General features: G+C 38.4%; 1 protein-coding gene across 4 annotated transcripts; it reads right to left on the minus strand.

The window, feature by feature from the left end:
* Positions 1-31,704: 31,704 nt before the first annotated feature.
* On the minus strand, positions 31,705-96,848 carry HAO1 (hydroxyacid oxidase 1). 4 transcript variants are annotated; one of them, XM_029221802.1, is made up of 9 exons: positions 96,680-96,836; positions 89,636-89,787; positions 70,907-71,162; positions 62,508-62,683; positions 41,215-41,306; positions 34,584-34,742; positions 34,399-34,468; positions 34,157-34,252; positions 31,705-32,483 (listed from the first exon to the last, which is right to left on the minus strand). In XM_029221802.1, exons 1-8 carry the CDS (start codon positions 96,814-96,816, stop codon positions 34,179-34,181), a joined length of 1,116 nt encoding a protein of 371 aa, XP_029077635.1. In that variant the 5' UTR covers positions 96,817-96,836; the 3' UTR covers positions 31,705-32,483; positions 34,157-34,178. The 4 variants fall into 4 exon arrangements, 2 of the variants coding, with proteins under 2 accessions (XP_029077635.1, XP_029077637.1); XM_029221804.1 differs by lacking the exon at positions 34,157-34,252 and having other exon boundaries at positions 31,727-32,483; positions 96,680-96,848; XR_003793309.1 differs by lacking the exon at positions 34,399-34,468 and having other exon boundaries at positions 32,412-32,483; positions 34,157-34,342.
* Positions 96,849-135,575: the final 38,727 nt, after the last annotated feature.

Here is a 135,575-nt window from a genome sequence, read left to right on the forward strand (position 1 = left end):
GAAACAGCTGTCACCACAAAAGTCATAGCTGGGCCAAGGCAGCCAGCTGGCTCTGTGATTCACAAACAAATTAACCTTGGGATTTTATTTTGAGCAAAGGGGCTTCCTATCCTATGTTCTTAGTGGCCATCCATATTTTTGCTCTTGGATAAACAAACACCAACTCAAATGTCACACAAGTCTGAGCCATATTGTGGGTTTTCAGGGCCACTACCCACTACTGCTTTTTAAAAAATATTCTTCTTAATCAAAAGCTTTTATCTCCTGACAACTTTTCCAGTGACCAGTTTAAATGATCTGATCCGTGCCCGGGGTTTCATTTCTCAAAGGCGGAGGAGTGTGAACATCATTGTTCCATTAACAATTTAGCAATCAGTTCTCAAAGTGAAGGAGTAGAATTAACAGATGACGTCATATGATATTTACAAGTTTTAGGAAATCAGCAAATACATGTGTTGCAGCACAGCACCATCTACTGACCAGATAGGGAAAGAACGTAGGAGAGAGAAAAAGAAGACAAGAAGATACGGGCACAGAAAGGGGGTGAGAAAGAATGAGAAGGCTAGAGAGGAAGGGAAAAGGGGAAAGAAGAAGAAAAGAAAGGAGGAAAAGTAAGGGAAGAGAAGGGAAAGAAGAAAAAGGACTTTGGATTTCTGCTAATCCACTAATGCAAATCCTCATTCCATATGTACAGAAACTGACCTCAGAAAGTTTAGCTGAATTCACCAAGGGTGTAAAAGACTCTCAGGTTGTCTGTTTATAAGAAAAATCATTTTCACATCTTCAAGTTTTAAAAAATAATTAGCTTTGTGTGGTATTGGCAAATGAATACATATATAACTCAAAGGAATAGAATAAAGAATCCAGAAGTAAACTCACACATTGAGTCTATTATTTTTCTACAAAGGTACAAAGACAATTCAATGGAGAAATGATAGTCTTTTCAACAAATTGTGCTGAAACAATTATACAAAACATGTGCAACCTCAACCCATACCTATCACCTTATATAAAAGTTAACTGAATATGGATTATAAGTCTGAATAAAACATTTTCAAATGTTAGACTAACTTTCATACCCAGAATTTATCCCAGGTATGAAAGACCAGTTAAACATTTGATAATCAGCTAGTGTAATACATCACATCAACAAACCAAAAAAGAAAAGCTACACCATCATATCAATAGATATAGGAAAAGCATTTACAAAATCCAACACTCTTTTATGATAAAAAAAAAAACCTCTCAGTAAACTAGGAATAGAGGGGAATTTCCTCAACTTGATAAAGAATATCTACAAAAACCTACAGCTAACATCATACTTGATGGTGATAAAGCAGAAAGCTTTTCCACTATGACCAGGAACAAGTTAAGGATGTCCCCTCTCACCACTCATTTTCAACATCATACTGTGAGTTCTAACTAACATAATAATATAAGAAAAGGAAACAAAAAAATATACAGATTGGGAAAAAAGAAATAAAACATTGTAGATGAAATGATCATCTATGTAGAAAATCTTAAAGAATCAATAAAAAACTTCTGGAACTAGTAAGCAAATATGGCAAGACTGAAGGATACAAGGTTAATATACAAAAGTCAACTGCTTTTCTACATACCATCAGAAGTAGAATTTGAAATTAAAAACACAATGCCATTTACATTAGCACCTCAAAAATGAAATACTTAGGTAAAAATATAACAAAATATGTACAAGTCTACATGAAGAAAATTATAAAACTCTGATGAACAAAATCAAAGTAGAACTGAATGAATGGGGAGACATTCCATGTTCATGGGTAGGAAGACTCAGTATTGTCACAATGTCTGTTCTTCCAAACTTGACCTACAGATTTAATTCAACTGAAATCCAAATGCCAACAAGTTGACTTTATAGATATTGACAAACTGATTCTAAAGTCTATATGGAGAGGCAAAAGACTCAGAATAGCCAACACGATATCGAAGGAGAACAAAGTTGGAGGACTGACACTACGAGACTTCAAAATTACTATAAAGTAACAATAATCAAGACAGCATGGTGTTGGTGAAAGAACAGAGAAATAGATCAATGGAACAAAATAGAAAGCCCAAAAATAGACTCACAAATATAGTTGACTGATCTTTGACAAAGGTGCAAAGCAAGACTGAACTTCGCTATTAAAATAAAAAAAAAATCTAGAAACAACTCTTACACCCTTTACAAAAATTAACTCAAAATGAACCACAGACATAAGTATAAAAAGCAGAGCTATGAAATTCTGAAAAAATAATATAGGAGAAAAATCCAAATGACTTTGGGAGTGGTGATGACTTTTTCGGTAAAATATCAAAGGCACAATCCATGGAAGAAGTGATTGCTAAGTTAGGCTTCCTTAAAATTAAAAACATCTGACTTCCAAAAGACAATGTCCAGAAAATGAGAAGACAAGTTATGGATTGGGAAAACATATTTGCAAAAGACACATCTGATAAAGAATTCTTATCCAAAATATACAGAGTCTTCGAATTCAGCTATAAGAAAATTAACAACCAAATAAATAAATAAATAAGAACATGAACAACTATATTAAAAAGTGGGCCAAATACCTTAACAGATGCCTCACCAAAGAAGAATACATATGGCAAAAGGCATACAAAAAGATGGTCCACACCATATGTCACCACAGAAAAGCAAATTAAAACAACAAGGTACCACTACATACCTAATAGAATGCCAAAATCTGAAACCCGGATGACACCATATGCTGGCAAAGATGTGAAGCAACAGGAACTCTCGTTCATTGATGATGGGAAAGAAAAATGGTACAGCCATTTTGGAAGATATCTTAACAGATTTTTACAAAAGAAAATAAACATTCTTACCATATGATACAGCCATCGTGTTCCTCGGTATTAACCCAAAGATGTTGATAAAACTTATGTCCACTCAAAACCTTGTACATGGAAGTTTATAGCAGCTTTATTCTTAATTGTCAAAACTTGAAATCAACCAAAATGTCGTTCAGAAGGTGAATGAATAAATAAACTGTGGTACATCCAGACATTTGGATTTTACTTAGTACTAAAAAGAAATGAGCAAGTAAGTCATCAAAACACATGGAAGAACTTTAATGTACATTACTAGGTGAAAGGAGCCAATCTGAAAAGGCTACATACTGTGTGATTCCAACTATATGGCATTATGGAAAAGGAAAAACTATGTCGACAGTAAAAGATCAGTTGTTGCCAAGGGATTAGGTGGGGAGGATGAATAGGTGAGCAGAAAGGATTTTTAGGGCAGTAAAAATACTCTGTATGGTACCATAGTGATGGATACATGTCATTATACATTTGTCAAAGCCCACAGACTATACAACACCAAGGGTGAACCATAATGTAAACTGTGGACTTTGGATGATTATGATGCGTCAGTGTAGGTTCATCAGTTATAACAAATGAACCACTCTAGTGGGGATGTTGATAGTTGGGGAGGCTATGCATGTGTTGGGCATGGGGTATATGGGATACCTCTGTGCCTTCCTATTAACTCTGGTATGAACCTAAAAGTTCTCTAAAAATTAAGTCTTTTAAAAATACTAGAAGAGGGCTTCCCTGGTGGTGCTGTGGTTGAGAGTCCGCCTGCTGATGCAGGGGACATGGGTTCGTGCCCCGGTCCAGGAAGATCCCACATGCTGCGGAGCGGCTGGGCCCGTGAGCCATGGCCACTGAGCCTGCATCCGGAGCCTGTGCTCCGCAATGGGAGAGGCCACAACAGTGAGAGGCCCGCGTATTGCAAATATATATATATATATACTAGAAGAAAAATCTTACATAATTATTCACAACACGGGATAGCACTGGGGGAGAAAAACAATGAAGGAACTACTGATTTACCTAATAACACGTATGAATCTCAAATGCATTATGTTAAGTGAAATAAGCCAGTCTCAAAGGACTACCTACTGCATTACTTCATTTAGTGGCATTCTGGAATAGTGAAAACTCTATGGCCAGAAAATATATCTGTGGTTGCTGGGGTAGGAAGAGAGAGTGACTATGAAGGGCATAGAGGAATTTGGGGGGTGAAGAAACTATTTTATATCTTAATTGAGCTGGTGATTACATACTTATTTGTCAAAACTCTCAGAACTGTAAAATAGAAAGAGTGGATTTTACTGTATGTAAATGATACCTTAGTAAAAATGTAAAAAGTAATTAACCTTAGTCTAATATGTTACTTATATTGAAAAAAAAAGATGGAATTAAAAGTATTTTCTACTCTCATACACTATTTGTTTAAACTCATTAATTTATTCTTACAAGAAAGCACTTGCTAAACAAAAACTAATCCTGGCTCCTGTCTAAAATATCCTACATTTAAAAATAATAGAATATGAATTAGTAAGTTTTTAGTGTAACATGAACAGTTACATCATCTACTTTTAATGATCTAAATGTATTATAGAGAGTGGATTATACTGGCATTTAATGCAATCTTTGACTGCACTTTTAACCTGAAAGTTTTTCCTTCAGAAATTCTTTCTGGTAGCTTACATTATACAAAGAAATCACTACATAGTTCTGAAAGCTGTCCCTTTCTTTTCAAGCTCCAGATTATATCTTATCAGCCTTCCTGGAGTCGTACTTTTGTTCTTACAACCCAGGTGACTTCTCAGCCCCAAAGAGAAGAGTTCAAAGGTAGCCATCTATAGGCAGAACATTTATTGTGTTAGATTTATGCTGCCAAAAGTAAGGGTTAACCAAAGGAGGAAGGGGAGGAGGGAGAAAAAAACACTAAAACTCTCATAGCATCGAAGGCCATTTTGCCATACTAATATTCACTTCATCAGTGGTTTGATCACTGCTCTTTGGATGTTTCTTCCACTCACATGATTTTGGGGCTATACAAAATTTATTTATTTAACAATTATTTCTCATAGGTCTGATAATTATTTCTCGTAGGTGCCAGAAACAAACTTGAGATATGGTAGCCAACAGAAAGACAAAGGACCTGTCCTAAGACAGGTCACCATCTTTGGGAGAATGTAGATGCATTAAGTCAGAAATGATGGCACAGTAAGATCAGAGTTGTCATGGAATCTGAGGAGTACAGGGGAGGAAGGCAAATGCCTCAAGGCAGGGGTCCAAACCAGGGAGGCGTAGTTAGTAATGAAAAAAATTATGAGGTCAGGAACATTAACCTATTTGATGACTATTAACCAGGTGGATTGGGGAATATAAGCAGTAAGAGGAGACAATCACAGCAAAGCTCTAAAGGCTTACAAGTCTATAACCTTATATAATCATGTAATTAAAGTTTTACCACATGAAAAAATATGCTTAGAAAATATAAAGACTCAATAAAACTGTAAAAAAAACAAACTTCTCCTTAATTGACTTGTAGATATCTAATTGAAGTAACCCAACTGATGCTAAGTGGAAACAGAAGGAGCAAATCTAATCTAGAGAAAATTCCATCCCCAAATAATATCATTAATTTGTCTTTAGTTGGGGAAAACATTTTGGCATTAGGGTGGCTTATGCTAGATGACCAAATTCTCATAGAACATTCTCAGTTGCATAAAAAAGCAAAGTGTATTAGTCAGCCTAACCCTTTCTAGTTCTGAAACTCTGTGCACTTGGAGGTAGACTGTGACCAGACCGATTTCTGATAGATTTCATTTTAGAAATAGGTAGTAATCTCTTAATTTTTATGCATTTCCTGCAACACAAATATCTTGCATATTTAATTTTACTATTTCTTTGTATAGAAGCTTATCATTCATAGAGAAAATGTTCATTCAATCCAACAAATCTTTATCTGGTGCCCACAATATGTCATGACCGAGAATCCTCATTTGTATTATGCACTTGAGTTCACATCGGTCATATATAAGTCTGAAAATGCACATAAAATTACTTAACCAGTAGCTTAAATGCTTAGGTAAGCTTTCCCTCAAACCTCAAAACCAATAGTAAAATGAAGGCTAACATGTCACAAACCTAGCCATATTTTTGATCTGTACCATTTTTTAGTATAGAGTTTCAATAAACATTATTCTTTTAGCATGCCATAAATTCACTTCTCTATAGCTTAAAAAGCTTGTTCATAGTTTTATTGTTCTCAGTTTTAGTGAATTTGTCCATACTCAACCACCAGTCTTTACCCTCCCAAAATATTCATAATAAATAATTCAGAAATAGCACTCCCTTAGTTTCCCTAGATTTTTCCCTCTTCTTTATTTTAGGTCTCATTCTATCCCCATTATCCAAAGAGCATTCTGATGTTTAATTGTGGTGGTAACTTAGCAAAAGGTAATAATTTTGAAGGGGCCCGTGATAGTTGAAACTTAAGACCAAACAGCAACCTGGCTGACTTTATATATATATATATATATATATATATATATATATATATATATATGAGCATAGTTGATTAACAATGTTGTGTTAGTTTCAGGTATACACAAAAGTGATTCAGTTATACATATACATGTATCTATTCTTTTTCAAATTCTTTTCCCATTTAGGTTATTACAGAATATTGAGCAGAGTTCCCTGTGCTACACAGTAGGTCCTTGATGGTTACCTATTTTATACAGTAGTGTTTACATATCAATTTAGAAAGAGTTTAAGAATAACCAAGAAGCCAGCACCTCGATCATTTTCTCAATGAACTGAGCAATGGCGGATAGAAGATTTCTCTTCTTCACATACCCCTATAATAGTCTGCGAGATACTTTTTCAGCTATTTAGCTGGAAAATATTTCTTTGAATCCCCGTTTCTCCTAAGCAGTGATAGAAGGTGGACTGTCTAAGGCATGCTTTCATGTGGATACGGTATTGCTGCAGGCAGAAGGAAGCACTCCTATAATAAATCCTCTGGGTGGGACTGTTTTATAAGGGTCTTGAAAAGCGGAGAAAAGCAAAGAACCAAGTGTGAAATTTGAGGCCATTGTCACCGACAACACACGGAGTTAAAAGCACACACCTGCCCAAGATATGCTTGGTAAATCGACCAACTTCTCACTCACCCTTTTTTATTTTTATAAACCAAGAGAGGAACACAAGAAAAACAATTCTCACTTTTATTTTTTAACCCAAGAGAGGAAAAAAGTGAATTTTGCAGATTATTTACTCTTACTTTTGGGCAGTCATTATTAACTCTTAGAAGTTAAATCAAAAGAAATACAGGATTCCATCAATCTTGGGCAGTGCTGGAGAATATTCAGTCTCTGTCTTCACCTCGTACATGCGATGCACTTTCAGAATTAGATGTCACAGCATCACTGGAAGCAACTGATTGTTGCCAATGTTGAAGGAAACTGACAAAGAGTAGTTGCTTATTGTCATCTACCCACACGGTATCTGCAGATATTTTGTTCAAATTCCCTCTGTTAATGTCTAACACATGATTTGGTGCCTGATTTCATTCAAGTGTTAGTACTCTCTTCATAAAATCCGATTGTAAGTCTTCACTAGTGCTGAACCTACATGCCATAACCCTGAAGTCTCGCTACAACTAAGAGATTTATGTGGAGGATGAAATAAATACCTTAATTGAAATTCCAGTCCTCAATCTCACATCTAAAATAATCTCTACCAACACCTAGTTATTCCTTAGAGAGCTGGTTATAGGAAGTGGCTGCTATAGGGGACACAGCTGAGCTCCATCCAGAGACCCTTGAATTCCCTATGCCCTGTCTATGTGCCCATCCACAAGCTTCGGTGGGCCTTGATTCCTACAGCCTGCACCTGTGACTTCCTTCAGAAGGCTGACCTTGGACTACTGGAGCCACTTTGCTGCCCCGAGAGCCAGAAGTACCTGGGAATTTGCATCTTCCAAGGGTGTCCAACCAGCCCAGTTTGCTGGATATTGAAGTGTTTCCCAAGACGTGGGATTTTCAGTGCTAAAAGCAGGACAGTCCCAGGCAAGCTGAAACGGTTGGTCACCCAAAACACCCCGTCACCACTAGCAGGCAGTCCTTAGTTAATTTTCTGACTAATGCAGGAGTATGAAAGCCCAATTCCCTTGTCTCAAGTTGGGACAAACATTCAGGTACAATTATGTTCCAGAGCTCCTTGCAAGATCCAGCTGAGGCTAAAATTTCCCTTACTTGGCATCTTCCCTTCTGTATCTTGTCTTTCTTCTGTCACTTCCCCATGTCTCCTAGAAGCACTTCCTTCATAAATCATTTGTACCCCATCCTCATCTCAGTGAAGCACTTCTGGATATCCCCACTGAAGTCACCTGCCTTTCTGTGAGTGTGAGAAAATCACAGGATGTATCTGTTGTTGAAATCCACAAGGCGGTCACAAATTTGACTTCAGCCAAATTTTTTAGCTTCTTCTCCTTAATTAAAATTGATTATAGAGGGCTTCCCTGGTGGTGCAGTGGTCGAGAGTCCGCCTACCGATGCAGGGGACACGGGTTCGTGCCCTGGTCCGGGAAGATCCCACATGCCGCGGAGCAGCTGTGCCCGTGAGCCATGGCCGCTGAGCCTGTGCATCCAGAGCCTGTGCTCCGCAACGGGAGAGGCCACAACAGTGAGAGGCCTGCATACCGCAAAAAAAAAAAAAATTGATAATAGAGTTATGAGCAGGTGGAAAGCTTATATCATCTTGGTGAATTTCCTTTTCTTGTTTCCACAACTGTGGTCAACTTGAAAGTGGTAAAGATGGCAGAAATGGCAGCAGAGGATAAAGGTGGCTCTGACGGGCAAAGAAACAGTTAAAAGGAGAGAGACACAATTTAAATAATCAACTCCAAGTGATTAATTTGATTATTTATTATTTAGTGGGGCTCAAGGGGCATTTTTTCTGAAATAAAACTAAAACCTCTAGCACATTGTAAGAAAATAATTTTCTCTACTAGGATATTAGTAGAGTTATGTAATTCTATCATTTATGTATACTTACAGATATTCTTCTGAAACCATAACTCAATAAAATATTAACCTGGCCTGGCACTGTCTTTTTTTGTGTTTAAAAGCTCTTGGTCTCTGACCTGCTCTTTCTTTGAACCGTTGAAGTTACTATATGATGAGGAGCAATTTGCAGTAATTTACCAAAATAAATAAATAAATATAAAGAATAATAAGGTAGCTCTATATCCTGTGTGTTTGATTTAAGGAAAAGCGTTTTCCTTTCAGGAGCCTATGAATGTACAAGGTTCAAACAAAGTGCGGGGTGCTAATGAACAGACTCTTCCTGTGCCGGGCCCCTGAACAGAATGACTTCATTCAGGGCTACTGCTCGTGCATGGAAAGTGCTGGTAAAAAATCCCACAGAGTTCAGACGACCTTTTCCTAACTTTCATTTTTTTTTCCGCTGTTTGTCTTTCGGGTCTAAGCCAGGGATAACATAAATATTCATCAGCTGATATTTGCAGTAGCTGTGAAGTTATGAATGAGGCCATGCGGCTTCCCTCTTGTCCCATCTACAGAATGGCAGCTTCTCCACTCAGCTTCCAGCCAAAGGACACTTTCCGAAATCCTGTACTAGTAGGCTTTTCAAATTCAGTCTTTTTTTTTTTTTCTTTAATGCTCAAAGCATAAATGCTGTCTGCTTAATATTTACCCTGGGATTATAGAAGAAGAAAAAGAAAAACACTACTTTGCCAAGTTTTAAACTTTCAGATGCCTTGACATAACAGGCAAATGTGTTAGTAGCTCAAAATATTGGTGGCATATATCAGTGGTTATGATGGTTGCAAGTTTTCTTTTTATATTAAACGCCAGACAGGTAGCTGAGGCATTTATTGTGTGATGAACAGGGAAAATAATCACAGCTTTGATCTGTTTCTGTTGCTTTGTTAGTCACCTGGGCAGGTGTTGGAGAGAGATGTTGGAAAACACTTTTGAATAAGACAACTTCAAATAGGTGCTTGATGTTGAGACATACAAATATAAAACCTATGCCTGTCATACAGCCCAGAATGGAGCTAATCTTCTTGTAATCCAGATTTCTCACAAACCAGCCCTTTAGAATCTGGACTTTTTTTTTTTTAATTTTCCAGGGCCTCTCACTCAAAAAAAACCTAAGTAGAAAGAGAGTTGTAAATGGGAACAAGAGACTGCAATAGCAAAGAGCCAATTGATGAATCAACCCCCAATGGCTAATAAACATAAGTAAAACATGTTTTTATAGGTACAGGATAAATGATGTTGATGTTCAATATTATTTTTTGATTTTGCTTACCAGAGTGTTTTATTAAAAACCCAACATTTGGTCTGTCTTTGTCTCTGTAGAAATGTTCCCTACATGTATGAGTTAGCTGGGTAATTCTAGGACATGAGGATCATTTTTAAGAAGTATTACTCCAAAAGCCATACTTGGAAGAATCTACTTGGGAATGTACTGTATTTCTGAATGTTAAATAACAATTGCAGATCAAAATCTCCTACCATCACTTTTCTGTAGGTTTCCAGGTTCAGCCATCTAGGATAAGATGACATTCTTGACAGTGGAAATAATTGTCTAAACCACAAAACCATAGAGATGGAAGATAGAAGAGCAGGAACTCAGGTGTTCCAATAAGGACCAGATCCCCACGTGGTGAGAAATCTGACTGGAACAGATATTCATGGCTGGATTCCCATCTCCATCTTCATCCTGGAGTCCAGCCTTGCCAGGACTAGAATGGGAGCCAGAGGCAAGTGCACAACTGTATTCTCCCTGGCTTCAGCCCTCAGCAGAGTAAGACCTGATGAAGAGTTATTGGAGAGAATCAAAGGCAATGACCTTCTGCAGGAAAAACTAGACAGTAGACAGGAACGATGGATTGCCATACATGCGCAGAGACATTTGGGAGGCCAGATGAGTTAGAGCAGGCAAGAAAGCATTTCTTCTCATCCTTTCCCAGTACTGAGCATTCTGATCCGGAAGTAGCAGAAAGGACAATTAGATGTTGATCCCTCTCTATGAAACTCTTTTTCAAAGCACATTGGATTGCAATGTCAGAAAGAATTCCAATTAGAAACTTGTTACTCTTATCTTATCACAGAAGAAAATACCCTATTCAACAATAGCCTGTAAAATCTTGTGTACAAGTGACTCTATATTTTGATCTTGAGCACAAGCAACCAGAGATATTTGCTTGAGTATTGTTCTATGGTTTCAAAGGACTATTTACCTGTTAAAGGCCACTTCCTGAGTTCTAGCTTTCCTTTCTTCCCCCTGGCCTCTCCAGGAACACTGCATTTTTCCCACCAATACCTCATCTGTTTAAGTACATTCTTAGAATTTTCAACAGTACAAGACAACTTCAGGTTAGTCAAGGCACATCAAAGTGCCTTCATCAGTCCATATTTTTCCATCAGAGTGGCCCATGTAATTTATATTCCAAATTGGGAGAATTTGGGAGTAAATGGGGCATTTACACTGGGAGAATGAATATAAAACTGGGACTGCTGTGGGCAAACAGGAGCATATAATCACCCTATACATGGAGACTTCTGGTTGCTTCTCTCTACTTTTAGCTTCAGTTTCCACTTTTGTTCTCTGGATAATGATTTGTTTTCCTATTAGATTTAATGTCACTTTATTTGGCTGCTATTCCAAATTATCATCAGTATACCTTACTCAACCTACATCCTATTGAAGTTGCTTTGGGAGATATCATCTTCCTTCTTTCTTTCCGTTGATGGTTTTAATGATTTCTAAAGCATATCCCTTAAACAACTGTGCACCTGTCTGTATGTAGGACGAGTACTATCCCAAGAAAAACAAGATTAGATTGCTGATTTCTCTTGTTTCTGAGAGATTACTTGGTGGATACTGGATAGCCTACTGTTGGTTCTCTACACTGAAGTACCCTCAGCTCCTAATAGTAGGATACAGATAATTAATATACAAAGGGGCATCAGACTACTTCCATGGGCTCAGTGTCCACGGATGTTAGAGAAGAGCACCTTGGAGGAATAGCAACTCCAACACATTGGTTTTGGCTTAAGGGCTTCGTGATGCCCACTTATTTCCAGCTCCTCTGTGGTGAATTCCTTTTACTCTTGGGTGATCGTGATGAACCACTGTACCTCTTTTGCTTCATAAAGTTCCATCAGTATTGCAATGTGGAAAATAAAATTGCACCACTTCAAAGTTCATAATTTTTTGAAGTAATAATTACCTGAAGTCTACAGATGCTATTTAAATGGATGAGGAGTATTCTGACAAGAATTTGTATTAAACAAGTTTTTTTTTTAATTTCTTACCATTTAATTTTGATTTATTTTGTTATTAAAACTTTATCAATTATCTCCAGTTCTGCCACTATTAGTTGACTGGACTCGGGTAAGTCATAACCTTCTTGGTCTGTTTCTGAAACTAAAGATGAATAAGTTGGATTTTTAGCATTTCTTACATTGCATTCCATAGAACTTTAGTTCCATATTATATTAATTGTAGACATACCCGAAGTATTTATGGAAAATACCTGAATTAATAAAGGTAAGTAGATTTCTTTAATATAAGATTTGAGATACATTAATAAGCAGATGTGTCTTATCAAACCACAGGACAACTTTAAATTACTATGATTAATTTATGCACTTCAATAATAAAGAAATCAAGAAGTTAAATTTGCAAGAATGAACACACTAGCCTTGGAATAACATGTTAAACTTCCATCAAACATTCTGTGGTCTGAAACTGACAGTATGTTTCTGGATCACTGATGTGTGGTCAAGCAAAGAAAGTAAGACACTACGCACAGTGGGATTCAAGGCAATTCCCTGGGCAGTTTCAAATTTCCCAGTTGCCAAGTGATGCTGTACCCTTCAGGTGTTATAAGATTAAGGTCAAAGAACTCATACGTTTCCTAAGTTTCTTTTTTAGTAAAAATATCTCCAGAAAACATTAGTTAATTTGTAAGGAGGCCCACAAAATAGCACACACACATACAAAAAATATATAGAATGCCAAGTTAAATTTGAATATCAGATAAAGAACACATTTTTTTTAGGATAAGTATGTCCCAAATGTACGGGGTATACTTATAGTAACAACAACAACAACAACAAATGCATTTGTTGTTTCTACAAAGAACACCTATTGTTTTGTTAGCCACCAAAATTCCTCAAAATTTCTTACTCTGGAAGCAGAAGCACTCTTTCCCTTCCCTCTTTTCCACACTACCATATTTAGGATTCACAGCAGCCCCATATTCATATTGTACCTTTTCTCCCTGACTGTGTTCAATTGATCAAGGGGTGCACAAGTTAGCATTCTGCTTTCCAATAATCTTGAACTGGAACTAGAACATGAATTCTTGGTGGCAGAGCCAGGGGATGTGAATCCAAGGGGCTGCTGGTAGCCGTGTGACCTACCAAGATGAAGTTGCCCATCTGCAGTGAGAAAGTAGTGAAGCCAACATTCTGGGAGAACCAAAGGGAGAAAAAAGCAAAACAAGTCCTTGGAACTTTTAAATCCCTGGAACCAAGTTTCTTAAGTCCCAACTGCATTCATATTCTTCCTGAGGCTTGGCGGTTCAATGCTTCCTGTGATTTAGTGAGATACTTAAAAACCCTTCCTATTGCTTGACCTAATTCAAATTGTGTTTTTTCTTTCCAGCAAAGCGTCATGAGCTATAAAATCTTAATGGGACATTTTTTAGGATGCTTAAGCAAAAATTAATTTTCTCAGAAGAACTAAAGAAATATTAATTACCCTTTTTAGGGATGGACTATTGTGTAATTGAGATGTGGCATACCCACAACACCAAATTTGTGTGGCCAAGACTGATTATGCAGGGAGTGCATCATAGGGCTTGCCCATAGTACACATGTGAGTAGTATTTGGCCACATGGTCTAACATATTCCAAGAAACTCTAAAATTCTATGACTTGGTGACATTTCAACAATTTCTCTTACTCAACTTGGTAGTTATTTGCTACAGAAACGTAATCAAAGAAACAGTGCTGTTTACAAATAGCAAAGACATGGAAGCAACATAAATGTCCATTGACAGATGAATGGATAAAGAAGATGTGGTACATATATACCATGGAATATTACTCAGCCATTAAAAGGAATGAAATAATGCCATTTGCAGCAACATGGATGGACCTGTAGATTATCAGACTAAGTGAAGTAAGTCAGACAAAGACAAATATCATATGATATCACTTATATGCTGAATCTAAAAAAAAATGATACAAATGAACTTACAAAACAAAAACAGACTCACATTCTTAGAGAACAAACTTATGGTTACAAGGGGAAAGGGTGGGGGGAGGGATAGACTGGGAGTTTGGGATTGACATGTAAACACAGCTATATTTATTTATTTATTTTAGGATCTTTTTATTTATTTAGTTTTTAGAAATTCCATGTAATCTCTGAAACATTTATATTAACATATTTCCATACAAATAACCCAAAGAAAGTTTAGTATTAGCTGTTTTTTTGTTTGTTTGTTTATACTGCAGGTTCTTATTAGTCATCAATTTTATACACATCAGTGTATACGTGTCAATCCCAATCGCCCAGTTCAGCACACCACCATCCCCACCCCACTGCGGTTTTCCCCCCTTGGGGTCCATACGTTTGTTCTCTACATCTGTGTCTCAATTTCTGCCCTGCAAACCATTTCATCTGTACCATTTTTCTAGGTTCCACATACATGTATTAATATACGATATTCATTTTTCTCTTTCTGACTTACTTCACTCTGTATGACAGTCTCTAGATCCATCCACGTCTCAACAAATGACTCAGTTTCGTTCCTTTTTATGGCTGAGTAATATTCCATTGTATATATGTACCACTTCTTCTTTATCCATTTGTCTGTCGATGGGCATTTAGGTTGCTTCCATGACCTGGCTATTATCAATAGTGCTGCAATGAACATTGGGGTGCATGTGTCTTTTTGAATTATGGTTTTCTCTGTGTATATGCCCAATAGTGGGATTGCTGGATCATATGGTAATTCTATTTTTAGTTTTTCAAGGAACCTCCATACTGTTCTCCATAGTAGCTGTATCAATTTACATTCCCACCAACAGTGCAAGAGGGTTCCCTTTTCTCCACACCACCTCCAGCATTTGTTGTTTGTGGATTTTCTGATGATGCCCATTCTAACTGTTGTGAGGTGATACCTCATTGTAGTTTTGATTTGCATTTCTCTAATAATTAGTGATGTTGAGCAGCTTTTCATTGGCTTCTTGGCCATCTGTAGGTCTTCTTTGGAGAAATGTCTATTTAGGTCTTCTGCCCATTTTTGGATTTGGTTGTTTGTTTCTTTAATATTGAGCTGCATGAGCTGTTTATATATTTTGGAGATTAATCCTTTGTCCATTGATTCGTTTGCAAATATTTTCTCCCATTGTGAGGGTTGTCTTTTCGTCTTGTTTATGGTTTCCTGTGCTGTGCAAAAGCTTTTAAGTTTCATTAGGTCCCATTTGTTTATTTTTGGTTTTGTTTCCATTACTCTAGGAGGTGGATCAAAAAATATCTTGCTGTGATTTATGTCAGAGAATGTTCTTGCTATGTTTTCCTCTAAGAGTTTTATAGTGTCCGGTCTTACATTTAGGTCTCTAATCCATTTTGAGTTATTTTTGTGTATAGTGTTAGGGAGTGCTCTAATTTCATTCCTTTACATGTAGCTGTCCAGGTTTCCCAGCACCACTTATGGAAGAGACTGTCTTTTCTCCATTTTATATCCTTGCCTCCTTTGTCATAGATTAGTTGACCATAGGTGCATGGGTTTATCTCTGGGCTTTCTATCTTGTTCCATTGATCTATGTTTCTGTTTTTTGTGCCAGTACCATATTGTCTTGATTACTGTAGCTTTGTAGTATAGTCTGAACTCAGGGAGTCTGATTCCTCCAGCTCCGTTTGTTTTCCTCAAGACTACTTTGGCTATTCGGGGTATTTTGTGTCTCCATACAAGTTTTAAGATGATTTGTTCTAGTTCCGTAGAAATTGCCATTGGTTATTTGATAGGGATTGCATTGAATCTGTAGATTGCTTTTGGTAGTATAGTCATTTTCACAATATTGATTCTTCCACTCCAAGAACATGGTATATCTCTCCATCTGTTGGTATCATCTTTAATTTCTTTCATCAGTGTCTTATAATTTTCTGCATACAGGTCTTTTGTCTCCCTAGGTAAGTTTATTCCTAGGTTTTTTATTCTTTTTGTTGCAATGGTAAATGGGAGTGTTTCCATACTTGCAGATTTTTCATCATTAGTGTATAGGAATGTGAGAGATTTCTGTGCATTAATATTGTATCCTCCAACTTTACCAAATTCATTGATTAGTTCTAGTAGTTTTCAGGTGGCATTTTTAGGATTTTCTATTTATAGCATCATGTCATCAGCAAGCAGTGACAGTTTTACTTCTTCTTTTCCAATTAGTGTTCCTGTTATTTCTTATTTTCTCTGATTGCCATGGCTAGGGCTTCCAAAACGATGTTGAATAATAGTGGTGAGAGTGGACATCCTTGTCTCGTTCCTGATCTTAGAGGAAATGCTTTCAGTTTTTCACCATTGAGAATGAGGTTTGCTGTGGGTTTGTCATATATGGCCTATGTTGAGGTATGTTCCCTCTGTGCCCACTTTCTGGAGAGTTTTTATCATAAATGGGTGTTGAATTTTGTCAAAAGATTTTCTGCATCTATTGAGATGATCATATGCTTTTTATTCTTCACTTTGTTAATATGGTGTATCACGTTGATTGATTTGCATATATTGAAGAATCCTTGCATCCCTGGGATAAATCCCACTTGATTGTGGTGTATGATTCTTTTAATGTGTTGTTGGATTCTACTTGCTAGTATTTTGTTGAGGACTTTTGCATCTATACTCATCAGTGATATCAGTCTGTAATTTTCTTTTTTTTGCAGTATCTTTGTCTGGTTTTGGTATCAGGGTGATGGTAACCTCATAGAATCAGTTTGGGAGTGTTCCTTCCTCCACAATTTTTTGGAAGAGTTTGAAAAGGATGGGTGTTAGCTCTTCTCTAAATGTTTGATAGAATTCACCTGTGAAGCCATCTGTTCCTGGACTTCTGTTTGTTGGAAGAGTTTTAATCACAGTTTCAATTTCATTACTTGTGATTTGTCTGTACATATTTTCTGTTTCTTCCTGGTTCAGTCTTGGAAGGTTATACTTTTCTAAGAATTTGTCCATTTCTTCCAGGTTGTCCATTTTATTTGCATAGAGTTGCTTGTAGTAGTCTCTTAGGATGCTTTGTATTAAAGCATTTCTGCAGCGTCTGTTGTAACTTCTCCTTTTCCATTTCTAATTTTATTGACTTGAGTCCTCTCCCTCTTTTTCTTGAGTCTGGCTAATGGTTTATCAATTTTGTTTATCTTCTCAAAGAACCAGCTTTTAGTTTTATTGATCTTTGCTATTGTTTTCTTTGTTTCTATTTCATTTATTTCTGCTCTGATCTTTATGATTTCTTTCCTTCTGCTAACTTTGGGTTTTGTTTGTTCTTCTTTCTCTAGTTCCTTTAGGTGTAAGGTTAGATTGTTTACTTGAGATTTTTCTTGTTTCTTGAGGTAGGCTTGTAGAGCTATCAACTTCCCTCTTAGAACTGCTTTTGCTGCATCCCATGCGTTTTGGATTGTCGTGTTTTCATTGTCATTTGTCTCTAGGTACTTTTTGATTTACTCTTTGATTTCTTCAGTGATCTCTTGGTTATTTAGTAACGTATTGTTTTGCCTCTATGTGTTTGTGTTTTTTACTTTATTTCCCTGTAATTCATTTCTAATCTCATAGTGTTGTTGTCAGAAAAGATGCTTGATATGATTTCAATTTTCTTACATTTACTGAGGCTAGATCTGTGAACCAAGATGTGATCTATCCTGGAGAATGTTCCATGCGCACTTGAGAAGAAAGTGTAATCTGCTATTTTTGAATGGAATGTCCTGTAAATATCTTAAATCTATCTCATCTATTGCATCATTTAAAGCTTCTGTTTATTAATTTTCATTTTGGATGATATGCCCATTGGTGTAAGTGAGGTGTTAAAGTCCCCCACTATTATTGTGTTACTGTCGATTTCCTTTTTTACAGCTGTTAGCAGTTGCCTTGTGTATTGAGGTGCTCCTATGTTGCATGCATATATATTTATAATTGTTATATCTTCTTATTGGATTGATCCCTTGATCATTATGTAGTGTCCTTCCTTGTCTCTTGTAACATTCTTTATTTTAAAGTCTGTTTTATCTGATATCAGTATTGCTACTCCAGTTTTCTTTTGATTTCCATTTGCATGGAATATCTTTTTCCATCCCCTCACTTTCAGTCTGTATGTGTCCCTAGGTCTGACGTGGGTCTCTTGTAGACAGCATATATATGGGTCTTGCTTTTGTATCCATTCAGCAAGCCTGTGTCTTTTGCTTGGAGCATTTAATCCATTCACGTTTAAGGTAATTATCGATATGTATGTTCCTATGACCATTTTCTTAATTGTTTTGGGTTTGTTTTTGTAGGTCCTTTTCTTCTCTTGTGTTTCCCACTTAGAGAAGTTCCTTTAGCATTTGTTGTAGAACTGGTTTGGTGGTTCTGAATTCTCTTAGGTTTTGCTTGTCTGTAAAGCTTTTGATTTCCCCATCAAATCTGAATGAGATCCTTGCCATGCAGAGTAATCTTGGTTGTAGGTTCTTCCCTATCATAACTTTAAGTATATCATGCCACTCCCTTCTGGTTTGTAGAGTTTATGCTGAGAAATCAGCTCTTAACCTTATGGGAGTTCCCTTGTATGTTATTTGTCATTTTTCCCTTGCTGCTTTCAATAATTTTTCTTTGTCTTTAATTTTTGCCAATTTGATTACTGTGTGTCTCGTTGTGTTTTGGCTTGGGTTTATCCTGTATGGGACTTGCTGAGCTTCCTGGACTTCTGTGGCTATTTCCTTTCCCATGTTAGGGAATTTTTTGACTATAATCTCTTCAAATATTTTCTCAGGTCCTTTCTCTCTCTCTTCTCCTTCTGGGACCCCTATAATGTGAATGTTGTCACGTTTAATATTGTCCCAGAGGTCTCTTAGGCTGTCTTCATTTCTTTTCATTCTTTTTTCTTTATTCTGTTCCACAGCAGTGAATTCCACCCTCGTGTCTTCCAGGTCACTTATCCATTCTTCTGCCTCAGTTATTCTGCTATTGATTCCTTCTAGTGTATTTTACATTTCAGTTATTGTACTGTTCATCTCTGTTTTTTTGTTCTTTAATTCTTCTAGGTCTTTGTTGAACATTTCTTGCATCTTTTCGATCTTTGCCTCCATTCTTTCCGAGGTCCTGAATCATCTTCACTATCATTATTCTGAATTCTTTTCTGGAAGGTTGCCTATCTCCTCTTCATTTAGCTATTTTTCTGGGGTTTTATCTTTTTCCTTCATCTGGTATATAGCCCTCTGTCTTTTCATCTTGTCTATCTTTCTGTGAATGTGGTTTTTGCTCCACAGGCTGCAGGATTGTAGTTCTTCTTTCTTCTGCTGTCTGCCCTCTGGTGGATGAGACTATCTAAGAGGCTTGATGGGAGGGACTGGTGGTGGGTAGAGCTGACTGTTGCTCTGGTGGGCAGAGCTCAGTTAAACTTTATTCCACTTGACTGTTGATGGGTGGGACTGGGTTCCCTCCCTGTTGGTTGTTTAGCCTGAGGCAACCCAACACTGGAGCCTACCTGGGCCCTTTGTTTGGGGTAATGAAGGACTCTGGGAGGGCTCACGCTAAGGAGTACTTCCCAGAACTTCTGCTGCCAGTGTCCTTGTCCCCACAGTGAGCCCATAGGCCCCCAGCCCCGCCTCTGCAGGAGACCCTCCAACACCAGTAGGTAGGTCTGGTTCAGTCTCCCCTGGGGTCAGTGCTCCCTCCCCTGGGTCCCAATGTGCACACTACTTTGTGTGTGCCCTCCAAGATTGGAGTCTCTGTTTCCCCCAGTCCTGTTGAAGTCCTGCAGTCAATTCCCACTAGGTTTCAAAGTCTGATTCTCTAGGAATTCCTCCTCCCATTTCCAGACCCCTAAGTTGGGAAGCCTGACGTTGGGCTCAGAACCTTCACTCCAGTGGGTGGACTTCTGGAGTGGTATAAGTGTTTGCCAGTCTGTGAGTCACACACCCACCAGTTATGGGATTTGATTTTACTGTGATTGCACCCCTCCTACCATCTCATTTTGGCTTCTCCTTTCTCTTTGGATGTGGGGTATCTTATTTGGTGATTTCCAGTGTCTTTCTGTTGATGATTGTCCAGCAGCTAGTTGTGATTCTGGTGTTCTCACAAGAGGGAGTGAGAGCACGTCCTTCTACTCCACCATCGTGGTTCCTCCTCAGCTATATTTAAAATAGACTACCAATAATGACCTACTGTATAGCACAGGGAACTCTGCTCAATATTCTGTAATAATCTAAATAGAAAAAGAATTGAAAAAAGAATAAGTACATGTATATTTATAACCAAATCACTTTGCTGTACACCTGAAATGAACCTAAAATTGTTATGCAACTATACTCCAATATAAAATAAAAATTAAAAAATATTGATAACCAAGGCCTATTTTATAGTTTCTATAATTAATTATATTAAAATGAACTTGTAACTCACAAAAAAGAAATTTTTATATGACAAAATCTATCCGTGAGAAAATTATACTTCTTAATATTTTAATAATTCCCCTTTTCATTTCTGTTTTGAAAATCAAACCATTTCACAATAGCAATTTATGATCATAAAATGCTCATGTATAAAATCAGTGTTCTCAAAAGACCCCAAATTGTCAAAGCAATCTTGAGAAAGAAAAATGGAGCTGGAGGAATCAGGCTCCTGGACTTCAGACTATACTACAAAGCTACAGTAATCAAAACAGTATGGTACTGGCACAAAAACAGAAATATAGATCAATGGAACACAATGGGAAGCCCAGAGATAAACCCACACATATATGGTCACCTTATCTTTGATAAAGGAGGCAAGAATATACAATGGAGAAAAGACAGCCTCTTCAATAAGTGGTGCTGGGAATACTGGACAGCTCCATGTAAAAGAATGAAGTTAGAACACTCCCTAATACCATACACAAAAATAAACTCAAAATGGATTAAAGACCTAAATGTAAGGCCAGACCCTATAAAACTCTTAGAGGAAAACATAGGCAGAACACTCTATGACATACATCACAGCAAAATCCTTTTTGACCCACCTTCAAGAGAAATAGAAATAAAAACAAAAACAAACAAAAGGGAGCTAATGATACTTAAAAGCTCTTGCACAGCAAAGGAAACCATAAACAAGACAACCCTCAGAATGGGAGAAAATATTTGCAAATGAAGCAAATGACAAAGGATTAATCTCCAAAATTTACAAGAAGCTCATGCAGCTCAATATCAAAAAAACAAACAACCCAATCCAAAAATGGGCAGAAGACCTAAATAAACATTTCTCCAAAGAAGATATACAGACTGCCAACAAACACATGAAAGGATGCTCAACGCCACTAACCATTAGAGAAATGCAAGTCAAAACTACAATAAGGTATCACATCACACAAGTCAGAATGGCTATCATCAAAAAATCTACAAACAATAAATTCTGGAGAGGGTGTGGAGAAAAGGAAACCCTCTTGCACTGTTGGTGGGAATGTAAATTGATACAGCCACTATGGAGAACAGTATGGAGGTTCCTTAAAAAACTGCAAATAGAACTACCATATGACCCAGCAATCCCACTACTGGGCATATACCCTGAGAAAACTATAATTCCAAAAGAGTCATGTATCACAATGTTCATTGCAGCTCTATTTACAATAGCCAGGATGTGGACACAACCTAAGTGTCCATCGACAGATGAATGGATAAAGAAGATGTGGCACATATATACAATGGAATATTACTCAGCCATAAAGGGAAATGAAATTGAGTTATTTGTAGTGAGGTGGATGGACCTAGAGACTATCATACAGAGTGAAGTAAGTCAGAAAGAGAAAAAAGAATACCCTATGCTAACACATATATTGGAGTCTAAAAATAATAATAATTCTGGGCAGAACAAGAATAAAGATGCAGACGTAGAGAATGGATTTGAGGACACGGGGAGGGGGAAGAGTAAGCTGGGACAAAGTGAGAGAGTGGAATGGACTTATATATACTACCCAATGAAAAATAGATAGCTAGTGGGAAGCAGCCACATAGCACAGGGAGATCAGCTCAGTGCTTTGTGACCACGAAGAGAGGTGGGATAGGGAGGGTGGGAGGGAAAAGCAAGAGGGAAGAGATATGGGGATATATGTATATGTATAGCTGATTCACTTTGTTATAAAGCAGAAAGTAACACACCATTGTAAAGCAATAATATTCCAATAAAGATGTTAAAAATAAATAAAAATTAAAAAAAAATCATTGTTCTTAGAATATTCCATCAGATATTGTGATTTAATTTTTTTTAATGGAATGCTTTAAGTATTTGCTATATTTTGATGTCAAGCATAGAACGTTAGAGTTCATTCTTAAAATTTTCTATAATATCCATGACAAATTTTCATCAACTAATTTAACAAATATTTATTGAATCACTACAATTTTTCATGTAAGGTGCTGGTAATACAGAAAAATAAACAAGAGAGATTCTTTGCCTTCATGGACATGACAATCCAGCTTCTAGCTTCCTGCTCTCATAATTTGTCCTTAATGGTGTTTGTTTTGTTCTTAGGACAAGATGGCGTAAGTTTACCCATGTGTTTACTTAACAGCTTGTAAGAAAGTAAAAGTCATCACTTGTCAACTTTAAGACTGTGGTACATTCTAGGAGCATAACTGGATTTCCAGATATCTTTACCGTGTTGTGTGCTCTCCCGTGTGTGTACTCAGAATGGCCGTAGCTGGAAGCAATGCTATATGAGTAGATGGAACACAGTTGAGGGAGACTTTCTGTTGTTCTTGACACTACATTTCTCTTACCATACTAAAGGACTGATAAGCATTACAGTTGGTGATAATAGAACTCTGTCCTCTCTGAGATATTCAAAGCACCAAACAGCAGTGCAGGAAGCAGTGTGCCATGACCAAAAGAGGTCTCTGTCCAGAGCCCAAAGATCTGGATGGCATACCTTTCTCCAATATCCATCTTGGCATGACCTCAATGCACAGAGAAATGTCTAAGGGCTTTGAGGCATCCTCTAGGAAATTAGAGGCTATGTCCACAAAAATGCCACTCCCCTATTCCTTTGCACTCTCCACATGAAACTGGTAAAATTTTTAAAGACTAGTGTATTGTTTTAGTAACCGATGTGTTAATATGTGATAGCTGGTGACAAACGTAATTATTCATTACTGAGCTGCTTCAGTAGTGCAGACAAGGGCTGATTATGAGCATTTTCCAACAGGGTCTGATATTTCTCAGTTTCATTCTTAACCCTTTGTTTGGTGGAAGCAAAACTATAAATGAATCTAGACTAGGAAATCACCTTGGCTTTTACACCGGATTGGAATACTTAGAATACCTAATTTATGTTTTGTTTCTGAATGAGTGTCAAAGACTCCAAAAGGTCAGCAGTCCATGAAATAAACTGAAATGGACAGGAAAAGATGGATTCTTGCAAGATGTGAGTCTTATCTATCATCTCTCATTTCCTTCTATTGGGAAAGGTAAAAAATTTGGAGGACCACATGAACCTTCATCATCAGGAAGTTTTGGATAAGCAACAAAAATGGAAAATTTTATAAAAGTTATTACAGATGAAAAATTTTAATTAAGTTATCATACATCTTTTCAAATTAACTTTTTTTTAACTTACCTGAAGCCTTTGAAGAACTTTGGAAGTACAAGTGTTAGCAGAGAGGGTATTTAGTAGAGGGGGAAGAGCTTTTCTTTCTTGAACTCCTGGGAGGAGGCCTCTCAGATGGAGAGGCAATATGGGCATTAACCTCCTGTGCCCTCTTAACCACTCCCTTCCTGAGAAAGATCCAACAACTGTGGGGAGTGTCTTGCTTTCCAAAGACCTTTCTTTCTATGTTTATTTGCTTGCCCTTGCATCATTTTCTCCATCATTTGCCTGCCCAATAAAGGATGAGCAAGAAATGGCAAAAGAGTTGAAAGGCAGTCAAATCATCTGGATAAATTGTTAACAGACCTGGAATAAGATTAGCCAAGAAGCATTTAGCTAAAATAAGGTTTGGGGGGAAATATGTGGATTTCATTTAGATTGTGTTTACATGACAACAAAGCATCTGGTCAAGTTAGTGGAAAGTAGGCAAATTGTTTATGCAGTTGTGTAGACAAAACCACCAGTTGATCCAATAATTGCATTTTCAAATTTATGGATTATGCCTTTCATATACACTGCCATGCCCATAATCATGAATATCTAAGAATTGCATAAATTATTTTTTTTCTTTTTTGGGGTAGATTAACAGTTTACTAAAATCTCAATCTTCAAATATTTTTGTTGGCTTGTTTTATTGTTGCATTTTTTTTCGTAGCTATGTGATTGGGAGTGTTGGAAACAGTGAATTTTAACTTTATTCAGTTAGTTTATTGAAGAATTATTTAACAGAGTTTCCTTCTGACTACTTTTTAGTGGATTCTTTTTTAAAAATCACTACTTAAGACAGAAATGTTCATGTCATAACACATATTATATTAAATTACTGTTATTCATAAATTCTCCAAAAATTTGGAGTTATATTGCTCATTAATATTTCAACTAGGGGCTTCCCTGGTGGCGCAGTGGTTGAGAGTCCGCCTGCCGATGCAGGGGACACGGGGTCATGCCCCGGTCCGGGAAGATCCCACATGCCGCAGAGCGGCTGGGCCCGTGAGCCATGGCCGCTGAGCCTGCGCGTCCGGAGCCTGTGCTCCGCAGCGGGAGAGGCCACAACAGTGAGAGGCCCGCATACTGAGAAAAAAAAAAAAATTCAACTGGATAGCATGGTTATAACAACTAATATTCAAACTAAAAATATATTCTTGACTAGGGCAAAACTATTGTCTACTATTACTCAGAAACTTTTTAAAAATCTGAGAGGTGTGTTCATTAATATTAAAACCAGATAATATGATATCAACAATAAAGGAAAATCTCAACCAAAAGTGTGTTCTTGACTTGGGCAATGCTACATGTTCATTTGGTAAAGAAATCTGTGCTCCTGGATCAAAGAAATGCCAAAGTTCCTTAGAGAAAGGCTCCTTATTGGTGCCAGTTGGCTATTTAGGATACAGGATTTTATCTACTCAAAAGGACATTATTTCACTCTGTCTAACGAACTTTGCTCATTATTTTCAGATTTCCAAGATGTCAGTCATTGCACTACATGCCAAATATTTTTATTACAAGTATTTATATAATAGCTTACGCATACATCATTTCTTAGTTTAAAAGAGCATCACTACTCATTAGTACATACTACTAAATAGTGTTATGACTATTCCACCTAAAGGATGAAAATTTATGTTCAAGATTATTTTCTCACGATGTTGTGTTCAGTCCATGGCTAGTCTGAGCCATGAACTCAAGACTTCAGACAAAATTTCTGGGATCTTCCCAGTAAATCATAAATGAAAAGATTAACAAGAAACACAAACAAAAACCAAAGCTGCTTTAGATCAATATAGTATTTTCTTCCAAATAATTGTAGACATTATTACATTTATTACTGTAATTGAAGTGCCTACAATACAGATAAGAGCTGCGATAACATTTTATTCTTTAAATTGGACTACATTGAAAAGACTTTATGTCACTTGCCCAGGGTAACCATGTAGCAAGGTTGGTCTTGAGTCTATTAAATAAAGTTTCTTCTCGGCCTAAGATTGTTCTGCATGTCTACATCTGGGTTACCCAGGACTATACCAAGTGGCCACATGCAACTACTTAAACTTAGAGTAATTAGAATTAAATGAAGTTAAGCATTCAATACTGGGCACATTTCAATGCCCAATAGCCATATGTAAGTAGTGGCTACTATATCAGATGGCACAGAAATACAATATTTTCATCATCACAAAACATTCATGGGGTAGTGCTGGTCTAGATAATAAGAATCTTTAAATGTTTGTTTTAACAGAACAAATGTACCAAAATTCATAATAACCACTGATGTTACTATCGTTATAACATTGTTAGTAAGGCTAACATAGAAAATAGAGGACAATGTTAATAATATATAATAATTCATATGAGACATATACTAGTTAAGTTGGGACTTTTTTCCTATTTAAATTAAAATTAAAGCAATGTGCTAAGCATAGTCTTGTTTTTAAATTGTGAGTCATGGGGCATGTAGCATTACCTCAGCTGAAGGTGTTGAAATTCAGAGATAAAGAAATCATTTTTCAGGCATCAGGTTTTTGTATTTGTTTTTGTTTTTTTGGTGGGTGGTGTTAGCAAGAGGAGGAAAGCACGCCAGTCTGGATTTTGCCAGATGCCAGATGGCAATGCAAAATGTCTGACAAAGGCAAGTGTGACCCCAAAGTATTATACTCATCTCAGCTACCATTCAAATATAAACACATCAGGCCAATTTTCAAACATGCAGAAACTCAAGGAATACAGTTAATTTTGAAAATATAATTTACCAATGAAATCGAAGTTAAGAACCAAGGAATAGAGAAGCTCTGAAGACTATTGTAAGTACTAAACCTATTTCAATGAAAACTAATAGTAAACAATTTTGGAAATTATTGTTACAGAGGAGGATGCTTTATACTTTGATAGTAGACAAATATTAAGAAAATTGGGAGAGAAAGGGAGAAAAAAGAAAAGAGACTAGGTGTAAGGGCTAATTTCTTCATTTTTTATAGTGATGAGTTAATTGATACTGTCTGAAATTGAAATATGTATATGCCAGAAATAACAAATTACTCCAACCTCTTAAGTTTTAAATAATTTTCAAAATGCAATGAACAAAAACTTATATGCTATATTTCTTTTTGGATGATCATTTACCTTAATTTTAAGAATTCCTTCAATTTCTCTTTCCCTTCTACTAAATTCAAGTAACACTAAATTGAATATTTTACTTAAATGTAACATTTATTGTGTAGTTCTATTTCAGCAAAGCCATTTCTATCTATGTATCCAGCTGCTATTTATTATATATATATATAGCAATGTCTGAAATGGTATTCATCTAATATAAATAATAATTATCTCTATGTGGTAAAATATGTGATTTTTTTTTACTCTGTTGAATTGCTTGAAATACTTAACATTTTCACAAAAAGTCAAAGTTTTGAAATAAGTAATATAAAAACAAAATACGTATTTGAACTTATCTCTCCTGATGATAATTATTATGAATAAGACTTTGAATCTCAACTTATAATTCACGATACATTCTCACATATTTCACCATGCTGTGTTCTCATTTCATGGCTGAGAATCTGAGGGTGCTAAGGTCAAATAATGTTTCACATGGCTAGTTACTCAGATCTTCAGGATCCTAACCCAGTGCTTTGGGGTGGGTTGGCTTTCAACTTCATTTAGTGAAGTTGGTAATAAAACTTTAATATATAATGAAAAGCATATTGCTATAAACTAGTCCATCAATAAGAAGATCCCCATACTGTTAGACTCAGGAGTTTGACTATAATGGAAAACAAATCAGCTTTAAAGATAGATGATCTAACCAGAGGACACAGGTAGGAAACTAAGCCAGAGTCTTTTCCCCAATGAGGCTGAATCAAATGAACAAACAAAATCAAATTTATTGCTCCCTTGTATTGACATTATTCAGGATAACACAATTCTTGGTTTTCAGAAGATCCTGGAAAATTTTCAGTTGAACCTATGCTCATTATCTAAAATGATATTCAGGAAAATATCAGTAGAAAAACAAACAGATAACTGGATAAAAATAAGCTTTCTTATTTCCCCCAAACAACTATTAGTGAGGAAATAAGATACTGATTGCTCAAGTTAGATTTGGATAAGGACAGGAAATTACATCTTTTTAAATAGATAAGATTTCCCATCACACAAACATATAATAATACCCTTCTGTCATTTGTGTTAACATTTATATTACCTAAAATAAACTCTCAACCTGATGTTCTACTATAACTGGCATGTGACAGAGCACACACTGAAGACAATATAAGTTCAGAAAGCATCCTCTATCTTTATGTTATAAGAAAACTTCAGTCTTTCCTAAACAGACAAACTTTATTTTGTTGCTATGCAATGGACATGCAGTACAGTTCATCAGACAATAAATAAATTACGGATTTTACAACGAAAGATCTTTTCTCCTTATTTGAGAACAAGCCACCACTTCCTTTCATGCTATACTAATCCACCACAGCCCTCTAAAGCTGTTTCACAAATGTTAATGTTTTGGCAAGATAAACGAATGAATAACACAGCAATGACATAGATGCAGTTTTCAAACTGCAGGATAAGAAGCATCCATACTACTTGATTTATTCCTACAGGCCTGGGATTCTGGGCTCCCCAAGCCTGGTGGAGACAAGGAAGTTTATTTCACACCCACGTTCTTCCACATAGCAGAATATAAGCAAGCTTAAACAAAAGAGATTCTGATTAATTCTGTTAGCAGGCACCCATTACTGCTACATATCTCAGTCATGATTCTGTGTAGGGGCATAAGAGTGATTTTAGCCATGAGGGAAAGATCTGTGAGGCCAAGATGTTACAAGAGTTGAGAACTCGTGCCTCATGCGCCATGCCCATGTTTAATATGACCCGCTCCATGTTTAGATTGTTAAATATTTGCCAGCCTTAAAATCTTCACATAACAATGTTGATGTCTAGCTTTTCTTGAAAAATCAGAAAATAACACTGAACTTGCATTTTCGCTAAAATCAGTGGGAATCAGCTTCCAGCAGAAAAAACAACCCAAACATGTAACAATAGGAGAATGAATCAATAAATTGTGGCATGTTCATGCATTGAATAAACAGAACTAATTACCGATATACTCAACAACATGAATGGACTTCACATACAAAACAAAAACAGTAGTACATATTGTATGATCCCACATATGAAGTTCAAGAACAGCCAGAACTAACCAATGGGGATGGAAGTTAACATAAGTTTATTTCTGGTAGAGGGGGTCGTTTGGGGATGATGGAGAAGCTCCAAATCTTGATCTGGGTGCTGATGGTCACATGAGTGTATGCATAAAATGTTTACACCTCTGACAAATTTGAACACTTAACACACATCAATGTAAGTACTTTGTGCCTCTATAAGAAATAAATTTCAACAAGAAGAATCAATTGGCTGAAGAAAAGGTGGCCTTTTTAGGTGGGGTGTCATCCATATGCAACAGCTGGCTCATTACATGATCTGCTTGGCAAATAGGAATTGATGCTTCTTGCTCTAGACGAGACCGGTGGTTCTCAAAGTGTGTGTCTACAAGAGTGGTATCAGCCTCACCTGGGAGCATGTTAGAAATGCAGATTCACAGGCCACACCCCAGACCTGCTGAATCAGAATCTATGAGTGTGGCCCCAGCAATCTGTTTTAACAAGCCCTCCAGGTGATTATAATACACTCTCCAGCTTGAGAAGCACTTCTTTAGGGCACCATATACATTAAACACACAAGAAAAGTAGACTTGGCCTATATTAAACTATCTGTTCTCTATTATCCCCTCCCTCAACATATTTTAAGAAACTCAGGAACAGAAAAATCAGTTGTCTTCCTCAAAGAACTTCTCTCAAGTTCAAGTGAGAAAATACCCAGCAAGGGATGTGCAACAAACACACCCCCCTTTTTGTCTCAGACGTCAGACAGATTTGGTTTTAACGTTGTTACAACTGGACTGGAGACACTCTCAAAACAATGTAAAAACAGCTTTATATCTTCCTGATTATGGAAACAACACACATCATGAAGCATTTAGTTGTATTATGACTCTGAAGAAAAAATGGATATCTACGTTCAAGGAGGTAGTGTGGATCTGGGGGTCATAAAAGTGTTTAGAAATTCACAAATTAAGACCATTCAGGGGCTTCCCTGGGGGCACAGTGGTTGAGAATCCGCCTGCCAATGCAGGGGACACGGGTTCGAGCCCTGGTCTGGGAAGATCACACATGCCACGGAGCAGTTGGGCGTGTGAGCCACAATTACTGAGCCTGCGCATCTGGAGCCTGTGCTCCGCAACAAGAGGCCGCGATAGTGAGAGACGCACGCACCGTGATGAAGAGTGGCCCCTGCTTGCCACAACTAGAGAAAGCCTTTGCACAGAAACAAAGACCCAACACAGCCATAAATAAATAAATTTAGAAAAAAAAAAAAAAAGACCATTCATCATCATTCTCATAAGACTCACTTAAAATGCCATTGTGAAGATCTCCATTTGCTGAGAAAGCTATCAAGTTTCTAGCAGCCACAAACTATAATGTAGCCAAAGCGGACATTCTTTGCAAACAGCAAAGGCACTTCTGAATCAGTTGGTGGGATCAAAGAAGTGCTTATTATAGACCTATTAACTGATCAATATTAATTGGAAAAGCACAAAACAATTATGTGATATGACAGTCATATTCTTTCTTAGTATTTGGAGAAAAATTTAATTTCTTTTTATCAGATAAAATGATTCTTTTTTTAACTTTTTTAAAATTTATTTTTAAATTTATTTTTAAATTTTTTATTGTATTTTATTTTTTATATTTTTGACCGTGCCATGCAGCATGTGGAATCTTAGTTCCCCAACCAGGGATCAAACCCATGGCCCCTGCAGTGAAAGCATGGAATCTTAACCACTGGACCACCAGGGAAGTTGCTAAATGATTCTTCTTTATCAGACCTAGATATAAGTTCAAAAAGAAAGATATATGTTTGTGTCCATCATAGTATTTACAAATATCTTAGCATTTAAAGGAAAAGAGAGAAGGAGGGAAGAAAGGAGAAAGAGACAGACACAGAGAGAGAGACAAAGAGAGAGATCTGAGAATGATCAAACAGTATAATAAAACAAGAAGACATAATATCATGGTCATATTTCAAGGTAGTGATTCCCTCAATTGTTTCATTCAGTACTTCACACTAAATGAACAACCAGAGAGATGGTGAAAAGACAATTTCAGACTCACCTTGGTTACCAAGTTTACCTATAATCTGTCAAATACCTGGTTGGGGAATAAATGTAAAAGTCACGTGACAAGGACTTCCTGGACAGTTCGCCAATACAGTCACACAGGACTCCAGGCTCCAAAGGGGGCCTCAAGCATAAGTTTAGTGTTCTGTTGTTGGCTTGAAATTCTTAATAATCTTATCTTTAAGTTTGTGTTTTATAATAAAGGATGATGGGACCATGGAACACGTGCTGGGGCCTGGGAGTCTAGAATCACACATTATCCCCACCCCCCACCCCCTCCACCCTACCACCCTGCCACCACCTCCCCACATTTCCTGAACGAGCCCTTGGCTGCTGGCTGAACCACCGGCCCAGTGGCAGTGCTGCCATCCACCCCCAGCAGGAGTTGGGACAGATCACAGGGTGGTGTTCAGGCACCGGTGAGGATCCCTGTGCCCAAGGAAACATGACATTAAATAGCAAAGAAAAGAGACCTTGACAGGTTAAGAGAAAAACCTTGAAAGAAAGGAAAAGGACTTTTTCCTGCTTTTTTGAACAGGGGGCCCACATCTTCACTTGGCATGGCCCTCACAAAGCATGTAGCTGGCCCGGCATGTGACTGTGAGTGGAAAGAAGCAAATGAGTAAAGAAGAGGAACTAGGAGGTATAAGAGAATGAATGGGTATGCACAGGGAACAGAGAGGTAGTTCGGGCTCAGAGATTAAAATAGTTGAATTCCACAGTTACAAATTGACCCGATATCTTCTTTTCAAAAAATGCTTTATTTCTCTCTGAATAAGAAGCAATCTATATCATAAAATACTCAGATATATTCTGATACTAAAGCTGTGAATGGAAATCTACATTCAAAGAAGTAGAATAGCCCAGGGTGTTAAAAAGTATCTAGAAAAACCACAAATTACCACCAACTTATCCTAATTCTCTCAAGTGCTATCTCCTTAGTGTTGTGAATTCAAATCTCCTGTTTCTCCAGGCACATCCAGCCTTCTGAACCTGCGCTTAGATTTTAAGAACACAGTTTTAGGGATATCCACACACAATGCAGATTAATAAACAGGGAGATCATTATCTTTTTACCTCTGCACTAGCTACGTCCAATTTCACCCAAGGATATCTTTTGTTTTCTAGCAGGTGAGGCTGCCAGGGGATGACGTTGTCTAAATCCATTTTCAATGTTTTCTTTTTAACAGTTAATATATTTCCAGGATGCAAGTCCATTTCTTTCTAAAAGGTTCCTAGGACACTCATTGAAAAGTCAAAAGCAATGAACTTAAAATAGCAAGGGATTGCTATTTTGTTGGAGAAGAACGACACCCTTTGTATCGAAGTGGGGAATTACAGACTGTGGTCACCCTCTGCACAGTGTCTCTTTGTCAAGTAATACACGCCAAAAAAAAAATAATACAGATGGGAAAATATTGTGCACTGTCAGATCTTGGAAACGGCCAAAAGATTTTTCCTCACCAATGTCTTGTCGATGACTTTCACATTCTGGCACCCTGAAAAAATAATGCATACATTTAATATGAAATGAATGCAATAATAATCAGGCAGGTAATCGTTTTCCCAAGGAATGTAAAACTTGACAAATGTAAGGTTTATGATTCAAGGTAAGCTTGCCAAATCTTATGTGGCATGAGACCATTTTTATTACCTAAACAGTCCTTAACACAAAATGACTGGCACATATTTTTATTAACACAAAGAGTATATTCTTTTCTGCCACATTTAATAGAGAGTCAGTGGCTGAAAGCTCTCTTTTAGGATATGTCTGTAGCAAATTAAAATGCAGAGTGAGGATTCAGAGAATGGCATTCTTCTCACTGATGCTGTGTCCACACAGCCTCAGCTCAGGAGTGTGTAGACCACTGATCTCCAGAATTCTATCTGTGGGGACAATCTGAGTGACACGAATCACAGAAAAGGAAGCCCTCATTACTTTCAAAAGTGGAGGAGGTGATAATTGACTCAAGGTGATTCTTTGCATCTAGAGGTCCATTCTGAGTCAAATTCAGTCACTAGGAATAATGGTGATTATTTACTTGTTCGTTCCTTCAGCAAATACTTATATTTACGTGCTATGCACGGCTCTAGACACTGGGGATACTGCAGTAAAGATAACAAAGATCCCTGCCTCAGGGTTCTTACTTCCAGAGAGGAAACAGAAAATACATAATGCATGTAATTAAAAAATTAATTATGTGATAGATTACCTATAGAAGGTGTTAGGTGTTATGGAAAAATAATGAAATAGTAACAGGGAAAAAAACTGGAAGTTGAGTGGGTGGAGGACAAATTGCCATTTTAAATATGGTGGTCTGGATGGGACACTGTGAGAAAGTAGGATGTAAATGAGACTTGAAGGACATGGGAGAGTTAGCCACGTAGATATCTGGGGAAAGAGCATCCAGGTAGGAGGCGCGGCCAAGGCCAAAGCCCTAAGGCTGAAATATGTCTGACATGGTCAAGGATAATCAAGGAGGCAAATGTGGCCTGGGTGGAATAAGCAAGAGTGAGAGTGGGAGGAGCTGAAGTCAGAGAGGTGACAGAGGTCAACCACGTAAGACCTCGTAGACCATCGTAAAGACTTCAGCATTTACTCTGAATAAATTGAGAGCCATTGGAGGGTTCTGATCAGAAGAGTGATATGACCTGAGTTCATGTTTAAAAGAATAGCCCTGATGCTGTGATCAGAATAGACTGGGACAGGGATGGAAGCAACGATAGACAGGCTGACCCGAAATTCCCTAGGAAAGAGAGACAACGATGGGAAGGATACACAGGAAGACCATCACAATATCCAAGATGAAGAAAGATCATGAAGGCTCCAGACAGGCTGGTGGCAGAGGAGGTGGTGAGTAGGTCTCTTTTACAGAAAGCACCTCTGTGGATGTGCGGGTATGAGAGACAAAAGGAGTCAAGAGTGACTTAAGATTTTTGATCTGAGCAACTGAGATAATAGTATTAACATGAACTGAGACTGGAGAGTTGGAAGGTAGAGCAGGTTTAAAGGGGAAAGTTGGCAGTTTAGTTTTGGACAGGTAGACTTTGAGATGCCCCTTAGACATCCAGATGGAGCTGTTGACTAGCCAGTTAGATTTCTCATTCATGTGTTAAGAGAGGAGGAAGGGTTCAATGTAGTGTTCACCCTTAAGGTACTAATAAGACTCACCAAAATATCCCTGAGAAGACTGTCAAAGGCTAAGTGACCACTCCAGACAGCACACACTGTGGAGTTCCTCCGTCCAGAGAGCACTCTGCACTACAGCTGTGAGTATGCAGCCAACGTTAAATTGAATTACACTCCAAATGATTCCATCCTCTTCCCCTTCAAATTCACTTCTCTCCACCAAGGAGCCTGGCCCAAAGACACCCAGAAGAAAAGAAGTTGTAAATGAGAGTACCAAGTCTTACCACTCAGAGCCATGGCCAACCAGAATTCTTCCTTCAGTATCTCAAGGACATCCTGAACGCCTTTCTCTCCCTAAGCAAATAGAAGACACAGATCTTTTGAGTAAGTCAGTCTGAATGGTTTCACAGATTTATTTCACAGTTGAGTCATCCTGTTTTATATATTTATTGCTTTGTCCTCTCATTACCTGCAGAGCCAAGCCCCAAATGATCGGTCTCCCCACAAACACAGCCTTGGCTCCCAGGGCCAGAGCTTTCAGAATATCGGTCCCCTTCCGTACACCCCCATCCAGGAAGACTTCCACCTTCCCTTCCACAGCCTCCACAATTTCTGGCAGGACGTCAATCTGTGGAGACAAGAGGTCAGTAAAGTGATACTATGCATGCTGAATTGTTCTCCAATTCAACTTCCTCAGGCCACCAACCATCTGACAGGGCTTAGAGTGAAAGAGGCTAGGTTTAGAATCAACAGTAAAGCTATTCCCTCCTAAAATAAAAGAGGTGCAAATGCTAGTAACAAAAAACCAACTAAATTTGGAACTGAGTGACTTATTTTTCTATCAAAATCCAAGGGTTTTATTCTATTCCTGATATTCAAATTCAAATATCATGATCCAAAAAATATATAAACACAATTTAAAAGCACGTAATGATCTTAAAAGACACAGAGCTGTTTTTTCGTTAAACACATAAATATAAATGAATTATCTTGCTCATATAAATTATTCTGAACATTATTTACTCATTGAAAAATGAGTTGTTAAAATTCGTACTCAGGTTGTGGTAGAAGAAATGGTATATAAAAATGCAAACACCACCAGTCACAGAAAATCTTAGCCTCTGATTTTCCCATCCAAAATACGGGAATATGTACAATAATGTAGCAAATATATATAATAATATAGCAAACATCCAGCTGTACATTAGAGAATTCTCCCTGATAACATTTTTCTTGCCTTTAAGGAAAATGACCACATGAACCTTGAAGATCCTCATCTTGATTGGCAATTGATGATAGGCTTATATCAGCACTAGAGAATATAAGATCCTCATTGAGGTCGATCTGGTAGATTGCACTATTGTTCTTAATTCTTCACACCACTCTGAACCCACTTTTTCCAAGACCACTTGGCAGTGTTTCGTACTAAAAGAAACAGAGTGCACTTGCCACTACTCGACAGTGGCCTTAGCCTTGCAGCCTACTTTGGCCAATGACACTTGAGCAGAGGTGGCAGAGTGCCGTTTCTGGGCATAGGCCTTAAGAGACCTCATGCATTTCAATTTTCTCCTGCACCTTGCATGGGAGGAGAATCCCCCAGGCAGTGCTTTCCCTTTAGTTAGACCCAGAGAAAATATTCAGCCAGCAGAGCTGCCCCATCCAAGCCCAGCTGGACCTGAAATTTGGAGCACAGCCATCTAACCAGTACCAAATCTAGATCGGCAGATCCCCAGTTGACACAAAGATTCATGGGAATAAAGACTCTGTTGATTTAAATCACTGAGTTTGTAATCTTTTGTTTTCTAGCTCATAAAGTTGGCTAATAGCCAACATTTTTAATAGCTAGTAACTGATACAATTGGCTACTTTGATGTGAATCTTTGCACTTGAGGGTGGAAACAATCCTCAAGGTGACCTGTAGGTCAAAATCTGTAGAAATTATCCACTTTCATCCCCAAGTATTTAAATATAAAATTAAGTCCATACTTTCAAGTGCAGTTTTTCTAGAAATAATTGTGCTGAAATCACTCAAAAGCTTTCCCACTTCTCCCCTAAAATTTTAGAGGCTCAACTTAAAGAGAGTTTTGTGTAAAATGTTGAAGACCAAACCTGACTACAGATTTGGAGGAAGTGAAGGCAACAGTTGGAACAGGGCCCCTAAAACGTTTGGCAGGTAGTGTGATTTTCCCCTTTTCCTTTTGGCTTTTCTGCCTGGCCAAACATGCTTTGGATCCATTTACATATGTCCCTTTACCTATACATAGTCCTCTTTTTACAGTCAGGCAAGTTACATCAACATATAAATGCTACAATTTCCAAGTGATGATGCAAGCTATAATTAAGCATATTTCCCCATTTGAAACCAAAACCAAAGAAAAATATTAGCTAGCTTGGGTTCAATACACATTTTCACAGTCACGCAAATCAAGTCTGTTTAGGATATTTCCAATGCCCAAACTAGTCTAAAAAATAAACTAATAAGGATACTTAAAATGTGAATCCTGGGTTATAAAATGAAGTCCAGATTGGTGTTTCCTGTGTCCTTGGACAAGGATGTTCTATCCATAGCTGAGCATTTCTATCCTCCCTTTCTTCTTTCTGGAGCTGCAGTTTTACTGTGTATATATTATGCAGAATAATTCTGATAGAGCAGATTAAATAAGTAAATGTAGTAGAAAAATCCAGTATTTTATGACTGTTCTGTTTCCCTTTTTTTCAGCTTGCTACACATCTAAGAGACGATTCATTTCAGCTTTTCTTTCCTTAAAGGTTCTTTAGACAACTAATTTCAGGCTTATCTCCAACAGAGTTAATCTAGAGGAAAATACGGTAAGATTCCAATGTACTACTACTCACTCATCCATCCATTCATTGATTTTTTTTAACATCTTTATTGGAGTATAATTGCTTTACAATGGTGTATTATTTTCTGCTTTATAATGAAGTGAATCAGCTATACATATACATATATCTCATTCATTGATTTATCAAACACTTTATTGATTACCTGGCAGATTCCAGGCATTATGCCAGGCAGTTTAAGGAATCCAAAATGAATCCCACAGGGATCTGACTCCCAAAGAGCCCCCCTCTTTCCTGTTCCTGCTCAAGGTACACACTTCCAGGTCCTCCCTGTCCCACAAAACTTCCACTCACAGGGGGCTTCCATCTTTCTACCTTCTTATAGCATCTAGTCCTATACTCTTGATTTCCAAACCAAAGCAGTTGAGCACAAACAAAAGCAGATAAAGCCAGAGGTGCTTTAGTTAACAGTGAAGGAGACAGATTCCAGGCCATTGCCCACAAGTCCTCCTCTGACTCTCTACCCATCATGCTTCACCAGGCAGCCCTGCCTGGGGGTGGGGGGGTGAGTTCTACTAAGCATGTTTAGAAAATCACTGGTCCATATAGGTCTGGCAATTGTTTGCAACTGTAAAAATGACTGCAACTATTTCCTTCCCTATCTCCATTTCCTTGCAACGTGACATTTCCGCTCCTCCCATCATGAGGGAGAAATGGGGCCAGAAGAGTCTATTTCCTCCCCCCTTGACTTGCTTTCACCAATAGAACAAGAGAGAAGTGACAGTGTGCCTGTTCTAAGCCTAGAGCTCAAGAGGCTTTGCATATTTCCACTTGCTCTCTAGGAAACCAGGCCACCTAATGTGCTAGATGTGAGACGATGCAGAGTCATCCCTGCTGATGTCATCCTACACTAGTCTGCCCTAGTAGATCCAGCAATGGACCACATAAGCATATGAGTGAGCCCAGCCAGGACCAGAAAAACCTCCCAGTGGATATCAGCTCAAATTGCCAACACACAAAGTCGTGACATGAATAAATGGCTGTTGGATTTTAGCCAGTAAATTTCAGAGTGGTTTGTTACACAGCAAAAGCTAACTGATATATCAAGTGTCTCTCAAAGGTAGAATTTCATGAATCCCTTTCAGAAGGAAAAATGAAAGATCTCATAGAATATGCCCAAGGACTCAACTTTAGAAACACTGATTTAACAACCCAAAGTTTATTTTCTGAAAAGGTTTTACAGTTGAGAATTTTCACTAGAAAAGAATGTCATATTTTTAAGTTTAAGGTATTTTGGGTCCAGTTAGCATCAAAACAAAAATGAAAAAAGAATTCTCCTAGGGTTCAAAGACTCCAGAGAATCTGTCTTTAAACCCCAGTTTGAGATGTTCCAGTACTGTGGATTTTGGAAATTGATTTGCTTCTGCCATATCATTCTCTAATTACTCCAAGACAAGTCTTGGCCACATTATTACCTTCAGAGTAAGGATCTTAACATGAACTTATTTTTAAACTCTTTGCTGTAGCAGGGGTCTGGCAGTGGTTCTTGGTAGCGTTGCATTAAGATGGACTTAAGTCAAACTCCTGTTCTAGGACTCTTAGTGATAAGTATTTCTCCATACAAAGAAACTCTGTGATTTATAGAAATGTAGAAATCATATAATCCAGATGTTCTATTTTTGCAACCAACACAACGTTATGAAGAGGCTCAGGCTGAAAAGTTTGAGCAACTTGCTCACCCAGCTCTCACCCCTCAGAGGAGGCAAGACAAGGACTTGAACCCAAAACTCTGGGTTCATTTCAATGCTCTGCCAGTGAAATCATGTTGCCTCTTTGGCTCTGAATTATGATGTCACAGAATGTGCAGGAGAGCAAGTCCTTCTGTGTATCTACTGAAAAGTTCTACACCACAGCATCCTCCAAGCCTTTTGCCACACACCTCAAAACCACCACACTGAGAGAAAAACACCTTCACTATAAACTCAATACTGTTTCACATTCTTCTCATTGTCATGCACCTTAAATTTGCTCTAAAGTAGGAGGCAAAACTCAAGCAAGCATCTCCTCTCATGCACACATCATGCAAAGGGGAGGGTAATTGTTTTTCTTAAAATAGTCTCTGAGACCACAACTCAAAAAACTCTTTTAGATAAGTTTCCATATCCCCTCAGCCAGAAGGAAATAAATCACACCATTTAGATATTTTTCCCTTAAAATCTAGTTAGATTTGATTTCAGTAGATTTAAATTTTATTTTTAGAAAACAAACTGAATTTGGCCTGCACACTAAGTCTACATCTTCACACAAAAGAGAGTCATAAATCAGCGGAAAAGCCTTGAACTGTGACCATCTTCTCCCTGCCCAAAGGAGCTCTTCACCCTCCACTGCAGGCAATGTTTAATATCACCTAAAAAGATGGGTCTTTATAAGTAATGCTGAATTGGAAAGAGCTGACAACTTCCAATTTTATGATTTTAATTATTGACTGCGTGCAAAGACTTGATTCATTCCTATCATTAGCCCATTAGTGCTTCACGAAAAAGTCTGAGTGCAAATGCGTATACCCAATAGCCCCCATCATCATTCAATCTGCCCTAACCTACACAGCATCCATGGCTTTAGCTAAATCAGCCTGCTAGTTTAATGCAACAGTAATCCACTACTACTTTACTAAATTATTTGAATAAATTCAAATATTCATCCCAATTAAAGCCATCCCCTATTAACTATGACTAAATTGTTCTGACAAAAGGGGGAAATGCATATGATGATCCAGCTCAGAAATGATGACCTAGGAAGTCCATCCACATTATTTTGTAGATACATATTTATTTAAGTTTTGTTACATGATGCTAGCTTACTTTGCCTATGATAGATAATTGAGATTATAGAACACTAAAGTTTAAAGGCACCAAAGAAGTAATCTAATTGATTTTTAAACTTTAAAAGATGAAAAAGCTGAAATTCGGAGGGGCTATTGAGTCCTTCTGCCCCATAGCAGGTCAGGCCCTTCTCTCTTTCCTTGGCTCTCATAATTATGTGGGTCACCTCATTGATCTTCCTGCCCCCTGTAATGCCACAGTCCAATTTGTGATACTCATTGCTGCTAACTCAGGGCTTTGCTATTGCATATTCAATGACATAATATTAAAGGACCTCCTCCCAGACCTCTCCTAGCAGGTGTATTTCCCAGGACTCCCGACTCCCACCAGGTAGTGCAAACAAAATGGATTCCTTGGTATTCCCCAAACACATCTCACTCTTTCCCATTCCACTTTTAGACTCACACTCGTAAAAACAGGGGTCCACATGAGAACAGAGCAGAGGTGAAAGGCAACTGCAATCCCATTGCCTCATCTAAAAGAATCTTGGTCATGTTCCCACAAGTGGACAGCCTGTAAGGGGACCCCACCCCACTCCACCTACAGCTCCTGGCCTCCATTCTAGATCATGGATCCATGAAATCCACCCCTAGATATGTGTCTGCCTCCATGACTTTTGATCCACTTCTGGGCCCACCAATCCTTGATCTTAAAATCAACCCCTGGTTGGACTCCTTGGCTCTTGGCCTTTTTGGAGCTAATTGCTCTCCTTTACAGTTTTAACTCCAACCCAAATCATTCCAGCCAGTTTAGTTTACTTTTATATCTGGATTCTGGACTCTTATTTGCCTAGCACAGTGTGTACAGTGTATACAAAACATAGATTCACATTGGATCTCCTGGGTAGCTGTCAAAAATACTAGTGCCTCTGCCTCCCCTGGTCCTGCAAGATTCTGATGGATGGATCTAGGGTGCAGCCTGGGAATTAGGATTCTTTACAGTTTCCCAGGTGATTCCAATATGCAGCCAAGGTAGTTCACAGCCCCAACAGAGTAGCTTGTTTGCAGCAGACATCTCACCTGGACCACAGGATTTCTACCTCCTTTCCCCACCTGCCCTCACTCTGTAGTTCTTCAACTCCCACCTCCAGGAAACTCATGGCATAATATTTTCTTTCATACTCCAATTTATAATATACTTATTGGTATATTTATGAAAACAGGAATAATCCCTGCCTACTAATGGCTGGGTATTTAACACAGACTTTTATAAGTTTACAAATAAATAGACTGAATAGTGATCTAATTTAGGTAGTTACTTGCCACTAAACTTAAAATCTGAGCTCTTACCTATATTCATACATATTTTACCTTGAGTGTTCACACAAAAATATATACAGAAGGAAAGGCAGTCATAGAGATAGCCAGAAGTGGGATAGAAATGGGAATACCAGTTGAGGCATTTGCCAAAACTCACAGTGGCTGGCACCCCATCGAGCTGTCGACCCCCATGATTTGACACCAAGATCCCGTCCAAACCATGTTTAACTGCCTCCCTGGCATCATCACCTAGAAAGAGCAAGACAACCATTGTATGGAAAAGGCAACTTAATAAAGCTTGAGTTCTGAGGCCAAAGCATCCCAGTCAAAGGGAGCCTGACCTCATACATACGTATCTTGCTTGGAAATTTGAACACAGAAATACACCCAAGGGTTAAATCTGGAATTATAGTGATGGCTTCTTTGGCCAAAAAAGGTTAACACTTAGAACAATTTAATGATAAAATAGAATTATCAATAGATAGAAAATTGACATGCAGTTAAAAATGTATTTATCCTGAAAAGTAAATATTCTTGCTAAGTAATTTTGTTATTAACAAGATCATATTATTTAGCATTTAATATAAATATTCCTCTACAATTTAATAACATAAAAGAACATACAAGTAGCAAGCACTTTCAGTACAACAGGTGATGAACAAGTCTATTTCCAAAACATTCCTTAATATAAAGATATAACTTTAATAATTATTTTAAGTAATAGTGTTCTATAATTAAATGTATTTTTCCCATTGAAATATACAAAAATGTAATATTAAAATTATATGCTACACCTCTAATCATGCTTCAAAATATATTGGTTTCTGAAAATATAATTTTAAATAATAGATTAACATTTTCTTAAATCAGTTTCCAACTTTTTTTATACTTTATATTTTAACTATTATTTTCAATATTCTCCCAATAAAAACCATTTTCTAACAGAATTACAAAAATAACACTGGTTCTCCAATTTAACACTCAAAGATAGTCCAAGGTTGTAGTGAAATCAGATTTTGGAAACTTAAGCAGATAGATACAGAACATTGTATATATTCATAAATTCAGCAATGGAGATCAAAGGCAAACCTGACAAGAATAATAAAAAAAGATTGACAGGAGAATTTATAATTCTGGTTGTTTGAAAGTTTTATGCTAAATCACCATCTTCCAAACTGTGTTTCATGGCATACTGCTTTTTAAACGTTCCCATTTTTCAAAATAATGCTAGAAACACTTTTCTTCTAAAATTATAGGTACATGGAAATGTTAAACCCATGTGGTATAGACTGAATATTTGTGTCCTTAAAAATTCACATGTTCTAGATTGGTCCAAGATAGCAGAGTAGAAGGATGTGCATTCACTCCCCCTTGCGAGAGGACCAGAATCACAACTAACTGCTGAACAATCATCGACAGGAAGACACTGGAACTCACCAAAAAAATACTCCACATACAAGGACAAAGGAGAAGCCACAACAAGATGGTAGGAAGGGTGCAATCACAATAAAATCAAATCCCATAACTTCTGGGTGGTTGACTCACAAACATAAAAACAATTATACCATAGAAGTCCACCCACAGGAGTGAAGGTTCTGAGCCCCACGTCAGGCTTCCCAACCATGGGAGGAGGAATTCCCAGAGAAACAGGCTTTGAAGTTAACTGGGATTTGATGGTAGGACTTTGACAGGTCTGGGGGAAACAGAGACTCCACTCATGGAGGGCACACACAAAGTAGAGTGCACATCAGGACACAGGGGGAAGGAACATTGATCCCACAGGAGACTGAATCAGACCTACCTGCTTGTGTTGGAGGGTCTTCTGTAGAGGCAGGGGGCAGCTGTGGCTCACCACAGGGACATGGACACTGGCAGCAGAAGTACTGGGAAGCACTCCTTGGTGTGAGCCCTCCCAGAGTCCACCATTAGCCCCACCAAAGGGTCTGTAGGCTCCAGTGCTGGGTCATCTCAGACTGAACAACCAACAGGAGGGAACTCAGCCCCACCCATCAGCAGATTAAAGTTGTATTGAGCTCTGCACACAAGAGCAATGCCCAGCTGAACCCACCACCAGTCCCTTCCATCAGGAAGCTGGCACAAGCCACTTAGATAGCTTCATCCACTAGAGATCAGACAGCAGAAGCAAGAAGAACTACAATCCTGCAGCCTGTGGAACAAAAACCACATTCACAGAAAGATAGACAAAATGAAAAGGCAGAGGACTATGTACCACATGAGAGAACAAGATAAAACTCCAGAAAAACAACTAAATGAAGTGGAGATAGACAACCTTCCAGAAAAGAATTGAGAATAATGATAATGAAGGTGATCCAAAACCTTGGAAAAAGAATGGAGGCAAAGATTCAGAAGATGCCAGAAATGCTTAACAAAGACCTAGAAGAATTAAAGAACAAATAAACAGAGATGAACAATACAATAACTGAAATAAAAAATACACTAGAAGGAATCAATAGCAGAATAACTGAAGTAGAAGAACGGATAAGTGGCCTGGAAGACAGAATGGTGGAATTCACTGCCATAGAACAGAATAAAGAAAAAAGAATGAAAAGAAATGAAGACAGCCTAAGAGACCTCTGGGACAGCATTAAACGAACCAACATTCACGTTATACGGGTCCCAGAAGCAGAAGAGAGAGAGAAAGGACCCAAGAAAATATTTGAAGAGATTATAATTGACAACTTCCATAACATGGGAAAGGAAATAGTCACCCAAGTCCAGGAGGTGTAGAGAGTCCCAGGCAGGGTAAACCCAAGGAGAAACACACCGAGACACAAAGTAATCAAATTGACAAAAATTAAAGACAAAGAAAAATTATTAAAAGCAACAAGTGAAAAATGACAAACAAAATACAAGGGAAGAGGCTGAACAGGATGATGGCGGAAGAGTAAGATGCAGAGATCACCTTCCTCCCCACAGATACACAAGAACTACATCTACTTGTGGAACAACTCCTACAGAACACCTACTGAATGCTGGCAGAAGACCTCAGACCTCCCAAAAGGCAAGAAAGTCCCCACGTACCTGGGTAGGGCAAAAGAAAAAAGAATAAACAGAGACAAAAGGATAGGGATGGGACCTGCACCAGTGGGAGGGAGCCGTAAAGGAGGAGAGGTTTCCACACACTAGGAAGCACTTTCGTGGGCAGAGACTGCAGGTGGTGGAGGGGGAAATCTTCGGAGCTGTGGAGGAGAGCACAGCAACAGGGCTGCAGAGGGAAAAGCGGAGAGATTCCCACACAGAGGATCGGTGCCGACCGGCACTCACCATCCCGAGAGGCTTGTTGTCTCACCCGCTGGGGCGGGCGGGGCTGGGAGCTGAGGTTCTGGCTTCGGTCGGAGCGCAGGGAGAAGACTGGGGTTGGCAGCATGAACACAGCCTGCAGGGGATTAGTGCACCACGGGTAGTGGGGAGGGAGTCCGGGGAAAAGTCCTGACCTGCTGAAGAGGCAAGAGACTTTTTCTTCCCTCTTTGTTTCCTGGTGCGCAAGAAGAGGGGATTAAGAGTGCTGCTTAAAGGAGCTCCAGAGACGGGCGCGAGCCGTGGCTAACAGCACAGACCCCAGAGACGGGCATGAGACGCTAAGGCTGCTGCTGCGGCCACCAAGAAGCCAGTGTGCGAGCACAGGTCAATATCCACACCCCGCTTCCAGGGAGCCTGTGCAGCCCACCACTGCCAGGGTCCTGGGATCCAGGGACAACTTCCACGGGAGAACGCACGGCGCCCCTCAGGCTGGTGCAATGTCCCGCCGGCCTCTGTCACCGCAGGCTCGCCCTGTACTCCGTACCACTAAATCCCCCTGGCATGAGTGAGCCAGAGCTCCCGAAGCAGCTGCTCCTCTAACCCCGTCCTCTCTGAGCAAAGAACAGACACCCTCCAGCGACCTACATGCAGAGGCGGGGCCAAATCCAAAACTGAGCCCTGGGAACTGTGAGAACAAAGAAGAGAAAGGGAAATCTCTCCCAGCAGCCCCAGAAGCAGCGGATTAAAGCTCCACAATCAACTTGATGTACCCTGCATCTGTGGAATACATGAATAGACACTGAATCATCCCAAATTGAAGAGGTGGACTTTGAGAGCAGGATTTATTATTTTTTCCCCTTTTCGTCTTTTTGTGAGTGTGTATGTGTAGGCTTCTGTGTGAGATTTTGTATGTATAGCTTTGCTTCCACCATTTGTCTTAGGGTTCTATCCGTCCGTTTTTTTTTTTGTTTGTTTTGTTTTTTGGGGTTTTTAAAAATTTTTTTCTAAATAATTATTCTTTATTTTAATTATTTTATTTTATTTTATCTCACTTTATTTTATATTATTTTATCTCTTTCTTTCTTTCTTCCTTCCCATCTTCCTTCCTTCCTCCCTCCCTCCTTTCTTTCTTTCTTTCTTTATTTATTTATTTCTGCTTTTTCTTCCTTTTCTTCTGAGCCATGTGGATGAAAGTCTCTTGGTGCTGCAGCCAGGAGTCAGTGCTGTACCTCTGAGGTGGGAGAGCCAACTTCAGGAACTGGTCCACAAGAGACCTCCCAGGTCCACATAATATCAAATGGTGAAAATCTCCCAGAGATCTCCATCTCAACACCAGCTCCCAGCTTCACTCCACGACCAGCAAGCTACAGTGCTGGACACCCTATGGCAAACAACTAGCAAGACAGGAACACAACCCCACCTATTAGCAGAGAGGCTGCCTAAAATCCTAATAAGCCCACAGACACCCCAAAACACACCACTGGACGTGGAACTGCCCACCAGAAAGATAAGATCTAGCCTCATCCACCAGAATACAGGCACTAGTTCTCCCCACCAGGAAGCCTACACAACCCACTGAACCAACTTTAGCCACTGTGGAGAGACACCAAAAGCAACAGGAACTATGGACCTGTAGCCTGCAAAATGGAGACCCAAAACACAGTTAGATAAGCAAAATGAGAAGACAGAAAAACACACAGCAGATGAAGGAGCAAGATAAAAACCTACCAGCCCTAAGAAATGAAGAGGAAATAGGCAGTCTACCTGAAAAAGAATTCAGAATAATGATAGTAAAGATGATCCAAAATCTTGGAAATAGAATAGACAAAATGCAAGAAACATTTAACAAGGAACTAGAAGAACTAAAGATGAAACAAGCAATGATGAACAACACAATAAGTGAAATTAAAAATACTCTAGATGGGATGAATAGCAGAAAAACTGAGGCAGAAGAACAGATAAGAGACCTGGAAGATAAAATAGTGGAAATAACTACTGCAGAGCAGAATAAAGAAAAAAGAATGAAAAGATCACAGGACAGTCTCACAGACCTCTGGGACAACATTAAGTGCACCAACATTCGAATTATAGGGGTTCCAGAAGAAGAAGAGAAAAAGAAAGGGACTGAGAAAATATTTGAAGAGATTATAGTTGAAAACTTCCCTAATATGGGAATGGAAATAGTTAATCAAGTCCAGGAAGCACAGCGAGTCCCATAGAGGACAAATCTAAGGAGAAATACACCAAGACACATATTAATCAAACTGTAAAAAATTAAATACTAAGAAAACATATTGAAAGCAGCAAGGGAAAAACAACAAATAACACACAAGGGAATGCCCATAAGGTTAACAGCTGATCTTTCAGCAGAAACTCTGTAAGCCAGAAGGGACTGGCAGGACATATTTAAACTATGAAGGAGAAAAACCTACAACCAAGATTACTCTACCCAGCATGGATCTCATTCAGATTTGATGGAGAAATTGAAACCTTTACAGACAACAAAAGCTGAGAGAGTTCAGCAGCACCAAACCAGCTTTACAACAAATGATAAAGGAACTTCTCTAGGCAAGAAACACAAGAGAAGGAAAAGACCTAAAATAACAAACCCAATACAATTAGGAAAATGGGACTAGGAACATACATATCGATAATTACCTTAAATGTAAATGGACTAAATGATCCCACCAAAAGACACAGACTGGCTAAATGGAAACAAAAACAAGACCCATATATATGCTGTCTACAAGAGACCCACTTCAGACCCAGAGACAACTACAGACTGAAAGTAAAGGGATGGAGAAAGATATTCCATGCAAATGGAAACCAAAAGAAAGCTGGAGTAGCAATTCTCATATCAGACAAAATATACTTTAAAATAAAGACTATTAGAAGTGACAAAGAAGGACACTACATAATGATCAAGGGATCGATCCCAGAAGAAGATATAACAATTGTAAATGTTTATGCACCCAATATAGGAGCACCTCAATACATAAGGCAAATACTAACAGCCATAAAAGGGGAAATAGACAGTAACACATTCATAGTAGGGGACTTTATCACCTCACTTTCACCATTGGACATATCATCCAAAATGAAAAGAAATAAGGAAACACAAGCTTTAAATGATACATTAAAAAAAGATGGACTTAATTGATATTTATAGGACATTCCATCCAAAAACAACAGAATACACATTTCTCTCAAGGGCTCATGGAACATTCTCCAGGGTAGATCATATCTTGGGTCACAAATCAAGCCTTGGTAAATTTAAGAAAACTGAAATTGTATCAAGTATCTTTTCCGACCACAATGCTTTGAGACTAGATATCAATTACAGGAAGAGATCTGCAAAAAATACAAACACATGGAGGCTAAACAATACACTACTTAATAGCGAAGTGATCACTGAAGAAATCAAAGAGGAAATAAAAAAATACCTAGAAACAAATGACAATGGAGACACAATGACCCAAAATCTATGGGATGCAGCAAAAGCAGTTCTAAGAGGGAAGTTTATAGCAATACAATCCTACCTTAAGAATCAGGAAACATCTTGAATAAACAACCTAACCTTGCACCTAAAGCAATTAGAGAAAGAAGATCAAAAAAAACCCCAAAGTTAGCAGAAGGAAAGAAATCATAAAATTCAGATCAGAAATAAATGAAAAAGAAATGAAGGAAATGATAGCAAAGATCAATAAAACTAAAAGCTGGTTCTTTGAGAAGATAAACAAAATTGATAAACCATTAGCCAGACTCATCAAGAAAAAAAGGGAGAAGACTCAAATCAATAGAATTAGAAACGAAAAAGGGGGAGTAAAAACTGATACTGCAGAAATACAAAGGATCATGAGAGACTACTACAAGCAACTTTATGCCAATAAAATGGACAACCTGGAAGAAATGGACAAATTCTTAGAAATGTACAACTTGCTAAGACTGAATCAGGAAGAAATAGAAAATATGAACAGACCAATCACAAGCACTGAAATTGAAACTGTGATTAACTATCTTCCAACATACAAAAGCCCAGGACCAGATGGCTTCCTCGGCGAATTCTATCAAACATTTAGAGAAGAACTAACACCTATCCTCAAATTCTTCCAAAATATAGCAGAGGCAGGAACACTCCCAAACTCATTCTATGAGGCCACCATCACCTTGATACCCAAACCAGACAAGGATGTCACAAAGAAAGAAAACTACAGGCCAATATCACTCATGAACATAGATGGAAAAATCGTCAACAAAATACTAGCAAAAATAATCCAACAGCACATTAAACGGATCATACAACATGATCAAGTGGAATTTACTCCAGGAATGCAAGGATTCTTCAATATACACAAATCAATCAACGTGACACACAATATTAACAAACTGAAGGAGAAGAACCATATGATCATCTCAATAGATGCAGAGAAAGCTTTCGACAAAATTCAACACCCATTTATGATTAAAACCCTGCAGAAAGTAGGCACATAGGGAACTTTCCTCAGCATAATAAAGGCCATATATGACAAACCGAAAGCCAACATCATCCTCAATGGTGAAAAACTGAAAGCATTTCCACTAAGATCAGGAACAACACAAGGTTGCCCATTGTCACCACTCTTATTCAACATAGTTTTGGAAGTTTTAGCCACATCAATCAGAGAATAAAAGGAAATAACAGGAATCCAAATCGGAAAAGAAGAAGTAAAGCTATCACTGTTTGCAGATGACATGATACTATACAAAGAGAATCCTAAAGATGCTACCAGAAAACTACTAGAGCTAATCAATAAATTAAGTAAAGTAGCAGGATACAAAATTAATGCACAGAAATCTCTGGCATTCCTATGCATTAATGATGCAAAATCTGAAAGTGAAATCAAGAAAACACTCCCATTTACCATTGCAACAAAAAGAATAAAGTATCTAGGAATAAACCTACCTAAGGAGACAAAAGACCTGTATGCAGAAAATTATAAGCCACTGATGAAAAAATTAAAGATGATACGAATAGATGGAGATATATAACATGTTCTTGGATAGGAAGAAACAACACTGTGAAAATGACTCTACTAACCAAAGCAATCTACAGATTCAATGAAATCCCTATCAAACTACCACTGGCATTTTTCACAGAACTAGAACAAAAATTTCACAGTTTGTAGGGAAACACAAAAGACCCTGAATAGCCAAAGCAACCTTGGGAACGAAAAACAGAGCTGGAAGAATCAGGCTTCCTGACTTCAGATTATACTACAAAGCTACAATAATCAAGACAGTATGGTACTGGCACAAAAACAGAAAGATAGATCAATGGAACAGGATAGAAAGCCCAGAGATAAACCCACGCACATATGGTCACCTTATCTTTGATAAAGGAGGCAAGAATGTGCAGTGGAGAAAGGACAGCCTCTTCAATAAGTGGTGCTGGGAAAACTGGACTGCTACATTTTAAAGTATGAGATGAGATCACTCCCTAACACCATACACCAAAATAACCTCAAAATGGATTAAAAACCTAAATGTAAGGCCAGAAACTATCAAACTCTTAGAGGAAAACATAGGCAGAACACTCTATGACATAAATCACAGCAAGATCCTTTTTGACCCACCTCCTAGAGAAATGGAAATGAAAACAAAAATAAACAATTGGGACCTAATGAAACTTCAAACCTTTTGCACAGCAAAGGAAGCCATAAACAAGACAAAAAGACAACCCTCAGATTGGGAGAAAATATTTGAAAATGAAGCAACTGACAAAGGATTAATCTCCAAAATTTACAAGCAGCTCATGCAGCTCAATAACAAAAAAACAAACAACCCAAGCCAAAAATGGGCAGAAGACCTAAATAGACATTTCTCCAAAGAAGATATACAGACTGCCAACAAACACATGAAAGAATGTTTAACATCATTCATCATTAGAGAAATGCAAATCAAAACCACAGTGAGATATCATCTCATACCAGTCAGAATGGCCATCATCAAAACATCTAGGAACAATAAATGCTGGGCAGGTGTGGAGAAAAGGGAACACTCTTGCACTGCTGGTGGGAATGTGCATTGGTACAGTCACTGTGGAGAACAGTATGGAGTTTCCTTAAAAAACTACAAATAGAACTACCATATGATCCAGCAATCCCACTACTGGGCATATACCCTGAGAAAACCATAATTCAAAAAGAGTCATGTTCCAAAATGTTCAATGCAGCTCTATTTACAGTAGCCTGGAGATGGAAACAGCCTAAGTGTCCATCATCAGATGAATGGATAAAGAAGACGTGGCACATATATACAATGTAATATTACTCAGCCATAAAAAGAAACGAAATTGAGCTATTTGTAATGAGGTGGATGGACCTAGAGTCTTTCATACAGAGTGAAGTAAGTCAGAAGGAGAAAGTGAAATACCGTATGCTAACACATATATATGCAATTTAAGAAAAGAAAAATGCCATGAAGAACCTTGAGGTAAGACAGGAATAAATACAAAGACCTACTAGAGAATGGACTTGAGGATATTGGGAGGGCGAAGGGTAAGCTGTGACAAAGCGAGAGAGTGGCATGGACACATATACACTACCCAACATAATATAGATAGCTAGTTGTAAGGAGCCGGATAGCACAGGGAGATCAGCTCGGTGCTTTTTGATCATTTAGAGGGGTGGGATAGGTAGGATGGGAGGGAGGGAGATGCAAGAGGGAAGAGATGTGGGAACATATGTATATGTATAACTGATTCACTTTGGTATAAAGCAGAAACTAACACACCATTGTAAAGCAATTATACTCCAATCAAGATGTAAAAATAAATAAATAAATAAATAAAAATACAAGAGAACTCCCATAAGGTTAACAGCTGATTTCTCCATAGAAACTCTACAAGCCAGAAGGAAGTGGCATGATATATTTAAAGTGATGTAAGGGAAGAACCTACAACCCAGATTATTCTACCCAGCAAGGATCTCATTCCAGTTCAACAGAAAAATGAAAAGCTTTACAGACAAGCAAAAGCTAAAAGAATTCAGCACCACAAAACCAGCTCTACAACAAAGGCTAAAGGAACTTCTCTAAGTGGGAAACACAAGAGAAGAAAGGGACCTACCAAAACAATCCCAAAACAATTAAGAAAATGGTAATAGGGACATACATATTGATAATTACTTAAAAGTGAATGGATTAAATGCTCCAACCAAAAGACACAGGCTTGCTGAATGGATACAAAATTAAGACACATATATATGCTGTCTACAAGAGACCCAGTTCAGACCTAGGGACACATACAGACTGAAGGTGAGAGGATGGAAAAAGATATTCCATGTAAATGGAAATCAAAAGAAAGCTGGAGTATCAATACTCATATCATATAAAATAGACCTTAAAATAAAGAATGATACAAAACACAAGGAAGGGCACTCCATAATGATCAAGGGATCAATCCAAGAAGAACATATAACAATTATAAATATATATGCACCCAACATAGGAGCACCACACTACATATGGCGACTGCTAACAAATATAAAAGAGAAAATCAGCAATAACACAATAATAGTGGGGGATGTTAGCACCTCACTTACACCAATGGAGAGATCTTCCAGACAGAAAATTAATAAGGAAACACAGCTTTACATGACACAGTAGACCAGATAGATTTAATTGATATTTATAGGACATACCATCTGAAAATTGCAGAATACACTTTCTTCTCAAATGCACGTGGAACATTCTCCAGGATAGATCACATCTTGGTCACAAATCAAGGCTTGGTAAATTTAAGAAAATTGAAATCATATCAAGCATCTCTTCCGACAACAATGTTATGAGATTAGAAATAAATTACAGGTGAAAAAACGTAAAACACACAAACACATGGAGGTTAAACAATACATTACTAAATAACCAATGGATCACTGAAGAAATCAAAGAGGAGATAAAAATGTACCTAGAGACAAATGACAATGAAAACAAGATGATTCAAACCTATGGGATGCAGCAAAAGCAGTTCCAAGAGGGAAGTTTATAGCAATACATTCCTACCTCAAGAAACAAGAAATATCTCAAATAAACAAACAAACTTTACAGCTAAAGGAACTAGAGAAAGAAGAACAAGCAAAACCCAAAGTTAGTACAAGGAAAGAAATCACAAAGATCAGAGCAGAAAAAATTGAAATAGAAACAAAGAAAATAATAGCAAAGATCAATAAAACTAAAAGCTGGTTCTTTGAGAAGATAAACAAAATTGATAAACCTTTAACAAGAGTCAGCAAGAAAAAGAGGGAGAGCACTCAAATCAATAAATTAGAAAAATAAGTTACAACTGACAAAGCATCCTAAGCGACTACTGCAAGCAACTCTATGCCAATAAAATGGACAACCTGGAAGAAATGGAAAAATTCTTAGAAAAATATAACCTTCCAAGATTGAACCATGAAGAAATAGAAAATATGAACAGATGAATCACAAGTAATGAAATTGAAACTGTGATTAAAAATCTTCCAACAAACAAAAGTCAAGGACCAGATGGCTTCACAGGTGAATTTTTTCAAAATTTAGAGAAGAGCTAACACCCATCCTTCTCAAACTCTTCCAAAAAATTATGGGGGGAGGACCCCTTCCAAATTCATTCTACGAGGCCACCATCACCCTGACACAAAAACCAGACAAAGATAATACAAGAAAATAAAATTACAGAGTAATATCACTGATGAATATAGATGCAAAAATCCTCAACAAAATAATAGCAAACAGAATCCGACAATACATTAAAAGGATCATACATCATGATCAAGTGGGATTTATCACAGGGGTGCAAGGATTCTTCAATATATGCAAATAAAACAATGTGATACACCATATTAACAAATTGAAGAATAAAAACCATATGATCATCTCAATAGATGCAGAAAAGCTTCTGACAAAATTCAACACCAATTTATGATAAAAACTCTCCAGAAAGTGTGCATAGAAGGAACCTACCTCAACATAATAAAGGCCATATATGGCAAACCCACAGCAAACATCATTCTCAATGGTGAAAAACTAAAAGCATTTCCTCTAAGATCAGAAAGAAGACAAGGTTGTCCATTCTCACCACCATTATTCAACATAGTTCTGGAAGTCCTAGTCACGGCAATGAGAAAAGAAAAAGAAATAAAAGTAATCCAAATCAGAAAAGAAAAAGTAAAACTGTCACTGTTTGCAGATGACATGATGCTATGCATAGATTATCCTAAAGATGTCACCAGCAAGCTACTAGAGCTAATCAATGAACTTGGTAAAGTTGCAGGATACAATATTAATGCACAGAAATCTCTTGCATTCCTATACACTAACAACAATAGATCAGAAAGAGAAATTAAGGAAACAATCAATTTCATCATTGCAGCAAAAATAATAAAACACCTAGGAAGAAACCTACCTAAGGAGACAAAAGACCTGTGTGCAGAAAACTGTAAGACACTGATGACAGAAATTAAAGATGACACAAAAAGATGGAGTGATATACCATGTTCTTGGATTTGAAGAATCAGTATTGTGAAAATACTATACTACCCAAAGCAATCTACAGATTCAATGAAATCCCTATCAAACTACGAATGGCATTTTTCACAGAACAAGAACAAAAAATTTCACAATTTTTATGGAAACCCCAAAGACCCCAAATAGGCAAAGAAATCTTGAGAAAGAAAAACGGAGCTGGAGGAATCAGGCTCCCAGACTTCAGACTATACTACAAAGCTACAGTAATCAAGACAGTATGGTATTATCACAAAAACAGAATCAGTAGAACAGAATATAAAGCCCAGTGGTAAACCCACACACATATGGTCACCTGATCTTTGATAAAGGAGGCAAGAATATACAGTGGAGAAAAGACAGCCTCTTCAATAAGTGGTTCTGGGACAACTGGACAGCTACATGTAAAAGAATGAAATTAGAACACTCCATAACACGGAACACAAAAATAAACTCAAAATGCATTAGAGACCTAAATGTAAAACCAGACACTATAAAACTCTTAGAGGAAAACATAGGCAGAACACTGTATGACTTACATCACAGCAAGTTCCTTTTTGACCCACCTCCTAGGTTATGGAAGTAAAAACAAAAAGAACCCAAATAGGACCTAATGAAACTTAAAAGCTTTTGCACAGCAAAGGAAACCATAAACATGATGAAAAGACAAAACTCAGAATGGGAGAAAATATTTGCAAAAGAATTGACTGACAAAGGATTAATCTCCCAAATATACAAACAGTTCATGCAGCTCAATATCAAAAAAACAAACAACATAATACAAAAATGGGCAGAAGACCTAAATAGACATTTCTCCAAAGAAGATATACAGTTTGCCAACAAGCACATGAAAGGATGCTCAACATCACTAATCATTAGAGAAATGCAAGTCAAAACTACAATGAGGTATCATCTCACACTGGTCAGAATGGCCATCATCAAAAAATCTACAAACAATAAATGCTGGAGAGGTGTGGAGAAAAGGAAACCCTCTTGCACTGTTGATGGGAATGTAAATTGGTACATCCACTAAGGAGAAGAATATGGAGGTTCCTTAAAAAACTAAAAATAGAACTACCATACAACCCAGCATCCCACTACTGGGCATATACCCCGAGAAAACCATAAGTCAAAAAGAGTCATGTATCCCAGTGTTCACTGAAGCACTGTTTACAATAGCCGGGACATGGAAGTAACCTCAGTGTCCATCGACAGATGAATTGATAAAGAAGATATGGCACATATATACAACGCAATATTACTCGGCCATAAAAGGAAATGAAAATGAGTTATTTGTAGTGAGGTGGATGGACCTAGATTCTGTCATACTGAGTGAAGTAAGTCAGAAAGAGAAAAACAAATACCATATGCTAACACATATATATGGAATCTAAAAAAAAATTGTTCCTGATGTACCTAGGGGCAGGACAAGAATAAAGACTCAGATGTAGAGAATGGACTTGAGGACACGGGGAGGGGGAAGGGTAAGCTGGGACTAAGTGAGAGAGTGGCATGGACATATACACACTATCAAATTTAAAATAAATAGCTAGTGGGAAGCAGCTGCATAGCACAGGGACATCAGCTTGGTGCTTTGTGTCCCCTTAGAGAGGTGGGATAGGGAGGGTGGGAGGGAGATGCAAGAAGTAGGAGATATGGGGATATATGTTTATGTATAGCTGATTCAGTTTGTTATAAAGCAGAAACTAACACACCATTGTAAAGCAATGATACTCCAATAAAGATGTTAAAAAAAACAAACAAACAACAAAACAAAACAAACAAAAAACAGATCGGGAGATATACCATGTTCTTGGATTGGAAGAATCAATATTGTGAAAATGACTATACTACCCAAAGTAATCTACAGATTCAGTGAAATCCCTTTCAAATTACCAATGACATTTTTTACAGAACTAGAACAAAAACTCTTAAAATTTGTATGGAGACACAAAAGACCCCGAATAGTCAAAACAATAGTCAAAGCAATATTTTCTGAGGGGAAAAAACAGAGGTGGAGGAATCAGACTCCCTGAGTCCAAACTAAATTACAAAGCTACAGTCATCAAGACAATATGGTACTGGCACAAAAACTGAAAGATAGATCAGTGGAACAGGATGGAAAGCCCAGAGATAAACCCACACACCTATGGTCAACTAATCTATGACAAAGGAGGCAAGGATATACAATGGAGAAAAGACAGTCTTTTTAATAAGTGGTGCTGGGAAAAGTGGACAGCTACATGTAAAAGAATGAACTTAGGACATTCCCTAACACCATACACAAAAATAAACTCAAAATTGATTAAAGACTTAAATATAAGGCCAGATGCTATAAAACTCTTAGAGAAAAACATAGGAAAAACACTCTTTGACATAAATCACAGCAAGATATTTTTTGACTCACCTCCTAAAGTAATGGAAATAAAAACAGAGAAAAAATAAATGGAACCTAATGGTACCTAAAAGTTTTTGCACAGCAAAGGAAACTATAAACAAGACGAAAAGACAACCCTCAGATTGGGAGAAAATATTTGCAAACAAATTAACGGACAAAGATTAATCTCCAAAATATACAAACATTTCATGCAGCTCAATATTAAAAAAACATAAACAACCCAATCCAAAAATGGGCAGAAGACCTAAATAAACATTTCTCCAAAGAAGACCTACAGATGGCCAAGAAGCACATTAAAAAGTGCTCAACATCACTAATTATTAGAGAAATGCAAATCAAAACTACAATGTGGTATCACCTCACACCAGTTAGAATGGGCATCATCAGAAAATCTACAAACAACAAATGCTGGAGATGGTGTGGAGAAAAGGGAACCCTCTTGCACTGTTGGTGGGAATGTAAATTGATACAGCCACTATGGAGAACAGTATGGAGGTTCCTTAAAAAACTAAAAATAGAATTACCATGTGACCCAGCAATCCCACTACTGAGCATATACCTAGAGAAAACCATAATTCAAAAGGCCACATGCATCTCAATTCTCATTGCAGCACTATTTACAATAGCCAGGTCATGGAAGCAACCTAAATGCCCATTGACAGACAAGTAGATAAAGAAGATGTGGTACATATATACAATGGAATATTACTCAGCCATAAAAAGGAACGAAATTGGATCATTTGTAGAGACATGGATGGACCTAGAGACTGTCATACTGAGTGACGTAAGTCAGAAAGAGAAAAACAAATATTGTATATTAACTCAAGGCATTCTGAAATGCCTTGTGATGCTAAATTTTTCACTTATATACAAAGAAGAAAGACTAGGGAGCTAATATAGTCTTCTGGAGCTGTTTTGCAAATCAATTTTATTCCTGCCAAGTCTTTGCCTGGAGAAGAAATTCTTGGAACTCCATGTGGGACAAGACAAGGAAAGTCAACTGAGGGGCTACTGGACTGTGAATTTCAGTGTCAGAATAAGGACAGTATCATGGCATGTTGTGAAGGTCATCCACCCATAGGTTGTCCCAGCACCCATTTAGTTCATTAAAAAGGAGCAAGCTACTATGCCAAGTTGCCTATTATTGCACTAGGGGGACAGGATTATTGGCTGGTACGTGAGCTTCACAAACAGAACTCCAATTAATCCCCTTGCTTTTCAGTTTCCACTTTTCATCCCCCATCTCTGTCACACTAGACACCCAGAGCCCCCTGAGGCATCCCATTATATGACTTGCTCCTGCTGTCAGAGTTCCCATAAAGACTACCTGTAGAGGCAGTTTTATTTTCATTTTCCTCCTGTCAACATGACTTCTTACATTTTGTTTGTTTCATAAATTTCTTGAGGTTTCTCTGCTGTTTGTGCCTCTTATTTTCCTTTGCTTTGTTGTCATAAGTGTTATGTATTTTTGGACTTCTATACTTTAATTTCAGTGGGGTCTTAGTTTTGGTAAGAGTGTTTTGAACCAAAAGCCCAATATACCATCATTTAAAACATGTTTGGAAAATGGTTCTCTAAAGACACAGCCTTAATACAGTGCAGTCCAATAGAACTTTGCTGTGATGATAGAAATGTTCCAGATCTGTGTGGTTCCATAAAATAGCACATGTAGCCATAGAGTAATGGGAGTGTGGCAGTGTAAGTGAGAAACTGGAATTTTACCTTTATTTAATTTTAATTAACTTGAATGGCCACATTTGGCTAGTGGCTGCCATATTGGCTAGCTCAGCTTTAATGTTTGCATGAGTTTACTACTCTGATAAAGGGATGTAGTGTGGTATTTTTCTAAAAGTCTAGATATAACCATAAGTAACCTTAATGAGCAATGTAAAATGTATTTGGAATTGCCCTGGTTATCTAGTTGTGTATGTGATACCATACATAAAATCAAAAGTAAAAAAATCAAAATATATGAACTATATATGAACCCCATGATTGAGATGTACAAAATCCTCCTATGTATATGAAGATACCTGCCACCATGTAGCTATAACCTGTGTTTTGAGATATTGAATACTGTCAATAAACTGATCCTACACAGTATGAGAAAGAGATTACACTTTAGGCTTTGTAATAAGACCACTTATATTTGAATCCTGTATCTGCTACTTGCTTGCCACACAAGTGGCAAGTTATTTAACTTTTTCTTGTGCATCAGTGTACTAAATTACAAAATGGGTATAAAGATGCACATAAGATTGGTTTGTGGATTAAAGGAGTTGAATGAATACTTCGAAAGTGCCTGACACATGTTGAGCACTCAGATGAATATGCACTATTATTATTATTATTTTCATCTGATGGTGCAGGGAGTGTTAACTAAGAAGATGAGTAGGTAGAAGAAGATTCATTTGCTGGATACTTTTGGCAAGTTTGTTTGAGTTTTGTTTATAACAATAAATTTTCATCCTAGCAAGGATTATGGTTATTATGAGCCTTTCATTTTGAAGTAAGTGCTACTTAAGTCATAGTTTGTTGTTTTCTATCATTTCAAGTGGTTTTCTGTGTCCTTCCAGGCAGTGCTGGGAATGTAGGGAGAAATGACAGAGTGATTTGCTCAGAAGATAGGATCATGAGTATCTAGAGAAAAAAGAAAGTAATCATTTAGGACCAGATACGAGCCCCTTTCACTACTTGCTTATGAAATCTTGTCCATAGTTTTACATTTTATTTTAACCCAGAGAGAAAAAATGTTTCCTTAATGAGAGAGTCAAAATGGTTTTAGCAAAATGTTGATGAATCTTTGATATTTTCATTAATCCCTAGAGTTTACTGGTATGCCATTCCACATTTGTTGATTTGCCAGTTAATACACTAATTGATCGACAAACACAATAGTCAATAGTGAACAGCACTATTTGCTATCTTATTAACACATTATTTCCATACTTAATCTAAAATACCAAAGTGAAATGTAAGTACTCAAGATTTACCCTCAAGCCCTTGGAGTTTCTAACCCAGGACTCTGTGCTATCTCAACAGAAGTTTAGTAACTAAATCCTAGCTCCATGGCAGCAGCTTTGAACACAATCCAGGAACACTGAATATTCTTTGAAAATGTCTTTAAAAACTGTAGATAGGAAAATAATGAGTTAGAGAAGTTTCTGAGAGACCAAAAGCCACTACAGAAGTGAGACAGCCTAGTTTAAAATTTTTTTAATTAAAAAAAAACACAACTCTAAAAAGCATACGTCTGCTCAAATGCCATTTTTTAGCGTGAGTTCTGGCAAAGACCTAATCCTGCTCCAAGTACATGTTTGGAGTCTGTGTTAGTTTTCCAAAGGCAGAGTTTAACCACAGCAAGAGATCACATCTTGCAGTCCAATTTGCATTCATTAGAATGCAATTCTTAAAATGGTGGTAAGGGGGGATGTTTCACTGAGATCTTCTCAGTTGCCCATGATTTCATGTTCCTACAAACATAATCTGTGTCTTTCTGGGAAAATGGAAATGAAAGAGGATAGATGACTCTCAGTCAGTCCATGTGACTTCTGGATGAAGATCTGTGAAATATTGACACCTGGATTTCCCACAACTGGCCTTGCCACACCTGTCTCCCCTCCACCCAGATTGAGCATGTGTACCACCTGATGTAGCTGTTGTCATAGTGATGATCCTTGTTTGTTAAATAAATGAAATGAATAGTTACAGAGAAACTAGACAATGTAAACTGTACATGTATAGATAAGTTATTTCCTTTCAAATGCCAAATGCCCTATCTCTCCTTCTCTTGCTTTTGTGCTCTCTCTAATTACAGACATTCATGTAGTTTTCACTGAGGATTTTACTTAACAAACATTTGGACTGTGTACTGGGTGCAAAACATAATGAAAATATGACAAGCAAGTAAATAATACATATGGATAAGAAGAAAAAAGAGAGGTGATGGTGGTGGTGGTGGTCCTTGGTAAAAATGACCACAGAATGAAGTTCTAGAAGCCAAAGTATTTATTTTTTATTTATATATATATATATATATATATATATATATATTTTGCGGTACGCGGGCCTCTCACTGTTGTGGCCTCTCCCATTGCGGAGCACAGGCTCCAGATGCACAGGCTCAGCGGCCATGGCTCACAGGCCCAGCCGCTCTGCGGCACGTGGGATCTTCCCGGACTGGGGCACGAACCCGTGTCCCCTGCATCGGCAGGCGGACTCCCAACCACTGCGTCACCAGGGAAGCCCCAAAGTATTTTTTTAACATAACACATGATAGTAAAGTCTAATTCAATAGGTTTATGTCATATCCTAGAGGACAAAGTTGTAGAAAATTACATATACTGGGAATCCAAAATTGAAAAGTTGGTTAAAAAAATTAAATGACCTTGGTGTTTTTAAGCCAGCTTCTGTGATGAGAGTGAATTAAATACTTGAAACAGAACTAATTTTGTAAAATAACTACACTCTCTCAGATTCCTCACTGCCATTACTGTAGGTCAGCCACAATCATCTCTTGTCTGGGCAACAGCAGTTTCCTAAACAGCCTCCTTGAGCACAGTTCTGCCGCCTCCATTGAGAAGGTCCATTACATAAAGCATGATTTTTCTAAGATGCTAATCTGATGAGGTGGCTTCCCTGATCAGTATTCTTAGTGGTCCTCAACAATCTTAAAGTCTACATTCTCTAATATGGCTTATATGTTTAAACATTGTTAACTTGTGACTGCTGTGTTTTGTCATGATTGAAGTCTGAAAAAGAGTCTTTTGACCTGATATCATGGCAAAACTCAAGGATCAGCTTTCATTTTATAATGAAACCTTCCCTAACTTACTTTTATAATTGTCTAAACCCTATTTTCACCCTCACCCTTATGCTGCATAGATTTCAATCTCAGCACCTGTTAACATCTTATTGCACCCAAATTCTTGCTTTTATGTCTGTCTCTCACAAGAATGGGGTGTCCTTTAGGCCAAGGACCTCAAATTATTTTATTTTAGCACACAGTAAGCATGATAAATGTTTATGAAATGAATGAGTGAGTGAATAATTGAATGGATGAATGAAGAATGGGGCAGATCTTCAGGTTAATACTTTAGTATCTACAGTTGTATATAGCTACAGGAAGTAGCACTAACAATCATGGACTACAATATGGATGCAAGCAGGGTCAGTGAAACTGTTGTTTAAAGGTGTCTGTAATATCAGGGTATGCTCAGTGAAGTATAATCCACAGAAATTTTGAACTAAGACAATGGTCAACAGGAAATAATGTGACAATTTTGTTTTAAAATCACAGATTAAGACAGATCTGGATTTAAACATATCTCCACTACTTAAAAGCTTCATTAGGTCCATTCTTTTACTTGTATTAGCTTATTTTTGTGTACAGAATATTAAATAAAGTCGAGGACATGCCTAGAGTTTTATAAATAGGGGCTATGGGATTCATACATATTCAAGTAAAGCCTATGAAAAAGTTTTGATTCTATGTCGTTGTTAACCCTGAGATAAGTTAATAGAATCTCTCATCCCAGAGACACTTACTTAAACATTTCCATTTAAAATAATATGTTTGGGGCAGTTATTCATATAACAGTACTTAAGAAATGTTTTCAAAGGCAAGAAAACATTTTTGTGGGTGAACACATTTACACTCCAAATTATTATAGTCATTGGTACCTCTCTGTGGGATTTGCATACATGTGGATACTGGGGAAGTGGTCAAGTTCCTTAATACCTACGGCTTGATATTTGAGGATTTTAATGTTCTTGTCAGCCTTTCTTTAAAGGGAGGTGATGTGGGATTCACCACACTCAGAAAGTCAGTTCTAGTCATTGGTACTGGGAGGGAACAGGAGAAAAATAGAAAAGGTTCTTTAAAAAGGTCTGGCTGTCATAATATCATCCTTGGGGCTTCTTGTTGTCTGAGAGCAGCTGTTGGCAGCTTTCAACCAAAGCAATGAACTCAAGACCTTCTAGCTAGATTTTGCCAAGCTCTGTGATTTGATGACAGTTCCGAAATAAGGCAATGACATCCCAATTCTTTAGAAAAGGTAACTTCTTAATTCATGAGAATCCTGTTCTCCTTCATAATACTACCTAAGAAGGAGGAAATATTTACTCACTAACACCAAAATGGAGAATTGAGAGATAAGATGTCTCTATTTCCATACTCATTTTTCCTGATTATTTTCCCTGAAAAAGTATTATGATCATATCCATAAAGAATCATAAAATCATGGTGAACTCAAGTAGAGAAATAAACAAACCTCTCAAAATGCCTTTTGCAACAATGGGCAGGGATGTCAGTCTTCTCAGCCATTTAATATCCTCCCAGCTGATAGATGGGTCTATTGCTTTAGCCACATATGCAGCAAGTCCACTGTTGTCCCCAAAATTTTCCTTGGGAGAAAATGCTAAATCATTGGTTTCAAAATTTTTCATTCTGAAATAAAGAATTGCACAAAATGAGATATTTCCCAAAGTTAAAGATATCTTTACAATGACTCATTCAATGAAAAAAAAAAACAGGGTTCCCTTTTCAAATCAATGGGCTGTTCACTCTTCAACCATCTACAGATTGATTACATTTACATTTTCCATGTTTTGGTGGATGATTCCAGGCTAAATGTGACAATCGAGTGGACTTAATTGGTCACTTACAGTTTATTTTACATCTTAGGTTTTTTACATAAATAAATCAGTTTAAAGGAGAAATGTTTGGCCAAGTTTAAATATCTCTACATTTTTAAGCCACTTTATGAATATAAACAATAAATTTGATGCTATTTTCAGCCAGCAATGCATACTAAGCATAAAGATGAACACTTGCTTGGTGCATCACAATTTACAAAGGGCATTCATATAGCCACAATTTTAAATGCTTTTGGAAAATAAAATTGATACTCTATAATTCCTATTTTATGTAGAAAATAAAACCAGAGCTGCAGAATGAGATGCCCCCAAGTATAAAACTAGCTAAGGCAGCATTTCAGTTCCAAACTGGGTCTCTTGACTCCTAATTACATTTTCTTCACTCAGATCTCAATTGCTTTCTGGCAATTGCATTTGACTTCAGAAATCTTTCAAAGTCCTTGTGGAAAATTCTAGAGGAGACTGGAACTGCAGTAACATGTGTTAACAACTTCTGTCTGTTGTCACTGTAGACTCTTTTCCCTGTCCTACTATTAGCGTGGTGGTGGTGGTGGTGGTGGGCATAGGGAGAATTGGGAAGTGTTTCCCAGCAAATGAGTTGTCAGCTCTTGCTTTTCCCTCTGCCATTTAGGTGCTTTCTCTGAGGCTCTCTGCCTGCTGACTCAGACTCCCCAATCTTCCAGAAAATCCTGACCAAGACATGAGTTTTCCAATTATCAAGACCTTCCTTACTTTGCCTGTGATGTGATGGTTAGTTTTGTCAGCTTGACTGGGTTAAGGGATGCCTAGGTAACTGGGTGGAACATTATTTCTGGGTGTGTCTGTGAGATTAGCATTTAAATCAGTAGACTGAGGAAAGATGTGGGTGGGCATCTTACAATCTGTTGAGGCCCCAAATAGAACAAAAAGGTGGAGGGAGGACAAATTCATTCTCTCAGTTTGAGCTGGGACGTCCATCATCTCCTGCTCTTGCACATTGGAGCTATTGGTTGTCAAACCTTCTGGCTTGACCAGGACTTACACTATGGGCCCCCAGTTCTTGGGTCTTCACACTCAGACTGGGACTTATACCATTGGCTCCCCTAGTTCTAAGGCTTCAGATTTGGACTTGAACTACTCTGGCTTTCCTGGGCCTCCAGCGTGTAGATAGTAGATTGTGGGATTTCTTAGCCTCCATAATTGTGTGAGCCAATCCCTCATACTAAATCTTTCTATAGATATAGATACTAATATATAGATATGGATATCCTATTGGTTCTGTTTCTCTGGAGAACCTGACTAATACATATGACTTTTTCTTGCTCTTGGAGCCTGAGTCACCATCTACGCAGAGGACTCAACTTGTCAAGGGTGTTGGTATATAAATACCCCAGCTTCTTCACACATAGGCAGACTAACTCTGAGAAGTATTCTACAAGATCTCCCAGAGTTTCCCAGCAGGTTTAAATTTTAGTTGCCCATAGCTGTAGCTGTCTTGAAAACATGCCCATTGTTCACTACCTCCCCTCCCTTGCACCTCTTCCCTACTCCTTTCATCTTCCAAAAGAACTACTTGTACTTAAAACAGTGCCTCTCACTCTGCTCCTAAAGGAACCCAAACTGAGACACACCCCATTGAGTTGCTGCCTTCTCCTATGTCTAATTTTGTTAACCCAGCTTAGAACAGTATTTTTCTAATTCACCTGTAAGACTCTGCTACTGGCTTACTCTATACCTGAAGTCTTTTCTCTTAGTCTAATATCCTGATATCTTGACTAGATTTTGGCAGTTCTCCAAGCTAGGGATAAAGTCTTTCCTGCCTGCACCTCTGACCACTAACTGGATTGATGGCCATCTGGATACACAATGGCACCATCCATGTGACTTACCTGCCCTACAGACACAAATCCAATTACCTACTTCATTTCTCTAAAAGGCTGATTTTGAATGATGACAATGATCTGGACTCAACTTGTTGTTCTGCACATTATAAATTACCATGCTAGCAAATGTCTTCTTTGCATAAAAGTACAACTGTATCTCTCGCTTAGTCATAGGTTTTTATTCCCTTCCACTGGCTTTGCCACTGAACACAGAAAGGATCTTGGAGCCAAGGCTATAGCAATTTTTATATAAACTTAGAAGCACATAGGCACACTATTTTTAAATTTTTTAAGATAATCATAAGACTTCAGGACTTCCCTGGCGGGCCCGCGGTTAAGACTCCATGCTTCCACTGCAGGGGGCATGGGTTCAATCCCTGGTTGGGAAATTAAGATCCCGCATGCTGCGCTGTGCAGCCAAAAAAAAAAAAAAAAGAGTGAATCATAAGACTTCAATACAAAATTAGGTTTAATGCTTTTAGTGTGCTTTCAGCTAAAATAGCTGGTTGTGTAGCTTGGGTGGCATCTATTAACATAAGGACATGAACATTCATATCCCAAGTAACTCTTTTCAACCACTGGCAAAGTTTTCTCAATAAGGATTGAATAGTTAGTCTAATAATTTCATTGACTCAGGTGGCCATTAAATATCGCAGAAAATTCCAACTCCATGGGAGTCATACTGGTATCCATCTATTTGCTGAGTTTTGGTCTGGATTTTAGCTGAAATACTTGGGTTTTTTTTTTTTTTTAATCAACCCACTTAGGGTTGTACATTTTATCAAAGACTTTGGTCTTCTGTGGTCATCCTAACTTTAATTAAGCTAACCTTCTGATCAATAAACATACCCTTACTATGGAGAGCTATTCCATTACTTAGAAATGATATTAAGTGATATTAAATGCCAAACTTCTAAATAATATTGTTAATAAGAAAAAGGTCCAGTCTGTCTATCCTATAGCAAAACCAGGGGGGAAGAAAAAGAATAATATCTGTATGTGTATATTCTCTGCATAGCACCCCACCCCCATCCCAAACAGGCTACAGTGTTTCAGCAGGGGTGGGGTGAAAGGGGGAAATGGATAGGAAAAAACAGAAACATGGATAAAATTATATAAATAACTGTTGTTATTCTTGGATGGTGAAATGCAGATCAACACTTGAATGAATGTTGCCTTACAGAAATTTCAGGGCACAATGAAGCCTTGTTGTTACTCTAAAACGTTGTTCAAAGCCAGAAGCCAAGAAAAAGTTTTCAGATATCTTGACAGAGACCCACGATGGAGTGTTTTACCCATGGCTCTGAAGGAAACCTCCATGAATGCTATTTTTATTAGAATTATGACATATACACAGAAAAACACTTAAAGCGGCTTCTGATAACCAAAGTACTCCATTTCATAAGGAAGGAAAAGGGCAACATCAAAATAATAACATGATTACTTGGGACTTAATTCTCCAAATCCCAATCTGTTTAATGACTCAAAGGCAAGGGATAGGATTTCTTCTTTGTAAGAGACTCATTGTGCCTTGAATGGCCCCCAAATATGCTTTTTAATCTAATATAAAAATAATCTTAGTTTTTAGTAAGTTAGTATTATAAAAAGGTAACAACTACTAAAGAAAGTTAACTTTATTAAATAACCAGTTGTAACATTGATAAAGATGACTATTACTGAGAAATATACAATATTTTGCATTGTAAGTATTGATAATGTGACATTAAAGATATAAAGATAAAGCCATATGTCTCCACTGTGGGAAACAAACTATAAAATAACAAACAGTATAACACACAGTATCAACACAATATGAGAGAGAGACATTCATAATACATTATAGAAATGGGTGCATGGAACACTAGCGTTTAATTCTGTGGTTAGGAGAACATCTCTATTGATTGCATAGCCCTGCTAATTTCTTCTTCAATGTGGCTGGGCAGTTGGAAGAAAGGTTCAGGGCAAGGATTTTAAGTATGAGCCCAAACCCTCGTTCAACTTCTTGTTTTATTGGGTAAATCTCTTATGATTTAGCACATTTTTATTGACTGATTCAACCTTACTTATTTAGCACCTACTATGTGCCAGTGTTTTAGTAAAATGGTCAAAAATGCCTGGCCACCTAGGGTTGATATTCGAAGCAAGGGAGACAGAAACTAAACAAGGAACATAATAAGTAATTTATGGAGCATGTTAGAATATAAGTGCTATACAAAATAAAGGGGAAAAAAAGAGCAGAAGAAGAGGAATGTGATCTGGTAGATGCTTAACTTGAAAGTTTAAATATGGTAAACATGGTCTCAATGAGAAGATATAGAGGAAATAGGCAGATCTGTGCTTTTGTAGTTGTGTCCTGTTGCTGCTATAACACACACACACCTAGAGGCTTTAAAGTGACACAAATTTATCATATTACAGTTCTGGAGGTCAGAAGTCCAAAATGTATCTCATTGGACTAAAGTCAAGGTGTCGTTAGGGCTGTTTTCCTTCCAGAAGCTGTAGGGGAGAATCCATTTCCTTTCCTTGTCTAGCTTCTAGAAACCACCTACAGTCCCTGATTCCTGATGCTATCACTCATATCTCTGCTTCTCTCATTGCATCTCCTTCTCTGACTCTGACCCTCCTGCTTTGCTCTTATAAGAATGCTTTCCATTACTGTGATAATCCAGAATAATTATCCCATCTTGAGGTCCTTAACTTAATCACATCTGCAAAGTCCATTTTGCCATGTAAAGTATTAATAACATATTCACAGGTTCTAGGGATCAAAACATGGACATCTTTGGGAGGTCATTATTCTGCTTAATATTATGTGAATTATACTGTGAACATTTTCCTAACCAAATAATTCAGAGGCTGTTGGGTCATGTACAAAGTCCTCCTTCAAATCCTTTTCTCCCTCCCTTGTGTCTCTATTCTGATCTCTACTGTTTATTTTTTATTTTTGTTTCCCAACATAAAGACATGTAGAGTCACCTCTGATGTCAAAATGTAAAGGAAGTGAAGTTAGTTATGCATTGATTTGGGGAAAGAACTTTACAGGCAGAGGGAAGAGTCAATTCTGAGGCTCTAAGGGGCAGGTGTGTTTGGCATGTTGAAAGAACAGTAGGAAAGCCAGAGGTTCTAGGAAGAGTAAATGAAGTTGAGGGAGCTGGGCAATGAGATCAGAGAAGCAAGGGGGACACTCACTGGCCACTTTTATCCAGAGAGATCGGGGAAGACAGTGAAGTCTGATCTATTTTTGTGGGCTGTGCTCTGGCTGTTGTGATGAATACATCATTTCAGGGCATAAGGGAGCATGTCCCTGGGCAAATCATCAAAAGTGTAGGTGTTATGATTTACCTTGATCTTAGTCGATGATTGGAAATTTCTTTTCTTTTAACTGCCTTGGTGCTGCACTGAAGAGCCAAATCTTAACCCGGGATAAATGAGCCACCTCTGTGGGGCATGGAGATGGAAGAAGGTCCCTGCCTCAGAGCCTCAGGAACCAGTCTGGTGAATTGGCTTCAATCCTCTCCTCTGCCGAGAGCAGATGAGAATTCGCTTTACTCCCCCTGAGTTTCGGGGACCTCTGGGCCACTTATACTGCACACATATGTGTGTTTTGCATATGGACCAAGCAGAGATTACCAAACTCCTGAACTCTGGCTGGTCCCAGACGCCAGGAGTCAGGTCCCGCCCCCTCCCCTCCAGGCAGAGGAAGCCGTGAGGGTTGGAAGGAGCCGCCGCTTTACAGACTCATTCTCCTCTGGATTTCCTGCCTCCCTTGCCTGCCAAACCTCATTCTGAACAGCCCGGCTTCACCTTCTGTGAGTCAGGTCAGTTGAGGAAAGAAACCTGATTTCATATCAGGCTGTAACAGATGAGCTTTTTGGTAGCATGTGGCCTCCAGCGGAAGCCTGGGCCTCCCATCATGTGCTCTGCCTTCACTGCTGAATGTGGGCCCCAGGGTGCTGCCCCCCTGAAGCCCACAGGGACAAACAGGGCCAGTGTATGCACTGGGGGCCAGGGCACCAGCAAGGGGTGTTTCCTGTGTTCCCCGTAGCCTGGATGTGTGGCTCATTATTTGATCATCTTCAGACGGGAGATGTGACAAGCTGGGGAGCCGTGGCCACTCCTGTGCACATCGACAGCTGAAAAGGGCCTTTGTCTCCCAGTCCCTCACGTCATCTGGGCAGGAGCCTGGGAGCAAAAAGGGGGAAAAAGCAAAGCAGCCTTCCCATTCCTGGCTAAATGGCCCTGGCACCCAGGAGCAAGAGATACCGGCCAGAATTAACACATGTCATCCCCCATCTAAGTAGATACCGCTCTGAAACACTTGTTATCCTGAGCAAGAAACTGTTTCCTAAGCTTAAAGAAAACCTACTGTATTATTTATTATTGTTGTTGTTGCTAGTAGAAGTGGTAAGAGGAGGAGGAAAAGGAATAGTAAATTCCTTTTTAAACGGCCAAAGCAAAACAATGAGGGACACTTCCTGTCAGAAGCCTAAATACTGGGAGACTAATTATTTTAGAAAATCTAAAAATGAAAGCAACCAAAATAGAGAAATAATGTGAATACAGGTTTCATATTAAGGAAATTTGAAACCATCTACTTTCTGACGAGTTTGGCAAGAAGTAGGAATATGTCAGGGACGTTTGTTTTTGTTTTTGTTCTCTTAGAAAGACAGGATGTTTGCGCAACTCAGTGTCTGGGATGCATGGAGCGGGGTGATTGACAGCTGTCAGGGGGAGCACTTTGTCATTGGGCCATTGACAGTATCCCATACAGAAATAATATCTTAAACCTACCTGGAAGTGTCACGGAGATAACATCACACAGCTCATTTACTTATGGTTTAACAGCAAGATTTTATGCACAGTAGCTTATACTTAAATAAGTTTACATACAGCAGAGCTATATGACAGTTATGTGACACATAAGACTATGGACTTATGTGATGCATGAGAGACATCCCATTCTCTAATACATATGGAATTCCTGGCTTCCAACAATCTTATTGTCCTTATGTGGAATGCTGATTTGATTTTGAATCTTTTAGATTTTGGATCTTTTAAAAGGATTAACTTTATATGTAGACAAAATAAGCAACAGTCCGTGTGAAGTGAGGTCTAGGATTCCAAAGAAGGCATCCCTCATTTCCTGTACTCTGTTGGATGCTTTGAAATCCCATCATCAAAATGTCCTCCATTAAAACTAAGATTTGAGAGTCACCTTTGATTTGAGGTCAAAGAGTTTTAGCCCTATGAAAAACATAAGGGCAGATTTTAGTGGGAACTGAGGGAAGGTAAAAACGAAGGGGAAGGGAGATCTGTAGCTTAAGGAGGTTGGGGGTCTTTCTCAGTAAACTCCATTGAGTTTCTAGTTTTAACTCAAGATGATTCTAATCTTTTACAGGGAAAAGGACAACAATTCCCTGCTGATGGATGGGCTCACAGTTTAGTTTTAGATTACTAGATACACTGTTTTTGCTAAGATGAATGAATGAGTAAATGGATCAAAGAACGAATGAACCAGTGAATAAGTTAATGAATCTTGATCCATAGGTGAACCACAACAAAAGAGGAATATTGCTGAAAGAAGAAGTAGTAGATGAAGGAGCAAATGTGTGGCTTCTTTTGTCTCCATTCTTTTAGCTTTCTTCAATCTTCCTTGCCAGAGTTGTTCCAAATACAATAAAAATAAAATTAAAAGGGTGCTTTTTTATTTCAGCAGACAAAGAAATAGGGTATTAGGATCACAATAACAAGCTGTTGTTTAGTTTAAATTAAATATCTTCTGTCTATATGGAAATTCATCTTACTCAAAGCCCTTAATGCACTCTGAGACATAATTTTTTTTTGACTTTTACAAGTATACAGCAATTCCTATCTCTGTTTTTATAGCTCAAGTACGTGACACCCATATAAGGGGTGTGATTTGCTGAGGATTATGTGGATATTGGACAATGGCACCATCTCTAGAGCCCAGACCTTGTCAGCCCTAGACAAATCCCAGTCAACCATACTTTGGGACCAACATTTTGTGAAGATCTAATTCCCCAGGGCACCCACGTAGAAACTGGAGAAAGTCTTTGGAGTTGGATCATGACAAGAGCAAAGAGAATTAGAAAACCAGCTCAGGGACCCAGTGATCAGAGACCCATGGTTACCTGAGTTGGGGTGGCAGTTTGAACCTGTTACGCACATCATCGAAGCGGTTGCCCAAGTAAGGTGTGTCCACCGTCACAAATATGGCCTTGTAGCCCATCCACTCAGCCCGTCGCACCAGCTGCTTGGTAACCTCACGGTCCTTGTAGATGTACAGCTGCAGCCAGCGAAGTGCCTCAGGACCAGCTTCTGCCACTTCTTCAATTGAGGAGGTGGCCCAGGAGCTCAGCAACATGCCCGTTCCCAGTGACCTGCAAGCTTGGGAAGAAAGGAGAAGATCAAGGTCAGTCTGGCATTTTCCCTACTCCAAAGTCTTCAAGTTATGGTTCCAGGGGTAAAGCCATCTACAAGGGCAATTTGGAAATAAGAAGTTAAGTCTTTAAAAGTAAGAAATATGCATTCCTTTCCACACTCTGTGAACCGATCTTGAAGACAAAAATGACTCAAATAGCCAAAGATGTGCTATGTATTCGGATAAAAAAATTGGGAGCAACTTGAATCTCCAACTTTAGGGGATTAGATAATCTATAGTTCATAAATAAAATGAAATATACACACCCATGGAAAGTAATATTTTTGTGATGGTTAATTTTATGTGTCAGCTTGGCTAAGCAATCGTGCCCAGATATTTGCTCAAATATGTCCAGGATGTTGCTGTGAAGATATTTTTTTAAAGGAGGTTAGCATTTAAATCAGTAGACTTTAAGTAAAGCAGATTACTCTCCATAATGTGAATGGGCCTCATCTAATAAGTTGAAGGCCTTAAGAAAAAGACTGACTGTTCTTGAGGAAGAGGGAATTCTGTCAGCAGACTGCCTCCAGACTCAACACCAGCTCAGCCCTTCCTGGGGTCTCTAACGTGCCAGCCATAGATTTTGGACTTACCAGTCTATACAATTGTATGAGCCAATTCCTTAAATCTCTCTCTCTTTCTCTCTCTCTCTCTCTCTCTCTCTCTCTCGTGCGCGCATGCACAATCCCTCTTTCATTCCACCCCTCTTCTTTTTCTGACTATGACAGTTACAAAAGAATGACATTGACAGACATAGACAGTTTTTCAAGGTATATTAAGAAAGCAGGGAATTCCCTGGCAGTCCAGTGGTTAGTACTCTGCGCTCTCACTGCTGGGGCCCAGGTTCAATCCCTGGTCGGGGAACTAAGATCCACATGGCACAGCACCCCCCAAAAAAAAGAAGAAGAAGAAAGAAAGAAAGAAAAAGAAAGCAAAAATCCTCCAAAATAACATATATAACATGATTTGTACAAATGTGATTATTGGTGTATGAACCTAAACAAACTAATTGTTAATTATAGGTGGGAGAGTTTAATTTTTCTTCCTTTTTAAATTTTATCTTTTAAGCTTTTGTTAAAGGTGCATCTACTATTTATGTTGTCTTTTAAAATTTTATACAATTCATATGTTAGACATTTCAAACAGACATCAGTTACCTCACAATCTTTTAAACAAGATATCAAAAAATGAGCAAATAAATGAAAAATTAGATAAAATCATGTAACTTATTGTCTTAGAGAACTTGAAAGAACATGGGTGATAGGCTTTTTTCCAAAAATAGGTAGTCAAATTGGGGTCAGCTTTAGTGCAGGAGAAACTGATAAAATGTTTGTATGCCAAATGCCAAACATACCAAGAGATAAATAATAAATATATAAAACTGACTGTGTGACCCTGGGTCATTCGACTTACCTGTGTCCCTGCCATATATCAAATGTGAGTAAAAGTCATCCAAGTGACACTTACAGGGTGATGATAAGAATCAGATGACATGCTGTTTATAAAGCTACTCTGAGAGGTTAAAATGCTTTCATGCTTCTCGAACTTTAGCAGGCAATCAAATCCCCTGGAGTATTTGTGAAAACACAGGTTGTGAAAAACACCCCCAGAGTTTCAGATTCAGTCGGTCTGAGATGGGGCCCAAGAATTTGCCTTTCTAACCAGCTTCCAGGCGGTACTGATGCTGCCAGGCCCTGGACCACACTTTGACATTTAAATAGCATTGTCATTTGATAGTAAAACTCTAAGTTCATCTGGTAACAAAGTGGATTTTGTTTTTGATAAATGTTACTTTTCCTATGTCATTGAAGGTGTTTTTCATCCCTATTTTTCAGGTCACAGGTCAGATAAAGAAGACTTAAGCTGGAGATTATATTATCTATGGGTTACTAATCTGTTTCCTCCAAGTGTTCCTTTGAGAATTTCTCTCATAAGGACTCATGATTTGCAAAATATTGTCCAAAAAGACCACATTTTAAGTAAGTAATAATAAGTAGTGATATGTATGAACATCCTGAACCATAGTGTTATTTTCATTGAGTTGTAAATATGGAAAATAACTCTAGGTCATCCAGTGCTGTTTGGAACAAACACTAGAGGACAATGATTGCTGGGATCAGAATCTCCTAACTATCAATTTACCACAAAGAAAATGTGTCCTGAAGAGGATGTGGCCTAAGTAAGGTCACAGAGAGATGGGCAACTGAGTGAAACAAGAACCCAGCATGTCTGACCACTCCCACAGGGCAATGATTTTCCTAGAATTCCCAGATGCTCAGAAGACTCCCCTGGTATCAAATATGGATAAATGTACTCCTCCAATCCTTCAGGGCCATGACACCCAAGGGACACCCACAGTTTTCCATATGCCTGAGGGACAATACCATGGCCAGAGTTCTGTGAAAGCATGGAAATTTGGAAACCAGTGGGTAAGGCCTGCCATTGGTTTCCAGGTGCAGACTGTGGCTGCACAAAGTGGTCCAGCTAAGAGGACTAGCACATGATAAGGCACCTTTTTGTAGTTTATGAAAAGGCATCATGCAGGCAACAGCAGCTCTGCTAATAAGGATCAAAAATCCTCAAACAGATCTCCTTGAATTCATAAGAAATATCTACAGACATTCCACACAGATTGTTAAAACGCTACAAACCAATGCACCAATGATATTTACTTTACTTAAACTATCAAACTAGCAGGAGGCTTCAGCCTTAACAAGCATTTTGCCCATTTCCCTTGGGTAAGCATGTCTGGAGTAAGGTAAGGCCAATCTGTGCCATCTGGTTCCTGAGTCTTCTGGCTTTGATACTAGTGGTTCCTGATGCTATTGGTGCTTGAGGTTCATTTTCCAAGATTAAATAATACAGGACTGAAATTTTGAATCAGGGTCCCCCCAGATTCTAAGTTACCATTGTTTCCAGGTATAGGCATTCAATAAATACTTGGTAAATTAACAGGTTTGCTCCAAGACAGCCTCCTGGATGCAGGGGGAATATCAGAGTCTGTGTTGACATATTATGAATTGAGGCTAAGATGCTACTCCCAAGAGAGAACAGGAGCAAACCTGAGACGGCTCCATGTTTCTTGGAACATATATTACCAATGTGCTATGATCCCCATTAGCTTGTGATTATTTGCTGTGATAAAGAAAAACATTACTCTGAACAGCCAAAGCAATCCTGAGAAAGGATTGAGCAGAGGAATCAGGCTCCCTGACTTCAGACTACACTACAAAGCTACAGTAATCAAGACATTATGGTACTGGCACAAAAACAGAACTATAGATCAATGGAACAGGATAGAAAGCTCAGAGATAGGGCTTCCCTGGTGGCGCAGTTGTTGAGAGTCCGCCTGCCGATGCAGGGGATGCGGGTTCGTGCCCCGGTCCGGGAAGATCCCACATGCCGCAGAGAGGCTGGGCCCGAGAGCCATGGCCGCTGAGCCTGCACGTCCGGATCCTGTGCTCCACAACGGGAGAGGCCACAACAGTGAGAGGCACACATACCGAAAAAAAAAAAAGAAAGCTCAGAGATAAACCCATGCACATATGTTTACCTTATGTTTGACAAAGGAGGCAAGACTATACAATGGAGAAAAGACAGCCTCTTCAGTAAGTGGTGCTGGGAAAACTGGAGAGCTACATGTAAAAGAATGAAATTAGAACACTTCCTAACACCATACACAAAAATAAACTCAAAATGGATTAAAGACCTAAATGTAAGGCCAGACACTATAAAACTCTTAGAGGAAAACTCAGGCAGAACACTCTATGACATAAACCACAGCTAGATCCTTTTTGACCCACCTGCAAGAGAAATAGAAATAAAAACAAAAATAAACAAAAGGGACCTAATGAAACTTAAAGGCTTTTGCACAGCAAATGAAACCATAAACAAGACAGCCCTCAGAATGGGAGAAAATATTTGCAAATGACAAAGGATTAATCTCCAAAATTTACAAGGAGCTCATGCAGCTCAATATCAAAAAAACAAACAACCCAATCCAAAAATGGGCAGAAGACCTAAACAGACATTTCTCCAAAGAAGATATACGGTTTGCCAACAAACACATGAAAGGATGCTCAACATCACTAATCATTAGAGAAATGCAAATCAAAACTACAATGAGGTATCACCTCACACCAGTCAGAATGGCCATCATCAAAAAATCTAGAAACAATAAATGCTGGAGAGGGTGTGGAGAAAAGGGAACCCTCTTGCACTGTTGGTGGGAATGTAAATTGATACAGCCACTATGGAGAACAGTATGGAGGTTCCTTAAAAACCTAAAAATAGAACTACTATACAACCCAGCAATCCCACTACTGGGCATATACCCTGAGAAAACCATAATTCAAAGAGTCATGTACCACAATGTTCATTGCAGCACTATCTACAATAGCCAGGACATGGAGGCAACCTAAGTGTCCATCAACAGAAGAATGATTAAAGAAGATGTGGCACATATATACAATGGAATATTACTCAGCCATAAAAAGAAATGAAATTGAGTTATTTGTAGCGAGGTGGATGGACCTAGAGTCTGTCATAGACAGTGAAGTGAGAAAAACAAATACCATAAGCTAACACATATATATGGAATCTAAAAAAATAAAGGTTTTGAAGAACCTAGGGGCAGGATAGGAATAAAGATGCAGACATAGAGAATGGACTTGAGGACACAGGGAGGGGCAAAGGTAAGCTGGGACGAAGTGAGAGAGTGACATGGACATATATACACTACCAAATGTAAAACAGATAGCTAGTGGGAAGAAGCTGCATAGCACAGAGACATCAGCTCGGTGCTTTGTGACCACCTAGAGGGGTGGGATAGGGAGGGTGGGAGGGAGATGCAAGAGGGAGGGGATATGGGGATATATGTATACATATAGCTCATTCACTTTGTTATACAGCAGAAACTAACACAACATTGTAAAGCAACTCTACTCCATTAAACATGTTTAAAAAAAGAAAAAACATTGATGAATTACATCCACTGTTTTCAACACAGTTTTATGTTAGAAGGAGATAAGGGAGCCTGGGATTTGCAAGAACCACTCACAGAGACAGTTGAAAATTTTCTTACCTCCAGTAAGGACAGATCTAAGATTCCATTGGTACATACCAGCATGACAATTCAGCTTGTTAAAATATTGAAATACTTCCATTCCTGTTTGTAAATAACCATGGCTCCAAAGTAAATGACCCCTCTTCCTGAGTCCCTTCAATGTGACATCTCTCTTTTCTCTCACTAAGGAGTCTCTGGATTCCCCAAACCCCACACACCCACACAATCCAGCAATTTAAAGGCTGGTGCCTGGCAGAGCTGGGTACGTCCAGACCACCATTAGAGCACTAGAGAAAAACATCTGAGCATCTCTTGCAATTGGTCAAAGTCTTTGCTCTACTGGTTGCTAAATATTTCAAATATCACCTTGGCCTCAGAGATAAACATGTGTCCTTCCAGCTCATATTGTTCTTTGGGGGGCAAAAATTATCAGCTTTTGAATTTTGTAAACCACCTAGCGTAGTCAGATTTTGTTGAGAAATTCTAATTCGAGTTATCCTAGTCTAGCGTCAAAAGCTCAAAATTGTTGAAGTCCATTTTCTCTCCCTATTCATTTTCCACAATGAAACTCTCACCTGCTCTCAAAAGTAGCAACTGTCAGATTTCATTCTACAAAGGGCAGGGGTCAACTTTCATAGACCTCCATTCCCAAAATGTGGTGCAGCAACAGAAAACTCCAAAGCACGTCGCCTTTTCCCAACTCCTGGCAAAATGGAGATCATCTCTGAGGTGATATTATTGTAAAGGCAAGGCCTGGCTCTTGCCCATGATGAGGGTCCCCAGTATTTATCCAAGTCTAAAAATCTTGGCTTTCATAATAGTGAGGGTATCCTAGAAACAACGTACCCAGGAGCCTACACCATTAAGTAAACATTGATCCCATATGACTATTTCCTTACTTCCACAAGCTCTTTGTTTCATCATCCCTAAGATATACCTTCAAGGATAGACACCTAAACTTTAAATGCTCTAGATATATTCAGACTTTGTTTATATTTGACATTTCTTTTTCTTCTTTATTTAGAGGCAATAGGAATACATTATGCCATTGCTATTAAAAAATGCATATCACTCACACACACACACACACACACACACACACACACACCACTAAAAGAGACACTAGTAAGGTTTTGGACCTTGAAACATCAAAGATAAAACCCTATAAATGACCTACGTGATAACATCTATCTCTCAGAAAGACAAGAGCCAATGGATTGAGAGTCAGAAGGCCTGGGCTACAGTCCCAGCTTTGCCAACTGAGGCACATTTCATCTGCAAAGTTTGTCTAACCACAGCTGCTGCCCTGCCCACTTCATAGTGTTGTCAGATGGTCCACTGAGACAATGTTTGTGGATGTTTTCTGGTAAACTCTAAAGCTAAACAATTGTAAAGGGTTAAGTGAGAGAATGCCTAATACTATTTGGGAAAAGAAGTTCTAGATAGCTTTTTAAATTTTCCGAATTTTGCCGAGGACCTGGATTCCTCCTCATTATTCACAATCTTCTCAACACACAGCTTTCCTCTGCAATGGTTTTGATGCGTAAGACACTCATTTATCCTTGCAAATATATGGGCAAATTCTCAGTACCTGAAGCAAGAAAGCACTTAAGGGAGAGAGGAAACTTCTCCAGGCCAAGGAATTCTGGGCTACGGCTGATCCTTTCCATTAATACATTCCGAGGGTGTACATCTTTTTGGAAAGTCAGGGACAAAACAAAAGCAAATAATCTAGGAGGTGTAACAAAAACATGCATTTCCCCACTCCTCATGCCTACCCTTTATTTGCCTACAGACTTCCATGGAGAGAACTGTGTGGTAAATCTATGCGGCTGCCAGCTTTTGCTAAGTCCAGCCATCAAGCAGTAATACCTAGAAGCAATGGTTTCAAATTCTCCCTACACTTTTTGGTTTCTCTCCTCTTTTATTTGCAATACAACTGCAAATATAATGATATGGAAATAATGAGATTAGTATCATTGTTTATTATCAGCTATAACCCCTCCTCCAACCCCAAAGTGGGCTATGGGCTAGTGGAAAATGTTGGTGCATTGCGTTTAACAGAATAAAAGTTATCCTCAGACCTATCCAAATGAAGTTTCTTATTAGAATTAAATCACATGCCCTAGGCTGGGGAAATGCTTCAGGGTTTGCAATAATCTGGCATAAGATCAAGTTAATTCTTCCTCCCCAGACCACCATTCAATAGAAATAACTCAGTTTCCTACACTATGAAACCTGTAATCAACTACCAAGGTTTACATCACTTCATATTAGATATGAATTCAGCCCCCCCTGGGGTTGATGCAAATGCTAAACTCTGATGTTTAGAGATTTGGCTGGGCTAGAACAGGTAAATAGCTTTGCAAAGCAGCATGAGCTGGCAAAATCCTCCCTGTGGCTAAGGAATGCAATTGTACTTCTAAATTTTGCCAAGGTTTCATTTTACATCAAGCCTAATAACAACATTTATTTCTAATCCAGGTAATCTGGATGTGAAGTAGAGAAGACAGGAAACCTATTGTGGCCTTAAATTTTAGGCATGCTAAGTCTGCCTGTCCCAATTCTTTAATTGAAAACTGCTTTGTACACGTCTCTCTTGTGTATCTTAGAGTCTGCTTCGCAGTTCCTTGCTCATTGCAGGCAGTCATCACGAAATCAGCTGGCTCTCAGAAGGTCTTAGAGGATCTTCGGATGAAAATGATATTCATGCTACACCCAAAACTCTTTCATCTTTGAGGATTTAAGTTATGCCTTTGGCTGGGAACCACCAGAAACTTTCATTCCAAGTCTTTGTCCAGTGCTTCTCAAGCTTCGACATGCACAGGAATTACATGGGGCTGTTGATAAAATTCAGATTCTGACTCAATAGGTCTGGGATAGGACTTAGATTCTATATTTCTAACAAGCTCCCGAGTGATGCTGATGCTTGTTTCGTGGACTATACTTTAAGAAGAATGAAGTAGATATCTTCTTTCACAAGGACTCATGCAAGTTAATTGGATATATCTGATGGCCTGAGTAATGACAGGACCTTACAGGAAACAGGGGGGAGAAACTGACCAGTGGTGTAACGGTGGGTAGCAGCTGGCTCCTGTCTTGTCAGTTGCCAGCCACATACTGCTGAATCTTTCTTCTCCATTGTTGTCCCTCTGGAGAGGGGCACAGGTACCTTTGCAACATTTTCTTATGCATTCATCTTTTGCTAGATTTAAAGTCAAGGAACTAAATTGCATTACAGTAACAACCTCTCAGCACACTTAACCATTATCAGACATATTTTATAACCTTGCTTATCCAGGATTTTCCTAGCTTCCTAGATTTCAAATTCAAGGCAAAATTAAGCAACAGAATAAAAATAAAATGACAGAAGATGAGGAAAAAGAAGATGTTTCTCTAAGTTAAGAAGGCACAATTTACTAATATAAAATAGCTTCCAAATGTTTAATGTCAGCACCAACAACCTTACACATATAAATAAGCTGCTGAATCATCAAATAAAACTAAAGTTCATCATGCTAGGCTTGACAAGGGAGAGAATTATAATACATTTGAGAACGATGTTTATTCACTACCACAAAAAAAAAAAGAAAAACAACAACAGAGAAAATGTAAACTATTAGTTATCAATGGGAGTCAATGTCTGTTATTTGGAACATTAATTCATGTGGGATAAATCATATATCCAGATTAGAGCAGAGCAACTAAGCAATGTGCTACTTTGGGTACAGATTATTTCCTTGAAAATAACTTTCCTATATGGGAAAAGTGAGTTAAGCTTCCAAAATTATGTATTTAAAGGAAAGGGGATAATATGATGAAAGGGCCCAAAGGAGGTATTTTTAGGTGCATTTGATTAAAAAGCTCCTGCAAAACTTAGTCACCAAAACAGCTGTGCTGAAAATTTTGCTGAGAAAACGCATTTTGTCCTCTGCACAGGAAGTCATTATGTAATGGGGAAAATATGCAATGACAAAGTACCAAACAGTTGTGTGGTTCTAAACTCAGGGTCTGACACACTGAAGTGTTCTCATCCTACCAGTTTACCCTACCAGCCAGTGAGTGGGTCTGCCTCTCTTTGCACAGGAACTATTATTACACAGGTTTGTTAAAGACACAATTAACATTATTGTCTTAATGTCTAAAGTTATCATTGAGATTACCCAGAAAAAGAATGTTCTGAAGTCAGTCATCTAAGGGAAGAACAAAACTTCTACTATAATCATGAGTGAAATACTTAGAAGTGGTCAAACAAATATTCATGTACGATTTAGAAAATTTAACCGATTTAAATACTGCCCCAAAAGGCCAAGAAACCAGTGTTTTCATGATGGCTCATTGTCTGAATTTGGAACAGTAACCTTGAGCAGTCATAATGTCACTACACCTCAAGAACTCTTTTTCATTGTATGGAAATATTTTCAAGGAACAGTTAGTCCAACGACATCTTAGCCCTCCCTTCCTTGCTCCTACTTTATCTCTGGGGCAGAATTCTGCAATAGACAAAAACATTAGCTTTACTATACCGATTCCCAGGTTATTATTCTGTCATTTTATTGAGTCGTCAGGTCCTGTCATAACTGGCTGATGGCATGGAGATGACACCACAGTGAGATGCCTTTTAACGATGGTTTCAAGGAGTATCAGGTTTGCATGTGGTGACTTCAATCAACCTCTCTCAATTTAACAACCTCAGTATTGGAATATATATGTCAGCCTCTGACTTCTCACTGTCACATCTTTAAGGTCACCAGGCACACTAATAATTTGAGAAGAAGCAATCTCATGCTCTTGAGAAAGCTGATCAATAGCTGAAATTCTGGTGCAAAATACTAGAAATTATTTCATTTGATGTTGGTCTTTAAGATAGCTGGAGTCTAATTTTTTAATAGCTGTTTTGGATTAATGAAGTTTGTCTCATTGCAAAGTGATTTCAACACTGAATCTATCACTTTTTGAAAAATTTTATATATGAATTATACATTTATATATATGCATATATAAGATGTCCATAATCATTAATATATATGTATATATGCATGTGTATGTAGATGTAACATGTGTGAGTGTATGTACAGAAAGAGCATGTCCACTGACTTTTTTTTTTTCTTTTTGCGGTACACGGGCCTCTCACTGTTGTGGCCTCTCCCGTTGCGGAGCACAGGCTCCGGACGCGCAGGCTCAGCGGCCATGGCTCACGGGCCCAGCCGCTCCGCGGCATGTGGGATCCTCCCGGACCGGGGCACGAACCCGTGTCCCCTGCAGTTGGCAGGCGGACTCAACCACTGCGCCACCAGGGAAGCCCCTACTGACTTTTGATTATTGAAAAAGAAGGTCCAGAACACAAAACTGAGATAAAGAGTTTGAAAATAAAAGCAAGAAAAGGTATGAATTGATTTTTTTTACTACAATGATGCAAAGAGATATTCCCTTCCAAATGTTTAACTAATGTAATTTGGACAAAGTTTTAGTGAACTATCCTTTCTCCTTTATTCCTCCCTACTTTCGTTTCTTCTCTGTAAAAGTGATAAAATAATGGATGAAGACAAATAACTGGGTTAAACTCTAGAGTGAAACAGATCAACAAACCTCATCTTAACCACTCACCAACACTAGACATTGGTCAAAGGTGTCCTTCTCCTCCACTGTCAACTGAGGAGAATGATAAATAATAATGACCTCACAGGTCTACTGCGAGGATTAATAATAGGGATGAAAAGTCCAAGCACCTGGTGCATAAAAGGCACTCACCTCAGAAAGAGTAAAATTTAAAGCAAATCTGGTGCTTTTCCTGGATTTAGATAAAATTAAGAATAATGGTGATATTTTCCTTGTAGGTATGCTGAAATGTATATCTACTTGATCACCTAGTACAACACATAAATATATCAATAAAGCTTTCAAAAATACATCGTTTGGGTCTGGAGCAAAGGAAATGACAATTTTTCCTGCTGAATGGTCTTTCACTCAGTGTTAAGGTTGATCACTTAATCTCGGAAAATCCAGAAAATTCAACAGCTAAAGCTCTCACCTACACCCTAATTCAGTTCTTTGGGGTCTTTGTGTTACTCTGCAATCTGTTCCACCTGCACCTTAATAGGTGGCCAAGTCATAGCTGAGTCCCAAAACTTCACTTTGGAATGTTCTGGCCTTTTAGGCTCAAAAAGAAAGTGTTTAGACTTAATGGTTTTATGACCCATCAAATTCTGTGTGGTAGCCTCTAATTGCATCCAGGGATAGGAATTTCTTTTTTAAATCTTTTTTTTTTTTTTGACAGTTTAATAAGAATTTACTAATATGCCGAGCATTCCTGGAATGCATTAAGTGGGTTTTAATTTTTCTCTATTTGAGGTCCCAGCACTCCCTCATGTGGCATTTGTCCACATAACAAGTCAGAAGCAAAAGGACAAGTAAATATTTAATCTCTTTTTTTCTCTTTCTTTTTGATTTCCCATGATTAAATGGAGCAAAAGAGCTAATGCATACCTCCATGGAGTACAAAATAAAATTTTATTACAGCTACTGTGCATAAAACCAGAGAGATTTTCACCATAATGTCCTAAAAGCCTCAATGCTATTGTAAGCATTTTGTTAATTGGTTCTTTGAGAAATCAGAAATGTTCTACTTATTTTGCAAGATGGAAATTTAACCTAATGAGACCACCTCCCTTATGTGCTACTAGCATTTATGTTTATTATTGCTATTTTCTTCAATATGTTAAATATTTTGGAGAAATGATTCTGTATTCATCCCTGAGGCTTATGTGAAGGATAAAACTTAAAAAAATCAAAAACCAATCTAGTAGAGTTTCAAACGCTATGCCATTATAAGTAGAGGCATTTATCTGACTGCTTAAATATTATAATAATGGTCAATTATTAAAATGTTGACTAAATCATCCACTGCAATAAATCTCTTATTCATAAAACAATGCATAGCAAACTGCTCTCCACTGAGTGTTTTCTGGTTATTTTCCTTCCATCTTAAAAGAGTTTTAATTTTCATTTGTTTAAAATTCAAGCCCCTTTATTTACGCTCCTGAATTTTGCACAAGGCTCTTATTTCCTAATAAGTTTCATATTCTGTGGCTTATTCCATACTCTCAAAACTAAAAGGATAAAACTGTAAAAACATAGAACACTTATAGTAAATATTCCAAGGCTATAGCATACAGCTTGCCTTAGGGATCTTGCTGCAGTTAATGACATTTGGAAATATCAGCAACTGACCAGGGTATTATAGACAGCATTGTGTAAGTGATTAATAACCCTGAGCAAGGTATTTAATCTCTCCAAGCCTCAGTTTCCACATGCACAGGAGTCAGAGAAAGATCCTCAGGGCTTTGGGCTCACACATTTTAAAAGAGTGGTCAGGGATAGATGAGTTAATAAATTCAAATTGCCTGGCACACATTAATTGCTAAATAAACGGTCGCTATCATCATTTTCCACAAGACTTTGAAGTATCACTTTTAAAATTTATGTAAGCATTTATTAAACACCTATTTGTTTTCAGCAAGATCTAGAGATCAGTAATTATCTGATCGTTCTCTTCTATCCCAAGAATGCAGTTTTGAGAAATGAAAATCCAATGTAGGCAGATGCTCACTCCATAGTCTATATCCTCCAGGGCTGCCATAGAGTGGAAAGTAAGGGAGAGAGGGGGGATTTCAGCAATGTCAGGAGGGGCAGGTCTTGACTTTGGTCTCTTTCTTTGTATTTGATGACATCTTAAACGGGCACAAAACCAGTTATTCGTATGCTGAAAAAAATTGTAAAGATCATCTACTCCTGTTGGGAGTTTTATGCTTTTGAGTATTCTTTTTGCTTTTGTCTTAGCAGCAGAACTTTTTCTTTAAAGCACTGTTCTTTTCAGTCCCAACAAGCAACAAAAGTAGCTGTGTGCTCAGTGACACACTTAACTTCCTTGAGATCATTGGAAACAACTCCAGCCTCCTTGCGACACCAGAAGTGAACCACTGATCGCATGTAAGCAGCTCACTTTATCAGTGAGGAAACATAATCCTAGAGAGTGAAACTAGTTAGTGGTGAATTTCCACATAAATCAGATGCCCCAGCTGGACAGCCCAGGGGACAGTTGTAGCCCACAAAAGTATTTGCCTTGGCCCGCACATTGTTGCTCCAAACAGTGTTTTAAAGAATTTTGATTTATTTGCCAACATTTAAAAGCCAGGACATTGCACATAAAAATCAAGATTTCTGGCTTCTCTTAAAATTTTTGAAGATTTGGCAACCACCCCACATCCTCACTCCCATGGGGCATCAGTTAGCTAGTGCCAAGATGTGGCTGCCCTCCTTCAATGGAACCTGCAATCTAGGTTTGGTACCCTCTCCACCACTGAGCTTGCATTATTGCTTTCTTAACTTCATCCCTCCTTGGACATTTACATTACCAGCCTGGCCCTTAAAGTCATTTTTTGAGGTTCCTGCATAAAGCTTAAAACAAAAACATCTTTAACAAAGTAAAAAGAGCAATTTTTTACTCCCACTAAGATATTATAAATGGAGTATACTTTTCTGAAAGTGAGTTTTTAATGTATGGGAGAGAAATATTTTAGGGACTTGGAATCTCAGGGGCAAATAAAAATTAAGCCCCATTTTGGGAAGCTTTTCCTAGTATTTATCTCATGTGACCCTCACAAGAGCCCCTAGAGATAAGATCTCTCATTTAACTAGGGTTGCCGGCTGTAGCAAATAAACATAGGATACCAGTTACAAATGATTTGGTTTTTATCTGAAATGCAACTATAACTAGTTCCCTGTATTTTATTTGGCAACCCTATACTCGTTGCCATTTAGAAAATGAAGAAAGAGTAGCTCCACTGGTCACTCTACAACCACACAGTCATGTAAAGAAGAAAGCTCTGCTCTTGGGCTTAGTTCAAAATGCAGACGTGTCCTACAGTGGTGAGGAGAAAGGCCAAATGACCCCTGAAGTAAGTCTCTGTGAAGAAGTCTGGAGAACCAGCTGCGAAGGCAAGACCATGGTACCACAGCAACTTCCAGAACTTTCTAGAGGCTCATTCTAATTATTCAGGCCAGACCATTCCCTGGGGATTTGATTTCACCTACTCTTACTGACCAGGCTAACAGGAACACTTTCTCCAGAGACGGTTTCTAACTAACCCCTATCCTCTGAACTTGGCCCCAGTTTCTCCTTCTAGCTAAGGACAAAGACCCTGGAAAAAAGAAAACTTGATTAGGGGCCAGATAATTAGGAGGGTGGGAAAAAAAATCCTCCACAGCAACATCCATCCATAGATCTCACAGTTTCCCCAAGGATCAGGCTAGCTTGAGAGTTTCCATATTTGGAAATGATAGAGTAAACCAAACATCAGCTGCGTAATTCCATGTTGATTTTCTGAGTTTTGAGAAAAGAAACCGGTGTCTACCAAATACGTGTGTTCCTCCACTCTTCCTTAAATTTGCCTGTGGCTGTACAAATATTCAGTTAGTCATTGTCTTGGTTTGCATTCTTCCAGAAACTGACAATGAGACAATGCTATGAGCCTGAGTCTTGTATTTGGGAATGAGGGCAAGGTGAGCTGACGGAGTAGGAAAGTGAAAGAGGGGTGGGAGGCAGCCAGTGAAGGGTGTGCTAATGGGCAGGTAACTTCTGAAGGCAACTCGGGCTCAGTCTTATTAGGGAAACCCTGGGTGATGGGATTAGAAGATGCTTCAGTTACCCTGATCAAAGAGAGCTGAGGTATTTATCCACCAGCCAGAGAGATGCCCTTCCACTCATCCACTTCCAACCATCACCCCCATTCATCAGCTCCTGCTGCCAGAGAAAATGTTAGGCAAAAAGCTGCAGGTTCTGATAAAAATGGGAAGTAATAAGGGAATATATCCTGGGCACCAATAGCATCTGTTCCAGGCACACATTCTTTCCTTCCAAGTAACCTATCCATCCCACCATCAAAATGTATCAGCCAAGGAAGACTCTTTGTTATGAGCTGATCACCACCTGTTTGGGGGATTAATCTTAATATTAAAAAGACCATCAATCCATAAACAGTAATTGGAATGTCGGAGAAAACCTTAAGAATGTTGAAACCCTTGAGGGATGATTCTACCACAAATCTGGAATATAAACAGTCATGTCACTGCCCTGACAGGAATGTGTTCAGGATCTTGGCTTCTCCAACCTGGTGTGTATAACCTTTCATTGCCAGTTCCTCTGCGTCCTCAGTGTCACCACATCCTCTTTGTTCTGCCTGTTCTACCTTACGCTAATGTCTATCAAGTATTTCAGTCTCCTGCACTCCCCCGGCGGGGTCTGCTCTGCGTGCACCTTAAGTGACAAATTAATTACTTTTAGGGAATGTGATTTACAGATACATGGGCTTCCCTTCATGATACTTATGGGATTTTCTGGAAATTAAAAGCAGCACAAGGTGGTTAAGAGCCCAGACTCTGGAGCCAGACTGCCTAGGTCTGAATCCCATCTCTATCATTTATGAACTGTGTGACCCTGGGCATCTGCCGTGTACCTCTGTTTCTCCTGTATAAAATGGGCTTAATAATAGTACCTACTTCTTCGGGCTGTTCAGAGGATGTGATGTTTTGTTTTTGTTTTTGTTTTTGTTTGGGGTACGTGGGCCTCTCACTTCTGTGGCCTCTCCCGTTGCGGAGCACAGGCTCCGGACGCGCAGGCTCAGCGGCCATGGCTCACGGGCCCAGCCACTCCGCGGCATGTGGGATCTTCCCGGACCGGGGCACGATCCCGTGTCCCCTGCATCGGCAGGCGGACCCTCAACCACTGCGCCACCAGGGGAGCCCGGATGTGATGTTTTAATACTTGTGATGTGCTTAGAAAAGTGCCTGGAACATGGTAATCATTTTATAAATAAATAACTCTAAAGGGATAAGACTCCAATAGGCATTTAATAATGTTTCATGGTTAGTGCTAGAAGGAAATAATGTTAGATAAAACAGTACTGCCTAGGCTGTCAAATTATACTTTCTAAGTAACCTTTCTTCTCATTTTTCTTTCCACCCCACCCCCAGCAAAAGTAAGGAGCCATCAGAGGTGATTTGGAAAGTCCTATCAATTACTAACTATGAAAACCTGCTTTCTATGGAACTAGCTCTTTGCCCATAAAATGGGGACAGTGACACCTGTCAAATAGCAAATAAAATGATATATGTAAAAATACTTTACAGGCTCCAGGGCATTTTACCAAGTGAGCTTTGCTTATTGCCTTCTTCACTTCCTTTCGTTCACTTCCACTCCATGGTTCCTTCTCCAGTTTTCTCTCTTCTTTTAAATTTAGCTTTTATTGGTCTCTTCTTGCAAAATAATTCAAAGAAAATTGTATACATATGGACCAAAAATAAGAAGACTATAGAGTCAGGAATAGTCCCATCACTCATAAATAAAAATTTGTAAAATGTGGTCTACGTTCTTGGTCTTCAAAAATAAATATATTATATGACCTTATTATTGTTTGTAACTGCTTTTTAAAAATTATTATATTGTAACATATTGCCATGCCACTCAACTCTTTCTATAATATGATTTTTAATTGTTTAGCCCATATTTATGCGTCCTATTTTTTTGCAACCAATCTCCAAATATGGGACATTCGAGTGTTTTCCTGACTATTTTCTTAGTAAAAATAACAGGCATGAAAATCCCTGCAAAGATGTCATTCCTCAAAATCATAATTATTTCCTTGGCATTCCTAGAAGATAATTCATAGCATCACTTGGAATTCATATTTTCAAAGCTTTGATACATAGTGTCAAATTATTTTCTAAAAAGATTATTCTATTTTTCACTCTTCCTACCAGTATTTGAAAATGCACATTTTCAACAATGCGTGTAACCTAATCACCCTATCTAATATTAAAATAATAATTTGATATTCAGAAAATAAAATTATCATAATTTTATATTTGATAATTATGGATGGGATAAAATTTGAATATTTTTCATATATTTATTTGTTATTGTTATGCCTCCATTTGTGAATGTCTTATCTGTCTTTTTTCAGTTACATCTTTTCCTCCATTTTTGGGTTATATGTTATTTTATTATTCAAATAAAAGAGCTCTTTACACAGGAAGGACATTAACTCTTTGCAGTCTCATTTTTCAATTCTTATTAGTTGGTCATTTGTTTTAAATTTTTATAGATATTTGAGAGTGTGGAAATTTCCATTTTTGTGTGTGTGCTGATTTGTTTGCTTTTGTTTCACTGGTTGTTGTCTGTAACATTCTTGGAAAGTCCTCTCTTATCCTAACTTTAAATAGACTGATACATTTCCCTTTTTTCCCTCTCCTTCTCCATATTTCAGGATTACTGTAGACAAATGGCTGTGGCCACACTTATCTGTGTGTGGTCCTAGAATTAAAGGGACTCCAGACTCTAACCTAAGTCTCTCTAGCACAACCTCACTGTGTCATGCTGACAGTCCAGGCAGTATTTTGTGAAAGACATTTCAAGGAGGGAAGTGAATCCACAAGATCCTTAATTCTTAAAATTAAAATGTTTTAAAATAGTATTTAGTTCCTGCTCTTTGGTCCTGAATTTCCTGCCTTGCTCAGCATCAAAAAAAAAAAAAAAAAAAAAATCAGATAGACTTCATTACCAACTTTTATATGTGTTTCTGAAGCAGAATGTGGGGAGATTTATCACTGCACATATCCTTTCAAACGTTCATAGTTGCTAGAGGACTGGGAAGTTAATAAATTAGCCCTAATTAGGAATTTCTGCATATCGTATTTGAATTTCTCATCATTCCCTCCTAAGGCAGTTGGAAATGCTCTACTGGGAATATAACCTATCAGTAAATGAATCATGGTCCAAAACCATAGCAGAAAACACAACCAACCAAGTCACTGCATTTGCTCTTTGATGGTGAGAATCATGTGGTTTGGGGGAAGGAGCAAGGGCTTTGAAATTAGATAGCCATGAAGTTGAGTCCATCTCTGTACTGCCTAGCTGTGTGACCACGGGTGAGTCCATTTCTCAGACCTCGATATTTTGAGATATTTATATTGATACTCATAATACGACTAAAAGTCATTGAGCCACAATTCTGTGCCAGGCACTGTTTTAGGTACTTTATATATGTGAACTCAGTGAATCCTCACAGTAACCCAAGGAGGTAGGTACTATTTTTATCTCCATTTTACAGCTGATAAAACTGAGTATCTTGCTAGAGTCGTACAGCTAGAAGGTAGAAGAGCAGGACGTGCAAGAACAGGCATTTTGATGCCAGTCAATGAGCTTAACTTTTGTGAGTATAAAGACATCCAGGGAAGTGTTTGCTTGATGCATACAGAGAAGAGAGTTGCTAAATATTAGCCCATTTCTGTCCCTTTGAGTGAGAACCTTGTTCCTACCTCGCACAGTTGCAAGCTCCCCATCCACGTGAGCCATGCACTGCATGGCAGTAGCCCCAACACAGATTGGCATGCTGACTTTCTGCCCTAAAACAGAAGTCGACAGGTCTATTTCAGCAACGTTCCGGAGCATTCGTGGATAAAGCTTCCACCTAGAATTTTTGAAAAAGAAAAAAAGTTTTTAGAATTTCAAAAGCATAACCAAAGCTTTGACATTAATTTGAGTTAGAAAGAGAAAATATTCTTCTATTTTTCCCAGCAAGGAAAGTCCTTTACAAAGCTCAAGGAAATGCGGTAAATCTTAATTGTTAAGATGGAGAGTTAACAATAAGATGAATAATAAATTTCTCAAGCCATTGTTCTTAGTAAGGTATAATTAACATTTTATAGAATTAAACCATTTGAGCGTACGGTTTTTTGCCCTTTGAGAAACGCATGAAGTTGTGTAACCAGACAATCAAGATCTAGAACAGTTCAGTCATCCTGAAAATTTGCCCCATTTCGTTTTGTAGTGAAACTCTCCCCCATCCAATCCCCTAACAACCACTGATCTTTTTTTTTTGTTGTTCCTATAGTTTTACTTTGCAAGAATATCATACAAATGGAATCATATATAGTCGACCCTTGAACAAGGTGGGGGGCGGGGTGGGTGGAGGGGGTCAGCCCTTGCACAGTGAAAAAACTTTACAGTCGGACCCTCCAGATCTCCAGTTTCACATTCACGGATTCAAGCAACGATGGATCGTGTAGCACCGTTTCAGTGAAAAAAATCTCTGTATATGTGCACCTGCTCAGTTCAAACCCACTTTCAAAGGTCAGCTCTAGTATGTGGACTTTTGAGTCTGGCTTCCTTCACTTAGCCTAATGCTTCTGAGATTCACCCATATTGCTGCATGCATCAATAATTGTTCTCTTTGGTTGATGACTAGTATTCCACTGTAAGAAGGTAGCACAGTTTGTTTATCCATTCTCAAGATAAGAGACATTCGGAATCTTTCAACTTGGGGTGATTATGAATAATGCCACTATAAACATTCACTTAAAGGTTTTTGTGTGAATATAGCTTTCATTTCACTTCTTCCAAGCCATTTTCAAGATGGTATAGAATGGCATGGAGGTTAGATTAGAGTTTAAGAAGATATCCTATGTCTACTTCAGCAGCATTTTTTCTTACAGACAGTAGCTTCAGGGAACTACTTTTAAAATTTGATGTGGTTTCTTCAAAATCCTTGATCTGAATTCAGTATCCATTGAAGTATGATGATAAGGGAAGTTTTTATTTTAGTTTAATTGAGCATTTTCATGAACAATGTTATTTGGCAAAGACAAGTTTTTGGCTTGAATTTTTGACCCCTGAACATTATCTTAAATTACTTTTTCTGTAATACTTTTGTGTAGCAATGAAAGTTACTAACAAACCAAGAATCAAACTAGTAAATTTTACAGGAAAACTAGTTCTCTTTTCTCTCAGCAAAATTTGTATCTCTTATTTGTTCAGGATTATTTTCTCCTCATTAGTAACTGATTAAAACTGAAAAAAATACAGCCCCATTTCTAATGAGCACTAAGGCAATAAATATGTGAGTACACACATATATGTACCTAACTAGCACTTACCTTTCAGGACCTAGATTTAACTCTGCTTCTAGATAGATCAAGATTTTTTATTAATACAGTGAAGTGTGATTTCGTAAGGGAGTCACCAAAATAAATTGAACCTCCCAAGTCTTAACTGAAGCTTACTTCCTGTAGCAGAAGAAGTTCTGTCTTCGTGTTGCCTTGAGGAATAGCTAAGGGTCTGTAATATAACCTTTCCTCACATAATAAAGTAAAAACATCCAGCCCTTGCAAGCATAATAAAGAAGTTTAACTGTGATTTCTCTGCAATTTCTTTGAACATCATAATTGTCAAGATTTTCTGTCACACCACATGCTCTGCTGCTGGAAGTCTTTTCTTCTCGACTGACCCTCACAGCGTAATTCTTTGATCTCCATTCTGATGGGGGAAAGGCAGAAGCCTTGAAGAGATTTTTTTACTACCAATCATCTCTAAGTGTATTATTAGAATGAGAGAAAAAGATTTAATAGCAGCCGTTGGCACGCTGGCCTTGGAAGGCATTAATATTTACATAGAGCTGAGGAAACAATGAAAGCTTTTATGAAGCATACACACAGAGCTGCGGGGCATCAGCCGTGTGTGTGTGTGTGTGTGTGTGTGTGTGTGGCAGAAAGAACATTTTCAAATATCCAGTTCCCCTTTTTAAGGCAAGGTTCCCCTTTTAAGGCAAGCTACTTCCATCTCCAGGCAGTGGCTTTAGGCTTGTCCACGAGGTGGCGCAGTCATTTAAATAACTGTTCTTGCTTCCCACACACGTTATTTCCTGCCTTGAGGATGGCATTACAGACACCCGTCAACCAATGCACAAAATGCAATTCCTAGGCCAAATTAGATGAGATCAATGGAGTGGGAAATGTACGTTCTCTAGAAAGTCCTCCATATTTTGAAATTTTCCAAAGAGCGATTACAACTAACCTTGTCAGGTAATTCCAATAGCTCTCCAAGCCCCACCCAATCCCATCCCCCAATTTAAGTGATTTTTTTCCACAGTCTTACATAAAACAGTAGCTGACTATAACCTTGGACTCTGCTCTTATAGGACCTCCACTTTGGAAAAAGTTATGAAGATTGAAAAAATAATCGAGCCAATTGAATAATAAACCTCTTTCATAGGTTTCCTGAGTTAAAATAAGTGGGGCAAAAGGTGGGATCCATTTTGTTAGGGAAACCACTGACTGAAACAGCCTGCCCTGGCTAGGCCCAATAGTAAACACTTGCATGAGTTTTATTAAACAGGAGGTCCTGGTAAGGAACGCGACAAGCCACCATCAACCGGAAGAATTCAGGAAAAGTCGAAAGGAGAGGAGACTCCAGTGATCTGTCCTACCAACTTCCCAGAATCCTCCTCACTGGAATCCATCTTTGCTGAGTGATGCGTGCGCCACCAGGAAGGACCCTGAGTCAGAATGATTGGCCAGAGACAACCCGGAAACTAATTCCATCACCGTAAAACCCAAGACTGCGAGCCACGTGGCAGAGCAGTCCTCCTGGGTTCTCTTCCCCTGCTGTTCTCCGTCCGGGCGCCCCTTCCCAATAAAGTCTCTTGCTTTGTTAGCATGATTGTCTCCTCAGACAATTCTTTTCCAAGTGTTAGACAAGAGCCCACTCTCGGGCCCTGGAAGGGGTCCCCCTTCCTGCAACATTTTCACATCCAACAAGGACCTTGATTTTAATTTATCATAAATCGGGTGATACAGTCCTCAAGAGGAGGTACACTGATGAAAGAAGACACCTGCTCATCACCCAGCTTTGAAGTCCTGTGCTGTTATTGAATCCCACCAACTCAACACACTGAATTAATAAGTCCAGTAAGATGATCATATTGCATCTTAATTTCTCGAAATTAGTTATTCTAAACAATAAAAACACATGAAATATATGTATAAACCTACAGAATGTGTGTATATATGTATATAAAATACACCACAGTATTTGTAATCATACTTTTTACCATTCATTTGTAATATCGAGACATCTTTAAGAAATTTAACTGAATTATTATCAACCTCTGAGGCATCCTGGTAAAGGAAGAAGGAGGGCAGGAATTTAAGTCTGAAGAAAACACAGCATGGTAAACATATTTAAATAGTCAAGCCATTTTTGGAAAGGCTCTGTGTGTAGTTAAGTTTCAGAAGGCCTGTGAATCTCCTGAAATGGTGTGTGTGTGTGTGTGTGTGTGTGTGTGTGTGTGTGTATCTTCAAAAAACAAGAGACAATTAGCTGCTTTTCATAATGCAAGAGAAAAAGCAGCTTACTTACCTGTTGTGCAAATGAGCTGAATGATCCTGTGACGTTTACACCTACGAGAAGAACACTGCCAGTGCCACTGGTAAGTGTAGATTGCTTCTCAAATATTAAAGAGAGGGAATGATTTCACTTTTACCATCTGTTATTTGAAAGAAAACCACACAATTTTCCGAGTCTCTAAGTGATCTGCGAGGGACGAGGAGAGCTTCCTTTTCTAATATTACAGGACTTCTAAATACCCAAATCAGAGAATTATATTCCACCAATGATAATTTCACAAGAAGCCGCAAAATATGTGCAGATCACGGTTTAGAAAGATACCCTGAGTTAATGTGTAAGAGAAACAAAGTACTGTTTTTTTGAAAATTAACTCCAATCAGGTCAGGCCCCATGAAACCTAGCAAGATGACGTTTTTCTCTGTTCCTGTTATAATTGCGATAGGAAACTGTTCTTCTGGGTGGTTCTATCTATTTGACTTTATTTGTCCTTTTTTATGTGGGGAGTGGACACAGTAGGATTAGAGCCCCAAGTCTTAGCCAGAAATACCTCCAAGCAACCATTTGGTCACATAAGTGGCCAGTGTCCCCAGAACTCCAAATCGTGGTTGTCAGGGCTGGGTACAGAGATAAAAGGTGTCATTGTGAATGACCATTTGCTACACTTGTGGCATGGGGAGGGGTATAAATGTCATAACTGTCTTTAAAATACTCTGTCATTGTGTCACAAGGGCTTATCTGAAGTTTGTTTATTTTGCCATCTTCATTTGAATCAAATGAGACGTTTCAGACTGATTGCCTTCATCCCATCAAGCCAAAGCCACCACCACCTCTGCAGAACATCTATTTTTAGTTCCACGTGATCAGCTTGATGACACAGGGTGAGGACTGAAAGGCCACCCAGCAAGTTACACAGCAAAGGAGGAACTGGGATGTTAGATAGGCAATGTGTGCTGCAATAAAAACTCCTCAGGTGGTTGATAATAATCCTCTCTCCTCCAGAGAAAGTTGATTAATACATTTTTCCCTTCTTTAAAGCTGAACAAAACTGAATGATCAAGGTTCGTGGAAAAGGTGGCATTGAAACCTCATTCTCATTATCTGTGTCTTGACCCTAAATTACTCAGTACTTAGGCTGAGTAAGCTGAGAATACTCACTGCAGAACCATGTAATTCACAGAAGTTGTGAGGTACTTTTCCAGTCTACATCTTGGAAGTCACCAGTCTTCTGTGTCTCACCAGGTTTCTAGAATTTCTAGGGTTGAAGAGGTGTTCTGTCTGCTTTGCTACACCCCTTTGCTTCCTCTTAAAGGCCTCCAGTGGGCCAATTGTTTTGGGTCCAGTTTGCATCAATTCAACCCACCAGCACTATGGAGGCCCAAGGTCAATGTGCATCCACCGGAATGTAAGCTCCTGTGGACAAGAACTTTCTTCATCTGGCTTACTGCTTTATCCTCAGCATGTAATACTGAATCAAGCCCATTGAGAGTCTTAATGTGTGAGGTAATTAATCAACTAGCACGGGGTGAAGGGTGGTAAGGGGTGAGGAAGGCTGTGTATAAGTGGAGTAGGTGGTCACCTGAGCATTGTGCCCCAAGGAATGCTGAGGGACACCAACTCCATCATCCTGTCAAGGCCCTGAAATTTCCTTGGTTAAAATTACCTATTTGTGGGCTTCCCTGGTGGCACAGTGGTTGAGAGTCCGCCTGCTGATGCAGGGGACACGGGTTAGTGCCCTGGTCCGGGAAGATCCCACATGCCGCACAGCGGCTGGGCACGTGAGCCATGGCCGCTGAGCCTGTGCATCCAGAGCCTGTGCTCCACAACGGGAGAGGCCACAGATGTGAGAGGCCCACATACCGCAAAAAAACAAAGTTACCTATTTGTGTTCAAGTGTTGCTTTCAGGAGACTACTAATAGACAAACCACATCACCTGGTGATGAGTTGAGATGGGCCCAAGAAGGGACATCTTCCAAGAGCAGAAAATGTTGAAGGGACCCCAAAATATTACAAAACAGTTGGAAAAAATCATGCAGAATTTTAAGCTGCTCCACTCTTTGCCAGCTTTTCCCTTCCCATAGCTCCCCCAGCGTCCCAGAAAAGATCTGAGACAAAGTCAAGGCTTGAAGGAGTTTTGGGAAGCCCCCCACCCCCTTTCACCCCACTCTCAGGCTCCTGCATGGATTTGCAGATGAATCGGTGCTGCTTGCCAGGACCCACCTTGGTTAGAATGATTTCATTTCTCCTAACTTACACATAGAAAAATGATTTTGAGTGATTTTGCTCTAGGCTAAAGAAGAAATGAGGAAGGCAGGCAGATTCTTTCCCCTGGATACTTTTTGCCTGTTTTCTTTAATTTTTCATCCTCCATGAGTGCCCGCGACATTTGCTGGCTTCACTAAAAGCTATTATATAAGATGAATGAGCCCCAAAGACTATAGTATATGGAGGGCTCGCCTCTCCTGCTCCAGCAAATAAACCATTTCCTAATTGCTGAGAGAAAAAGGGGTTTTCCTCCTTTAAAGTTATTTTGTTTCTTGTTTTTATTACAAATAGAAAACATAAACCATGATATCTACCATCTTGGGCTTTGAAATATGAAAGTCAAGGGAAAACTAATTTGGGAAGAGAGATGAAGCACTTTGAAGGAGAGATGAAACAGCAAAGTTGAAAGAGTAATGCTATATGGACAAACTGGAATCTAAGGTGAAAATTTAGACAATGGTAATCAAAATGAATGATAGTGGAAAGCCAGCAGGATGGGAACATCTGAGGCAACCATCCGATCTGGTTTGACCAGATAAGATGGCTATCTTATGTTTAATGTTAATAGTTTCCTACACCATAAAATAGACCATCACTGTCATACTCAGAGAAAAAGAAAATGGAGTCATCAGAATTTGTCACCATTTTTATACACAGTTAAATGTATAAAAATGTATGCATCCACATAATTTCAAGTGAGGAAAGTTAGGGTTAGCTTTTTTCAAGATTCCCAGGCTTGGAATATGTTCAAACAAGTTTAAAGCCCAACATTTCTCACAGCCCTATGAATTTCGCCTCTCTACTAAGCATAATATCTAGACAAATAATTCCACACCATCAACATTAAAGCTGAAAGATCTTGTTTTGATAGAATGTCTCTGTGTAATTTTTAAATATGATTTTAAAAAATTCTTACCTGGAAAATGCTGCAATATTATCAGCCAAGGTTTCCTGATCATTTGCCCCAGATTTATAATAGTCATATATAGACTTTGGAAGTATGGATTTAGCATGTTGTTCATAATCACTGATGCAAACAAGCCGGGTGAACATTTTCCTGTTGCGAACCCTGGGATATTTTTCTTTTTTTTCCCTGTGTTGCTTTCTACATCCTGACAATTCTGTTATTTGTCAATTATTAATAGACTTTTTCCAAAGTTCAGATTTAGTTTTCTGTTGCGTACATTAAGAGAGCAAACATATGCTTAGACTTTGAAATTTTATTTGCAGCTGTCTGCCAAAGAACAGGTAGTACACCTAAGCCACAAGAAGTTGGGTTGGGGAGGCAACAGGAGGGGATTAGGTGTTTGTCACATTAAAAAGGCAGAAGAAAAAACAAACAAACAAAAAAAAGGCAGAAGAATGAGTAAAAATTAAAAACCTAGAGAAGTACTTGCTGAAAGCCGCTCTTAACTCAGTTCTGCCTAAGGCTGCTTCTTCCCCGGGGCATGTGCCTTTGCTGCCTAATTGGTACTGGAATAGGCTGCCCATTCATTTTCATTCCATGTTTGGATCATGCACATATATGAAAAAGAGCTTATGAAATGAATGGGGCATGTGTTACTGGAAGGGGGACCCCTTCCAGGGCCCGAGAGTAGACCCTTGTCTAACACTTGGAAATGAATTGTCTGAGGAGACACACGTACTGACAAAGCAAAAGACTTTATTGAGAAAGGGCGCCCAGGGGGAAAGCAGCAGGGTAAGGGAACCCAGGAGAACTGCTCTGCCACGTGACTCTCAGTCTCCTTTTATGATGATGATAATCTCATTAGCTTTCCAGATAGTCTCTGGCCAGTCATCTTGCTTGTACCCATATTTGGTCTGACTCAGCATCCTTCTTAACTCTCCTCTTGCCTTCTTGGCTCGCACCTCTCAGCCAAGATAGATTCCAGTGCAAGGTTTCTGGGAGTTTGGCAGAACATATTATGGGCTGGAGTCTCCTCCTTCTTTTTGGCCCCTCTCGAATTCTCCTGGTTAGTGTTCGGCAACAGCACTGTGTTCCTTATCAGGACCTCCTGTTGAGACAACTCATGCAAGCCATTTATCATCATGCCTGGCCAAAGCAGGAGGTTTCAGTCCGTGGTTCCCTTACACATCCAGTAAATGCAAGGTGCCTACACAATATGAAACTCAGCCGATTATAAACATTTGGCTTTAACAAGGAACATTAAGGCCAAATTTACAGTTAATTCTTAGAACTTTATCTTGCTCTGGAGAGGATGCAAGCAAGTGCCAGTCCAAAAGATCATGTGATCTCAATCCAAATTTCATTCAGTCATGGAACGAACACCTGGAGCAGATTCATATTAGTAAGAAATGACTCAGAAAGCAATGGCTTTGACATCAGTTAGACCTGGTTTTCAATCTGGGAGCCCCCACTTAAAACTGCTCACGTGCTGTCCAGCAGCTGAATTCCAACTGCCTACACCTCTCTGAGAATGCTCTTTTAAATTTGGAGCCTGCTTTTCCATCCACATGGCATGCTAAAGTGCTATGGAATCAATGCCCCCTGGAATAATCCTCCACCGAGGGCTTAGTGGAATTGGTATATAAATACCAAATCCCTCACTCCTCTGGGGGTTAACTCGTAGGTGTGTGTTCTACAGTGCAGGCTTCAGTTGCCCGCAAGTGTTAGTAGGTTGCTAAGCCACCCTGTGTTGGCTGCCTTCCCTTACAATCTCACTCCCCTACCCTTTAATTTAATCAAAGAGCTGTTAGGATTAACACTGAATTATAGATAGGTTTATTCCTAAAGTTCACAAATGCTTACTTTTTGCTTCAGTGTAGTGATAACTAAATTGACCCTAAAAATACTATTGGAATGTGAAATTCTGTTAATATGTTAGGGGAGTTCTAAAAGAAATAACTCCATCGCACAGTTAACAAAATCATTATGAAAATTGATCTGAGATCTTACCTGCTGCGAGAATTGATTCAAAAGTTGCATATTAAAGCAAGACCTTTTATTTACATATTCATTTATTTGCAACTTCGACATATTAAAACTTTTAACACCTTGCAATTAAAGTAATTTTGATGCAGAGGCAATTTATCATTCTAGAATGAACCTTAAACAGGTCAAGTGCTTGAGAAACTAAAGGAGATAAGGGCCAGTGGTTCCCAAAGGGTGGCCCTAGACCAGCGATGTCAGCCTCACCTGGAAACTTTTGTTAGAAATGCAAGTTCTCAGGCCCCTCCCCTGTCCTGCTGAATCAGAAACTCTACAGCCTTTTGTGCTGTAACAAGCTTACCAGGTGACTCTGATGTACAGTATGGTTTGAGAACCACTGCTCTGGCTCGATTGAGAGTAAAGGAGGATTTATTTTAAGAAGCTCGAATTAAAAGAAAAAGAAAAAATTCCACTCTCATCTGTACTATTGCAGCCGGCAGCTGATTTGGTGTACAAACCATCTTTGCAGATAAACTAAATATAGTCCCCAAATCGTTTCATGAATCTCTTGGTGGAGAGAACTAAAAGAAGTGGGTGGAGTTTAGAACTGCTTCTGTTAATTTGTGATAATTACGTTGTTTAAATATCTCACATTTTTTCAGAGACAATACATTCTGTAAAACTCCGCTCTAGGCCTCTGTGAAGTGAGAAGCTTGTTCAAGCTGCTAAAGGTTGCACTTGCCCATCGCTGCCGACCACCCAATTTGGGAATCAGGATGGTAAATGGCCAGGAGATGGCCTCTGCTGCTGGATTTGAGCTAAAAGATAGAGGTGTTTTATGCTTTTTTATTTTTTTTACACTGGACTTTCTTTATTCATGTCAACCCTTCTTAACATCCCAATAAAATGTTCAGCAGAATAATGCCTCTTACAAGGCTAAAAAATATTTCATTGTGAGTTTGTTAGCAGGAAACTGGGTTTGCCTCTTGGTGGGTGTTGAGACAATAGACAAAATCAAGCCAACGATCTGGAGAAGGAAGGATTTATCATTACTTGCAGAAAGTAAGGGAAGGTTTATTACTACTTGTGGAAAGTAAGGGGGTCTTTCCCAAAGCAGTGTCTCCCCTAACAGCAAAATTGGGGAAGGTTTTTTTTGGAATTTTATTTTATTTTTTTATACAGCAGGTTCTTCTTAGTTATCCATTTTATACATATTGGTGTATATATGTCAATCCCAATCTCCCAAAAATTGGGGAAGTTTTAAGCAAAGGGTAAAGGTATATTCATGAAGGAGCTGGAGCAGAGAATTCAGCATAGAATTAGGGCAAAGGTCGACAGAGTCCAAGTTTTAGTTGATTGAAGTTTCCTAACTTAATCATTCCATCCTCCACCTGGGGGGAGGGGGGCTTAGTTCCTACAGAACTCAAAGATACATTATTACATATATCCCTTGAGGAGGAACTAGGACTCTGCTTTATCACTGCACTATTGTTTGACTGTCTTTTCTCTGTTCCTGCATTCCTTTGTTCCCTTGAGATCATTAATTACCGAGACCTTTTCAAGGGCAAGCATTGCAGCCATGCTTAGATCACTAAAATGGCTCAGGCCAAAATGGCTTCTTTTATGCCAGAAAAAGAGAAGCCAAATGTGGTCTTTTCCTCTGGGGACCCTCCTATCCTATCTGCCTACAGTTTTACTTTGCATTTTCCTGATTATTAATGAGTTTGATAATCCTTTTATGTTTGTTTATTGGCTTTTTATGTTTCCCAACTTGTGAAATGCTTGCTCATGTCTTTGGTGAATTTTTATATTAGATTTGTTGTTGACAGGTAGAATTTCTTTATATACTTTGGATACATCTTTTGTGGTTATACATATATAAGGTACATTTTTACTAAGTTCTTGACGTTTTTCCCACACACAAAATGCCAATGTCAGTCTCAAAGCTGCCTGATTGAGGGCAAGTGGTTAGATAGTCCCCATTTTCTTTCTCTTCCTTCTTTCCTCCTTTTCTTTCTCCCTCTCCCCTTCCTTCTCTTTGACTTCATCTTTAACTTCATTTTCTTTCTCTTCTTTTTCTTCTTTTTCTTCCCTTTCCTCTTCTTCATCCCCCTCATTCTCTTACTTTTGTTCCTCTTTTATCCCTCTCATTCTAATTAGAGTCAAGTTCTAAATGGGCAAGTTGCCTCTAGCCGGTGAATTTTTTTTTTTCTGGTTCATCCATTAAATGTGTTGCCCTTTGAGGTCCTGGCTTTGAGCTGCAATGAAAGCATGCACAACTGTTGCAAGATTCTGGAAAGTTTCCCTCTTTCATTCTGTGCAAAAAGGCAGGACTTTGCAACAGTCCCTGGCAGTGGTCTGAAGATGGAGATGAGGTGCAAAGAGTTTTCTTGTGCTTCTCCACTACACTGGTTAACATCTTTTTGAGTATCCACCTTGAAAGTCATATGGTTTGTCTTCTGTTCCCCAAGGTCCATGAAGCAATTAAAATAGAAATCCAATTCAAGGGTTCAGCGCATGCCCTTGGAGGAAAATTGTCTCTGCTTACCTCTCTGGGCTCTTGCTCTCATTCAACTTTGGTCTGTTTATTCCTTACTATTTTATGAAGATGCCGATGCCTTCTGCACTGTGTTACTCATTATTGCTCTTCAGCAAATAGATCTCTTGTCTTCCAGGCTCATCCTAGTATTGCATGTCCTGATTTACATGTGGTATGGTTGGGTCATAAAACCTGTTGGCCAAAGAATCATGGGTGGAAGTGTAGTGTGTCAATTCTGGGACAGAGAATTTAATAGGAACTGAAACCCTCTGGGCCTGTTGTTTCCTCTGCCATGATAACTAACAGTATTAATACCAGACAGGGCCCTGTGGGGCTCCTGGGCACAAAGGTTTTCTGTGTCCCCCCTTTCTTTGATTACAGGAAATAGCCTTCATTCAGCCTCAGTGACCTTCCCTGAGTTCCAAGGGGCAAATTCAAGCAGTTGTTAATTAGGGGAGGGAGGGCATGCAAGACAAGGGAGAAACAAACAGTCAAGAGAAACAGTAGTGCAGCCTTGGGGCAAGGTCCTTGTTTCCCATCAAAGGATATACACAACAATATCTTTGAGCTGTTTTACAGATACTGAAACCTTCTCCAGGTGGGAAAAGTTAACGATTAACAATGGTATGCTGCCCACAAGAAAGTAGTCCCCAGACCAGTTGGAACCTGAAGGTTGATGATGCTGACTCCTACTTACCTCACCATCAACCCATCAGAAGAATGTCCATGAGTGGATCACACCCTCTTTGAACCATTACTATAGAACTTCTCACTATCCTCTCCAAGTGGGGACACATAGTTTTTTGAGGCAGGAGGTCACTGTGTCCCCCTTTGCCTGGGAAAGTGACAAAGTTTTCCTTTTCTTCTTTACCCAAAACTCTGTTTCCAAGATTCAATTTGGCACTGGTGTACAGAGAAGCTGAGCTTTCGGCATCAATTTTCCAAATAGTGGCTGTTCGAGCAGCCTGAGTTCCCAAATGTGGGCATCATGGAGCATAGCCTCTAGCCAGTACAAAATGGTTACAGAGTGTGAGCAAGAATAAACTTTTGTTGTTTTAAGAGACTGACATTTTGAAGTTTTTTACTACTGCAGTACACTCTGACTGACTTAAAAATAGTATTAGAGAAAGAGTAACAAAAAAGAAAAAATGTTGGGTATTTGGTTAGGGGGTGAGTCGTAGGAAAACTATTAAAGTTAAGAAGGATTAAAATTCATGTCATGCAGTGGCAAAACCATTATTATTCATATCACTAGCAATAACTTGGAAGGCAGATCACCTACTTAATGAACCCCTAAGGGAAAGAGTTGGAAAGCAAATATATAGCATGTGTTGGCTACTATTTAGCTGTGTTGGGTGCATTACTACAAGAAAAACAAGCTCACAAAGACTTGGCTGATTTATGCACAGGGAAAAAAAAGATTCCCAAAAAGAGAGTCCAGAAATGTGGAGATTTGAAAGGCTTGCAGATGCTACTTGTTCCCAAACCCTGTCAATAAAAATTTAAAAGATGTTTGGGTGATAAAGGTCATTTCAAACTCAGTTCTGTGCAATGATCAAATCTAGGGCACATCCCTCACACTCCTTGTTAACACAACTGAATGAAGTAAGCCATTTCAGAGCAAGACCCAGATAAGAATATGATGCTCAATAAATCATTTCAACAGGACAGCATGACAGGGAAAAGAGTAAAAAGGAGTGGCTGAGATATCCAAGTTATGACCCAGTCCTTCATCATCCCAAATTTAGTGACACAAAGCAAGATCTGTTTTGATATGCTCATAGATTCTGTACATCAGGAATCTGGACAAGGCAAACAGGGATGGCTTTATGCTCTTCCATGATGTGTTACCTCAGATGATATGACATGAATATATGGGGGCTAGAATCATCGAGGGGCCAATCACTCACATATCTGGCACCTTGGCTGGGATGTCTTAAAGGCTAGAGTCAGCTGAGACAATCAATCAGACAACCTACAACATTAAGCTTCTTCATGTCACTAGGATTTCTTCACAGCAAGGTAGCTCAGGTGATTGAACTTCGTACATGATGGTGTAGCACTCAAAGAGTGAATGTTCTAACAAACAATGCATAAGCTATATGGCTCTTTACGACCCAGACTCAGAAGTCACATAGCACCACTTCTTCTGCTTTTGGTCAAAGCCATCTCAAATTCAAAGGAAAGGAGACACAGACTTCAACTCTTTTTTTTTAATGGACCTACAACTGTATTTCAGGTGTACAAGATAGTGATTCAATATATTTTTCTTTTTAACATCACTGACAGTTATTTATTTATTTATTTAAATTAAAGTATAGTTGGCATACAAAATTGGTTTCAGGTGTATAACATAGTGGTTCCACATTTATGTACATTATGAAATGATCTCCATTATAAGTCCAGTAACCATCTGTCACAATACAGTTATTACAATATTATTGATTGTATTCCCTATGATGTACATTACATTGCCATGACTTATTTATTGTATGGCTGAAAGTTTGTACCTTTTAAAACCCTTTACTTATTTTGTCCATTTCCCTACCCCCATTACCTTTAGCACCGCCAGTTTTTCTATATCTATGAGTCTGTCTCTGTTTTCTTCTGTTGGTATATGTGTTTGTTTTTTTAGATTCCACAAATAAGTGAAATCATGTAGTAGTTGTCTTTCTGTCTGACTTATTTCACTTAGCATAATACCTTCTAGGTCTATTTATGTTGGCCCAAAGGCAAGATTCCATTCATTTTTTTAATGACTGAATAGTATTCCATGGTGTGTTTGTACACACACACACACCACATCTTCCTTCCTTATCCATCCATTGATGGGCACTTAGGTTGCTTCCGTACCTTGGCTATTGTAAGTCATGCTGCAATGAACATAGAGGTGCACATATCTTTTTGAATTAGCATTTTCATTCTCTTTGGATAAATACCCAGCTGTGGAATTGCTGGACCTTCTGGTTGTTCTATTTTTAATTTTTTGAAGAACCGCCATATTGTTTTCTATAGTGGCTGTAGCAATTTGCATTCCTACCAACAGTGCACAAGTGTTCCCTTTTCTCCATATCCTCACCAACACTTGTTATTTGCTATCTTTTTGATAATAGGTATTCTGACAGGTGTGAGGTGGTATCTCATTGTGATTTTGATTTGCATTTCCCCATGATTAGTGATGTTGAGCATCTTTTCATGTGCCTGTTGGCCGTCTGCATGTCCTCTTTGGAAAAATGTCCATCCAGGTCCTCTGCCTATTTTTCAATCAGATTTTTTTTGATACTGAGTTATATGAGTTCCTTGTATATTTTTGTATAAGGATATCAATGCCTTATTAGATATGTGATTTGTAAATATTTTCTCCCATTCAGTAGGTTGCCATTTTGTTTTGTCGATGGTTTCCTTCACTGCACAAAAGCTTTTTAGTTCGATGTGGTCCCATCTGTTTATTTTTCTTTTGTTTTTCTTGCCTGAGGAGACATAACCAAAAAAATTGCTAAGACTTATGTCAGAGAGCTTACTTCCCATGTTTCCTTCTAGGAGTTTAATGGTTTTAAGCTTACATTTAAGTCTTCAATCCATTTTGAGTTCATTGTTTTATTTTATTATTTTTTTTTTTTTTTGGCTGCCTTGGGTCTTAGTTGCAGCATGCAGTATCTTCATTGAGGCATGCGTAATCTTTCATTGCAGCACATGGGCTTCTCTCTAGTTGTGGCATGCAGGTTTTCTCTTTCTAGTTGTGGCACACAGTCTCCAGGGTATGGGGGCTCTATAGCTATGGCACGTGGGATCCAGAGTGCGTGGGCTCTGAAGTTTTGTGGCACACAGGCTCTCTCGTTGAGGCATGTGAGCTCAGTAGTTGTAGCATATGCACTTAGTTGCCCTGCAGGGTGTAGGATCTTGGTTCCCTGGCCAGGGATCAAATCCATGTCCCCTGCATTGGAAGGCAGATTCTTTACCACTGTACCACCAGGGAAGTCGCTGGGTTCATTTTTTTATATATGGTATAAGACAGAGACTCAAACTTTTTGTTGTTCTTGTTGTTCACTGCTATATTTTCTTTTTTAAAAATCACCTTTATTGGAGTATAATTGCTGTACACTGCTGTGCCAGTTTCTGCTGTATAACAAAGTGAATCAGTTATATGTATACATATATCTCCATATCCCCTCCCTCTTGCACCTGCCTCACACCCTCCCTATCCTACCCCTCTAGGTGGTCACAAACCACCAAGCTGATCTCCCTGTGCTATGCAGCTGCTTCCCACTAGCTATCTATTTTACATATGGTAGTGTATATATGTAAATGCTACACTTTCACTTCATCCCAGCTTATCCTTTCACATCCCTGTGTCCTCAAGTCCATTCTCTCTCTCTGAGTTGTATTCCTATCTTGACCCTAGGTTCATCAGGACCATTTTTTTTTTAGATTCCATATATATGTGTTAGCATACGGTATTTATATTTCTCTTTCTGACTTAATTCATTCTGTATGACACTCTAGGTCTACTCACCTCAAAATAAATAGGCCAATTTCGTTGCTTTTTATGGCTGAGTAATATTCCATTGTATATATGTTCCACATCTTTATCCATTCACCTGTTGATGGACACTTTGGATACTTCCAAGTCCTGGCTATTGTAAATAGTGCTGCAATAAATATTGTGGTACATGTCTCGTTTTGAATTATGGTTTCCTCATGGTATATGACCAGTAGTGGGATTGCTGGGTCATATGGTAGTTCTATTTTTAGTTTCTTAAGGAAACTCCATATTGTTCTCCATGGTGGCTGTATCAATTTACATTCCCACCAACAGTGCAAGAGGGTTCCCTTTTCTCCATACCCTCTCCAGCATTTATTGTTTGTAGATTTTTTGATGATGGCCATTCTGACCGGTGTGAGGTAATACCTCATTGTAGTTTTGATTTGCATTTCTCTAATGATTAGTGATGTTGGGCATCCTTTCATGTTGGCAATCTGTATATCTTCTTTGGAGAAATGTCTGTTTAGGTCTTCTGCCCATTTATGGATTGGGTTGTTTGTTTTTTTAATATTGAGCTGCAAGAGCTGCTTGTATGTTTTGGAGATTAATCCTTTGTCATTTGCAAATATTTTCTCCCATTCTGAGGGTTGTCTTTTTGTCTTGTTTATGGTTTCCTGTGCTGTGCAAAAGCTTTGAAGTTTCATTAGGTACCATTTGTTTATATTTCTATTTCTCTAGGAGGTGGGTCAAAGAGGATCTTGCTGTGATTTATGTCATAGAGTGTTCTGCCTATGTTTTCCTCTAAGAGTTTGATAGTGTCTGGCCTTACATTTAGGTCTTTAATCCATTTTGAGTTTATTTTTGTGTATGGTGTTAAGTGTTCTAACTTCATTCTTTTGCATTTAGCTGTCCAGTGTCCCCAGCACCACTTATTGAAGAGGCTCTCTTTTCTCCAGTGTATATTCTTGCCTCCTTTGTCAAAGATAAGGTGACCATATATGCGTGGGTTTATCTCTGGGCTTTCTATCCTTTTGATTGATCTAAATTTCTGTTTTTGTACTAATACCATACTATCTTGATTACTGTAGCTTTGTAGTATAGTCTGAAGTCAGGGATCCTGATTCCTCCATCGCCATTTTTATTTCTCAAGTTTGCTTTGGCTACTCGGAGTCCTTTGTGTTTCCATAAAAATTGTAAAATTTTTGTTCTAGTTCTGTGAAAAATGCCATTGGGAGCTTGATAGGGATTGCATTGAATCTGCAGATTGCTTTGCGTAGTATAATCGTTTTCAAAATGTTGATTTGTCCAATCCAAGAACATGGTATATCTCTCCATCTGTTTGTATCATCTTTAATTTCTTTCTTCAGTGTCTTACAGTTTTCTGCATACAGGTATTTTGTCTCCTTAGGTAGGTTTATTCCTAGGTTTTTTATTCTTTTTGTTGCAATGGAGAATGAGATTGTTTCCTTAATTCCTCTTTCAGATTTTTAGTCATTAGTGTATAGGAATGCAAAACATTTCTGTGCATTAATTTTGTATCCTGCTACTTTACCAAATTCATTGATTAGCTTTCGTAGTTTTCTGGTGGCATCTTCAGGATTATCTATGTATAGTATCATGTCATCTGCAAACAGTGACAGTTTTATTTCTTCTTTTCCTATTTGGATTCCTTTTATTTCTTTTTGTTCTCTGATTGCTGTGAGTAAAACTTCCAAAACTAGGTTGAATTATAGCGTTAAGAGTGGGCAACCTTGACTTGTTCTTGATCTTAGAGGAAATGGTTTCAGTTTTTCACCATTGAGAATGATGTTGGCTGTCAGTTTGGCATCTATGGCCTTTATTATGTTGAGGTAGGTTTCCTCTATGCCCACTTTCTGGAGAGTTTTTTCATAAACGGGTGTTGAATTTTGTCAAAAGTTTTTTCTGCATCTATTGAGATTATTATATGGTTTTTATCCTTCAGTTTGTTAATATGGGGTATCACATTGATTGATTTGCATATATTGAAGAATCCTTGCATTCCTGGGATAAACTCCACTTCATCATGGTGTATGATCCTTTTAATGTGCTGTTAGATTCTGTCTGCTAGTATTTTGTTGAGGATTTTTGCACGTATGTTCATCAGTTATATTGGTCTGTAGTTTTCGTTCGTTGTGACATCTTTGTCTGGTTTTGGTATCAGGGTGATCATGGCCTCATAGAATAAATTTAGCAGTGTTCCTCCCTCTGCTATATTTTGGAAGAGTTTGAGAAGGATACATATTAGCTCTTCTCTAAATATTTGGTAGAATTCACCTGTGAAGCCATCTGGTCCTAGGCTTTTGTTTGTTGGAAGATTTTTAATTACAGTTTCAATTTCAGTGCTTGTGATTTGTCTGTTCATTTTTTCTTTTTCTTCCTAGTTCAGTCTTGGAAGTTTGTACTTTTCTAAGAATTTGTCTATTTCTTCCAGGTTGTCCATTTTATTGGCATATAGTTGCTTGTAGTAGTCTCTCATGATCCTTTGAATTTCTGCAGTGTCAGTTGTTACTTCTCCTTCTTCATTTCTAATTCAGTTGATTTGAGTCTTCTCCCTCTTTTTCTTGATGAGTCTGGCTAATTGTTTATTAATTTTGTTTATGTCCTCAAAGAACCAGCTTTTAGTTTTATTGATCTTTGCTATTTTTTCCTTTATTTCTTTTTCATTTATTTCTGATCTGATCTTTATTATTTCTTTCCTTCTGCTAACTTTGGGGGTTTTTTTGTTCTTTCTGTAATTGCTTTAGGTGTAAGGTTAGGTTGTTTATTTGAGATATTTCTTGTTTCTGGAGGTAGGATTGTATTGCTATAAACTTCCCTCTTAGAACTTCTTTTGCTGCATCCCATTGGTTTTGGGCTGTTGTGTTTTCATTGTCATGTGTCTCTAGGTATTTTTGGATTTGTACAGTGATCTCTTGGTTACTTAGTAGCATTTTGTTTAGCCTCCATGTGTTTGTATTTCTTACAGTTTTTTCCTGTAATTGATATCTAGTCTAATAGCGTTGTAGTCAGAAAAGACACTTGATATGATTTCAATTTTCTTAAATTTACTGAGGCTTGGCTTGTGATGCAAGATATGATCTACCCTGGAGAATGTTCCATGAGCACTTGAGAAGAAAGTATTCTGTTGTTTTTGGATGGATTGTCCTGTAAATATTAAATAAGTCTATCTGGTCTAATGAGTCTTTTAAAACTTGTGTTTCCTTATTTATTTTCATTTTGGATGATCTGTCCATTGGTGAAAGTGCAGTGTTAAAGTCCCCTACTATGATTGTGTTACTGTCAGTTTCCGCTTTCATGGCTGTTAGCATTTGCCTTATGTATTGAGATGCTCCTATGTTGGGTGCATAAATATTTACAGTTGTTCCGTTTTCTTCTTGGATTGATCCCTTGATCATTATGTAGCGTCCTTCTTTGTCTCTTGTAATAGTCTTTATTTTAAAGTCTATTTTATCTGATATGAGTATTGCTACTCCAGCTTTCTTTTGATTTCAATTTTCATGGAATATATTTTTCCATCTCCTCACTTTCAGTCTCTATGTGTCCCTAGGTCTGAAGTGGGTCTCTTGAAGACAGCATATATATGGGTCTTGTTTTCGTGTCCATTCAGCCAGTCTATGTCTTTTTGCTGGAGAATTTATTCCATTTACTTTTAAGGTAATTATTAATATGTATGTTCTTATTACCATTCTCTTAATTGTTTTGGGTTTGTTATTGTAGGTCTTTTCCTTCTCTTGTGTTTCCTGCCTAGAAAATTTCCTTTAGCATTTGCTGTAGAGATGGTTTGGTGGTGCTGAATTCTCTTAACTTTTGCTTGTCTGTAAAGGTTTTAATTTCTCCGTCGAATCTGAATGAGATCCTTGCTGGGTAGAGTAATCTTGGTTGTGGCTTTTCCCTTTCATAACTTTAACTATGTTTTGCCACTCCCCTTTGGCTTGCAGAGTTTCTGCTGAAAGATCAGCTGTTAACTTTATGGCGTTTCCCTTTTATTTATTTGTTGCCTTTCCCTTGCTGCTTTTAGTATTTGTTCTTTGTATTTAATTTTTGGTAGTCTGATTAATATGTGTCTCGGAATGTTTCTCCTTGGATTTATCCTGTATGGGCCTCTCTGTTCTTCCTAGAGTTGACTATTTCCTTTCCCATGTTAGTGAAGTTTTCAACTATAATCACTTCAAATATTTTCTCAGAGATTTCTTTTTCTCTTCTTCTTCTGGGTCCCCTGTAATTCGTATGTTGGTGCATTTAATGTTTTCCCAGTGGTGTCTGAGGCTGTCCTTAATTCTGTTCATTCTTTTTTCTTTATTCTTCTGTTTGGCAGATATTTCCACTATTTTGTCTTCCAGGTCACTTATCTGTTCTTCTTCCTCAGTTATTCTGCTTTTGATTCCTTCTAGAGTATTTTAAATTTCATTTACTGTGTTGTTCATCATTGTTTGTTTGCTCTTTAATTCTAGGACTTTGTTAAATGTTTCTCGTATTTCCTCCATTCTATTTCTGAGAATTTGATCATCTTTATTATCATTACTCTGAATTAGTTTTCAGGTAGACTGCCTATTTCCTCTTTTTTTTTTTTTTTTTGGTCTGGTGGGTTTTTACCTTGCTACTTCATCTGCTGCATATTTCTCTGTTTTCTCATTTTGTTTAATTTACTGTGTTTGGGGTCTCCTTTTCACAGGCTGCAGGTTTGTAGTTCCTGTTTTTTTTGGTGTGTGTGCCCCTAGTAGGTGAGGTTGGTTCAGTGGCTTGTGTAGATTTCCTGGTGGAGAGGACTGGTGCCTGTGATCCGGTGAGTGGGGCTGTATCTTGTCCTTCTGCTAGGCAGAGCCATATCCAGTGGTGTGTTTTGGAGCGTCTGTGAACTTAGTATGACTTTAGGCAGCCTCTCTGATAATGGGTGGGGTTGTGGTCCTGTGTTGCTAGCTGTTTGGCATGGGGCGTCTTGCACTGGAGCTTGCTGGCCATTGGGTGGAGCTGGGTCTTAGCGTTGAGACGAAGATCTCTGGGAGAGCTCTCATCGATTGATATTACGTGGGACTGGTAGGTTTCTGGTGGTCCAGTGTCCTGGACTCAGCCCTCCCATCTCAGAGGCTCAGGCCCAACAGCCAGCTGGAGTACCAAGACCCTGCCAGCCACTCAGCTCAGAAGAAAAGGAAGACAGCTTTATGTCATAGAGTGTTCTGCCTATGTTTTCCTCTAAGAGTTTTACAGTGTCTGGCCTTACATTTAGGTCTTTATTCCATTTTGAGTTTGAGTTTACTTTTAAGTATGGTGTTAAGAGTTCTAATTTCATTCTTCTACATGTAGCTGTCCAGTTTTCCCAGCACCACTTATTAAAGAGGCTGTGTTTTCTTCACTGTATATTCTTGCATCTTTTGTTGTAGATAATTGACCATATAAGTGTGGATTCGTTTCAGGCTCTCTATTCTATTCCATTGATCTATGGGTCTGTTTTTATGCCAGTACCATACTGTTTTGATGACTGTAGCTTTGTATTATGATTTGATTTCAGGGAGCATGATGCCTTCAGATATGTTCTTCTTTCTCAAGATTGTTTTGGCTATAAGGAGTCTTTTGTGTTTCCATACACATTTTAGAATTATTTGTTCTAATTCTGAAAAAAATGCCAGTGGTATTTTGATAGGAACTTCATTGAATCTGTAAATTGCCTTGGGTAGTATGGTCATTTTAGCAATATTAATTCTTCCAATCCATGAAAACAGGATATTGTTCCATCTGTTTGTATCATCTTCAATTTCTTTCATCAGTGTTTTATAGTTTTCTGAGTACAGGTTTTTTATCCCCTTAGTTAGATTTATTCATAGGTATTTTATTCTTTTTTTGATGTGATTGTAAATGGGATTATTTTCTTAATTTCTCTTACTGATAGTTCGCTTTTAGTGTACAGAAATAGATTTATCTATATTAATTTTTATTGTGCAACTTTACCAATTCACTGATGAGCTCTAGTATTTTGCTGATGGCATCTTTAGGATTTTCTATGTATAGCATCATGTCATCTGCAAACATGACTTCCTTTCCAATTTGGATTTCTTCTATTTCTTTTTCTCATCTGATTGAGGCTAGGACTTCCAATACCATGCTGAATAAAAAAGTGGTGAGAGTAGACATGCTTGTTGTTTTCCTGATCTTAGAGGAAAAGCTACAGTTGAGTATGATGTTAGATGTGAGCTTTTCATATACAACTTTTATTATGTTAAGTTATATTCCTTCTATATCCAGTTTGCTGAGAGTTTTTATCATAAATGGAGGTTGGATTTTGTCAAAAGCTTTTTCCACATTTATTGAGATGATCATATGATTTTTATTCTTCAATTTGTGAATGTGTTGTATCACGTTGATTGGTTTTTAGATATTGAACCATCCACCTTGCATCCCTGGGATAAGTCCATGGTGTATGATCCTTTTAATGTGTTGTTGAATTCTGCTTACTAGTATTTTAAGGTTTTATGTATCTATGTTTATCAGTGATATTACCCTATAATTTTCTTTTTTGTGTGATATCTTTTTCTGATTTTGGTATCAGGGTGATACTAGCCTCATAGAATGAATTTGGAAGCATTTCTTCCTCTTCAACTTTTTGGAAAGATTTGAAAAGGAATGGTGTTAACTCTCCTGTAAATGTTTGGTAGAATTTACTTGTGAAGCCATCTGGTCCTAGACTTTTGTTTGTTGAGAGTTATTTATTACTGATTCAGTATCATTACTAGTAATTGGCCTCTTCATATTTTGTATTTTTTCCTAATTCAGTTTTTGGAAATTGAATGTTTCTAGGAATTTATCCATTTCCTCTTCATTGTCCATTTTATTGGCATATAATTTTTGTAGAAATTTTTAATGATATTTTTAAATTTATGTGTTGTTCGTGAGTTTTCCTTTTTCATTTCTGATTTTATTTATTTGGATCATCTGTCTTTTTTTTTTTTCCTTGATGATTCTAGCTAAAGGTTTATAAATTTTGTTTATCTTTTCAAAGAACCAGCTCTTAGTTTCATGATGTTTTCTAATATTTTAGCCTATTTCATAATTTCTGCTTTGATCTTTATTGTTTCTTTCCTCCTACTAACTTTGGGTTTGTTTGTCTTCTTTTAGTTACTTTAGGCATAGGTTTAGGTTATTTATTTGAGATTTTTCCTGTTTCCTGAGGTAGGCTTGTATCTCTATAAACTTTCCTCTTAGAACTGTTTTTGCCATGTCCCATAGATTTTTGAATTGTTGTGGTTTCCATTTTCATTTGCCAATAGATACAGTTTTTATCTCCTTTCTTATTTCTTCAGTGACCCACTGGTTGTTTAGTAGCATACTGTTTAGTTTCCACGTGTTTTTGTTTTTTACAGACTTTTTCTTATCGTTGATTTGTAGTCTCACAGTACTGTGGTCAGAAATGAGGCTTGATATGATTTCAATATTCCTAAATTTATTGAGATCTGTTTTGTGGCTTAGCATGTGATCTATTCTGGAGAATGTTTCTTGTGTGCTTGAAAAGAATGTGTATTCTGCTTTTTTAGAATGGAATTTTATAAATATATTCCATCTGATCTAATGTTTCATTTAAGGCCAGGGTTCCCTTATTGATTTTTCTGTCTGGATTATTGGCCCATTGTTGTAAGTGGGATGTTCAAATCCCCTACTATGATTGTATTACTATTAGTTTCTCCCTTTACATTTGTTAATATTTGCTGTAGGTATTTATGTGCTTCTATGTTTGGGGCATATATATTTAAAATGGTTATATCTTCTCATTTGATTAATCCCTTTATCATTATGTAATGTCCTTCTTTGTCTCTTGTTACAGCCTTTGTTTTAAAGTCTATTTTGTCTGATATAAGTATTGCTACTCCACTTTTTACATTTTCATTTGCATGTAATACCTTTTTCCATCTCCTTACTTTCAGTCTGTATATGTTTTTAGACTGAAGTGACTCTCTTTTAGGCAGTTTTATTTTTTAATCCATTCAGCCACTCTATGTCTTTTGATGGGAGTATTTAGGCCATTAACATTTAAAGTAATTATTGATAGATATGTACTTTTTGTCATTTTGTCTATTGTTTTCAAGGTGTTTTGCAGTTCTTTTTTGTTCCTTTCTGCAGCATTTGCTCTTTTCCCTTGTCATTTGATGACTATCTTTAGTGTTATATTTGGATTCCTCTCTTTTTTGTGTTTGTATCTATTATAGAATTTTGGTTTGTGGTTTCCATGAGGTTTATATATAGCAATATATATATATTTAGGTTTATGATCTCTTAGGCTCAAACACATTCTAACAGCCATGCATTTTTACTCCCCCACCAACATTTAATATTTTTGACATCATATTTCACATCTTTTTGTTTTGTGTATTCCTTAACTACTTATGGTTGATGTAGAAGATTTTAATTCTTTTGTCTTTTAACCTTTCTACTAGCTTTATATGTGGTTGATCTACTACCATTACTACCGGTGAGAGGTTTTCATTCATAATTTTCACACACCTAGTTGTGGTCTTTTCTTCTGCATTTAGAGAAGTTCCTTTCATATTCCTTTTAAAGTTGGTTTAGTGGTGCTGAACTCTTTTAACTTTTGCTCGTCTGTAAAACTCTTTATCTCTCCTTCAAATCTGGGTTATAGTCTTGCTAAATAGAGTATTCTTGGTTGTAGAATTATTCCTTCCATCAGTTAAAAAATATGACATTTCTTTCTGGTCTGCAAAATTCTTGCTGAAAAATCAGCTCATGTTCTTATGGGAGTTCTCTTTTGCATGACTAGCTGTTTTTCCCTTGCTGCTTTTAATATTCTCTCTTTAGCTTTAATTTTTGCCATTTTAATTGTAATGTGTCTTGATGTGGACCTCTTGAGTTCATCTTGTTTGGGATTCTCTGTGCTTCCTGGACCTAGATATCCATTTCATTTCCCAGGTTGGGGAAGTTTTTAACTATTATTGCTTCAAATAAGTCCTCTGCCCCTTTCTTTCTCTTTTCTCCTTCGGGAACCTCTATAATGCAAATGTTAGTAGGCTTGATGTTGTCCCCAAGGTCTCTTAAACTGTCCTCATTTTTTAAAATTCTTTTTTTCTGTTCAGCTTGGGTGATTTCACTATTCTGTCTTCCAGTTTACTGATGTGTTCCTTTGAATCATCTAATCTACTGTTGATTCCTTCTAGTGAATTTTTTATTTTAGCTATTGTATTCTTCATCTCTGTTTGATTCTTATTTATATATTCTGTCTCTGTGTTAAACTCCTCATTGTATTTATCCATTCTTCCCCTGAGTTCTTTGAGCATCTTTATGATCTTTACCTTGAACTCTTTTTGGGAACTTTGCTTTGTTCTGTGGTTTTATCTTTCTCTCTTTGGAACATATCCTTTTGTTACTTCATTTTGCCTAATTCTCTGGCAGGGGGCATTGTACATATCAGGTAGATTGATTACATTTCTCAATCTTGGAGAAGTAGCTTTTTATAGGAGACATCATATGGGGCCCAGCAGCACACTCCCCTATGATCACCAGAGATATGTTATCTAGGGGTGTCCCCTGTGTTGGCTGAGTGGGCCCTTCTCTTTTAATGGGGCCAAATACTGTGGGTGCACTGGTTGGTGGTGCTGGCCCCTGGCCTGGTTGACTGCCAGGCCCTGTCTTGTACAGAAACTGCTGACCACTGCTGGGCAAGGCTGGGTCTTGATGTGGCTGGCTGCATGGCCCAGGGGAACCTGGGGCTGGTGTTAGCCCACTAATGGGCAGGGCCTTGGCCTTGAAAGTCCTGGGCTGGTCCTGGCCTGCTGGTGAGCAGTTCCAGTGCAGTGGGTGGTAGGGCCCAGGGGTGCTGGCCCACTTGTGGGGGCCAGGTCCTGGTGTGGCTGGCTGAAGATGCTAGGGAAGCCCAGGACTGGTGCCAGCTGCTGGTGGGTGAAGCTATGAACCCATATAACCGGCTGCTTGGCCTAGGGTGTCCCAGAGCTGATGCTGGTTCACTGGTGGTTGGTGCCAGGTCCTGGCACTGCTGAGGTCCCCTTTCTTGAATGTGTAGTGCAAAACCAGAACTACCAACCACCTTGGTCTCTACAGAGAGTGCTTCAGCAACATCTTCCACTGGTAATTTCAATACTAGTGTATTACCAAGTAGTATTTTCTAAATTGATATTAAATACAGGTACCACAAGACTCTTTCAAGTATTTGTCTCTTTCTTACCAAATTTTACATTGTCAGGTCATAGGAAAAAGAAACAGTGATTAAATTTCATGTTGGTGACCTATGCTGCCAAAATGGTATGTTTTATGTGTTAAAAGAAAAACTTTACCCTTCACCTCTCACCTTCCCCATGACCCTCCCCTCTAAATACCCTTCTATGGAGGATGACTCAGCCGACAGGTCCATTCTTTGCCTTTCCCAACCTTTTCCCTCTTTCTTCCTGGCATGCAGTAAGCTCCAGCAATTATAAGACAAGGATGGGAGTCAGAGCTAAAGATGGTGAAACAAAGAGACAAAGAGCCTGGGTCCTGAGGCTCACAAAACCACCTTACCAACTCCAAACCACCTGCCTCCCAACTTCTTTCATATAATGGAACATAACACTTTATCTTATTTAAGTTCTTTATATTTGGTGCATCTTTCACTAGCATCCAAACACAGTTCCTAATTGACCCAGACCTCAATTCATTGGAATGCCCAGAAAAGAATTTAATAAGGTATACAACATATTATATATACACATGTACATACCTATGTTACATATGTACATACAATTTTTTATGTTTATACAGATAGATGAAATTGCAGTTATAATTAACTGAGAATTAAATGTAGCTTAATAAAAAATCTATAGAATAGAGATAATTAGAATTCATTGAGATTAGTCTCAGTACAATCCCAGAAGCATTCATTAAAATATTACTTCCAGTTGTTTTGTTTTCTTCCTACAAATTTATTGGGATGAATATGGGGGTGTGTATGGGTGTGTGTGTTCTGTGATTTTGACACTGAACATTAAAAAAAATTTCCATTTGGAAATTCTGTTTTGGTTCTTATCAACTGAAATTTCCCAGTCTATTCAAACACTATCAATGAGGGCAGGACAGAAACTACAAGAATATTCATAGTGCCTAACTGTAGTTCCTGATGCCACAAGAGTAGACTGATTAATTCCTCTCCAGTTTCTTTATAAACTATCAATACTGTTTTTAAGCTATATGCCCCCAAACTGGAGGACCTCATAGTTTCTTAGATTGCAACCAGATAAAATATGTAATCAACGACTAAGCCAGTCACTCTGCTTATTGAAATCTCAACAGAAGAAAAGTTCTTTTCTGTATACAAAAATATATAAAATACATATATTCTGGTCGTGAACACCAGCACCCCAGATGGACATTACCCCTCACTGCTGAGGCAGGGTAGCACTAATGGGATTTTGGCCTGAGTGATGTCTCTTGCCTCTTAATGAACCCATCCAGCAGCTGTCAGGCTCAAAGAAAGGCTCTCAATCTATTAAATGAGACCTTTACTATCCCAGCTCTCTCCTCAATAATAAACAACAACAGAATGTTCCCAAGCTTCTGTAGGTTATTATAAATTTACCTCCTGCCAATAACCTCATTATAATCGGGAAAACAAAGGCTCTTTTCAACTTCTGTGCAGCACCTGAGTGAAGTTTACCAGTCAGCTCATTACAGAAAATAAAAGCAGATGATTTTTCAGGTGTTCAATTATTTGCATCTCTGTTAAGCCCCAGCACCTTGAGTGAAAAGACAAATCAGAGTATTTTTTCATGGCAGTCCTTCTTTCTATGCTAGAATGAGATAATGTTGTAATGAAACATTGTAGCCCTTTTCTTTTCTAAGCCATGCTTTACCCACTGTGAATTAACTCCTAAAAATTAAATACACATGTGTTTAAAAAGCCTATTGTATGTAGGCCTTGTCTAACAGGGAGAAAATTACAAAAAAAAGATAGGAATTGTTGAAAAAAACATGGTGAATTCGCAGCAGAATGACAATTGGAAAAATCTATCTTAACCTTCCCCACATCAACTGGCTTTCAAAAATTGTCCCCTTTGAGCTCTTAGATCACTTCTGAAAACAATAATAAGCCTCTGATGCTTTTCCACAAGTCCTCAGCACATCCTCATCTACCTTTTTCTCCTCTTAGTATCCACATTCATCTCTTCAGTTCAGTTAGAGAATATTGGGAACCAGGCCAGCTCTATAATTCTGAGCCCTTTTATCTTAATAGGATTTTCCAGAAATCATGTGGATATGGAGCATACAAATTAGTCTGCCCCTTCAGCTTTCAGTACCAGGAAAGTGTCTGGTAATGAGATTTCAATATTGATAGACATCTACGTTTTCCAGAAAGGAGATGGCATCATTTTCAATATGCAGGAAACAATTTTTCAAAGGATAGCCAAGTTCAAAAAACACAGGAAATATAAAATGATACACTTAAAACTATGGTCATGTGGGCAGGTTATTTATTTTGGGCCAATATTTCTCAGCAGAAATAAAATGTGTTGTTGTTTTTTTTTTTTTCCCAGTCTGGAGTCATTACCTATTGCTCCAAAAATCAATATTTGATAACGTTAAATAATTCCTGCCCACAGAGGATATGAAAGCTCTCAAAATGTTTGGATAAAGATAAAAGAGTGGTACCCAGAATTCAAGTTCAACTAATGAGGCACATAATCTATTTTGTATCTGCCATTTTTCATTTCCTGTGATTGGCACACTCACAGAAAGGCAGCTGATTCTGAAGTCATTTCCCAAAGTGGGTTCCATGGATCACTAATAAATATTCCTTGATAGAAATATATATGGAAAAAATATTGCTTCAATGAAAAATTATGATTGTTTAGATGACAACCTTCTAGGTTATCTGATTATAGTGTCTCACCATCATTGAACAATTTTACAACCATGTAGGTTGTAAACAACTGAAGGAAATGCAAAATAATTCTTGATTATAGATAGACAGAAAATTCAGCCCTGTCCATAGGAAATCAATAGACTTCCCTCACCATCTTGTAGAAACACCAGTATTACTTCCGTTTGCACATTCATCTCATGCTCCTGATCTAGAAATATGTCTGTCAATGTTTTCTGTCTGGTTCTCTCACTGATTACGAGTTAAATGAAATTGTTAACGTATATTCATTTTTATATCTGTGTGAGAGTCATTTTACCCCTGTATAAAAATGATCTTTTAACATGTATATATATTTTTTAATAATACAAGTTTGGGGAAAGTTTAGGTATAGAGGACAGGGCACTGAGCTGAGACTTGGTGGCCTGAGTCTCTTCCAGACTTCTATTAACAATAGGAAGACTATTGCTTAACTCTGTATTATGGAAAATTTCAAGCAGATTCCAAAGCAGAAAGAACAGTAAAATGAGCTTCCCTCCATTTAACCATGAGCCAGCTTTTGCATTTGCCAATTCATGGTCAAGCTTATTTCTTCTATCCTCTCCCCACAGCTTCCTGTGGGGTTATGCTGAAGTAAATTCTAGATATAATATCATTTTGCATATCTCTAAAAGATAAAGTCTCTTTTAAAAAAAATATATAGCCATAATACCATTATCACACCTGAAATTGAACAAAAATTCCTTTAAATCATGAAATAATTCAATTACTTTTCAAACTGTAATCTATTGACAAGTCATCTACTGGCTCTAAATGGCACTTCTTTGGCAAAGAGAGGCCAAATTCCTAAGACCCCATCCATCTCTGCTGCACTGTTTGAAAATATGTCTTTGGGGATATCTTGCTTTTATGCAGTGGCTACACTTCTGAAACACTGAACTTGGTCTGAAATTTTAGAAACCAAACCCTTGTTCAAATGTGCCACAATGAACTACTACTTTAAGAAAATGAGCAGTAAATAATTTTGACTGAGCACCTCCCATTAATGTGTTCATGTTTCTAGATTTTTAGGTGTCAGCTTTCCTAAGATAAGCTACTGCTTCACTATTGATCTACTTCAAGAAGTCCTATAAAATGACTATACCTCAGATGCACAAGCAATCACTGAAATAGAGTCTGAACATTTCTACAATGTCATGAACATAAGAGACATTCATTTCAAATCTTTAGAGGTGCCTCTAACATACAAGCCATTAGGAAGCACTCTGGAATCAAGAGCTGGAATTGTCTTCACTGTTAATGGTTGGAAGCTCTCTTAGTTCAGGCTGCTATAACAAAATACCACAGATGAGTGGATTAAACAACAGAGTTTAATTTTTTTCCCAGTTCTGGAGGTTGGGGATCCCAAGATCAAGGTGCCAGCTGCTTTGGTCCCTGGGGAGAGTTCACTTCCTGGCTTTGAAATGACCACCTATTTAGTGTGTCCTCACACGAAAGAGAGAGAGAGGGAGAGAGAGGAACACGTTCTGATATCTCTTCATCTTATAAAGGCAACCAGACCTATCAGGTTGGTGCCCCATGCTTATGACTTCATTTAACTTTATCACATCACAGGCCTTATCTCCAAACACTTTGGGGGTTATGGCTTCAACATATGAGTTTTAGGGGGACACAATCGGTCCAGAACAATAGCTTAATCCAATAATTTTATCTTTCATGTATCATTCACCCAGGTGCTCAGGCCCAAATCTAGGAAACATTACTAAATCTTCTCTTTCCCTTTGACCTCCACATCCAATCCAGTAGCAATTCCTACTGGCTTAATACTAAATTATATCCCAATTCTCCTCACTAATCAACACCTTTATTTCAACCATTGTGGTCTAAGCCACCATCCTCATTCACTTGAACTGATGATCACAAGATGAACTTTAGAACAAGTCAGATCATGTTAGTCCTCTGCTTTCAACCCTCCAGTGACTTGCCATCACACTTTCAATCAAATCTGTACTTCTTACCAGGTGGCTTTCAAGGTGTTACTAATCTGCTCATCCTACCACACACACTCTGTGCTTCATCTCCAACAATTCTCTTATTTTTGCTTGAAGATATCAGACTTATTCTAGCCCCAGAGACTTTATAATTGCTCTTTCTTCTCCAAGAAACCCTTACCTTCTAGATTTTTCTATAGCTGGATCCTTATGCAAAAAACTGTTCAAATGACATCTTTTCAGAGAGGGCTCCCTTGACAGCCCTACTGCATCCTCCTTCCCTAACACTGCCCCTTATCCTGCTTTATTTTCTTCACATCACTTATGAAAATCTGAAACTAAACTTTTTACCATTTTTTTAAAAGTATTGGTGCCCCCCTACTAGAATGTAAACTATCTGAAATCACAGTTTCATCTCTCTTTTTCACGGTTGAATCTCCAGTGTCCAGAACTGGACCTTGGAGTGTGTCCTATAGGATGCTATGGTAGGCTCAATAACTTCCCCCCTCATCCCTCAAGGTGTCCACATTCTATTCTCTGGAACCTGTGAATATATTACCTTGAACAGCAAAGGGACTTTACAGATGTGGTTAAATTAAGGATCTTAAAATGAAGGAGACTATCCCAGATTATCCCAGTTGGCCCTAAATGTAATCACAAAGGTTTTTATGAGAGGTCAATAGGGGAGAAGGTGGTGAGGTGAGGACAAAAGTAGAGATTGGAGTGATATGGCCAGAAGCCAAAGAATGCTGGCAACTTCTTGAAGCTGGAAGAGGCAGGGAAACTGATTCTCCCCTGGAGCCTCCAGATGGAAACAGCCCTGCACCTTGATTTTAGCCCCCTGAGACCCATCCTGAGATTCTGATCTCTGGAACTGTAAAAGAACACATTGCATTGTTTTAAGCCCCTACATTTGTAGTAATTTGTTACAGCAGCAATAGGAAACTAATATAGATGGATTTAACAGATATTTGCTTAATGATTAAATTCCTTATAGAGGCAATATAATCAATGATTGAGAGCACAGCTATAAACTAAGACTTTTTTTTTTTTTTTTTTTTGCGGTACGCGGGCCTCTCACTGTTGTGGCCTCTACCGTTGCGGAGCACAGGCTCCGGACGCGCAGGCTCAGCGGCCATGGCTCACAGGCCCAGCCGCTCCATGGCATGTGGGATCTTCCCAGACCGGGGCACGAACCCGTGTCCTCCGCATCGGCAAGCGGACTCTCAACCACTGCGCCACCAGGGAAGCCCTAAACTAAGACTTTCTTGAATTCAAATCTAATCTGTTAGATTAATGAGATAGTATGTGCAAAGCACTCAATACAATCACTCAGTAAATGTCAGTTATTATTATTGTGGTTTTAGTCCAAAGATAAGTCCTAGTCTTATGTTCCTTAACCCATGGTTGTATACTAAAATCGCTTGAAGAGGTTTAAAATGCTCATGTTTATCTCCCAAAGACAGGGTCAGCTACATAATATACGGAGCCCCTTATTCATAAGTTATTAAGAATTTCAAAATAGCAACAGCATAGCATTTAAACTGAGGTTTCAGCCCTTCTAAGTATGGGGCCCTGTACCACTGCACAAGTTGCATCCCCATGCAACCTACCTTGTGCAAAGGTTCTGAAAATTTATCTAGGGTGGTGTTCTGGTATCTGTGATATTTAAGTCGAGTTATTCTAGTATAAAGCCATAGTTGAAAACCTCTGATATAGTCCAAAATTATCATTTAATAAGTCAAAAATTGCTGAGACCTATGTCCTGTGCTGCCTCTCCAGAGCATCACTAAAACAGCCTGTTGTTAAGACAAAGCTGAGTTTATTGCTCACTCTGGTAAGGCAGAGAGATGAGCACTACCTCGACACTCCAGAAACATCTCAGAGAGGGAGAGACAAAATTGTGATATAGATTGAAATTTGCAAGTCTCCTTTAAGGTTTATATTTTTTAAATTTTTGCTTGTTTTGTTTTTCTCACAAGTAAGGACAGGCTTGGTTAGGACTGGGTAAGAATCAGGAAACAATAGTTTAGGATCAGTGAACACAGTAAAGCGGAAAAGACTTATAAACTACCATTTGATGCCTTCTGTTGAAGAGTGTGCTGGGCCTTTTAGAAAGCTTCTGGAAATACCTTATTTAAAAGTTATCTGTAACTTTTAAAGTCCTGTGTAAGTGCTTCCAGGAATAGTAAAGTTAAATTGATGAAGACAATGGAATAATACAATAATGTTAATATATATAATAAGTTGTGCAGACAGTCTGGATTTTCCCCCAGAAATGTTAAGTGATTGGCACAGTATCACTCAAGTAGTGGGTGAGTCAGGCTAGACACTAAAGTTTCTGATTCTGAAGATAGTGCTTATACCACCTTACAGGCTGCTTCTATAGAACCATAGGTTGTATAGCCATCTAATTAAAATCTCTCAGGTTACACTCAGAATTCTCACAAATGGTATTTCAAAGACAGTATTCACAATAGGTATTAAACTTCCAGAAAATTGTAAGAGTAAAATATAATTGGATTTTATAACAGAAAAGTTCAAAGGATTACTTTTTCATCATTAAAAAGATAATAGTTTCAAATCCAAAGGTAAATTTGAGGATTTAAAAATTGTTATGCCACATATGTAATATATCTGTGCATCTTATACTTAAGTTTGTTTCTGAAAATACTTGAGTTGGTTCGGTAATCAGATTTGAGAAGGCTTCACAAATTACTATTTCATGGCTGTTACTGCAAATTGAAACACATCTCAATCTTTCAGTCTAAGTGTTTTCGTTTTTTCAAATAATGCAGCAATGTATGTTTTAGAAACTTTTACAAGAAATCCCCATCTTTCTGGGTTCACTGAGTTACACCAAGAAAAGAAGTCTTTATTGAATTTTTCCTAAACTAAGTAAGCTGTTTTTCTGAAAAATAAGCCCATATTTTTGCAGACTTTTACAATAAATTCTGTTTAATTTCCTATTGGCATTAGCTATTTTTCTAAAGAGAACTAATTAATGATGCTTTCTTTGATGAAGAGACTGTTTCCTTGGGTTGCCAATGGTGTAATGCTGAGAGGACTTGTATAACCCTCTGGAGACAGTTTTACATATAAAATTAAATTCCATACAGAAAAGCAAACAAACAAGCATCATCAGCCATTGCATACTCTTTTTTTAAAAAATTATTTTATTTTATTATTTAAAAAAAATTTTAACATCTTTATTAGAGTATAATTGCTTTACAATGGTGTGTCAGTTTCTGCTTTATAACAAAGTGAATCAGCTAGCTATACATATACATATGTCCCCATATCTCTTCTCTCTTGCATCTCCCTCCCTCCCACCCCTCTAAGTGGTCACAAAGCACCGAGCTGATCTCCCTGTGCTATGTGGTTGCTTCCCATTAGCTATCTATGTTACGTTTGGTAGTGTATATACGTCTAAGCCACTCTCTCACTTTGTCCCAGCTTACCCTTCCCCCTCCCCATATCCTCAAGTTCATTCTCTAGTAGGTCTGCATCTTTATTCCCGTCTTGCCCCTAGGTTCTTCGGACCATTTTCTTATTTTTCTTTTTTTTTCAGATTCCATATATATGTGTTAGCATAGGGTATTTGTTTTTCTAACTTACTTCACTCTGTAGGACAGTCTCTAGGTCCATCCACCTCACTACAAATAACTCAGTTTCGTTCCTTTTTATGGCTGAGTAATATTCCATTGTATATATGTGCCACATCTTCTTTATCCATTCATCTGTTGATGGACACTTAGGTTGCTTCCGTGTCCTGGCTATTGTAAATAGTGCTGCAATGAACATTTTGGTACATGACTCTTTTTGATTTATGGTTTTCTCAGGGTATATGCCCAGTAGTGAGATTGCTGGGTCATATGGTAGTTCTATTTTTAGTTTTTTAAGGAACCTCCATACTGTTCTCCATAGTGGCTGTATCAATTTACATTTCTACCAACAGTGCAAGAGGGTTCCCTTTTCTCCACACCCCCTCCAGCATTTATTGTTTCTAGATATTTTGATGATGGCCATTCTGACTGGTGTGAGATGATATCTCACTGTAGTTTTGAATTGCATTTCTCTAGTGATTAATGATGTTGAGCATTCTTTCATGTGTTTGTTAGCAATCTGTATATCTCCTTTGGAGAAATGTCTATTTAGGTCTTCTGCCCATTTTTGGATTGGGGTGTTTGTTTTTTTGATATTGAGCTGCATGAGTTGCTTGTATGTTTTGGAGATTAATCCTTTGTCAGTTGCTTCACTTGCAAATATTTTCTCCCATTCTGAGGGTTGTCTTTGCATCTTGTTTATGGTTTCCTTTGCTGTGCAAAAGCTTTTAAGTTTCATTAGGTCCCATTGTTTTTATTTTTGTTTTTATTTCCATTTGTCTAGGAGGTGGGTCAAAAATGATCTTGCTGTGATCATTGCACACTTTGTTGGGAACTTATGGTGGAGCCATGGAAGGAAGGAAAGACAGAGGGAAAATTCTTCTTATGCCGGAGCAGCAGGTGTGAGATTTTCTTTTTCTACACCCTCAAGGCTAATTTACTTCCAGGCAAACAGAAAACACTGACTGGAATTAATATCACTAACTTGGGAACTCACTGTAACATCTTTCACTCAGATGTGAAATTTGCTATACGTAAATGTTGGGGAAGGAAGAACTATTGTTTTATTTCTAGTTTTAGGCTGAATGCTCAAGGTGTCAGAGAGAAAAAAGATGGGAGTGGGGAGGAAGGTGATGGGAAAAAATATGGTCCAGAGAGGCAACAAATTATATCAGCTGTAATTTATCATTATTTCCTTGTAATGTGACAGGGATAGTATATTAACCTATGAGTATTTGATGATTTCCCCCAGAAGGCAATAGCATAGGTGTCTCTCATTTATTCCTTTGTCCTTCTTCTACCCCCTAGACTTTATTACACAAATTCAGAGCAATCGGTAGAGCAGGGGAACAAAAGAAAATAAAAGATTAAAAGATTTTTAGAAGAAAAAGGTGAGGTTTATTTATGAAATCAGGAAAAAATGAGACATGGAAGGAGGAGGGAAAATCAAGAGCTTATGCAAAAAGAGTCCAGGGGAACATTTGTGGGGAAAAGAATGGAACGTGAGAAAGAGGTTGAGGTTGAAGGGTAGCCCATGCACCCTCGTATGAGATGGTAGAAGAATAAAAGAAATGAGTTGGAGCTTTTGAGCACTGTTAGTCTGGATAATGAATTGGACTCTCCTTAGTACTTTTCCAGAGATAAAATTAAGTATTCATGTTCCTGGGTTTAGCTGTGTTGGCTGGAAATACTGAAACATGTAGACTCACTAAATTTAGATGGGTTACACTTTGGGAGTGAATCTCCAAGTCTTTGGATTTGTGATGTGACATCCAACTGTGCTTTGAATTAAATTATCACCTGAGTCAACAGTGCATTTTGGTATGAAGGCCAGACTCTTGGAACAATGAAATAAAGTGGGAACTGAGGAGTGTGGTCTTGAAATAATTCTAGAAAGCCAGAGCAATGTGGTTGAGGCTTTGCTGAAATGGAAACTGTAATTGGGAGAGGAAGAAGGAAAAGTAGTTCCAATTTGGAAATCAGATTTATGAAGCAAATATAATGAATGAAATTGAGATTGTCTTTAAAAGGAAAACTTCTCTTGTGAAATTGCAAACTGGACATTTGTTTTAAGGCAGATTCAATGGCCACTTAAATTCTTAAGGAATTGTATTCCCTTCTCAACAGAGAAAGAAGGCCTATGTCAATCCTGCTTGGAGCACACAAAATATGCTGCCTTGCTCCACTGGTGGTGAACACATTTATTCCAGGGCGATCTGGCTGCTGCCGTGGAAGTCGACTTCAAGCAGACTTTGGAACCACCGAAACAAAATAATAGCTCCCAGAAACTTGAGAAATCTGTGGGAAATACCATGCCAAGGAAGGGCCAAATAAAAAAACTTGAGTTGTGATTTGACCATTCCACCAAAATGATACAAAGATGCACAGACACAGAAATAACGAGATGCTAGCATCTAACATCCTCCACCAGGGGTGATTTATGAAGTCAAAGCTAGAAAAGCTGCCATTAAAGTTATGGATGGTTTTGAGAGGATGTGCCCATGAGAAGTAAGTGGCAGAAAGAATTCCCAAGGTGGACCATCTGCCAGGGGTGATGGAATGAGGCTTGGCAAACCTACTTGTTGGTGCAATTAGGTGAGGGGGGTCACGATTTGCTGGATGTTAATCTTGAAGCAAGAGCCTCATGAATTCTCACTGTTGGTGAAGTAGACCTAGGCTGAGGAGGATAAAGAATGGATATGGCCTTCAGGATCATCACCTAATGGGGTTCATGTCAGAGACCTTGAGCACATCTAGGGAACTGGAAATTACAGCAGGGATATTCCCTCTTATTGAAGTCTCCTCAGGGGGTCATAAATAGGACCCAAATCCCAGTCAGGGACCCCAAAAGACAGCTCTTCTTGCAGGTTGGGCACTAATTTGCTTCCAGTGCAGGTGGTTTTCCTATGATGAGTGGAGATTTGAAAAAAACCTGCAGGGGTGAGTCCATGCAGGGCTCACCCTCGGCCTGTGTGGTTGGACCTAGAAGGCTGGGCATGGCCACTGTCCCCGTCTGCCTTGGAGAAGAGGGGAGTCTAGTGGTGGCCTCCACCTTGAGGGGGCTTCTCAGATCAATCATCTTTCCTTATTTGAGGAGCAGAGACTGGAGCAGAGGGCTTGAGATTCTCTGGGGAGGCAGGGGTATTATTTACTAGATCTGATATATTTCTAGAAACTCCATTAGCGAATTTTCCCATTCTCTGCTTCCAAAGTTTCTGGAAAGGACAATAGTGAATTTTGGCAGAAGCTGCTGAGCCTGATAGTTTCTCCTGACAGAGACCCCTGACAGGGATTTTTATCTGCCTGGAATAAACTAGAGAATTTGGGGGGTAGCAGATGGAAATTGTAATAGGCGCAGTTACTTTTGACATCTGGGCATTCATGGCCTCTCCCCCATCTCCCCTCCCAATCAAAGAGAATTCTGGCAATGTCATTTTTGTATTTACTATTTTTCTGGAGCTCTGTGGCTTATTGTACAGTGAAGGAAACTTAGGAACTAAGATAGGGTATCTATATCAGAAAGGATCCGTGGAGAAACGGTCTTTCTCCAGAAAGGGTAAAAATAGAGAGGTAGTAGGTGAGAGGAAAATGGAGGTGAAGAGAGACCAGTGAATGTTCACACTGGGGACACCAGAGAGAATTTTTCAGGAATAGATTAGAGAATAAAAGGAGGGAATAGTGCTGGCTCGGGGAAGGGGGTTGATCGTTTTGGGGACTAAAGGAGGCAGAAAAGGAAAGGAATATAAGAAAATCAATATTTACTTTTGATTGCTAGATTATGGTCCTTTGAATTCAATAATCCACAAAGACAGGGCTATATTAGCCCCAGGATTTATTTAAACCATGAAATCCTACCTCATAGCAAAGTGAAAAATGTAAGAGAATCCACCACTCAACTTAAGAACACAGTTATTACCAACTTCTTCCTCCCAGCATCTGCATTTACTTCCAGGATCACCCCATCCTGCTTTCAGGAACTGGATAGACCAAGGTTGTGCCTACTTCTGGTTCATCCTCATTCCTAGCATGAGCCCTTTCAGAGATCTAATCCAAACCGGGGGGTTTCACAGGCCATCCCACCCTTAGCCAATCCTTGTCTCCTCAATGAGACAAAGTTCTCAAAAACATCACTCAGCCTTTCACTACACTCACCACCTCCACATCTAGAAATAGCAAGTGCCCTCAGTAGAAAAGCTGACCCTAACACCAGGATCACATTCCTGACCTTTCCATCTCTCCTGACCTGGTAATCCTTCATTATCTTATAAACTCTGATGCCCTTAAGCAAGATGTGTGTGTATGTAAAATTTATAATATATTACCATTTTAACATTTATATACATAAATATCAACATATATACACATATATATACATGTATATATATAAAGTAGCTTTTCTAGCTGTCCTCATTAGGAGGGTTGGTTAGAATTGTCTAGAATGTCATTAATGGATGTGAAAGTCCCTTACTATGCCCACTGTAAAGATGAGGCACAGAGAAGTTAGATAACTTGCTCAAGTTCACACCACTGGCAAATGGTTCACCCCCAGGAAGACTTGCTCCAGTATCTGTTTTCTCAAGCATCTGCTCCCTGCAAGGGTGAAATGCATTGCTTTTTGGTGACATAAGAACACATCTTGGAAAATCCTTAGGATATATTTCTAACATTCATTCCAATATTTCTACCACAGATTATTAGTAAAGTAGTTCAGGGATGTGTCATACTCAGAAGATAACATGGACCAGCCAAGAACTAGAAATACTCTGCATGTCTATTAACAGAAAAAGAAACAATGTGTTGTATATTCACACAATGAAGTCTACACACCAATAAAAAGGATTGAACTGCTGATACATGCAGCATGGATGAATCTAAAACATTATTCTAAGGGGAAAAAAATGCTCTCCTTTTGTGTTTTATATTCCTTCTATCCTTTTAATAATTTTTAAAAGTTTGAAGTTTTTATCTGATATTATTATCTCAAGGATTAAGGAAAATCTAATCCTGCTGTCTGATGAATAGTTTTCTTGTGTATTTTGTAATTTTGAATTGTGAGTGCATCTTAAGTGGGCTTCATCTATGGGAATCTTTATGCCAGGTTGAAGGTGTTTACAATAGTACTTAGTTCTGTGCTCACTTTTGCTAGTATACCCTCCTGACCCACTTTTTATGAGGATTTCTTGATTTGGGGCCTTTTGAGACTATGAAGCTTGTGTAAATTCAAACTTCAGTTTGTAAAGGTCAGGCCTGTGGTTATGATTTCCCAGGGAAGACTACTGTTTTCAACACACAGACCAGGCCAAGACAGATAAGCTTTCCCCACGTGCTAGTGAGCAGATTTTTCATTTCACTGAGGATGTGGCTGGGAATTTTATGCAGTTTTGATCCCAACTTCCCACCCAATGTCAAGACATTGTACCCTGTAACTATGTGGTCAAACCCCCTTGTTACCTAGGACAGCAGCTTCCACCACCACCATCACCCCCACCACCACCACTCCCACTGGGGCAGTCTCAGTACCAGGTCATGTTTATTTACTTCATGATTTTTGGCCCCTGTGAATTTTTCTTTCTTTTGTAGTTAGCTTTGCCTTGAAAAGATGTCAGTTGTAGTTTAGCCAACATTTCTAGTTTTTGTGGTGGGAGAGTTTTCAAATTTTCTGTTCCCTCAATACCACTTATCAAATAAGTTTCAGAAATGCTAAACTCAACTCTTCCTTGGAGATTCACATCACTAGCCTGCTAAAGGACAATTTAAATTTAACCTTTTAGGAACAATGTACACTGAAATCTCTCTTAACTTGGGCTTGCCCTTAAATCACTATTTTGTTTGCATATTATGAATGAGGCAGTTTCCCTCATGGGAGAACTCAGGAATAATCATGGACTTAACTGTTTCTCGAGGCCACTACTTTAACCTGTCACTAGGATTATGCTGTACTCACAGGATGGAGGGGGTGAGGGGGTTGTCCTTCTGCTATAGCATGAGAGCAGGCATGCACTTTTAAAACAAATGCCAATACTATTTATGTGTGTTTAAAAGCATAGAAGAAAAAAATCACCCTATTTTATGCCAATTAATAGGGCAGTTTGCTCTGTTAGGAGGTAACACTTTTCCAGAGTCAGTAGAATAAAGGCTCTGAAGGAGGGTCAAAGGATTTGATACCACAGTATAACCATGTGGCTTTGCCCACAGCTGGCTCTCATCTATGGAGGAGTCAAGGGTATGAAAAGTCTTAGAATACTCTGTACAATATTGTTATTAGTTGGAATAGTTAAAAGTCAATGGTTAACCCAAAACCTGCTGGTTTCTAATGCTATTTATTAGATCGAGACTCATGCTCAGAACTTATTGCACAGAGAACTAACGATTGAGGGACAATCCTATAGAGTGACAGCTCTGTAATTTTGTAAACCTGGCAGGTTGTCCTTTTGAGTCTGGGTCTATCCTATGGATTCTACAGGGTAACTAGTTATAATTTTAGGAATTATATGCCCCACCAGGGACAACAGAACACAAAGAATGCTGATGGTATAAACCTTTCCAAAGTATAATTTTTAAGGTTAACATGATTAATCAGATGTCTATTAACTAGAAACCATTTAGGGAGATTTATGGAGTTTATAAATTACTGATTAGATATCAAAGACATTGAAATAGTAGAAAAAGCTCATACTAAGATTAGTAACTGTTCCTCTCTCATCCCCTAAAAGGAAAATGAGGTCTAGAACTCACTCTGAATGCTCAGCAAAGAACCTCCCACTGAAATAAATATTAGTCCTATTTTTCCATATGTGCATCTTAAAGGTTGCTTGCGTGCATCAGAGGGGTTCCAAATCCATCTCTGCCTCAGAAACCACTAATCCTGCCCTCCTGGTCACATGTACCATCCAAACCCTCAGCCTAGATCAGCTTCCTCTCTTATAAACTCACATAGCATCTCTTAACTCTTCTATTTGTCATTCTTTTTTTAAGCTTACTCTTTCTTTAAAATTTTTATTGGAGTATAGTTGCTTTACAATGTTATTTTCGACTGTACAGCAAAGTGAATCAGTTGTATGTATACGTATATCCCCCGTCATTCTTATTGCACTTATTAATGTCCATCTTTCCAAACAAAACACGAACTCTATGAGAACGCACGACTCACAGTTTGAAAACTCTGGTATCTTGAAGACCAATTATAGGCAAGTGCAGAAGGCAGACAACCAGCACTGGGCCTGTATGTATTCTTCCCTCTCCTGCGAAACATGCATTCATACGACTAATCTTCGTGAGGCACTCAGGTTACAAAGGCAGGTACGATAAAGTCACTGTGGCAGAGACGCTAGCTCTCAATCCCCCTTTTTCTTAAGGACACGGCAAGATTACACAGCCCAGTCCCCCTTTAGGTTAGGCGTGACCTCTCTCCCAGCGAACATAAGTGACACGGCCCAGCTATAACACCTCCCAGGAACACTCCTCGTGCTCTCTCCACTTCCCAGTGACCGGGGGTGAAATGAACACAGTCACCTCAGAAGCCACAAGTTAGACAGCAGAGCCTCTCTTGACCTGGGTCCCAGAAAAACTTGCATGAAGCAGGGCCTCTGCTCTCTGGGATGCCTGAACTCAGTGAAACAGTAATAAATTTCTCGTTCTGAAAGTTCCTGAGATTTGGGAGTCCGTTAACACAGCCTAGACTAGCCTAATCCAGTCCTCAGTCTCAAAAGGATCACATGTCCTAAGAAAGACGTGTCCTATTATTGTGGAACAGGTTCCAAATAGCCTCCGAGATTGAAGCAAAGCAGGGGATTGCATTTTGCACCTGAAGTGCTGTTGGCTTCAAAAGATGCAGGTTTTGCTCCCAAGATGTATGACCAAGTTCAAGTAGGCTGAGATACCACATAATGGATATTTTTCCATTAGCATTCTGAGCCAGTTTTTCAGAGGGGAAGGATTTGGTGGTATGGAAGTTGAACCATTTTTTTACTACACCCCCCCCCACCATCTTTCCAAAGTGAAAAATCCAATATCCATTATTTCAGTCCTTGAGGGTGTTTAATAAAAGCATCGCCTCATGTCCTTTGTCCTTTTCCACTGCTATACTGATAGGAAGGGTCAGGTGTAGGTCAGAATCTTCTGAATGCCCTAGGGGACCATGTCAACTCACAGTGTCTTGAAGGGTTAGCAACATCCCTTGCCATCCACTCCAGCCCTGGTCACCTCCAGACCTCAGGACAGAAGACACCTGAGGGCAGTGAGTTTCTATAGGCAACACAACAACTGTGACAAGGAGGAAGCCTTGTTTCTCTGCACTCATTCTTGGTTTCGTGAACCTTCCAGAGCAGCTAAAGGCAAGGGTTCAGGTTTCATGAAGTCAAGGAAAAGAGGGAGAAAGAAAGAGGAAAAATGAACAGACAGGATGGAGGATGGACACACGAAAATTATTTTTTAAGGAAGTAATATTTTTCACTGCCTAGGCAAATGACTTCTGTGAAATTCTTATATGAAAAGTAATACACTGTTTTGTTTTTACTTATCACTATCATTAGGTTTCGATGCCAAGTGGAAATTTACAATAAAATGAAAATAGCATCAAGGATGATATACAATTCTGTGATAATGTGATTTGTAATTCAGGCAATGCCCTGCTTGAGACTCATATCCTGATTTCCCACTCCAGTTGCTGCAGAAGCAAAAAATACAGAGATGAAGAAAAAAATAATTATCACTAGGCTTAAAGATTAAGACCATTACAAGAATATAAATAATGAATTTATAATGTATTACAATACAAATAAACAGTATTTTTAGTATAAAAGCTGCATTTGCACGAAGAAGCTATTTAGTAACAAATATGATTAAAATACATCAGAAACATGTTAAAGTTGTATGAGTCACATATGTCACAGTTCACACGAAACTTCACTGAAAATAAGCCATCTGAAGGCCACATGTCCTGGTCTGAAACTATCAAAGGCCTTTCAACCAAACCTCCTGGTTCAGGAAAGATGCTCAAAAAACTGCCCCATCTGGGTTCATCAGACTTGATGACTCCATGTTTGGTTTTCAAAACAAGCTATAAGGGATCAGAACGTAGGACTGAGGTAAACAGATACTAAACAAGAAGGAACTTTTCTATTAGCGCAAAAGATTTACATGAATACTTCCCAAGATATTATATTGAAAGAATGGGTCAACCACACATTTAGAATACTGGCAGAAATAACACTTTAACACTGAGATGAAGGACATATCGAAACTACTGAGACACATTAGCAAAAGCACCAATCTTCCCCTTCTTTCTCTCACTTCATGCCAATTTAAGGTTTTATGCTAAAAGCTCAGGTACATCCTATCATTTCTACCCTTTTTTGGACTCTAATGTTTCCCATTCTGTAAAACAGGCTCCACTCTTAAAGGACTTGGTAATAAAAAGTCACATGCCAAGTACTTGCCTTAAAAGACACTTTTATCATCTCCCCAAATTACACATACCCAAATCCTGGAGAAACACCATAGCTATCAACAAGGATATGGGCCATAAGAGAGTCAAAATTTGGCTTTCTCCCCCGTCAACATCAACCTGACCAAAGCTTGTTTGCTTTTTGTCACATTAGTAATTTTGCATTTCTTTCTGTAGTCAGAGAGGCCTGTGGCTAACAGGGATTGTGTTCCCAAGATCAGGCTGGGGGTGCATGCCCATGTGGTGCCAGGCCCTGTGAGCTGAATGAGCAGGGCCTTGCCCCATTCATGCTTACATTTCAAAGGGAAAGAAGGAAGTAGGATTGCCTATATGTTGCTTCAGCATGAGATCTCTAAGCAAGTTGGGGTGGTCTGGCAAGAGATGAATAATAAAAGAAAGAAACTAAAGAAAATGTACCTAGAAGTTTCAGATTTTCCCTCTAATCAGTGAACAGGCACCCCATTCCCACTACTCACACATAAAGCACTGCACCCCCATTCCCAAATGAACAGTTTTATTTACCTAATTTTGATATATATAAAATACTATTCTGTAACTAAATAACTGATATTGTAATATAGGGAGGCATGACTTTTATTTTTTCAATCAAAATCATGTTTCCATGCACTTGACTTCTGTATTAAATATATTATCTAAATGAAAAGTCTATCAATCCTATTGAAATGTTAATCTAATTTTAAATTATTTTGGGTTGACTTTTTTCCTTTAATTTTATATTAAGTATTGAAAATGAACCTAAAGGCTAGAAGTGGAAAGAAATTAAATTAGATGTATACATCTTTCATCAGAATATTAAAAACAAAAACAAAACAGGAAAAATGGTCCCTGTAGCCAGATACTTCAACTTTTAATGGATCTGGTTCTCCAAACTGTTTTATTCCTCTTCCTCCAATTTTTTAAAGTATTGCTGAGAAAGAAAATACATGTCTCATTATATAATCAGATACTATTTGGAGCCCAACTGGGAATTGGCCTTACATTTATAAAAAGCCAAAGTAGACTTTACTTCTTCATTCCTTCTCCTTTAGTGAAATACTCCACTTTAAAAAAAAAAATTATTTCAACATTGCAGGGGAGGAGGTATTGTACAGAAAAGCCAAACTATGAAACCCTTCTATTTCCATACCCTTGAACTTGAACTCAATGATCTTTGAAAACTTTGTTTCAGCTGATTAGAAAAGAAAGAAAATCCAGTGACAGGAGGGCAGATCCAGCTCAGCTCTGATCCAGAAAGGCTTCCTGGTATCAGGGAGATGCAGCTGCCTCCCTCAGAACCATGGTGCTTTGGGTGAGGAGGTATCAGAGCCCCAGATGGTGGGAGGGGCAAGAAATGAGCACAAGTCAAGGTTTTCCCAGTCTGTCAGTTCTGTGATAGCCTCAAACTTGAGGTCGTGTTGCTGTCTGAAGAAAAAAATTATTGGCAACTCTTAATGAATGTCACCGCACTGGGGGATGAGACTGTCAGGTCACTGAGTTGGGAAGATGAAAAACCACCAACTCTAAAAACTGGATTCCGTCAGAATAAAAACTCCCTTTGTATGAGGCTTGCAACAGATTCCTTCAGCCACACCAGGGTAGAGTTTCAGAACCTCCCCTTCCTCCAGTGAGCCCGAGTTCAAAGTTAGTACAACGTAAGGGTTATTGAAACAGCCAGATAGGCATATACTGCGTTTTTCTTTTTAAAGATGACAGAAGCTTTTTGAATTTCATAAACCTGTACTACTTATTATTCTGTCTGGACCCAAAGGGGTGTAGGATCAACTTTAGACATCTTTCATAAGCTTGGAATCTAATATTATGAATTTATTCTAAGACGCAAATCAGGTAGATGGATGGATTTTTTAAAAGACATTGGGCCCCTGGGTACTTTTAGCAGATTGAGTATTGAGAGATTTACAGGGATAAAATTCTTTACAACATTAAGGAAGAAGGAAACGAAACCAAATCTTTCATTTCCAGATATACACTTT

Source organism: Monodon monoceros, unplaced genomic scaffold, assembly GCF_005190385.1.
Source record: "Monodon monoceros isolate NGI ecotype Baffin Bay Population unplaced genomic scaffold, NGI_Narwhal_1 Super_Scaffold_13, whole genome shotgun sequence".
Taxonomy (NCBI): Eukaryota; Metazoa; Chordata; class Mammalia; order Artiodactyla; family Monodontidae; genus Monodon; species Monodon monoceros.

Coding starts and splice junctions, on each gene's coding strand:
- HAO1 (XM_029221802.1), bottom strand. CDS start 96,816: ATGTTCACCCGGCTTGTTTGCATCAGTGATTATGAACAACATGCTAAA. Junction 34,743..41,214: donor TCGATGGGGTGCCAGCCACT/GTGAGTTTTGGC, acceptor TTGTCTCCACAG/ATTGACGTCCTGCCAGAAAT. Junction 34,469..34,583: donor TTTGGGGCTTGGCTCTGCAG/GTAATGAGAGGA, acceptor CTATTTGCTTAG/GGAGAGAAAGGCGTTCAGGA.